The 144179-nt window shown below is 31.5% G+C and overlaps 1 long non-coding RNA gene across 2 annotated transcripts; it reads right to left on the reverse strand.

Annotated features, from left to right (window-relative positions):
• Positions 1-30662: 30662 nt before the first annotated feature.
• LOC148280900 (uncharacterized) lies at positions 30663-111287 on the reverse strand. Of its 2 annotated transcripts, none has more exons than XR_015822475.1 (2): positions 110490-111287; positions 30663-31149 (listed from the first exon to the last, which is right to left on the reverse strand). It is a non-coding gene; the product is annotated as an uncharacterized LOC148280900 (long non-coding RNA). The 2 variants fall into 2 exon arrangements; XR_015822474.1 differs by having other exon boundaries at positions 110486-111287.
• Positions 111288-144179: the final 32892 nt, after the last annotated feature.

The following is a 144179-nucleotide window of genomic DNA, read 5'->3' on the forward strand; positions in this document are numbered from 1 at the left end:
CAATCCAATGGTGCATGGGGCATTAAATTCACACCAATGGCAGCGTATATTGATTAATCCCGTCTACTTAAACTCAAGGTAAAAAAACATGCGCTATAGTTCCCGTCCTGAGATTTTTAAATATTGCAGTGTAAAAATATTTATTCAAGTCTTTAAATTATTTTTGATATTTTGATTAATGCAAATATTTAAAAAAAAATGACCTTTTCCAAAGTGTTGTAGTATGTATTTTTTTTGTCTCTTTCGGAGTCAAATACCTAGTTCGTGTGCTTACCATGCAAGAGGTATCAGGTTCGATTCCCGACATTCTTTATCTTGACTAGAGTAAGACAGACCTCCGTGGTGTAGCGGTCAAGACGCTTGACTCGCACACGGAAGGTTCCGGGTTCGATTCCCGGTGAGAACATAAATATTAAATGTTATTTTTCTCAAGCTTGGGTGTTCTGTGATGTAATTCACCACTGTAATTGGGCCTCCTGGCCTGTTGTGGTGAAAAAAAAAAATAATAGTAAAAATATTAAAAAAAAAAAAAAATAGTAAATAGTAAGACAGATCATCTTACCTTCATATAACGAAATGGATTCAGATACGCTGCGGTTGGCGTACAAATGCAGTGCGCTATGCACCATTAAGAGGGCAAGAGGAATCATAACGATGATGCATATTACTCATTATTTAAAAGTGAAAATCAAGTTGTGGTAGAGCGAGGTTTAAACCTCAAATCTCTAATCCATCAGTCCAGGATATTAGTTAAGGGAACCAAACGTGGTATTTACTGTCACTGTCAATTCAAATTGATTCAAATTAAATAAAAATAATTAATATTTTTGAAATTTGTAACAATACTTACAATCTGTCAAACCGTGTCAAAACGAATAAAAAGATAAATGGATTTTATTGAATAATAATAGGATTTGTGTAATTTGAGTTACTCGTTAGATTTAGATGCCAAAAATACTATAATTAATAAAAAAACGGATAATTAAAAAAAAGCGTAATAATATGCAAATAATTAACATATTACAACAGAGATAAAGAACATTTAAGAAAAGGTAATGTAGAAGTCTAGGCATCTACAGGTGTAAAATGGCCACTTAAACCAGATAATAAGGCCTGTAGATGACCCCTTAGACTTCTGTATTAACATTTCTAAAATGTTTTTCATCTCTGTTGTAATATTTTAATGTTAACAGCTCCCCAGGGAGTTGAATCCAGTCCTTGTCTACAAAAATTAGGACAAACTCAAAATAGTGTTGATATGCAGATAAGTTAAAAAAATATTAAGTTGCAAATATCCACTGGGTTAGGTGTTTTACGATTTGAAGAATATTGTATGTTAGATGGTAAAACAGGATCCCTAGAGACGAAAAGTGATTCGAAGACAATAGAAGACGTGTTGTATTTGCTCCAAAGTCGTGAATTTTATTTCATTTTCCTCTAGCGCGATACGTCGATTTTCTTATATCTACAATAAATTTATGGGTATTTTCGATAGCCTACTGAAGCATAGATACACTACAGCCGATAAACACTTCACTCGCGTCATCGAAAGATGCCCGCCATAAAATATTTATTAATTTAAGTATTTCAAACTCCTCAAATATCAGGTTGTAGTGGCTAGTGTCACGGATTCATGGATCAGCGGTACGAAGTTCGAACCCCACTCTATCCCAACTTATTCCCAGATTCAATTTTTGGAAAATGGCCCCCCAAAATCAAATGGGTAAATCGCAAAAAAAAACTGAACGTTTTACAGTACTGGAGCTCAAAAGTAAGACATGCAGAAAAGCCAATTAAAGCTGATATGATAGGATATATGATAGGATAAGGATGATATTCCGATCAGTATTATAGCACTATGCCTAGGCGTAATTGTATAAAAAAATTATGTCTAAGGCCGTTAGTGTAATAAAATATTAATTAAATCAAAATTAACCCTTATCATTGGCGAAAGAAATCAGATTGTTTAAGACAAAGTGGTTCTTATAAAATACGCCAGCACAATAATCTTTTTACGATATACAAGACAATAGAACAAAGAACTCGTTATAAATACACCGCAAGACAAATAAATTTACGAGTTCTCAAAAAAAACTAAAATTGACATATAATGAATTATTCTTGATATTTAATTAGTTTTTTTTATATTGTTTGACATATGTGATGACTACTCGTTATTTCAAGGTTAAAATAAAAAATCTTACTCATGAATTGTACTTAGAAATTGCCATTATATATCAGGTATCAGATTACCCGAACCTTAGAGACCCATAACGGTTCATTTATGGTCGAGTGTTTGTGATGGAATAATAAAAGACATGTTATTTTTTAATTCATATTTAAGAAGTAGGTTCTTATCGCTTTATTTTAAATTAAAGTATTTTACATTTAAACATATTTATAACATTTAAAAATATTTAGTACTTAGTGAATTCACCTTTATTTTTTATAACATGTAAAATTCTATTATTTAGAGAAGCGTAAAGCGAATCTAAAATTTCTGATGTTATTCCTTCTTCCCAAACTTGAATTAAGTTTTTTTTTAATTCCTCAATGTTTTTTGATTTTTTTTTCCCGACTTTTTTTTTCATAATCGCCCATAAATTTTCTATCGGGTTCAAATCAGGGCTATTCCCGGGCCACGTCAACGATTTTAAGCCAATTTTCTCCTTGAATTCATTGATCTATAAAAAAACAATAAATTACTTATCATGTGGTCACAAAATGCATTTAAAAATATATATATTTGTACTCACAGTGCGGGCTCTATGGCACGGCGCAGAATCGTCCTGAAAAATTGGGTCCGCGGTATACTGCGTAATGTCCTCGATTGTTGGAATAATATGTTTTTTTAACACTTTTTTGTACTGAATGGCATTCATCGTACCCTGTACAAAATTTAGAGGTCCTAAACCGTATGCTGTCATGCACCCCCAAATCATCACGTAGGGTGAATGTTTAACGGTTCGAGTGACGCACGACGGATGATATCTTTCCCCACGTTTTCGTCGAACTATCTTTCTGCCGTCTGGACCAAAAAGGTTGAATTTTGATTCATCAGAGAAAACAACATTTTGCCAATCCTCCAAGGTCCAATTCTGGTGCTCTTTCGCCCAATCCAGTCTAGCCTTCTTCATTTTGTCCGTGAGTAATGGTTTCTTTGCGGGACTCCGTGCTTGGAAACCATGCTTCAACAGCCGCCTGGACACTGTTTTTACTGAAAATGTTGATGTGCTGGTAGACTGTACCTCTGCGTGTATTTAAGGTGCCGTTAAAAATCGATCGCGCATAACAATTTTTTTTATTAAGCGATCATCTCGGGCAGATGTCACGCGCCCCCGTCCGCTTCCTTTTTTCCGTTCTATGGATCCAGTTTCTTGGATTTTTTTAAATAAAAACCTCACTGCACCTTCTGAATACCCAACTCGACGAGATATTTCACAATTAGATATGTTTTCTTGCGACAATGTGATTATTTTGGATTTTATCGCAATCGACATTTGCTTTGCACTTTCCATGATTGTTGTGTTATGTTCACTCAAACGCGGGTAAAACAAGACTGTTGAGACATTTTAAAATGTAAATATTGTAGAAAGGTGACACATAGTGTCCTTAATTTATTAAACAAAAGAAAGAGGTATCGATAAAGGATTTCTTAGAAAAAGGGTTCAGTAAACTCAAGGGGCGCGGTAGCAGGTAAACTCGTAATTTTTTTTGTCTTGCGGTGTACTTGTAAAAACATACTTCTACATCAACATTAATTTTAACTCATTGTGAGAACAAAATGTAAAATTTTAATAAAAATAAAAAAAACTACGTGGAATTTATACATTAAAACTGAATTTCGTTTTACGAGTATGCATAATTACATGAATGTTATTATGAGATAGGTCGATTATTTACGTGAAGCTTTTGTGACGTTATTTCATAATAATTATATTTCTATGTCAAACATCGCGATCGAAAAAAAGGCAAATTGTCAATCTAGAGTTTGCAAAGCATTCGAAAAAAAAAATTCTTTTGTGAAAAACAATAAAATTTAAAATTGATTGTTTCGAGCCAAGGGATATACATTTGAGTCGTGTAATGGAAAGCCTGAATTTTTAAAATCATGGTAGATAAATATTTTAAAAATATCACAATTTGCAATCAATGTCGGATTTGAGACTTGAGAAATTCTTTAGTGGGGGAGATGAAAACTTTTTTGTAATTTTTTTATTGTTTAGTTATAAAGATGTTAAACTTGCCATATTTTTTCGTCGTTCTGAATATGATTGTGCTTTTTAAAATAAATGTTAATATTGTTTAAGTCACAAATTGAGTTGCCGTAATTTCTGGGAATCTAATTCATATGTACTATACTTTGTATTAATAAAAAAAAATATGAAATAATAAATATAGTATTTTTTATGAATAATGACGGTTCAATATTTTTTAAGTCGTGATCAGCTAAAAAAATTAATCTGTTGGAAAAATAAACTTCATAATAACTGACTTATCATCATCATTATCATTCCCTTTCCGCACCTTATGGTGAATAGGACACTGCAGTGATAAATCAATCGCAGCGTATCTTGATTATTTTTGTTGCATAAAGGTAAGATGATTAGTTTTACGCTTCAGGTGCCAGTCCAGGGACTTTAAAATATTCTACTGTTAAAACATTAATCAATATTTCATGTCAACCATGTCGAGAATCGAGCTCGAGACCTCTTGCATGGTAATCAAATGCGCTGACCACTATTTTGCGAGGCCGACACAATATATTTTTGATGACGTTTTTATATTCGTACGCATACAATATTAATGTCTTATGTTTTAAAGAAATAATTTAATGACATTTAAAAAAAATAGTTATATTAAGAACGAATCATTCACTAAAAAAATAAGTTTTAGTAGATATTAGAACAATTGAACGCAGTTATGCAGAAAGCAGCCAGCAAAAGAAAAGTGAAACCGAGTAATAGCACGTTTGTGTAAACAGTAAATAATCAAATCTACACAACAATTGGAATGTTTTTAACTTTAACGAATAATGAACAATTGATGCATTAGATTATTTTAATTTCAGACAAGTATCTAATTACGTATTTGACCAGTTTAAGAAGTAGTTTTAAAGTGCCGTAAGATTTTCCTAGAGCTGTGGGTGTTTTCTGCAAATTAAGAAATGCCGTTTTTGAGATCAACACTATTTTAAAAATTTGTATGAAAGTAGCCTGGCTATTTTTAACAGAACATAGAATTGACCTTACTGCACCCGATAACACTAATATCTATTTTTATCAAAATTGTGGACTAGCTGCTTTATGTTTAAGTACGTTCAATTTAGATTCAGATTTAACCCAAATTTATATACACACTGCATACATACAACACATGGAATGCTCTCCCAGCAGAAATCCGAAACTGTGAGAGTGAAGTGAATTGTGAAAGTTCTCTAAATCATTTGAATACATTCTTAGCATGTGGTGGAAAAGTAATATGAAAAAGTACATTATTTTTCTTAAGTGAAAATTAAATTTATATCTTTATATAATCACTTTGTAAAGCACCCTTGAAGTATTATATTACAAAAATGGCGCTATATAAGTTATTCATAATTATTATTATTATAACACTACCACGAAACTACGGGACTGTATTATAAGGCTAGGAAGTGCCGAAAATCTAAATTAAATCCACATGTTTTACATTCCTAATAACATGGTTCTAAAGGGTAGAAACGATTATGCCATATGAGTAAACTACGAGATTTGGAACAAGGAGTTTCATTTTCATGGGCAAAATCCAAAGTTCTACATGTATGATGGATCGTAGGAGCTTATGTCCCAGCGGGGGCGTTCTGCTGTTCAAACTTTACAAATATTAATCGTTAACGCATCCCTCGAACATACTTTGGCACACGTATTTTCCACTACGTATCTATCTATACAGTGTTTATATCTACCATTCCATCGTAACGTGAGTGGATCCATTTACCGTCAACCTCTCGACAAAACTTTATCAGGCACTTTAGGCACGGCGCATAACGAACGGCACATCGTTTTCCTCTCACTGCGCAATATGAACTAGCATTCAGCATTTGCGAACACATTTATTTCGCTATGGCATTGTGTAAAATTATTTCCACTCTCAAAAACACATCCACAAAATTTACGGTTAACTGGAACGATCGGGCAACCGTAATTAGAGGTGTGTAGTTCGCAAACGACCCGTGTCAACTGTCAATCTTGCAAGCATTGAACTAGAGATACGTTTCTCACATCTCGGTCAGTTAGTTCGCGAACGAAAAGAGGGCCGAACTAAATATACTCGTATATTCGTGTCATATTCGCGTCTTTTGGATCTCTAGTTCATTTAGTTTTTTCATTGAACAAGAATGTATCCTTATCTCTGTAGTTAGTAGGTAGATTAGATACATACATATATGCTCTGTATCTATATTAGGTACTACAACACGTCAAGATATATTTTAAAGATATTTGTTGATTCAGTTCATACATTACATAACAGTACAAGCACTAGGGAATTTAATAAATACAATAACGTTGGTTACACGGGTTGACAAGCACTGATTTAACAGATTGAGGGGCAGCGAAATTGTTGTTTACAACAGGGGGTGATTTCTGGTTCCGGGTGGCCAAAACACGTGTGTGTACCTCGGACAACCGAACTAGCTCTTCCTAGTAAAATGATGTCTCGTACCGTATTCAGAAGGTAGCGAAAAGGTCTAACAGCCAGCATTCGTACTTCACTCAGTAGGTACTCGGGATCAATGACAATGATCTGGATTAATCAAATTTTATGTCTGACTAAGAACCCGAAGGTACCAAATAAGGCAAGCAACTAGGTTAGCAAGAGTTGACAGTGTAATATGACTGAACGAGATGAGAGTCCTGAGTGGAGGTTCTAACCAAAAAGTACCAAGACTTAAGTAAGCAGAAAAGTAAGAGGAATACTCTGACTTCTGGAGCTAGAAATCCGCCTTATAAAGGCCAACATCGAAGGGGGATGATAAATTTAGGGGTCTCGCGGGGCATGGGGTAAGCGCGGGTGGCTGGAGGGCATCGCATTGGAATGCGGTAGAATATACAAACCTATACCATATGTGTGAGGAGTTGTTAGTACGTAACTATCTCGTAAGAAAAGGATAACAATATGCAAAATAAAATGTATTGGGAAAAAGCACGTGCTATATTATCTAAATGCCTATACTAAAATAGCTGCATTGTTTCTTTTCCTTTATCGCCCGCACGCCGTGTTGATACCGCAAGTGAACAAATAGCACTTGAAATTTAATTTACACTAATTATGAAATGTGCACGATAAGAATGACCTTATTTCCAAATATAATACTAAATTTTAACAAAATACTACATCGAAGTCTTTTAAAAGGGAAATATCACTTTTTTTACATTTTCAAAGTAAAAAGGGACTTTGAAATACTGAGTAGAAAAAAAAATTGCTAATAAGTAGCGTAACAAATAATATTCAAGTTGTTCTTTTGAATTCCCGCAAAAACGGTTTTTGCATTGGCCGCGCCCCTAATAAGCCACGATTTATGTTCATTTTTAACTCTGTTCCAAACCATTAATTTTTTTATAGAACATCGTCTCAAATCTTGACGTCACAACTATCAACGCCAAACATGTCGCGTTTTTCTAGTGACATATTTTCATTTATATTTTTTTAAAGTTATAAATTAAAACATTTCTCCAGAACATTCATATTGATTTTGGAAATACAATTAATTATTCTAAACCCATTTCACATATTTCTGTTGGTATTTGTTGTACGTGATATTTCCCTTTTGCGCAGCTTTGAAACAATGCCAGATATTTTGTGAAATTACATGATTCTATTTCATATATTGTTCTTGGTTGGATGACCCAGTGCAGTCTGTAATACCTAATATATTGCATCTGCCATTTTGATGTGAAAATAAAATTATGTGGTGTAAAACATAGATAGCAAATTGATAAGTTGACAAAGGCAAAATTAATCGGTGTAAAATGAGACACTCGGGGAAAAGTTGAACAAGCGTGCTTAATTAAGATTTACGTTTAGCATATTTATCTTATTTTTGGCCTTAACTTTAAGACCAATTCTAATAAACCGTTTTAAAAACTTAAGGCATTGAAAACTCGATGCACATCCTTTGTACGCAGTCATTTAGAGTTTGCATCAGTTATGAGAAAGAATCGAAAATGTTCAAAGAATTTTTTTTTAAAACTAGATTATAAAAATAATGGATTGCTTTGAACCTACAGCCAATATTCTGAACAAAATGGATATTTTACCCTTGAAAATAAACGCAGTATATCTAAATCATGCTATTTATATAAATCATTGAATAACAAAGTAAACTCTTTAAACCTACTCTCCAAAATTATTTTAACTGTCCCCTTTCGCGTGACACGAAATAAGTTTGTAGCACTAACCATGCGAAACACTCTCTCCTCTATTGTTCTTCTTCAAATTATAATTCTTTTATTTATTTATTGATATAATTAACAAGTCCCTTTATTGATTCAAAAATTAATTACGACTTATTCTATCTGACTGCAATACAATTGTTTTTTAATGATGCACACGCTTACACACACCTGAACAGTTACTATCACACCAATAATTATATTTATGCACGCACACATTAAAAAATGAACCATAATTAAATGTTTGATTGTTATTTAGAAACATTGCTAGTTTGTCTTTCAACCTTATCTTAATGATGCAATTTAATCATTGTTGACTGTACGTTCCTATAAAACAAATAAATAAAATAAATTTCGATTATGGTTTGAAAATAGTTAATTTTAATATTTTAAATCGGCAATGATTCAACGCGTTTGAATAAAAAACGAACAATGACTTTAAACAAAATAACTGACAGGAAAAGTTTTATTCGTATCAATACTTTCTTTTAAAATATTCATACAAAATAGAAATTGCAAAATATGCTCGCAATGTATTGCCACATATATATGCGTTGTACCTACCCCGTCAAAAAGACGATCACTTTCATTTCTATCCGCTGAGTGAACCAATAAAGTATCCGGAACCCATAAAAATGAAGGGGAATCTTTCACTTAGGTGGAATCTGAAAACTGGCGGATTTATTTATTCACTTCGAAATGATCAGGAGCGCAAAAGGACTTAGAAGACTCAAATCTCCCCGAGACGGGTCACAAGCTAGTCCATATGTGTGGAAATATTTTGATAGGCGACAAGGAGAAAAAATGTACTAGAAGCACAGTAGATAAAAAGTATAACAAAAGGACGCTAGGGGCCGTGTGTGCAAAAAATGGGGATGATATAAAAGTGTTTTGCTATATTTTCTACGTTTTTTCTTAACGGACTAAAATTTGTTTAATGACTCATTATTTATATGAAACGATGATTATAAAGTTTAAAGCCTATGACGTCAGACGGATATTTTAAACGCATTTTTAATTATTATTATTGCATGAAAGTATTCACATACTCCAACTCTTTTACCAAAATACAGAACGAAAAAAAAACCAAAGCAGTAGGCGTATCCGATGTAAGTTTAGTACTAATGTATAAGGATACCTGTTTGATGTAATGTATCAGCAAAACGTGCTTCTCTAAAATAGCGATCCATAATTAGGTCTGCTTATTCATTCTGAATGACTAGAATTTCCATAGTAAATCGAAATTTAAAATATGTACATTTAAATGTAAAAAGGGTTGAGTACTAAAAAACGTATGGCTTTTGCGTTAGAAATAAAGAGTAAGAAATACATTCGGCACACAATGGGTAGGGATAAAATATTCAAAAAAGGCAAAGTGCCCGACTGAATAAGATTTAAACAGTGAAAAATCCTAAAACTTTCTTAAGAAATGCTAGAGTTTAAGGGTCAGAATGAAGGGGGTCGGTATTTTTTACCCCGTCACAATGGACCCACTGAGAGGCGGAGATTTCCCTAGCGGGGATACGCCATGGGAAGGCTCGTCAAGTCATTTGACCGGCGCGTGACGAGCATGCGACGGCAGCAGGGAACCGTTGGCGACCAAGCGGGGTGCACTTGGCCCGCTCGGATAATTGTCAATAGAGTGTCGTAGACATTACGCTTTATACGTGTTGGTTGTATTGGCGGGATGTTTTCAAAGGAAGCAGGTAGAAATACAAGCAAAACTTTATTACAGAGAAGATTATTTTAATGCAGAAGTCTCATATTTAACATTAACTTATAAAACAGCATGTTCTAATTGACTTTTTTTTCGGATAATCGAGCTAAGATTTTTTTTTCTGAATCAACCATTGAACTAAAATTTCTGAAATTAATACTGCTTCACACAGCTGCTTTACCTGTTAGCAATCATATTAATATTTTTTTAACATATATTTTGTGGCAGAAGATACGAAATTAAATTAAACCAGAACCATTGGCAATTTTTTATTTATTAAAAAAAAACTGTTAATAAGTAAAATAAACCGCTTATAAAGTTATGCCTAGACATGGATGTGGTATTCCCATGCGTTTTTTATCACTATGCCTAGGCGTAACTTTATACTAAGTTTATGAGTAAGGACCAAATGTTAACGAAAAGGCTGAGTGTAATAGACAAATAAATTTTATTTAGGTTGGAAATATTTGAAAAAAGGATAGGAACATGGGATGGATATCTACCTTTATTGATAAACAATATTGTTGCATCTAATAAACCTTGTCTATTAAAAATACTAGCATGTAGGTAGTGACGTTTTATTATAATTATGCTCTGCATCTAAAAATGTCTGCCTCAAAACAGGCTTAACCTAGTTATGTGAACTACACACAATCCAAAGAAATCAATTACCACGAAAATGGAGTAGATAATAGGAATTGTTCTGATAATGAACTACTGTTATTGTTATTAAAATTATTTAATCTTCAGTGAAATGTGCTTATATTTATATTCTTGATGTAATCAAACTAAAAATAAATTTTATTTATAAAGCACTAACTTTTTGGTTATTCATTATAATAAAATAAATAAAACAACTGTATTTTTAACCCTTAATTTACTTTTTTTTTCCACCTACCGGTTTCAAAGCAAACAAGCTTCTTTGTCAAGGTTTACGTAACTAATGAATTCTTTCCTATTTATTTTTATCGTGTTGACTAAATACTACACGTGGGGCCAATAAATCAAGTCTTATTTTCCCTAAAAGGGTGGTACATTGATATTATTATTTTCTATGCTAGACAGGAGTGGACTAAAAGAAATATTGTTTATTTGGTTATTAATTAATTGTTCTCTTATAATTAATTGCATTTTTAAGCTTGTTTGCTTAGAAACCGATCGGTAGGGAAAAAAAATTGTGGTTGAAAACAAAGTTGTTTTATTTATTTTATCGAACTAAGAATAATTATAATCACGCTATGCTATAATTTAGATATGTTACAATTTCAAACGCAATAACATTTTTACGTATCATCATGTGACATTATAAATAAGGAAAAAGCGAGTCGATATTGCCTTTAATTTTTCTATCGTATTGTTATGTATTACTACCTCGTCCCTGAGTAGCAACGTGTTCAATCATTGGAAATTGTATTTAACTCCTACATACATGTAAGTAAAGATATGTTTCCTTTATAATCGATATAACAGTAACTCCCAAGGTTTGAAATCTGCTTATTATTTATAATATTAAAAAAATGTAAATGAAAACGAGATCAAAATTTCGAGAAAAAAAATCCCAATCAAACTTTCTAATAAAGTTTACCAATAATTTGACAATGCTTGTCAAAGTTAAATAAACATTCATTTTGGTATTTTATTTAAGTAAAAAAAGGGTACAAATATTCTAGTATTTTTATCAGCAGATCGAAATAATTTAACCGAAAAATCTATTGCAACTCATTCAAGTTAAGATCACATTAGTAACAATATTCGGAATATCAACAAGATTAACAATGTTAACAATATTGGAATAAAGTAATATAGGTTGTTAGTAACAAAACAAATCTTAAGTCTGTTCATTTTTACAAGAAGTTCCAAATAAACAAACTAGCCGCGTGTTATCCGACGAAGAATGGCCTATTTCACACATTTTCATCTTAATCTAAGCGGCACGGTAAAATTATGGTGGATTGACATTTATTAGATTCGTGTATAGCTATTTAAATTTGATAATATTTTTCGTTTTTTTTTTTATATAACTATAATATTTCAATTTTGGTGACCATTTTCAACGAGTTGTAAATAACTTAGTATTAGAAAATGGAAATCAAGTTGAGGTGAAGTGGGGTTCAAACGTCGGACCTCTGATTCATAATTCAGCCTTTTTATGTTGCATATAACCTGGTCTTTAGTTATAAGCTTAGAATCTATTTACTCGTAATTAATTAAAGTTATATTAAACCAATATTAAAACTCCACGGTTATTATTCCGAGCACCCTTAATACAAAACACAGATCTAACAATAATAATAAACAAAAAAACTTTTGGTGAAAGTTGGAATAATCATATGCACACATAAGACAATTTTATGTAGGCGGAAAGTGGAGCCAACGAGGTCCGTATGTAAAGACAGGGTGATATGGCGTTATTTTTTCTCTGCCATCCCTTACGGGAAAACGGCATGTTCAAGTTTCTTAGGATATTTTATAAAATTGAAATGTATATTTTTATTACTGTTTGATATTCGCTGGTATCTCGGGTAAAGAAATCAAAGGAAAAAGCAGTTTTTCTTGTGTGCTTTAGATACACATGTCTTCATAGTCTGCTATTGAAAAGCGCCTCCAGTTTATTTGCGTACATTTTGCCCGAACGCTTTCAACTCACATCCCCGGTTTATTTTTCAATTCTATTTTTATTAAAAGGGACAGAAAAGCTTTGCGATCGGACAAGCAGTTCGTCAGGGCAATCAAGTAAAATGACCCAATGGGCCATCGAATAGAAGATTCTCGCATTTTATTGTAACGTTACACCTATAGAACGAATCCTTAACACATCCTAGAACATTTTATGTATATGTGTTAAGGAAAATTTTGAGAAAACCATTACGTAGATACTACGTACATGTTTTCCATGATAGGATTACCAGTTTTAGACTCTTTCTGTCTAACTATGTATCATAATGTGTATTATTGACTTATTTGTCTTTGTTTACTATTGTTTTATGGACTATTAGCTTTTACCCGCGACTTTGCTTACATGGTATAAGAATTTTGGTTTATGGAAAATTTTTCCCTAATGATTGATATATTTTATAGCAATTGAAAGTAGCTTGGTCTGGGAACTATCGTTACAAAAGAAATACAATTATCTGTTAGTCTATGGTGACGAAGCGTCGTTATTCTATTCACAAATCCAAAATCCTACTACAAAACTTAAACAAAAAACAAACAAACAAATTTTAAACCTTACCAATTACTAATTTTCAATAAATGCTGCTTATTGTTGATAACATTTTTTTTTCATCGTATTTTTTCAAAATTCGAAATGAAATTGAAGTATCTTTTATGAATTCTTATCTCGCCCGCTATCTCTATGCAATATTTTAATCAGTCGCTTCATTGAGACGCAAAGGAAACACAAACGAACAAACACACTTTCGCATTTATAATATAAGTACGAAAGTATGGATACGTAGGACCTTAGTTATTTATTGTGAAGTGTTTTAATATGTTTTTGTAATTACCCAATACTAGAGTAAATGTACATTGTAACTGGTAGTAGTGCGGTATTGAATATTTAAATAAAGGAATAAATATTACGAAAAATATAAAGGTTGTGTATTATTATCACCATCAAACCCTTTAGCCCTCTATCGATAATTCTCATTGATAAGATGGCGAAAAAAACATATACAATTAAACTACAAACTAACAAATATTTCCCTTTCAATGGTTTTGTCAATAAAGAATCTTGGCATTACTTTAGATTTAAGATAGTAGACTCCCCTATCGTGAACACATAGATATTATTGTAAACAAATCTCTCAAACTTCTCGGTTTTATCAAGATAATGACAACGGACTTCAAAAATATTGATAATACTATCAAAAATCTTTTTTGCTCACTAGTTCAGACATTGATGTCAGACTTACGTTTCAGAAACCAGTCCAGGGACCATGAAATACTTTGGCATAAAACCAACCTCCCAGGAATGGAACTCAGGACCTCAAGCATAAAGCATGGTAGGCAATCATACCAACCACTAGATGGTGGACGTTTTCTTACCATATTTCCTTTCTTAGGATTTTTACCTGAGAGCAGCCATCGCGTTTAAAACACTTGTCCAGGATTCTGGTTCTATTTCACACACTACAGTATTTTTCAAATATATTCGGACCCAGACAACTTAAGTTAATTTCTTCTTCATACTAATAGAAGTTTTTATTTAATTACATAATATCGTCGGTCTCATCGTTTAATGGTAAGCGCGTTTGCCTACCATGCGAGAGGTCTCGGATTCGATTCCCGAGATGGTTGATATGAATTATTTATACAAAAGGTGTTTTTACACCAGAATATTTCATAGTCCCTGGATTGGGACCTTAAGCTCAAGACTGATCATTTTACCTTCAGGTAACAAAAAATGATAAAGATACGCTGCGATTGATGTACCGATGCAGTGCCCTATGCACCATTAAGTTCGGTAAGGGAATAATGAATGATGATGATGACAAAGGTATAAATATTTTCAAATCATCATTTAAAAGTCATTTCATTATTTTTTGTCTACTAATCGGAGGTCTGTCAGAAACTCGTTGATCAATTTGGAACAATTGAATTTTGAAAACCTTGAAATTTCATTCGTTTCGGCGTTTTTTTTAAATCATATCCGGTTTTTCAGAACAACAAGGATGGCAAAAAGCGCACTTTGACCACTTATAAAGACAAGCATGAAAAGTTTGATTGGACGGCCATTAAATACGGTAGTAAACCGTTAGATTAAGGGACTTCTTGGAGGCAATAAGTTGAGAAGTATTGCTAGAATAGTTCCTACGTAATAAATCAATGCCTACAAGAACCAGCAAACTAAATAATTATTGTTTCAACAACGCTTTGAGTGTGTGTAAATGTTTGCAGACAGGCCGGATTTCCTCCCTAGGAAGTTGCTGAGATGTACATCAGGCGCGTTCCGCCCATACATCCTACTGTGGATGCGGCACATCCCTTGAATATTTAAAAAAAATAACATTTATTTTTTTATTAAAAATTATTAATTTCGAACCGTCAGTAGGGTCGCAGTGAGTCGCATCTTGCTGGAGGATGTGATTCTATAAAGGCTGCGAACGCCTAGTTGCATTCCACCGGCAACACTACTGACTAGTCCTACTCGTTAGCGTCCACGTCGCGTACCCTGGGCAATGGCACACTCATAATGGTGTGATCAGAGCAGATAACGAGGGCCAACCAGCTAAGGGAAGGTAACCCCGACAGAAAATCCACCAGAGAAGGCAACGAGAAACCACTTTGGTCGTCTTTTCCCAGGAGTCACTACGGCGAGTACATCAATAAGCAGTCGTCCTGGCTGCGAAATGTAAAATTAGCGCAGGACAGATACATATGCTATGAAGAAGAATAAATATAAAAAAATATTTTAAAAATCTACAATTATTCCAAAAATTATCACTGAAAATGTTTATACGCACGCGATTCACCAATTCAAATAATATTTTTAGAATACATACCTACCTGTATGTAATAATGAATGCTTATCTTTATAAATGTTATTCCCCTGTACCTGTGATGTCACCGAACTCTTCCTAAACGGCTTAACCGATTCACGTGCGGTTTTCAGAGAAATATAGATCTTTGCGCTACGCGTGTTCGTAGATATTAAAATCTTCAATTTAAAATGTAAAAAATAAGTAAGGAGCATATTTTTTTTATTTATCGCTCTTCCAGGGTTGCATTCGAGGACAATGAATTTACAAAAAAATTAAAGACATTGTTTTTTTCCGTATTAAAAAGTTTGTTTTTGAATGTTTACAAACAGCGTTTGGTTTTTGTGAATCTCAATCAGATCCTTTCCTTAAATTCCTTATAATTTCAACCCATTTTTTCTTTTTGCTGGATTTTTGGTAATACCAAAATAATATTAAATTCAAAACATTTTTAAAAATCGTTTTCCCTTATAAGTACACACCTTTGTTGGTGAGACGACCGGAGTTTTACGTTTGCAAAAAGAATGCTTTATTTGAAAAAACGTTCATTTTATGTTTTGGAATTCAACCATAAAAAGTACCTTGGTACCTACTAAAATGAAATATTTTAATATTATCAATTTTAAGTTTTGGAATTTAATCACAAACAAGTAGTTAGGTACCTACTTATCAATGAAAAGTCTTTTTTTAAGTTAAAAGCAGGGAAGCCAACGTTCGGGCAGGACAACGTCTGACGGGTCCGCTAGTATTCATATATATTGCTTTTACATATAAGGGCGGGCAAATTGCCTTGAGGCAATTTATTCCTACCTATACAAATTGTTCAATTTGTGAAAATAACAAGTATGTGGACACATTATAAGTATATTGACTTATACAGAATCTGAAAATTTTATAGAAAATTTAAAGCAAAAATAAACTAAAAATCTACACTGTATTATGAAGAGAGGAGGGGGAGAAATGTATTGTTTAGGGTTATTTTTATTTTACTTACAAAAGAATTGTAAATTATCATACCTAGAATCCGGGATAAGTGTGTTTGACTTGATGGCTGCTCTCGGATACAATTTTGGATAAAAAAATCGATAAGAGATAAGTCCGCCTCGTTGTGTAGTGATTAACGCGTATGTCTACCATTCTTGAGGTCCTGGGTTCGATTTTTGGCAAAGTGGACATGGTATATTGATTTTAAAAGTTATCCTGGACTGGCAATTGAAGCGTGAGATGCATTAACTTCATGTAACAGATGGTACACCGCATATAGTTTACCAATGCAGTGTCCTATGCACCACTAGGAGTAAAAAGTGATGAAATTATGATTATCAACAATACTGAATTGTAGATTTTCTTTTAATGGGGCGAGTTAGTTTTATTTTTCAACACCCTATATTATATTTACTGTTTTTACCAATACAAGTGATTACGCCAGAAGTCAATGAAGAAACTTCAGCATACAGCATCACTCGGCAAGAAATTGATGAGCAAACATCGGATAGCATCATGACGTAGTTCGATCTAGTTCCATTAGCACGTCAAATGGCAGGAACGCCAAAAAGCGCGGGGAAAAAATCCAACATGGCGAAACCAACATGGCGCTCGACTTCGCGCTCCTCGCCGTATGGGATCCTGGAGGACTTGTTGAAAGATTGATGGTGGCCAGGATGAGAGATGAGTGAGATGAATGGACCGATTTTTATAAACGGATTACTGTAAGCGCGTTAACGTACATTTGTCTAGTTTTATTAGTTTCACGATTAGTTATACGTTATACACCAAGCCAGGGACGCAGAATTCTACGAGTAACATAATGATAAAAAATAGTACGCTTAAATTATTATAAGCAACATAATGGCTTTAAGTTAGCTTTATACACATTACAGAATCCTAATCAAAAAGTCAAGATATACTTGTGACATAAAATACATAATTTGATTGAAAATGTTATCAAATTATACTTCCTACACTAGGTGACTTCATCCTAAAAATTAGATCAATCCATACGCCAGACTCACCAGCCAATTAAATCAATTTACACTGTACCAATGTATACCGTATTAATTTATTGGTTATTACAACAACAACAACAAACCATCACGCCGTTTCCCCGTAAGGGTAGGCAGAGAGGATAGAACGCCACAACACTCTATCTTTGCATACAGATCTCGCTTCCTCTACATTCATACATCTTCTCATGCACGCGCGCCGATTATTCCGACTTTTGACATGTCCATCTTTAAGTATTTGTTGGATTTGGTCATGCCATGTCTTTCTCGGTCTTCCTCTATTTCTGCATCCATCAACATTCGCATTGTAAATATTCTTAGCCGTTCTCTCGCTGTCCATTCGTTCTACATGTCCAAACCAGCGCAGAGCTCCTTTCTTGATTTTGTCGATAATGCTTGTCTCAGCCTTACATAATGTACGGATCTCAACATTCGTGCATCTATCGTACATAGTTTTACCACACATTCGCCTGAGAGATCGCATTTCGACAGCATTCAGCTTACTTTCATCCCTGTTTTTCCAAGTCCATACTTCGCTCCCATACATCAGGGATGGGACCAGGACTCCGTTGTGAACTGCCAATTTTGCCTCTTGTGACAACCATTTATTTGCCAAGGTCGATTTAAGTGCACCGTTCACTCTGTTCCCGGCACTCACCCTCCTTTCAACATCTTTCTCAGTCATTCCATCCCTAGTGAACATACTTCCCAGATACACAAATTCCTCTACTTGTTTTAGTATATTAGGTTAGGTTATTACATTTATTTAAATTCTACGCAAACAAAATAACGTCTTATATTTATTGATGTACTTATTTTATTTAAATGTGCAATACAGCATGACTGTAAATTAAAATTAAAATTAACATTTATGATCAGGTTATAACAAAAACATTTTTATAAAAAAGCACGATAGATTATTAAGATCCAACATTTAGTCCATAAAACAGAAGAAAACAATGACGAATATTATCACACACAGTTAGAGAGGAAGAGTCTAAAACTGGTAATCCTGGCATGGAAAAGATCCACCTCTTGCGAAAGGCTGTTCAACGGACCAAGCGTCCTCTCCACAGGCGTCATCATAGGTAAATTTGTCCAGCATTCAGGAAGAACAACTGTTCTGTTTTGCGTAGCTTTGAAATAATGGCTCAGCGTATAATTTTATGCACTCCAAAATGTTGGGATTATAAATTAACCCGTTAAGAAGTTTAAAGACCATCATAAGCAATGCAATGCTCCTTCTAGCCCAAAAACTTCTGGTACCAAGCTTTTTTGTACGTTGGTATTCAAAATCGTTACATTTATGCAAAAATTTGTTGAAAACGTATTATTCCGCTGAATTTTTTTTTTTTAATATGCGCTGTATTTAGAGAAAAACAAATTGAAAATTTGAATGTTAAACCATTTATACATCGTTTGAGTTCAGTGTCACTTTTTGTAGTCCCATTGGGTCATTATTTTCATTTATAAGTCTCACGAGATCCGAATTCTCACTGTTTGACATTTTTACGAGGTCAATGTCACGAAGTGTCAGGAACACTTGTAAGAAAAAAAATTTCAGCCCAATTTAAACACGACGCAATTAATTTAAGTACAGGGGCCAGAAGCAGTAATGACATCAAAGTACAAAGTAAAGATAATATGTGGTTGGCTACCCGGTTTTTTTAAACGTAATATGTACATTTTAAGTCAATAGACTCATCATTAACGACTTATCTCGGTGATAATCAAGGCATGACAGTTGTTTCCTTAATTGCGAGTTTTGTGTAGATTTCCGGTTACAAAATTACGTAAGTCATTGTTGGTACTAGGCTACAGGGAAATCTCGTAGTTTGTGGATTTTTGTTGTTTTGATTTTGTAGTTTAGTGATGTAAATGAGTTCGAAATATTAAAATAAACTAGAGGCACAAGGTAGAAACGATGAGTAATATTAGTCAGAAAATTAAAGAATCGTCAGTGATTCAATAAAAATATAAGTTCACATGTTAAACTTGTTTAAAATAAAAATTGTCGAACGAAGGACTTTTATTTTTGTTATTTGATGTCAATAAATTGATTCATAGTGAGTTTGCAAAGCCGTTCAGTGAAATGAGATACATACATACAAAAGACTATAATTTATCTAAATTTCTGTTTATTTCATACATTAAATCATGTACATATTAGAAAATGAAGAAACATATTTATTAGATTGAGGAATATTTAACGAACCAATTTTAAAACCTCTTATTACTCAATTGTACAATCTTAATTACATTATGGTATTCTTAAATGGGGTGGTGCATATGCCAATATATAAAACTCTCTTTACGTAGTACAGAGATTACTTATCAAAGCAATTTTTAAAAACCCTCAACATTAAACACGGAAAAAAAAAATATTTAAATTTCATACAGTAGACACTATTTACAAAATAAATTCCATTATAAAAAATTACAAAGAAGAAAAAATAAAAGAATTTAAGATGAGTAAGTCACTCAGATACCAAAATAATATCAGCATTCCCAAATTCCACACAAGTCATGGTCAAAATAATTTTGTTTTTAAAGGAATGAAAAATTACAATAATCTCCCCAATGAACTAAAAACTATTAAAATTTATAATAAGTCAGTAATTAAATTCAAATCAAATTAAAATAATTTATTTTAACCCGAGTAAAAACAGCATTCTATTTTAATAAGTATAATTGTATGATTGTTTTTGGCGTTTCTTTTTATTTCGTATAATTTTCATTTTTTTCTCATGCTACTACTACTACTACCATCACGCCATTTCCCCGTAGGGGTAGGCAGAGAGGATGGACCGCCACACACGTCTATCCTGGCATACAATCCTAGACTCTTCCACATTCATACATCTTGTCATACATGCCCTTCGGTTCTGTCTGCTTTTGACATGACCAGACTTAAGATTTTGGTTTATCTGATCATGCCACGTCTGTCTTGGTCGTCCTCGTCTAACTAATACATAAGTGTTGGGACTAAAACTCCGCTGTGCACTGCCAGTTTAGCTTCGATTGACATATTTTTACTAGAAATTACTGTGCTTAGTGCTCCGTTCATTTTGTTGCCCGCATTCACTCTTCTTTCAACATCTTTTTCTACTCTTCCATCTCTTGAAAACATGCTTCCCAGATACACAAATTCTTCTACTTGCTCGAGACATTCGTTGTTTACATTTATTATGCAGTCAGTAACCTCACTATCCCTTTCAAATACCATCACTTTTGACTTACTTTCGTTCATCGCCAATTCGCTCTCCAGGCATACATCATACATTCTAGAGACTTTTTGCTGCAAATCAGCCTTGCTGCTTGCTAACAGAACTGCATCGTCAGCATACAACAAGCAGCTTACTGAAAAATTATCCATTTTTGCTCCAATACCCATACATTCTATTTCTTTCATACAGTTGTCCATGTATAGATTAAACAACCATGGTGACATTACACATCCCTGTTTCACGCCATTTGAGATCGCAAACCAAGATGTAAATCCCCCATTAACTCTTACACTCGCTGAACTCTCCTCATAGAGAGACGATACTGCACGTATAAGTTTATTGTTTACTCCATACTTTTCCAACACGCCCCACAATTTCATTATATCTACTTTATCATACGCTTTTTGCAAATCGACTTTCTCTATGTGTTTTTCAGATTATATAACATCAAATTACTAAATAAATATAACAGTGTAAGTTTTTCTCAAAGCACAAGAATCTAATCATTAAAGTTTTCAGCTATTAAGTTTCACATAAATCAACAGATGGAAGAATTGAAGAAACGGGGATGTACAAACATAGGCGTAATGGTGTTTTTTTTTACATTTGTTTTTTTTTTATAAAGGAATAACCCGCTAAGTTTTTAATTGAGAGGCTTGTCAGCTGGTGGGAGAGAGGGGATAGGGAAAGAGGCTCTCAACATCCTGACCAATTAAAAAAATAATCTTCTAGGATTTTTTCTTGCAACTGAGGGGAATCGAACCCGCGACTCCGGTTTCACGGTTGTTTGTTAAACCAACTGCGCCTCAGCGCAAGTCAAACACCTGTAACACAGTGTGTTAAGCGGCCACCAGCCAATGACAGGTCATAAGCCCTGTAAATACATAGACTTTTTTGTAAAGGAATAACCCGCTAAGTTTTTAATTGAGAGGCTTGTCAGCTGGTGGGAGAGAGGGGGTAGGGAAAGAGGCTCTCAACATCCTGACCAATTAAAAAAATAATCTTCTAGGATTTTTTCTTGCAACTGAGGGGAATCGAACCCGCGACTCCAGTTTTGCGGTTGTTTGTTTAACCAACTGCGCCTCAGCGCAAGTCAAACACCTGTAACACAGTGTGTTAAGCGGCCACCAGCCAATGACAGGTCATAAGCCCTGTAAATACATAGACTTACATATTTCCTTCTGTAAAATGTTCTTCGTCTCCATTGTAATAAAATATCTTAGAGTTTAATTTTACAAGAAAAAATATTGCCGCAACCTATTTGTGTCAAATATTTTTTGTATCCTATCATATTGCCTGTTTTGTATTATTTTTTATATATACAATACATCACTTATTTTCATACAAATAATCGAATGCTTTTGATCGAAAATCGTTATTTTTGTTTAGAAAATGCCCCCAAGGGAAAAAAAATATTTTTGTGTTTAAAATCTAGCAATCCATATTCGCGTCACAGAAAATCTCCCTCTCCTATTGCACATAAAGGAAGATATATTTTGTATCCAAATACAAATACAGTCATACGTATGTATTTTGCCAATAGGTTCCCTTTACGAGATATTAATATGCAGCAACACACGCCGAAAAATCTTGGCAAATAAAAAATTCAAAATACGACACGAGATGTGAGTGGCGATGGATTAAGAGAGGAGACAGGAATACATCTATCATCTCTCTCTCTGTCGCGATATTATAATCTGTCTCGAGAGTAAATTACGGTGAACGCTTTTTCAGTAGAGAAGTTACACAAGTTACGTTGGAACACCCGGTCACAAACATCGTTAAGAATTTTTTTAAGCTTTAAGGATTTTCAATTTGACCTTGGAATTTTCGTAGGAATTAAGGATCAGGATTGGCACTGCTAATTATTACGAGACCATTGAATAAACCCAACAGTCATCGAGTTTATTTTATAGTAATTATCCTAAATAGGTGGGGGCAGTGATATTTAAGCTCCTGACGTCATTGCGACCTGTGAAGATCTTATGTGACGGGTTTTCATGAATAATGAGTACATACATGTGTATACCTTTTGTTTTTTATTACTTTTTAAATAATTTTTTACATGTTTTTAAATTTGGATTTTAGGACGAAACGTTCTTAACAATTTTACATCGATCGATAAAGCGGTTGATGGGTTTCCTCATTAAGGTTTTAAAAAACAGATAATTTTTGATAATCATTGTTCAATAAGTCCACTACACATTGTCAGATACATACAATACTCACATACCCATATACATATACATACACCCTCACACAATATAAATATAAATACTCACTCTCACTAATCTCATAATGTAATTGAGAAACATTTCATGTAAATATATCTACCGTCATATTAAAACCATTGTATTAGTTGTAAAATGTGTTTTGTTTTTATGAGAAAAATAAAATAAAATAATACTGAGATTTAAAATAAAAATGATACTTGAAAAATAAAGGATTGAACAATTTATTACTTCCTTACTTACATATTTAGAATAATGCATATAGCGCCATTTTTGTGAAAATCACCTCAAGGTGCAATAAGCATTTCAACACGCCTTGCAGCTACAGAGCGTATAGGCGGTTGAGATTATAGCTCCCCATTTTTAATTAGGTTAAATTAAAATAATTATATAGAAGCTACATAACAATAACATTGCAGCTATAAAGCGCACGTACGTTTTGAAATTTAATCCCATTGTACACGTTTCAAAAAAATGAGTAAGTAGGGTTTTTAATTTATAAATAATAAATATATTAAAATGAAATAATATTATCTTTTTATGTACAACCTGACTTTTTCATAATTTAACAGCCAACTGAATGAATTGAATGAATAAAAATGATTTACGATGAATTTACTAAAATTAAAACATACGTACAAAAAATACAGTAACAACACACATTAAAATTTATTAGTACCTAATTTCAAGTCTTGACTTTTGATGGCAAAATTTTGTTAAAAATTAAAATTTTATAATTTTTAACGTTAAATGCATCCTCAAAATAAATCTGTACATTATTACTTTTTTTATGGATAGCTTAAATATCGCCAATTTTGTAGTAAAATAATACGAAGGGCACTTTACAAAGTGATTCGATAAATATTAGTTTTATTTAGACTCGTAATGAATACAACAATATTTGAGTAGGTCCAAATTTAAATGTGAACAACTCCCTAGAGAAAAAATCCAGCCAGTCTGCAAGCATTTGGACATACTAAACATTGTTGAATTAACTACCTGGTAAAAGAGGAAGTATAAAGGTTGGAAAATTGTTTTCAGGCATTGCCTAGTAGGTAATTTGGTTCAGCCGGATGAATCACACCCACTTAATAAAGGTTTCAGCTCCTTTACTTTACAAAAGTCAACAGATGGAAGAGTTGAGGAAATGTGGATGTTTAAACATAGGCAGAATGGTGAATGTTACACAGTGTGTAAAGTGGCCACTTAAACCAGCCCATGACAGGTCATAAGCCCTGTAAATGCCTAGACATATTCCCTTCTCAATAATGTTTTCCCTCTTTGTTGCGATATATTGCGATATTTTAGTTTAATGCTTATTCAATATTCAATGCATTATTGAGAATACAAAACATTAATTTATTTATTTATAGTGCTTTATGCTACATTTTTTGAGTCACAAGGTCCAACTCCGTGAAATCATTTCTGTGCCGAGTTGAGATGAGAAATGAACTAAAAAACATGCCTAAACAAATAAATATTGTACAAAATCTGAAACACAATAAAAAAAATAACACGTGGCACATCAATATGAAAACAACAAAGACAAATTCACAAATGTAAAATGCATTTTTAAAATTGAGAAAAGTTACACTTTATCGTGAACAACATTATTGAAAGTACTAAAGCAAAACACTAAAATGTAAAATGCACCCTGAAATGTAAGAAAACCTTACACTTTCAATCAGAAGCGGTTCCTTAGTGCATAAGTGCAGTGCACTGCCAAGAAAAAAATTGTGTAAATAAATTAGTAATTTTATTAATAGTAAAACACTGAAGTGTTATAGGTACAAAGAAACATAGATTCCTTATATTTAAAGCATTAATTTTGTGGTCAAACATTTTACTAAATGTTATTTAATATTTGTTTATAACCATTTACCGACTTTCCTATGTTTACCGGTTTCAAGACATACCGTCTCTTCGTCAGGACACCAATAAAACCAACATGCGAAACCCATGACGTAAAAAGGGTTTTGTATGCTGGTTTGCGTGTTGGTGTAGTTGGTGTCCTGACGAAAAGACGGGTATGTCTCGAAACCAGTAAATAAAAGAAAGTTGAAAAGTGAATATTTACAAATATTTAATAACGTTTAGTAAACAGGGATTTATTGCAATATTATACTTGTAAACATAATAATATTCAATACTAGCGCCAAAGGATCTAGCGAAATTGACTCTAGCGGACGATTTTCCCATCTTGTCTACGCATGCGCAATCGTCTCAGTGCATATTCTGTTTTGCACAATCTTTTACCCTGAGTTTGTATGAAATATACCATATATCCTAAAATCGTCATTTAAGCGAGACCGACGACGTTTCATACCGATGAATTGTGCGTTAGAGAAAAAAGATAATAAACATATTCCGGACATTGCCAACGCATGCGCAGTTTTGAAGTTTGAAGTTCATTTGCAATGTCACTTTGAATATGCGTAATGACATGATATTAGTACAAATTTAGTTACCTTTAACGTGCGTATTCTGTTGGGCGCATTTAGCGTTTCTGGTTCCGATGAGCGGGCTGTCAAACCTTTCATATAATTATAATATTATAAAACTTAATATATTAGTTGACAAAATGTAAAAAAACGCACTGCAAATGTTTTCGGTCAGTGTTTTCAATGTAAAATGCATTCTGGAAAGTTTGGGGAATTGTGAAGCGGGCACGACGTCATGGGGGCAACGTGACTGGAACCGACGCATCTAATTTACCGTGACTTCAAAACGTCTCTTATATTAAAATCATGCTATCCACATCCCCGTAAGGGGTGGCAAATTCTCCCGCATTATTTATTGCATAACTAAACGCATAATGTCGCGAAATTCGATACCAGAGCAGCGATTCCCTCGTGGCTCTTTGGTGACGGAATTCCACGTTTTTTATTCCTGCTTTTTATCACAAAACTCTTTCAGAACTTTGAAGGGTGATTGCTTTTTTTAAAGAAAGTTATTTTGAAAGGGGATTAGATTGTTCCATTAGGAGTCGAAGTTTGAAGGTTTTATTTTTAGGTACGGACTTTTTATTATTTTTCAGGGACATAAATACAGTAAGAAGGAATCGAATTGGTATGGAATTTAGACCAAAACCAAATAGTTGATTCAAAACATTTGAAAATGGTGCGGCCTTAAAAAGAAAAAAATACGCTAAAATTTCACATTTTAAACATTGTATTACCTGTAAATATAAACTAAAAATTAAGTGGTATGAAAAAAAATTATGATATCTAATTATTTATTTATTTATAAAGTTTTACAATAAGCCCAAGGGGCAATAACAAAAATAATATAGCTAAGTACAAAAATAGTAAGTAATAATTTTAATAATTAAAAACACGTTTTTTTTTATACACATGTAGAAACAGAAAACGCATGCTGCAATGCAAAATATATTAAAATAACTACAATCTTATGAATATCAAGGCTTCGAGACTCTAGACCTATTAAAACCAAACTACTATCACATGATAATATTTACATTTAGTATATATTACTTATCAGAATTTAATTTGGATTTTTATACCTTTTATCGACAAAATGAGAGTGATTTATCAATAAAACGCCGATTTGTAATCAGTGGCAGACAATGGAACAATTTTACGTTTCTATAAGTCGGAAAATTGTTGACGATATACGAATAATTCCCTAAGATTGGCCACCAATAGTTTTAGTCGAGGCTAAACCCCAATGGAAGTCCAGAGACCGACCAGAAAAAAAATATATTTTAAGAAATAAGTAAGTAGGAAGTAATGGAAACTGGAAAATCGTAGTCGAAGACAAGAGCCAAGGAAGAATGAAGAGAGGAGGCCAAAACCCGCCCAGGGATGTAGCTCTGAGAAAAAGAATAAGAAAAATTGTTCTAATAAACAGCAAACCAAAAGCTTTGGTATTATTATTACAAAGCATGAACTATGTTATACCCGAAACCCACACGGCTTTTGTTCAGAGGCACCTATCATTCATTTTTAAAGAGCATAATATGCTCTCTGTGAAGTGAAGTGATGTTTCGAAAATAACTTAAAATTCACTTGTTCTCTTAATCATTTGAATAAATCCGTAGCATGTGATAACAAAATATTTGTTTTACTTAAATTACAAATTCAAGTGTTTTAATTAAATTTATTCATCTATAGTATCAATTTGGAAAGCGCTTTTGAGGTATTGTATTACGAAAATAGCGCTGTATGAGTTATCCATAGTAAAATAATAATAATGGAAATGTCAAGAGTAGGAATAATCGGCGTGCGGGCATGGGAAGATTTGTGAATGCAGAGGAAGCGAGGTCTGTATGCAAATATAGAGTGATATGGCGTTCTATCCCATCTGCCTAACTCTGCGGAAAACGGCGTAATGGTTTGTTGTTGCTGTTGGGATTTTTGTCTCAAAAAATGATAATTCAATATAGTACTCTGAATGAATATATCTTAGGTAGACTCAGTTAGACTGTTTTTTTTTACTGAATTCACCAATGTTTAGTTATGTTACTCATATCTCGAATCCTTACAAAGTATTCTTACACAGTATTAATACAGCTGGTGATATTTATGGAATTTCAAGTGGACCTATGGATATACACCATTCTAAGGAGCGAGGGCTAGATACATAAAAGCCTTTTAGTGTGATCTTTCTGATAAAAAAATTACGACACAAGTGTCAAATTTTAAAAATAACAAAGGACTGTCGCCCGAAAAAGGGGCGTCTTTTCAAATAGTTTGAAATTGGTTTACTAATAGGGGCACAGGATATTCAAACACCGTGTCGGATTACCGTTTCCTGTTTAGTCATTTAAGATAAACTGGAATAGAAAATGTTGCGTTTGAGTAGAAACGGACAAGAATCCACTATATATTGCTTCAAAGCAAGAAGCAAACGGTTGGAAGCTTTTTATTGAGTAGTCAAATACTGAATAGACTATTAGAATATTTAACGATGCCATGTGTTTTCTCCCATAAGGACTGTTTTTTTATGCTTTTTTTTACTGTCGAGTCTTGAATAGGCAAGTATAAATATATTTTCAATTAATATGGCTACGAAATTAATTACCTGATTTTTCGTTTATTTATTAATTCTGTACAAATTTTACACTAAGTAAAGTACACAGTAAGCAGTAGCGAGCGGTGATTTTTTTAATGGGTAATTTACAAAAAATGTTCATAAATTTGTGTCTACGTAATATAGCAACACGTAAGTAATATACAAATGACTATTTTTTCTGTGGTACTGTGAACATCATCTCTGTTTCAGCTATTGACAACAGAAGAATCTATCAAATCAACTCAAACAGTAATTATTTTTAACTTTGCGATTTGTGTAACTATATTTTACACTATTTCAATACAGCACTGCACAAAAGTTTATTTAAAAAATCCAAACTGACATTTGGCAGATATTATTTACATTGTGATTAAAATGTCAATGCAATGCGCCGACTTCTTCTAGAAATGAATAATGCCAAAAAGGGCCACGTCGCCGCCGAGCGCCACATATCCTATATCAAAATAATGGCAACGGGATAATATTGATGAAAAATAGGCCTTAAGAAATCACGTATAAAATACTATTTTTTAATTTAGGCAATCATAAAAAAATACACGTAATCTGCAAACTTACTTAAGGATAAAATAACAGCAACTGGGTTTTGCGAATTTAAATAAAGTATCTTCACGAGTATTTCTATGAAGAAATAAGCTGAAGTAATCTGCCAGTTTCTTCATTCACTGGGAACAGACTGGGCGCTGAACGTGATTAATTTATATTTATTTTATTTTATTAAGGAATGTGTAAACGGTGGCCGTAATTTATAAAAAAAAAAAATATTTTTTATTTTTACATAAATACATCTAATTAAAAACATAATAAGGGATAGTAAAATATAATGGTAAGCTGCGCATAATCGCGTATATGGACAATTTGTCCCTGTTTGTAACTATGTATGTAAGTAATAAAAATAATATTAATTATTATCGGTAACTTATACAGTCCCATTTTTGTAGGTACAACAAGGGAGCTTAAGAAAAGTGAATCCATGAAATATTTAATTGAATTTGACTAAAAATTTATGACATACTTTTCGGTAAAACAATTTATTTTGTCTTGATATGTAACGAATTAATTCAAACGGCTTAGAACAGATGAGTTTTTAGTTTTTTCCGAAACATCACTACACTCTCACGAATTCTTACTTCTGCATTGAGAGCATTCCATAAGATAGGGAGGTGTACGGCCTACAGTTGCAAATGCTCATTCAGTGCATTTATTAATTTTATTAATTAATTATGGATAACTTATATAGCGCCATTTTCGTAATAAAATACCTCAAGGGCGCTTTACATGGTGATTCTATTGTTAAGTTAATTTAATTGAAGCTTTTAAATTTGTAATTTAATTAAAATAATTTATTTTGTTGTCACGTGCTACGGATTTATTCAAATGATTTAGAGAATTAACTTTATCTATATTATAAATTAATTGTTATCTTATATTGGTGTTGAACGGTTAAGTTTTTTGTCTTATAAATAAATACTCAGATATTAAAAAGAAGAAAAGCAGGCTGAAATTTTAGAGCTATAATACGTGAGTTCTGATGTTGAGTACCGTCCTTATTTAGAGGGTTGGACTTATCCAGAGACCAATACACGTATAATGAGTAAGAAACTAGCTTAAATATATCTTCTCTTTAAGACCGTCGAAATCAATCCGACCTTCTAGTCCTATTTAAAATTCTCAACTGTCCTTTTGATGCGCCTGAACTACTGAGCTCAACAAAATTAAATATCCCAACTAGAACCCCAAGACCAAATATACTTTTTTATACCGATAATCATAGAACAAATTTTGGTTTTCATTCTTCTATACCTAGAATTCTTAAGTCTGCCAACAAACATACCAGTCTTGATTTCTTTGATAAAAAGTTGTCTTCTTTTATACGATCACTGAATCAAATGCAATTATAAACACCTCACTCCCGCTTCCACTCCCACCAGCTCTACCATACCATTGTGTCTTTCTACTTTCTTTTATAATAATTTTACATTAAAATATTAAATAAAAATATTTTTTAAATGCCCATTAGGCGTATATATAAATAAATAATATTACATGTAGTTGAATTATTTGGCTAAATATTTCTTAGGGAGGCTTTGCAATTTTGTATTAAAACTTACATTTTAACTTAGTTTAATGAAATGAATGAAATAACGCTTTAAAGAAATGAAAGATATTTTTTACATAATTCATCACGTTTTAGACTTCTGTTCTTATTAGAAGAAAATACTAGCAGATTAAAAAAAATCATCCAAGATAAGATTGTATGTAACTTATGAATAGATAAATACTATAATTTTATCAGATCTGTTAAAGATATTTGTAATTTATCTCCTGCTTAACTTTTATTTTTTACTTTTATATACATCGACTACTTGTATCTAATGAATTATTATTGGTTGTAATTTTTTTAATAATAAATATAAATGTTCATGAAAGCAGAGAGAGAGGGGAGGAAGGTTAAGCTAGAACTATACCATGTCTTCTCCTTTTTATGTACCTACTTTTTATTTAATTTTAATCATATTTCTTTTTTTTGTATTTTTTTTCCTCTCCTTCAGCATTCATAATAAACTAATGTGGAATCTGTGATTGGCCTTACTTTTTTAAATTGTTTTCTTGTACCTTGATTTTGTTAAAATAACTGTATGATTTCCATAATAAATAAACAAAACGAATTATAATAAAAAATAACGTTAACATTATTTATGGACATTTGAAATGTGTTCGTCTTTTAACCGTAACTATGATTATGTTCTCGACTTTTTTAAATGGTAAAATTATATTCACGCATGTCGTTACGCCCCCACAGATAATTAGGAGTGCCATCTTTGAAATACGATTGAAATTATTAAAGTCAAAAATTACTCGGTAATGTTTGCCTTGTGGCAATACTAGGAAGATTAACCGCTGTAGATCAGGGGTACCAAACTATTGTAGTTACTTAAACCAATAAAAACTTACGTCTCTCTCTGGATTGCATTAATAAGGCAGAATTCTGAATTCAACTCACCTGAAATCAAAGAAAAAACAGTTATTAGTTTAGTGAAAAAATATTATAAACAATGTACTTGCGAAAAGAGGTCACATTTGAACAAAACGTGTTTCACTAACAATCAATACAATCAATTGAAAAATCATTAGGTACTCAGCAATTTTTACCCTGTAATCATAATATTTACATAAAAAAATCAAGTTCAGTTATAGCGATCACATCATTTGATTTTAAATAATATTACAGTAACCTCAAGGGCGCTGTGCAATAAATATCTCAACGCGTCTTGCAGCTACATAGCGCATGGACGGTTGGGATTCTAGTTCCTCGTTTTCAGTTATTATTTGATTTAATAACAGATAAAATATAGATGCTAGATTACAGCATGTCTTGCAGCTACAGAGCGCATGGATGGTATGAAACCAAGCCCCCCCGATTTACATAATTTTAAAATTGAATTTTAGTTTTTCTATTTTTTTTTTTAATCGTTGACAAATAAGAGCTGGATCACATCCTGCAGTTACAGAACGCATAGACGGTTCTAAACTCTATTTATGGATTTTAAGTTTGAAATAATTTGATAGTTTATGACATTTACCTAAACGAACGTCACATTATGATGATGAACAACTACTATCATACCCTCAATTTTAAATCTGGAAATATAATTTATCACTTAAGTTTAGTTGGAATGTAAGTTTAAATATTCAATTGTAAAGCGCCCTTGAAGTGATTTTTTACAAAAATGGCGCTACATAAATCAGCCAAACATTATTATTACATTTCGATCTAATTTATAAGTTATTTATATATACGCCTAATGAGCATTTTTAAGGACATATGTATGCATAGAAAATTATTCTAAAAGAAAGTAGAAAGACACAATGGTATTATACACACTTGGTGGGAGTGGAAGCGGGAGAGGGGTGTTTATAATTGAATTTAATAAGATCTTAAAGTATATTATTGATTGAATCGGCAAAAAATTTGTGGAATGACACAAATAAAACATATAAATAATAAAATTACTTGTTTTTAAACCACTTGAGTTTATTTTGAAGCACTACTAGTTTTGAAAGACAGTACCTTCCATTTGTTAATAATAACAACGGTAGATGGAAGGTACTGAGTCTTCCGAAACTAGTAGTGCTTCAAAATAAACTCAAGTGGTCTGAAAACAAAGTTGTTTACTAATTATATACCTTAAAGTATCTTGATATTTCTAATTGAATAATACTAAACCATGATTTATTTTAAATCAATTTAAACGCTTTATTTATCTGCAAGCTTTGAGTTTTTGTAAAGGTTGTCAATATCTGAGTTGAATTATCATCATTTATCCCAGTAAATTTCAATGGACATCAAATTGTTCTATCTTCGGGCTAATGCATTCATTCAAATTAGGATTAGTCATAACAAAGTGTGTGGGCCCCATATAGCGGGAGTGTGTTCTCAGTTCTCACTGAGAAAACAAGACGGGAAATACCAATTCCAACATGGTGCATTAGCATTTCTCCGTTTCCTTTCATACTAACGTTAAATAAACTGTGGGGGATAAAAAGGGTCACTGCAAACACGTCTTGTTAACCACTTCTTTACCTACAAGACGGAAGATAGAAGGAAGATCAACAATATCTATTTTAAATGATAAAGAAACGCCTGTGGGCTTAAGCAAGCGATATCATGAATCAGACATAATGTAATAAGTATTTGGTTATTGAGTTACCAGGCAGCATGTAAAGTACTTACATGTACAAGAGAAGAGAAACTATAACAATATTAATTTTTCCTTCGTCCTCGTTTTCAAAAACAATTTTTTTTCAACATTTTTCCTGACGAATGATCATTTTTATTCATTTAATGAATAGCAATTTGTAAGACTTTTTTAAACATTACTTTTTTTTTCATTCTAAAATAATTGTATTTTTTCAATTGAAATAATTTTAACAATGTATGAGTCTGTCTAAATGCTTGCAGATTGCCTTTCCCTTCTCAAAAATGTTTTCCCTCTCTGTTGAAATAAATTTAAATAAAATAATTTTATTCTTCCTCGGATCGAGCATTATAATGGAGAGACCGGTTTATAATATTTATTACTAATTTAAGTAAAAAGGCTGAACAGTGCAGTCAATTTTGTAATATAAACAAAAAAAACAAATATTATTTGCATTTATTTGGTTTGGCTCAAAGTTTTAGGTCTTTTGTTTTTTTAAATATATTGTATACAATTATTGTTTTGCCCTTGTTTGTCTTTGCTAAATAGTGTTATGTTCTTTTGGTTCAGTTTCTTGAATTTATGTTTCTTCATGTAACTGTTGATATTGGCTTAGGCCGTATATAAAAAATAAATAAATAAACAATTTAGAAATAATTGATTTATAAAAATCAAACAAAAATCCTAATGATTAAAAGCACAGAAAATAAATTGAAACAAATGGTAAGGAAAGAAAAAAAAATAGGACTCTACCTACTAATCATGTTCTTATAGCGTCTCAACATTATTTTCAGCTAATGCGTGAACAAGGGTTAGTAGATCTAACCTGCAGTGGCTTGAAGAAGCGTATTATTTATTATTGGAGCTTCTCAGACTTGTCAAAGCCAAAACTAAAGGTAATATCAGCTTAAAATAAGGAATAATTGTAGCTTGCAAGAAAAATGTGATGATGAATTCAAATGTAAGGAGATGATAATTTTAAAGATATCTTACATAAAACACATTTACATAATAAAAAGGGTATTATTTTCATTTAAATCACAGATAATGACGACTTGTTTGTCGATACAGACGTCAGCTTTTTAATGTTTATAATATGCAGATGCTACCTAAAGTATTTTACTTTACTAGTCCCTTGTTTATTCAACAAATGGTTTAATTAACGTACTCACCATGTAATTATGTGTATGAAATTAAGACCTCGTGTTGAAACACTACATGACTTCAATAAGTTACATCCTTCAAACATCAGACACAAACAGTTCATCCATCCGTACCTTAGCTCAGTATATAAATAGTGACATCAATAAAGCCGTCATATACATACGTTATCATACATAGGATTCTGCTTTTGAATGTCGCAATATGGCCAATAGCAACATGCAGCGTTACATTTTAATGAGTCGCCATGTCAATCAAAAGTTCCCAGGGAACTCGATACTGTTGCGGTTTTAGCTTAGAACACCGCTGCCACAGAAAATAATCTCCATCTTGGATTTGTTTACATTATAATTCAACGCAATTGTTATATTTTTTATCTCCTCACCGCAGATCCGAACGTGTTTACTAAGTTGGATCATATCGTTTCCGATGTAAAGACATTTCTTGATATTTTGACTGACCACAAGTTTTTGCTTGTGTGTATGAAGACGGATATGCAAAAACAGTAAATTGCGAAGAGTAATATTTTTTATAGTTTTAGGATACCATGAAATGATTTTTAAAAATACTCCTAAAAGTTTTGCGCGGTACCCAGATGATTCTTGAATGAGTAATATGAAGATGCGAAATACATATAAAAAATATGTAGATGTGAGTATATTATTAGACTTGGATTCAAACAATGGCGTTCATCACCAATCGGACATTATTGAGGTGCTTCGTGAATCCGAATCGCTAAATTATCTATGGATAAGTACGCCGTATCAACTGCAGAATGACATAATTTAACAAAACGAAACGTTACTGGAATACAAATACTATCAAGCATGAGCTACATAATTTCGATACTCCTCATTTTGTTAAATTCGTAATTGAAAATAAAATAATAAAATACGTTTCAGTTTAAATTATAAGGAATTAGGCATAACGGCTTAATTAGGTAAAACACGGATTTATTTATGGCCTTGGCAAATATGTATTTTTTTAAATGATACGCGAATACAAATAACTACCCAAAATCCTATGGATACAGAGTAATCAATTATATAATTTTTATTTTTTACCCTTCATGCGCTAAAAGGTGTAAATGGAGAATAAATTTCTTCCTGTCGCGTCGTGTCGCATCGAAAATAAAAATCTTAGATTCTAAGGGCCTAAATTATAAACCTGGTATAAAGTTACATCTAGACATTGTGGTAAAATGAGTATGGGAAAACCATTCTTGTTCTATCACTATAATAATGATGATATTCCCATCCGTATTCTACCACCATTCGTTGGTGTAACTTTATACCAAGTTTGTGAGTAATGCACAATATTTTTATCTTTTACGTGATTACAGAACACCTACATGTGTTTACAATTAAAGTATTGTATATAAGTAAAGATGTTTAAATAAACAATGTTTTGATCAAAACGTCTAAAATAATTCAGTTAAAATTATGTCGAATCCCCGAATGGTAATTTTTTGTCTAGAATGAAAAATTTCAAATATTTTATTTTTTTTCAAAATTACAATACATACATATCTTTTGTGTTCTAATCTCACTATTTTGATAAAATTTTACCACCTTAGCTATAAAAATAAAGTTAATAGCATCGCGAATGAATATTTATATAGTAATAAAACAAGAAAAAGTTCGGAGAGATCGGAAAACGATAAAACTAGGTAAGTTAAATAATATAATATCATAGAACCTAGTCGAAATTCCACGAGTCCCAAGTCCTAAACGGATAATCCATTTTAAGGAAGCAACGAAACGAGGACCGCACAAGGAATAGAAATGAGCGTCGGACCTCTAACTCCCTTCTCTTAATGGTAATTTCTTACCTCACAACCCACACACATACACACATTACTCTTCTCAAATCCTACAACGAAATGTAATAATTAAATCCTGCCAGTTGATCACTTTAAAATAGACGATGACTTTAAATGTGATTATATGTTTTTCTTTTTTTTTTTAAGTTTGCCAATGTAAATTCAAAATGTTGATCAGTCCACATTTAAAATTTCGATACACGCAGGCGTTAATTAAATACTTTTTTTGATATTGCAAATTCAGTTAAATATGTATGGAATATTATCACATAACTGTAACGTTTCACCTCTTCATGCATAGTGACATTATGTGATACCGGGCTAATTTTTATTTTTTTCTGAAGTCCTACAATTTTTTTGAATTGTTATTAATGCATAATGGTATCATATGATTCCTCTCAGAACATTTGAAAAAAAATAACTAAATGGCGTTTGTAGCAAAATTTTCTGGGAGGATTAATTTTGTTTGACAAGTGGAACGGTTTTGTGTATTTCAGTGTGAATTTAAGTAGAAAATCACGAAAAAATGTAATGATCGATTTTATTGTTTATTAATCTAAAGTTACTAGTAAACGAACAAAAAAAAATATTTTATCAAATTGTTGCATTGCATGCATTGTAAAATACCGTAATATTAATGTTTTTTACTCATAATTTATAACGTGATATACGTGTAAGCATTGAGATGATTTTACCAAAATATCACAATTACTATAACCTCACAGTAAAAAACCTCTAAGAAATAAAAAAAAAAATATTTTGACGTATCAATTTTTGTCGGTTTAACACAAACACATATTTTTTTTAAAAGTAATAATTGATCGTTTATCGCGTCAACATTGAATTTCTCAAGTTATAATTTTCCCATTTTGCCATGTCTTTTATACCCCGTGTTTTTTTAAGAACTACTTCCGTATTTTATGCGATCGGTGGAACTTTTTCTATCCCCAGTATGTGGTCAAGACGTATGGACCAGATAGAGTTCCGCCCTTGACCGAACGTAGTTGGGCGGACGGGAACAGAATATCAAACAAAAAACGCTTCGAGTATTTTTTATCACTTTCCTGCGGCAGACGCAGGCTGTTCCACGCTCAGAGTAAATAGAAGCAAAAGCATGTTTTGTGTTTTGATTGTGAAGAATAGGCGAAGTTGAACGTGGAGTTATGCTTTATGTGTTCGCTCGGTACAGGTTCCTTCAACCAATTCTTAACCGCAACACTTGATGTGGTTCTGGGGAAGAAATAATATGGATAATGTGTTTTTAAATGAGGTTGTTTTTTTTCTTACGATTTTTCAGACATTGATTATTCGTATAGTTTATTGATGATAAGATTATTTGAAATTCGAATGAAAATCATTCGACGTCTTGTTAGTTCTTTGAGCTAAGAAAAACCGAAAAATACTACGTGTTTCATTTCGATAATTTCATAAACTATCTGAAATAAGTTATTTTACAAAATCGTTTAAATTTAATGAATGTTTAATTTATTGAGTATGTTAATTGGAATCGTTTTCATAGTGATATATATATATATATATTTTAAATTATTTTTTGTTTGCTCCAACAGGTCAAGAGACCCAATCACAGAGGTTAATAACGGCAAAGAACACCAAAGAGGCTTGAAAAATCACATTATCATCTTATGTGTTCTCATCGGGAATTGAATCCGGAACCTTCGCGCGTGAATAAAGTATCTTAACCACTACACCACGGAAGCCGCTTATATACAAATGTATTTGAGACATCTGTATTTGGGAAAATACATGTGAAAGATAATCTATTCTTAGGTCAGCATTTGATTCAAACTGAGGAAAACTTGTCGAAATCCGGCGCTGGCCAAAAACTAGGTTCGGAGATCGTGCTTTTGCTGTTGCCGGCCCCTCTGCCTGGAACCAATTGCCTTCACGCTTGCAAATCATCGATAGTCCCAGTCGGTTCAGATCTCAATTGAATCGTCACTTCTTTTGTTTATCATATCCTCAATTTTAAAATAAAAAAATATAATATATATTCTTAGTTTAATTAAGTTTACATATAAAATTTTAAAAGCCCTTGAGGTGAATTTTCACAAAAATGGCGTTATTAAAATCAGTCGAATACTAATATTATCATTTAATATAAAAACAAATATATCCCATCAATATGCATCAAGGTAATACGTCTTTCTTTAGTATTCAGACATTGCTTGCAATATCTTCATTGGTAATAGTTTCAACAACGTCAACGGTTAAATCGTTTTAGGTTTGTTTGATACTTTCATGTCTACGTGTTTATATTTGTCATCTCCATATTTCAATAAAAAATGAAACTGTGTAGTTTATATCGCTTAGTCAGTGTTATCCCGAAAATAAAAACAGCACTTTAACTACTCTCGCATAACTAATTGTATACATAAATGAAAAACCCTGCAATAATGATTTTAGTACAATTTATAACCGAGAAGGTTTTTGCAGGCTCAAAAACAATATGGGTCAAAAAAATGCTGAGTGTTTCTAAAATTACACAAAACAATTTGAAATTTCCCCCCCATAATGGCTGAAATACTTTACAAGAGACGCGAACGATTATTCACATGCACGGCCCGGTCCTTTCCTCGGACGCCAAACAAAGCATTAATCAAGCAAAAAGGGCGGGAAAATGAGAAAATCGTTAGCCTCTTCTTGGACCTCTAGCGTGGAGAGCTCGGGTCACCATTAAGTGTCAAGAACAATACCTAGCGGGTCCCATTTCACCGAGGAGCCGAATGGAGGACAGCCCCTGGACGGACCCGAAAAGGACTCCAGCCAAGGGTCACCCCGTACAAGTGCTCCTAAAAGGACCTCTGCTCTCCGCCTCCGGGCGAAGAGAACGTCAACCGATATCATGAACAGAGATGTCTTAAAAAATGTTTAGTACAAACGAAATATATTATATGAGCAAGCGTTACATAACAATGCCCGTTTTCCATCCAAACACATTCAAATATTTCGCTCTACTTTTTACATGGATAATTTTAAAATAACTGTTATTTACTGTTTAATGTGAAAAACACAAACATCGACATTTTGCCGGAGGAATAGATTGTTAATTTGGAATTTAAAGAAGGAATACAGAACGGTAAGAAATTACACAATAAATCGGCTTTCTGTTACTATTATTGAATTTGTAAGTAAAATCTTACAATTTAGCGTAGAGAATTTGGATTTGTGAACAGAATATTGATACTATGTAACCATAGACTAATGGATCATAATATTTCTTTCAAAGCGATAGTTAAAAGACCAAGGTACTTTCAATCTCAATAAAATGTGTTATTCCATCGGAAAAATTGTTATTGCTTAACAAAAACTCGGATTGATAAACGAACCAAATAATTAATTATTGCCTAAAGTCTGTTCATTATTACAAGAATTTCCAAATAAACAAACCAGCCGCATGATACCCGACGCAGAATAGCTTATTTCACTCATATCATCTTAATCTAAACGGCACGATAAAATTATACATTGACATTTACTAGATTAGTTGGTACATATTTCAATTTGATAATATTTATATTTTTTGTTTTTGTTTTATAAAACTCCATAGTTAATGACTTTAGTAAAAACGTCAATTAAAACGCCTCGTTCAATAAGTTAATTATTTGAAAAAATAATAATATAGGCGTTCTTATAATCTACCCACATATTTCAGTATTGGTGACCATTTTTAACGAGTTGTAAATAACTCACTTTTAGAAGAAAAAAAATCAAGTTGTGTAAAGTGGAGTTTGAATCTCAGACCTCTGATCCGTAAGTCCGCAACACTAGCCACGGGACAACAACCCGATTCAAATAATATACTTAAACTTGGCAAAAGAGATTTAATTGATAATTTTATCAAAATCATTATTTAAATTTACCGAGTACTCTCAGGTAAAAATCCTACAAAAGGAAATCGACTGGAGATTAGTCGGTCGCATGGTGTACTGGGTATGGTTTTTGCCAGGCATTTAATAAGTTTATTATATAAATAAAACACGAGTGATACTTTAATCCACAAATTTGGAATATCCAGTGACCGGTTTCATCGCTTTCGCGACATCTTCGAGACTGGTATCTTTATTAAAAAGTTAAATGTATTTATACAGAACAGAGGTAAGGATACATAATTCAAAGTTATATGTAAGTAAATTAAATAAAGTTATTTTTATCTTAAGGATCATTATCGACAAATTTTCTATGGGTTAACTAATGAATGGATATAATGTTGTTTTAATGAGTTTAAGTATTTTATTTTATTGTTATACTTAAATTATACTTAAACTTTTATTTTATTTTATTGTTATACTTAAATTATACTTAAACTCATTAAAACAACATTATATCCATTCATTAGTTAACCCATAGAAAATTTGTCGATAATGATCCTTAAGATAAAAATAACTTTATTTAATTTACTTACATATAACTTTGAATTATGTATCCTTACCTCTGTTCTGTATAAATACATTTAACTTTTTAATAAAGATACCAGTCTCGAAGATGTCGCGAAAGCGATGAAACCGGTCACTGGATATTCCAAATTTGTGGATTAAAGTATCACTCGTGTTTTATTTATATAATAAATTACAATGAACTTCCATCAAGAATTTTCGCTTACAAACTTAAATTTAATAAGTTAATTATTGTTGAACAATAAATATGGATCCACCGTATTTTTTAATTTTATCTTATTATTATTTTCATGCTTGTATTTTATCATGCCGTGTAGATTTTTGAAGTGGTGTGAAATAATTTTTTGAACAGCTTTCAAGATATTTTTTTTTAAAGTTGGCGGAAAACAACACCCTTATTTATTTATTTAACTTTTTGTACATAATGTTATTTGTACATTGGCGGGCTCATTGCCAAATGGCAATTTCTTCCAACCAACCAATTAAATAAAAGTTTTATTTTTATAATTCAAGTCACAGAACATATTCAATAGAAAAAAAGATTAAAAAGCTAAATATATATAAAAATAGAAAGAAACGTTTTTGTTTATAAATTACCTTAAATCAAAACTATTACTCAATGGGAAAAATGAAAAAAGAGGAAAGAGGAAAAAGGAAAGGAGGAGAAAGGAATTGATCTAAAAAAAATAGTGTTGTTTTCTTATTGAAATCATATTCCATTATTGCGTAGGTATAAGGTACAAATTAATTCCGTTATGTTAAACTTTCCTTCGCAAAACTAGGGGTCTAGAGGGTCCTGGAAATTTCTAGAAATATGGATGAGTTAGGTTTACTCGAATATCCCATTACGGATGTTCCCAATATGTAACAACACCACTTCAATGTTTGGGTCAGATCTTATTTAGGTTTCAAACAACATGAAGACCCTTGCTTATAACGTCATTCTCAAAAGTGGTCTTCAAAACCGGATTGAATTACATCATACATTTTTATTTCAAACAGGAATCTAACGGAGCACATTGAAAAAAAATACATAAAGTTGAATTAACATAAAAATATCAATAAAAGATCTTCTTCTTTTCTCAAATTGGTTCTATTTAAATGATATTTATATTGCAAATAATGTTTCGTGAGCATCAAGTTGTGCGATCAATGGCTATTGCCCATGGGTCTGTACCTAAAAGTTTTACTCTAAAATTATTGTCTCTCTTAAAATAACTTTCAACAGGTAACTGTTTCGTAAATTTAATGACATTGATTAATTACATTATAATATTGAAGGTTCATTTTACTTTATTTATGTAATACATCCTTTTATTTGTGACCAAAAATACATTAATAGGTATTAAAAATTGTGGTCATGGATTTCATTTGCAAGTAATTTCCAAATGATTATAAGTTTAGTTTTGAAACAAAAGATTAACAAATCAGGAAACAATAAATCTGTGATTTTATTATCATAATAATTACTGTGGATAATTTGTGTAGCGCCATATTTGTGAAAATTACCTCAAAGACGCTGTACAATAATTATCCCAACACGTTTTGCAGGACGGTTGGGTTTCCAGTTCCTCGTTTCCAATAATAATAAAGGTGATTTCAAACTAAAATAAAAAACTCACTATTCATAGATGGGCTTTTTTCACTGTTTATAAAAAAAATGCAATTTTTACGTTTATATTTCATGGAAATTTTACAAAACTTGGTTTGCGTAAACACTAGGTATATTAATTGTAGCAAATAACATAACAATATAATTTTGGCCCTTTTATTTTTTGTTTTGTATAACATCTTGTAAAAAAAGACATGAATTTTATTGTTATGGTATTTGTTACAATCAACATAGTATAAAATTTCCGCAAACCAAGTTTTGTAAAATATCCATTGAAAATAAACGTAAAAATGGTATTTTTTTATAAAAAAATATAAAAGCGCCATCTTTGAATGATAAGTTTCATATTTTCGTTCAGAATCACCTAAATATCAGATAACAGATATGTGCTTGATTACAGCATGTCTTGCAGTTACAGAGCGTATAGACGGTTTTTTTTTTTACGTAAACGGCATAAATTTTTAACAAAATTATTTTTTTAAAAATAATAATAAATTAATAAAAAACAAAAAATTATAAAATTGCATAACTATAACAAAGTAAGAAGTAGGTAAATACATATAAGCAACCAAAAATATTTAAGAAATAAATACATACGAAACCTTTACCCTATTTATGTTATTTAAAATAGAATTTTGGTTTATCTAATTATTTTTTGAAATCGTTTACAAATAAGAGCTGGATTACAACACGTCCTGCAGCTACAGAGCGCATGGGCAGTTTGAATTCTAAACCCTATTCATGAATTTGAAGTTTGACATAAGTTGATAGTTTATTAATTAATTATGGATAACTTATATAGCGCCATTTTCGTAATAAAATACCTCAAGGGCGCTTTACATGGTGATTCTATTGTTAAGTTAATTTTCACGAACGTCTTAAGGTGTCTCCGAAACGCCTTTCTTTCTTTTTTTCTTCGATCCGTCAGCGCTTAGAATCTTCTTGGTTTATCCTCGATCACTGGACTACGCAGTTTTTATCAGGTTATGGTAAATTCAATCAAAAATTATTTGTTTTGAATATTGTTGACTCCCCTTCGTGCTGCTGCGGATATCCTGACCAATATTCTGAACACATGAGCAAATTTTGAAATTTCTGTATTTAATGACCATTTTTTATTTTTAAAATGGCATTTTTACATTAATGCAATTTTCTGATAAAATTGTTACTCGCATTAAGCTAAATTAATGACGGATCAAAGTCGTTATTAGAAAAGGTCGCGTACAGTATTTAAGGTTACGCATTTAAATTTTTACCTCACTCATCAATGCACAACATTATTATTGTATAAATGGACCTTTGATCTAAAATGAACGCACAATATAAATATGTATTAAGATATTTAAATATTGGCACGTTGGAAAAATATTATTTTACTAAAAGCGGTACGAATACTTAACTGTTATAAATTGTTACCCTTTTAGAGCAATATTTGTTTTATTTATGCTTGGTTGCAACATCACTGAAGTTGTTTTTGAACTGAAGGGTCAGTTTGCTTTTTAATAATCAATGTATCGAATAATTGTTCAAGCAAGTTTTAGGTTCAAATTCCTATTGAATACAAATACCGATACGATATTAATTATGTACGTATAAGGTACTTCAAGGCACCCGTTCTTTACGGTTAATTGAGTATTCTGGGAGGGTTTCATAAATATCTAACCATTTATTTATATTTTGATAGGAATTTAGGTACCTACAGTGCTTGCTTTATTTTTTATACATTTCTGCAGAGAATACCTAGAGTAGCTTTAGCAATAACATTATTATCATGTGCGTCACATTAGCAAAGTAAAGTAAAATAAATATTATACTCGTATTTCTAGAATAAACCTTAATTAATTACACAGTTAAACAATCCAAGAAATTAACATTTTCAGTCTCTGTGATAAATATTTATTTATCAGAGAGAGTTTCGGAAGCTGTCACAACATATAAAGTTCATAGAATTTAGATAAACAGTTAGCAATAATGAGATAAGAATTATCATTTAAATACCCTAAATTTGTTAGTAATCTCACTTAATAATATAATTTTCATAGCTGGAAGGGCACAAATACATAGATATACGAAGATAACACCTTTTTTTAAATATACGTATGATACATACCTACGCATTAGGGTGAGCCGATTTTTTTCCTAATTTTGAAATGAAAGGGGTCTTAAAAGTTACCTTTTGGATTACTCGGAATGCAAAAAATAATAAAAGATGTTTGATACTACTTTTGGCCCTCAACCAGAGCTTAAAATTTTCGAAAAACTCAATTTTTTGCGCTAATCTGGCAGTCATTTTGTATTCAACAAAGAAAATCAGTCCAATTAAATTTAATAATGTGAATTAAACCTTATTACATAAGTATCTCAGGGCGTGAGTTGCACTTTGTTTTGTAATAAATGGGTACCATTGTTTTAATGAGCCATTGTTTTCGTCAATATTAGCCAGGCGCTCAACGGAATCAGTTCCGCGGAGTATATTTTTTTTGCATTTCGGTAGTTTTAAAACGTGTTTGAATTCGTAATATCTTTACGAACATTTTTTTTTTATCAATATAGATAATTAACAAAACATTCAGAGAGTTCCCTCGGTTGAGGGCCAAAATTAATGTGATCCAAAATGCAACTTTTTAGACTCCTTTCACTTTGATGTATAAAAAAATAAATAACAACATACATCATCAGCCCTACTATGCATGTATATTCACATTGAAAAAGTTCAATAAAAAAATACTCTCAACCACTTTAACAAAGGCACAGAAGACAGAGTCAATTTTAAGATTTCAGTTGTAAAACAGTTTATATACGAGTACCTAAATAAGTGTCAATAGACAAAACTAAAGTACATGAAAAAAGGAAACCTGGATTTGTTATATGTCTAACATTTTATGTAATTTATCCTTTTGAGGGGACTAACTAAGCTTCCTGTTTTAATCAAAGCACTTGACCACAAATCCATTGCTAGAAAAACAATTGAGATTACCACATCAGGTCAAAAATAAAAATAACCACACTTGACACCTCCGTATCACATTAAAATGCCTACTACTCGAGTAGATCTAGGCGAAGCTAGGCAATGATATTCCTTTCACGTTCCGATACACGAGAAGCCTGTCGGCTATGACAGAAAGACTGAAGCAACCGTCAAAAACAGGAGGAGTAATCTAAATAATGTTATTTGATACAAACAGATCACCTTGATACTCAATCCGATTGATTTTTATAAATATAACGCGCCATTCAAGAAATATGTCACAGTAAATTTACGTCGAAAAAAAGTAATATTCACTGAATATAATATTTAATGAATGTAGAATATCTACGAATAAAAAGACCTGCAAAAAAGACGAAATAATGATATATTCGTACAAAGGAACAATATTGTAATATACGGTTTAGTGGTTCGAATATATAAAAGTTTATTTGATTTTACCAAAAGGAATACATATCACCGAAATAAATTCAAATAAAATACTCAAATGTTACCATTCTGTTCACATTGAACAGAGCTCGTAAAAAGTTTTTCAGAGCAACAACTCTCTCTACCGCGTGCCGCTAGAGTCGGAGGCTCCTACCTCCGCTCGCGAATTTAAGGCCGAAGGCGTCTTTCTGTAAAGTGTTTTCCTTCCCTGTATCCTGGGAAATGGGGGAACCCACGGAGACTATCCCCGCGGAGTTCGCTCCATCGATTAGCATGCGAAATAAAAACATCCTCGAGACGAAATTTTATTCCTTTCGCCGATGCTTTGCCCCGAACCGAACGGGAGCGATTCGAACATAATCCTAAATATAAATTCACACTCCGAGATGCAAAGGAGGCAGAGATATGGAAGGATGTAGGAAGCCTTACGGGGAGGAGGTATACGAGATGGTTACGTTTCAATTGGGGAATTTTTGGCTAGCAACGAAAAGCGGATCTTGAAATATTACGGAATATTTCAATAGTACGTTACAAATTGCTTTCAAGCGGTGTTTTTGCGTCTACAGAACAATATTTTCTACAAAACACGATTCTTTCGAGACAGCTCTATAACATAACATATTTATGCATTTCTCATTCTGGAGATGGAATAAAAAAATAATAAAATGTAACAATCAGAAATTTTTACTGAATATTGTATTTATGTATTTAATTATACGATTTGCCCAAGGGGCATTTACAAAAACTGTACAGGTAAGTAGAACACAGTAATAATTTCAAAAATAAACAACGCGATATGATTTTTTTCAATGACATGTAGAAACCAAAAAAGGATGCAGCAATTCAAACTCGAAACTAAAACTTTGCGTAAAAAAAATTAATTTGTTTCATTTTATTTATTTATTCAGATATTTAAAACATTACAGAAAGAAGACCAAATTCATTCTAAATACAAAAAAAAGGTCACAAATTACAGTTAGTTATGTCATTAAAATAATATAACAAAATGTAAAAAGAAAAATTAAAAGTTAGAGAGTGGTTTCCTAAGGGAAGGCCCACTGTCGTGAAATATGTCGACATCCGAGGTGATGCGATTTAGCAGCAATATTATTGTAGTAACATTAATAGCTAAGCCAGCAACCAGAGTTCCAAATTTGGTGATAGAGCTTTTGCAATAGCCAGACCTTTAGCGTGGAATGCCTTACCTTCAGAACTACGAAATTGTGCAACAGAATCGCTTTTTAGAAAAAAAGTAAAAACTCATTTATTTGTGAAATCGTTTCCTGATTTGAAAAGTGCTACTGCTTAAAAGGAATACAAACATAATACATATGTGTATGAGTAATTTATAAAATTATGTGTGTAAGTGAAGAGTAATTAAGAGTAAGCTGGTAGAATTAAGTATAATGTACAGCGCCCTTAAAGTGATTATTCACGAAAACGGCGCTATAAAAATTGTCAAAATTTATTATTATTTTAAGCAATACAATACGAATTGAAAAAAAAGACAACGGTGACCAAATAATAAAAATGTTAAAATTAAAAAGCAAGTTGTAAATATTTGTAGAAAAATCAAAAAAAGGCACTAACAAATTAGTATTTAAAATGAATAATAAAATTTAATTACAGTAAGTGAATAAGATAATAATATATATAGGTATGGTATACACGTTCAAAATATTATACGGTAAAACATTGGTATTACGAGTATAATAGTATTAAAACCATTATAAAACTTCTTCATAAAAACATAGCTAATCCGGAATCTTGTAAACGTCTCAATACTATTTTGAATCTTTGGACATCATACTCAGAATATGAAGCCCAAGAGTCACCGAATGGAACAAATACGAGGGCGACGCCCGATTTTCAATGCGTTAGTCTGAGATAGATATATGGGATACGAAATAACTGACGAAATGAATGCACGACATGCTAATGAGTATTGAAATTGCCACATAAAACGTCGACAAACATATTTTATGCATTAACTACTGCACAATATGTAATCTTATTAGGAAGAACTTTTTTGAAACGAAACAATGTTCGTGATTTTCAAAACATTAATTATATTTCTTTATTTCAGTATTTTTACTTCAGGATCTAGATAAATAGTATACAATTTATTTGAGAAATAATTTGATTCGAGCCAAGCTTAATTTATACTCACTTGTCATTTCCTTGTAGGGGAATCGAGGGGGTTAATATTATTTTATATCAACCCTCATTTTAGTTTTATCTCGTCTCCGAGAGTGTGGGGAAATTTCTGTATCTTTAATGGTAAGACGAAGAGAAAATATTTGCAAACACGAGTAATATTAGACTTTGGTTTATTCCGATAAAAATAGCAATATTAATGGATGGCTTTTATAGCGCTATTTTCGCACACTCCCCCAATGATACATGTTTTATAAAATATCTAGATAGTAGGTGATTAATGTTATGGTGTTTTTATAACTAAAATGTTTTTTCAATATCATAAAATATAACTGCAAACATATAATTCCTTACTCAAAAAGATAAAACTTCCGAACAAAAGTAAATTATGGATAAGAAACAATGCAGAATGCACAAAAACACGAATAATAAAAAAAAAATCTATTGAAATAATCAGTTCACAATGGAGTCCTTGTGCCGACCTTTGTGTATGAAAGTGAAAATAAGGATGAAAGTAGGCTAAATTCTGTAAAACTGCGATCTTTTAGAGGAATGTGTGATAAAACTATGAACTATGGGTGGACAAATATTAAGATTCGTACATTGTATAAGGCTCAGAAGCGTTATAGAAAAAAATTAAGAAAGGAGTTTTACGTTGGTTTGGACATGCAGAGCGAACGGAGAGCGAAACAACGGTTAAAATAATTTACGATGCGAATGTTGATAGATGCAGAAATCGAGGAAGACTGAACAAGACATGGCATGACCAAATTCAAGAAATATTTGAAAATGGACTCGTCAAGAGTTAGAATAATCGGCGGGCGTGCATGAGATGTATGAATGTAGAGAAAGTAAATTGGTATGCAAAGACAGAGTGATATGGCGTTCTGCGGCGTGATTCTTTGTTTTGTTTAGATTCTTATATCTCTTTATTTGGTTTGGGATCATGTAATGTAACTTGAATTGTTTTTTATTATTATTTATTTTCATTTAAACACATAAAAATAATTAAGTAGTTAAATTTTTAAAAATATACTTACAGTACATAAATTATATTCATTGGTTCTACCACAATCCACAATGTTTACACTTTTCCCAATACCGAAAATAGATTTCAATATATTATCGCGGGAATAGCCACTCCACTGGTTAATAAACACGTTTCAGAGTGTACTGTACAAATAATGGTTTCTTTAATTACATGAAATTTCAATAAATATAAAAAAGTCAAGAGGCACAATTAAACACGGTAAATAATAATCATAAGTAAACACAAATTTGACAAGAAAATGTTGTGAAAGCATTCCCTAAAACAGTTTTAAAGACGGAGAGTCTTCGATTTTGCATTTTTTTATTTATTAATAAAAGAGTTAAACCGCTTATGAAATGTGAATGAAATTTAATTTAATTCTACTACTTTAATTTCCTTTTTCGTAGCGACTTTGAAAAATCGTATTGAATACATAATGACGGAAATTGTAATTCTAACCTAACCTGACCTTACCTACACTTCTTACATTTATTATAACTATATTACAATCACACAAACTGTAGCACAAACTGTGTTACTTCTCTTAAATAAGTTAATTTTTTTTTTTTTATTTCTAATGAAATTATTATCAATATTTTTCACCAATGTCCCGATTATATAGCATTGATTACTCGATACAGGATCTGGAGGTTTTTGGTGTTAGTCTTTTTAGATTTAAAATATCACTAAGTTAGACCAGATATTGTCTTGAGGTAGGTATTATTATTTTAATTTTTAATTTTAGTATTTTATTTCAGTTGTATTATTATACACTATTATATATTTTTAAAAAAGAAATTAGTTTACTGTTGTTAAATGGACTGAAAAAGTCCGTAAATATAATAAATGAGGCATTTGGAAATAATAATTAACACTACTGACTTATAACTTCTATCCATACAAAGTTACCTATAATTTAATATTAATTTATTTTGTGGAAAATAATATCGTCGTCATATAATTTTCACTTTGCCAGATCAGATGTCTTCTAAATCCGCCGGTGAATTAATTAATGATTACACCCTAACCATAATGTGCCAAAAGTCCGTATCTCGGGGGTTCTACAGCTTAATTCCTTTTGTCACATAGGGAATCGTCTGAATTCCCTGATTATATTTCCCATTAGACAAAAGTGGTTGGGACACATTCGCCATCTGTCGTACTGAGGAAAAGATTTCATAAATAATGAGCAATTTGATACAGAGCGTCGCTGGCAATCAATCAAGCAGGTGAATCCTTAATGAAGATGATTTGGTTTGGCATAAACCTGCCTTCAAAGTTTTCAAAGAACCAGCATATAAGTAACGCGATAAATAATATGGGAATGAATCATATGAAGGGATTTATTTATAAACCTGGACAAAGTTACACCTAGACATAGTGGCAGAAAAAGGATGAGAATACCATCCATATTGTAGTGGTAGAATAAGAATGGTATTGCCATTATAATTTTACCACTATACATTGGCGTAACTTTATACCAGATTTATAAGTAAGGCCAGGAATGATTTTAAGATTTAAAAAGAGAGTTGTACAGTGATACATTATTTTTAATAAAGAATAACGATCTTATTCATTCTTACTATCAATACCATGTACAAATAACGGAAACTAATTTATATATTGGGTGTTAATATATTAAGTTGTATCCGTTTTTTCCAAATTTTAAAAATTAACACCAAAAACAAAAATAATTGTAAAAGTTACGTCATTCAAAAGAAAATTTTCTGTTGTACAAGATGTTATGTTTACTTTTGAGTTACATGTATTATTTTATTTTATTACAAGCTTTCAAAACGGAATGTCAAGTGGACGAAAGTGAGCATTTTTGACACCCTTTTTCACGGTTTATTAGTAATAATGATATTTATCAGATTGTAGTGATTATTATTATGGATAACTTATATAGCGCCATTTTCGTAATAAAATACCTCAAGGGCGCTTTACAAAGTGATTCTATTGTTAAATGAATTTAATTGAAGCTAAAAAAATTTGTAATTTAATTAAAACAATTTATTTTGTTGTCACGTGCTACGGATTTATTCAAATGATTTAGGTATATACCTTAATATTGGTTAATGATACTTATTGTTTAACTAGATTGTATTGACAAAGTCATATTTTTTTTTTACTATATTAGGGTCATGCAAAAAAAAACATATTATTGCAAGGAATGAGATATTGTTTTTAATGCGTCACAAACAGAAAACCGTTGCATTCATTGCGTATAAATTTAATTTGATAAAGGTAAAGTCAGATAAGTTAAAATTGTCATCCCGTTTAAAATGCTGTATTTTAAAATACATGATTTTAAAAAGAAAAACCCAATATTATATTGCCAAGTCAAGCAAATAAATAAGGCACCAAACACAAAGACACAAATTATCTCGTCATTTCAGTAGTTATCTGGGATGCGATTGTGTGGCGAAGAGCTTACACACGATTGTCACAAGATAACGAAATTCTTCCTTGTCACGCTACCCAACCACTGTTTACCAAAACATTTAGTCGTAATCGCCACAACATCTACGAATCCTTTCGTCAGCCCGTCATAAATGGTTTCTGAACACGTTACAAATGCGTCAATTAGGAGTGCCCCTTGATATCATGGTATCCTGGTGATTGCTTCTGGGGACTAAACTAACCCTAATACTGGAGAATGACTTGCATCTTACAGACGAGGAAAGTAGTGCCTGTTACTGACCGCGCAGGGGTGGAAGTTGATGGATGACGCCAAAAACGTCATTGTCACAGATACAGCAAATAGGGGCGAAATGGGGACGTTTGATTATTACATGACGTCCCATCCGTCATCTGAGGGACAAAAAACTATCAGTTTCACGCCTATTAAGCTTTGGCTGAACCTCTTACAGTTTTGTATGGTTGAAATGATGCATTTTTTTCTATACCGATTTTATATGTGTATCGTTCTCTACAGGTTTCATTAAGTGTTATCATTTAGCGTTAAAAATAAACGTTTTTTTAATCTTTATTCTTGGTTATCTCGCCTAATGTAATATTTTTAGTAAATACAGTTTACAAATGAGCATTACCGTCTTTTGCGGACGATAAGAAGCATCGAACCATAAGACTCCCCCTTTTTTTTTCAATGTTTAGAAACACTTAGACATTTTTTTAAATTCCAACTAAAGAAAACAAATATTGTTAATTAATTTGAATTCCAAAAGCCCATAAAAAGCATCTTCTATTGTATAATATACGTGTGTATCCAGGTGGATGATGAATACAGCTCTGTTTTTGAAATAGAACCAGAAGTCTAGACAAGTGTTTTTGACTCGATGACTGGTCTCAGGTAAAAGTACTAAATAAGTGGAAATCGAATTGAAATAAATGTCCCTTGTTGTGTAGAGGTTGACGCGTTTACCTACCATTCTAAATGTCCTGAATTTGATTCCTGACAGGGTGGATATGGAACATTGATTTCAAAGTATTTTTTCAACAGAAATATTTCACGGTTCCTAGACTGGCACCTGAAGCGTTAGACTGATTACCTCACTGAACTATGCTGCGTTTATTTTATAAATGCAGTGACCTATGCATGATTTAATGTAAAATGATGATAATGTAAAATGTAAAGTAAAATTATTGTTTATGTAGGTAAAGTGTGAATAATCGATGCAATTTATAAAAACCTGCTGACGAGTTGTATGTATGCAACTCAGCAGGACTTTAATTTAAGACTATTTTGTAAATATTTACCTATACCTTGCTTGTAGCGAGTACAACAGGCTACCGGAGTCCTATAGAACGTCAATAAATAACTGTATTCATTTAAAAAATTACTACTTGAGGAGGTACGTGGAGGGTGAAATTTAGTTTTAAGTTCTTTTTTCCCTTAAATATTTCTTTCTTTCAATATGTAAATATAACAATTTTATTTTTAATTTTTATTATGGATTGTTTAAAGGATGGCAAGCGGATGTATAATTTTTATCATATATTTGCTTTCTATCTTATTTCAGTTTTTATGTACATATTATTACTTGTTACTTTATTACTATTTGTTGCTATATTATTGTTGTTAACATACCTATGTGTGAATATTTTTCTGTCCCAAAATGAGTTTGTTGTAACTCCTGGGAGTACAAAAAAAAAATTAGTATGATTTAATAAATAAAAAAATAAAAAAAATGAATATTTAAAAAATAAAATAAAAAAAACATATCGGGAATCGAACCCGAGACCTCTTGCATGGTAAGCAAATGCGCTGACCACAACACTACGTGGCCGATAACGATTACGCAGAAATAAATTACTTAATATTTTTATTTTTTTTAAATCACTGGCCATTTTCGTATTCAGTAAAACAAGACATAAAATTCTACACCTAGATGACGGGTGATTGAACTAAATGTATGGTGACGCGCAGAAATACAAGGGGCCGGCGGGGACAAAAAAATAGGCAAACTCTGATACAAGACTGCATTAAAATCAATTCGCAACATCCCTCTTTGCGGCACGGGGCGATAATACACGATAAAGTTCGTAATCCATTTTTTCCAGACAATGCTCTTGCTACCGTGTTTTGATTGATTACCGATTTTTCTACCAAATAACCCATCCCCTGGGGTATTTGCTCTGCGCTGATCGCACAGCGCAAACGACGTATGCAGCATACACCCTCTGAAGGGTGATGATTTCAATGGATATTGCATCGGGTAACATCATTTGGGGTGGCGAAGAAACACGTTTAATTTTTGGTTTTTGATGAAATGCATGTCAAACAAAATATCACAAAGCGCTGAAATAAAATTTTTGGAGCAATTTTCGGAATAAGAGGATTGCTAATTTTAACTCACTGAGTTGAGTCTTTAATTCGTTTAGTAATGCAAAAAAATGAGATTAGATATAAAATTATTATATAAATATAGGAATAAAAACATTCTTATTATTTGAAAGGAAAAATAAAAAATACTAAAAAGATTTTCATTCAACGTAAAATTTGTTATTATATGTTGAGTAGAGAAATTTTGCGATAATATTTGTTAAATGGCCATTTATTTCATGAAAAATTAAATAGATTCGGTAAAAATCCGCCTCAAAGTGAAGTGGTTGGCGTGTTCGTCTACCATGCTTAAGGCCCCGAATTCGCTTCCTGGGAGAGTTCAGATAAAATATTTATTTATGCACAATGTGGTTTTACACCACAATATTTCATTGTTCTTTGACTGCAAAATGCAGCGTAAGACTTATCACCTATCTTTACGTAACAAATGGTTGAGACACGTTGTATTTAATGTTCCAATTCAGTGCTCCGTGCACCATTGGGAAAAGATTAGGAAATTATTGTGTGGTCGACAATTTTATTAAAAATTTTAACTAACTGATCATAACGTTGCCTCTTGCTGTGTTGGCTAGGGGTGAGATATCCTACATATACCCCCCTACACACATCAAACAACTTTCATATATTTTGAAATCGATAAAAAAGAGAATAAATAGGTAAATTTCATAAAATAAATTGGCAGTTTAAATACTGTTTTTTTTTTTTAATAATCGTTTTTTGTATGTAACTAATAGCGGATAAAGACTTTTTTCTTCTTTTATTTTTGTAATTGAAGGTTTTACTTTTATTTCAATGGTTCTCATACACATTTCTCAACAAATATTATGTTGTTTTTATTAATTTAATTATTACTTACCATGTTTACACAAACCTGTGTTATTTTTGTAAAAGCCGCGTGAGCCTATTGTAAATTATATCTGGTTGTTTTTAAAACCAAATGAACATAAGTATTATTAACTTCCTTAATAACTTGTGAAGATACAAATATAATACTTGAGCGAGTAACTTGTTATTTGCTCAGCAACTAATGAATGCATTATTTGTTATATCTAAACTTCCTAAGTCCCCGGCCAAATTCACGCAACTCTGGAGAGCGTCAGTTAAAATAACGTCTCCCGTTTAACTATCGATCTCCAAAGTTGGCAATTGAAATGGGTTCATTAGGCCACAGACATAAATCGACATCGGCGGCGGTTCTGGCGGTGTTTACCGTAACAGCTTTCGCTTACTTTTATGGGTTATTCCACCAGTAAACTGTACCTCACCCTGTAGACATTACTTAGCCAACTGTCGCGATTCATTAAGGGAGAAATCAGACTTGGAGCCTACAGTGGAGCCTAACTTTGGGGGCGCCTTCGTAGCTACAGCCTTCATGGGCTTATTAAGAAAACTTATACATTAATTTAATAAGAGTGGATAAGAAATTGATATGACATACGACAGGTACCCTGAAGATTATTTTGGAACGCCGCGCCGCCCAGTTTCCATCCTATCTGTTAGTTGATTAGTAATATTTTCTTAATCCTTCTTCAAATCGCAAATTAATTATTTAATTCACTTTAACTGTGCATGTTACAAACCATTTTCGTGAATACTATGCGTGGAGTGATAAAGTATCTTGATGTTTACATATTGTACCGAGTCTTGACGAAGAGACGGGTACATTTCGAAATGGTAGATATTGAGAAGCCGGTTAGTAGTTATTTACTTATATATTGGTCGTTGTGTTGAATTTGATGCATTTGATTACCATGCATAGTGTTTAAAGTTTTATTCTGGGAATTCAGTATTACGCTCTTTTCCTTTATATTTGCAGTAAAACAATTGACATTCAGTGCTAATGGTGCACAATCAGATATAATTAGGTGTAAAAATAGAACTTTAAAAATTAAATAGTTATTTTAATTAAAAGAATAGAAGTAGTACATTGTATTTTAAAAAAAATATAACAACATGATTTGATTCAAATGAATGTCAAGTTGTTTTAAATATTTATAAACGTCGGCAAATTTGTTATGCGTTATTTTTTCATGATAGATAACTACTAGCATTTACCACAAATGTTGGTCCTGAAATACCTAAGTTATCAATTTATAAAGTTGGCGTTTATTCTGTAATAAAAATATTTTAATCCTTATATTTCAATCAAACACCGATTTAATTTAAGTTTTTGAAAAAAAAGGAATATTATGATTGAACGTTATTTAAACAATTTGATGGAATCGTTCAGAAAACTTTATATGTGGTTTCAGAAGTATTCAATGTACCGACGTATAATAAAATTTCATAGAATAAATAGCAAATATTTTACGCTTCACTCAACTCATAGACAAAAATAAGTTTAATTTGCTTTTTATAACCAACATCAAGAGAATAATAAAGATCATTTAAGTTAAATACAAATACATACAAAATTGTAAGAATGTATGGAGTTTATATGAGCTCTGAGTCATGCATACGAATATTTCAATGGTTTAGTTTTTGTATCGAATTCCACTAAGGTACGTAGATTCATAAATTTCCTGCTCGAATTTTCCATTCTTACGAAGCTTATATTTTTATCATATGAAAAGAATATCATTTTGCGAACACATATCATTTATATATTTGAAAAACGTAGAATACAACCCAAATCATGTATATTTCATACATAATATATCCACAGAGTAACATAAATCATGCGAAAGTAATAATATTTTCTTTGCCTTTCGTTCTAGGCGCCTTTTCGGATTACCTTCACGGGCGCACATAAAAAGGTTGATAAAAATAATGAAAATATCGGATTCAGATAGCGGCCGAGGTAGCCAGAGCTGCGTGCGTGACTCGGACCACTAAATCATGGACCTTTCGATGAGTATCCACGAATCACATGATTACCAGAAGGAGTAATGGAAATTGTGCGTGAGCATAATTCTACTAGCAGTGATAAGTATGGGACTAAACTAACGTTTACTTAATATAAAAGAGTGGCCACCTACGATATTTCGTTAGAAAAGTGAAGTCCTTGCGATAAAAAATGCCTACATACAGAATTTTGGCTTGAAGGGCGTGATTAAGCTAAGGGGAAAAATTTACTAATACAACCCAAATGTTTTATTAGATAATATTTTATTGATATCAGCCTGTGATGTAGTGATTAACGGGCTTGCAAAAGTGACAAAATGAAAAATGATATTTGCTATGAAAATTACTTCTTTTGTACGATTAAATATCAAATCTTTTGTGCCATAATAAGACCGAAAACCAAATTGGTTAGTTAAAAATTTAGATATTTAAAAAAGCATGTTTTTTTTTATTTGAAATACAGAAGAGAAAGTGTAAGAATAGAAGAAAAATACGAAATCAAACCTAGTTTTAAAAAATATTAATAGTTTGTATCCTGCTTCTCAGCAAAAGAGGAATTGCGATTAAACCTAAATGTTTTGTTTTTAATTGAATCGGCCTTCACTTCGTAACACTTCATTATGAATGATTATGAAAAAAAAACTTTGTAATTAGTGTCACACAATTTTGTTATTTTACAAGAACACTACTAAAGTTTCGGGAGAGCACTCCTCCCATCGACGGGTGATATAAAACTAATATAACTTAAACAAATACAAACTAATACCACTTTCAGACAAAGGGATTTTGAGTATTATTCAATTAAAATCTATAACCTACTTCCACTATCTATTAAAGCAATTAGTAATGAGAAAATGTTTAAAAAGGCTATAAAAAAATGGATAGTGGAGCTAGGCAGAAGTAAAATGGATTGTCTAATTCGCCCATACCAATGCTGAATCAACTGCTCCACAACTGTATGGCTTATGTTAGGTTTTTGTTGTTTTCATTGTGTGTTTTTTAATATAAATAATATAGATGTATATAAATACCTTGTTTTTAAAACTGTCTGAATATTTGTTAATTATGTTTGTTTTTTAAGTGAGTCTTCTTTGTTTATTCTCAAATGTAATAAAAAAAAAACTGAATTGTTAAGTGTCCTCGGCACGGGAAACCCCAGTGAGGTCACATTATTTTTATTATTAATTATAGTTTATAAGCGAAAAAATATGAATAAATAAATAAATAAATAATAAACACAGAATATTGTTCACAATGTCATAGAATTTAAACAAAAAATAAACAAATTAATCAGTGAAACTTAGAGCAGGGGATTTTTTCCCCTTATCCAAGGTGTTAGCATATGAATGGATAGTTATCTAAAGTACAGATATTAAAACATGACCCATGAGGGACAGGACATAAAGTAGAATTTGTTTCTGAAAATTTTGCTAAGAGAGTGTTAACAGACATTGTGAACAATATTTTGTGTTTATTATAACAAAGTTTTATTTTCATAATAATCAAAATGTTTTGCTTTATTTTTTCAAAGTACGTATTTGATTTGAAATTTCAAATCAGCGACAAAGTTGGCGGGGCCGGGGCGGGGCTTTAGGGCAAATGAACCACGGATCGAATAACCCGACATTTTGTAAACACGCCAAGTTCCATCAGGTGATAATGGGGAAATTACTCTGTCTCACTTGGCGGGGGAACCAGCCATCATTTCATCACGATTTGTGGCATGAGCCAATTTCGGACGGGATACTTTCAGCCAGGCCTAATAGGGACAACTCGTGCCTGTAAATTAGGGCTTTGTTACCGAATGCACGAACATTTTAACGCATGGGAGTGACCTATTTTCATCGCCGAGAAACTCTCATGGATCGTTTTGAGAAACGAAACCATTGTTTTAAAGTGTTCTTTTATTACGTAAAAGCATTCAATTAATAATTAAAATCTTTTATATTTATAAAAAAAAAAAGATTTTTAAAATTCAAATTCGAAATTTTATACAAGTTTGAATTTTTAATTAAACAAAACATTTCTAAGAAAACGGCAATGACCACTTACTTCTTAAAAGTAAATTTTTCCTACCCTTATTATATTGATTTTATTTAGATTACATATACGGCATAATAATAATAATAATGTTTGGATAATTTATATAGCGCCATTTTTATGAAAATCACCTCAAGGGCGCTGTACAATAAATAAATATCCCAACACGTCTTGCAGCTACAGAGCGCTTGGACGGTTGGGATTCTAGTTCCTCGTCTCCAATTATAATATATTACAATTATGATATATATGAGCTAGATAACAGAACGTCTTGCAGCTACAGAGCGCATGGACAATAAGAAATCCAGCCCCTATTTACATTTTTATTTGACAATGAAGTTTAGAGTTTAAGTGATATTTTAAAAACGATATAAAAAGCAAATTTATAAAATTAGAAGTTAGATAACAACAAGTCTTGCAGCTACTGAGCGCATGGACGGTTGAAATTCTAGACCCCATTTACTAAATTTAGATATTTGATAGTTGATAACATTTACATAATATGATAAAAATAATATGATAGCATCTCAAAAAGTCTTGCAGCTTCAAAACGCATCGATAAATGGAATTTCAACAACATAAGAATGATTTTAAAAAGTTAATAATAAAAAATATTTTTTAAAAACGCAATAATAATACATTGAGCAAAGAACTAGTAAGTATGGCAATTAAGTGAACATGTAACAGCACAAAAAGTAAAATTTAAAAAATTAAACAAAGATAGCATTCCTAAACTTATTATTAAGGTTAACAATACAAAATTGCCTTTCAACATAATATAATGTACAATTATATCGACGAATACCTTCAAATTGTATGTTTTCTAGAATGTAAATTTGCTGAATTACCTTATGAAATTAAATAAATAAATAAAACACGTAAATTAAACATTTTCAAACTATGACAATAGTATCTAATACGCGTAAGTAGGTAAAAAATATAAAACATGTTTTATATCATCAGAGCAATTTTTAAGAATTATATTGCGAGCAACAAAATGAAGTTCAACTCAATTTATAACTAGCCAATACAGAACTTAATATATCAGCCTTTTTTTTATACACATTACTATATCCCAGGAATCTGGGGGTAGGCAAGTAGATGTAATCGTTTGCTCTAGATCTTGCAAATTAAAAAAAAAAATGAATGCGGGTATATCAACCAGGCACCAGGTATATGGATAAGCACCAACTTCGGTAAATCTGGACAGTCAATAATGATAGTACTGCAAAATTTCTCCAATCGTAGCAAATCTAATTTATCTGTTACATAAAAACAAAATGGTTGGCTTTATGTATCTGATTCAGACAGTAAAAAAATATGAAATTCTATGGTAAAAAAATACTTTTTAAATAATGTGTTTTTAGTCTTGCCTTAAATCGAGTCCGGACCGCAAACATGGTAGTTACGATCAACTAGCTACCTACGTTTAATAAACATTAAGAAAATAGCAATAAGGGGTATTGTTTCGTCCATGCATTTAATTTTGCTGTTCGAAATCCGTAAAAAAATTTTTTTTTTTTCCTGTAGGACAAATCTTTAGAAACGGAACATTTTCATAGCTCCGTTCCTTTCACCCGATCGTTGAAATCAATCAACAACACAGACAGACCCTTTCAATTTCGCCCTTGACTTTTTACATCGGTGCACTGATAAACACCTTACTGCAAAGTGGCACAAAGCTCATCCATTATTGAGCTAGTGTTAGCTGAAGATTGACAGATCAGTACGACAACACGGCGCCCGTTGCTGCCATCAATCAATGCCAAGACCAGCTCGTGAGGCTCTCCTTTCCAAGAACTAGGAGCAAATACCTCCTTTGTCTTCTGTCCTCCTGATACATGAGACATGTCCGAGGCAGGACATAACGGATAATAACTATGACATTTATATTATTTTGAAACAGCATGCAATTTTCTGACCAGTTTTGTAGTTTGTACATTTAAATGCAAACGAAAATAACAAACTACAAAATTAAAAACCTAATAAGTACCAGAGTTATAATAATCCATAAATACTTATTATAACGTTTTTACTAGGAACTTATTTACAAAAAAATGGATAACCCCACAAAACTTCTTATATTTTTCTTAGTGTAAATATAATTCATCATCATTCTCTTTCAGCACCTTATGGTGCATAGGGCACTGCATTAATACACAATCCCAGCGATTATTGATTATTTTTGTTACATTAAGGTAATATGATTAATCTTACGCTTCAGGTGCCAGTCCAGGGTCTATGAAATATTCTAGTGTGAAAACACCCCTTTAAATAAATATTTCATATCAATCATGTCGAGAGTCGAACCCAAGACCTCTTGCATGACAGGCTAACGTGCCAACCATTACACCACGAGGCTAACATATAATTATAATGCTCTAATTTGACAAAAAAAAATTACCTTTTTTATATGTATATATGTATAATGGAGATTTTAATTTAAAAATATATTTGGCGCCATTTCGTATACATACTTATAAATCAGCATCAAGGGTACTGTTAGCATTGTCAATTATTATAAAAATTAAAAATTTGTCGACAATGTTTTGAGTTTGTCTAAATTTTTGTAGACAAGGACTGGATTCAACCCTCTAGGGATAACTTCAAAAACGCCAACAGATGGAAGAGTAGAAAGAATTAAGATGTTTAAATATCGGCAAAATTGTGAATGTTACACAGTGTGTATAGTGGCCACTTAAACCAGCCAAAGACAGATCATAAGCTCTTTGGATGCCTGGAATCATACATTTCCTTCTGTAAATTTGTCTTCATGTCTGTTGTAATCCGTTAATTAAAACTTTGTTATTAGTTTTACACGTTTTATTATCTTAAAAAACACAATTTTGATTTCGAGAGAGCACTCCTCTCATCGATGGGTGATGTACACTAATAAAAAGTAAAGAAAAAAAAAATGAACTGTTACGATGAGGATGTCAGTTCAATCAATAATGTTCCCCTAAAATCTTTCCAAGTATTTAAAAAAAAAAACTGAATGTAACTTTTCATTTTAATTTTATACGTCTCTATTTCACTTTTACACCATAGATTTTCTAACTAACTAACTAACTAACCATCACGCCATTTCCCCAGAGGGGTAGGCAGAGAGGATAGAACGCCACACCACTCTGTCCTGGCACACTTCCTTTGCTTCCTTCACATTCATACATTTTCTCATGCACGCACGTCGATTATTCCGACTTTTCACATGACCACTTTCAAGAATTTGTTGTACTTGATCATGCCATGTCTTTCTCGGCCTTCCTCGACTTCTACAACCAGACACATTCGCATCATAAATCTTTTTAGCCGTTCTTTCATCATTCATTCGCTCCACATGACCGAACCATCGCAAAAGACCTTTCTTAATTTTGTCGATAATGCTTAACTCAGCCTTGCATTCTGCTCTAATTTCGACATTAGGGCACCTATCATACATTGTTTTTCCGCACATTCGCCTGAGGGATCGCATTTCAACAGCATTCAGTCTACTTTCATCCCTTTTTTTCCAACTCCATGCTTCGCTTCCATACATTAGGATTTTCTAGTATTTTATTATCTAGTATACACCTACGTATAGGCTATGCCTAGGTGGGATTTTTTATTTTAGTAAAAGTAGTGGTATGTCATACTGAAAGTCCTAAAATAAAAACCAAATATATATAAAGTCATTTGTTTAAGTAAGCTCTCTGTGGTCAAATATTGTCTAATGACAAATACAATGAATTTCATTTTATTTCGAATATGATGAAAACTGGGCGTCTGCGCCTTTGAGACATAAAACGATTTATTTGATATTTTCTTTTTTTACTATTACCTGTTGAACATGTAAAAAGGTAATTATTTAAAGAGTTTTATGAGGTTGACTGTAAAAAACGGATTTAAAGATCGTGGTTTAATTTTACCTGCAGAATAACATATATTATTTTTTTTAGATTACATTAGGGCTTATGTATCTTTAGTGAAGAGTTATTATGGGAAAGGTATTATTTACTCTGGTATTAACTCAAAGAATCTTGAGGCATACTTCACAGAATGCTCAACCGGCAATACGGATAGGTATACGTACTAAGTTTAGCCTCTCAATCCACATATCCATCGCTTGTTTATGAATGTTTACACAAGGAACGTGCTGTTTGCTAATCATACAACTGCCGACTGCTGATGAGAGTCGAACAAGTGCCCCGCATACTTCACAGTCATCCCGAACAAATCGAATGCAGCTGGATATAAACCGGGAATGAGTGCAGCAGAAATTGCATCAGAATAAGCAAATGTCAGCATATACCGTACGTAATGTATAATCGTACAGATTACCTACACGCATACTCAAAATTAAAGTACAAGTTGTTGCAAAAAACTAATATTTAGTGATTACTATTTCCGTATTAATATAGTTGTTAATCCTCAGAGTAATAATTCTCCAGAGTAGCCCTTAAGCTCCATTGCATAGAACAAAAGCGTACCAAATTTTTGGTTAGGTTTTAGTTTAGTTTTTAGTTTAACAACAACAGTGTAACGGAATGTTTCGGTTTAGGCTCGCGATTCTCAACCCAAGTACCGACGGCCCGTTGTATTGCAGTAATCTGTAGCTAACTTTGTGGTCAATAATCATACAGTGTTTTTTCTCTGCATGGGCAACTCTATTAGGTTATTACTCTAAGGTTTAATCAATGTTTTGACATAATCGCACCAAAATCTCATTTCTATATTTTCAAAAATACTGATTGAGTATCTTTTACTACCCTGAAAAGGGTGGCTCTTCGAATTCGAGAGTATTTAAAATTGACTAAGGAATTTGTCTAAGGGAATAGACCATTGCAGGAGACTGCTGCGAGACATTGCCTAGATTTATATATTATAGGTACTATTAAACGAGTTGTCCAGATATTTATTGAAATTTATATTTATGTCATACTTTTTATTTGTAGTATTCTTTAATAATAAACATTCTTCCACTTTCTATTTTGTTATTTCCCAACTCAACACAGGGCTCTTGGTCTCATAGAGTTAGGGATAAGTTATTATTTTGTTTGTATGTATCTTTACACGAATTTAAATAAAAATATATTTAAAGTTTATATTTGAAGCACTAACTTAGTGAAATTAATATAAAAAATATTTCTTTTAGTCCTCTCTTGTCTTACTTCGAAAATAATGATATCAAATTACCTACCGTGTAAAAAAAAACCGCTTGATTTATTGTGTCCACGTGTAGTATTTAGTGAACATGATAGAAATAAAATAAAAAGGAATCAATTCATTAGTTACGTAAACCTTGACAAAGAAGCTTGTTTGCTTTGAAACCGGTCGGTGAAAAATAAATTTAATCATGAATCCTGATGTTCTGCTTTCAGTTTTTCGGAAAAAGGCTTATTTAAAAATATTATCTACTGAAAAAAAACAATAGTGAACTAACTTAAAAAAAAAACGACATGTATGATTATAAAAAAGCGTTTTTTTTGCATTCGGCAGTTTAGTAATGAGTATGCAATATTATAAAAACGATAAATAAATAGTTACTACTGCAAATTATTTTAAAAATCACTACAGCAGTTTCGAGAGGTATAACTCTTTTTAGCCCACCCTGAAAATATAACCTTTAAAGCTCACCAAGTATTTACGAATAGTTTGATAATTTATAGTGTCTTTTTGGTGCAAATCACCTCAAAGGCGCTGTACAATAAATATCGTATCACGTCTTGTAGCTACAGAGCGGTAGGAATCAAGATTTATACGAAACACGAATAATTGTAAGTCGGCATGATTTGCATAAATCGTATTGTAATCACCAACAAAATGTTTATAAAACCATCGGAAATAATTGAATTTAAAACAACATAATGTTTAAAAATGAGAAAAATTGCGACTTGACGTATTTTCATTTATAAACCCTGTCGGAAGCGAGTTAGGCTCAAATTGTAATTACAAATAACTGTGTGAAAAGTTATATAATGGCCTACAATAATTTTACAGACAACAATCATCGTTATCATCAAATATCGTAATGTTTTGTTTGTTAAATTGTAATAAACATTTAAGCAAATATTTTTTTTTTTAATTCACATGTATCCTATAAGTGCAGTGAACTTAAAATCACTAAATATAAATGTTCTTTAGAGGGAGAAACACGAGTCCAGTTTTCACCGTTTCGACAATAAAAATACAGAAATTATCGCAATAAGCTATTTTATACGCGAATAAATCCAGTTTCGTCGTAAAAATGCCCTTTTAAGTTGAAATAAAAAACTGCTAAAATGACGTCAATAGTCCTTCCGAATCGACCAATAATATATTGTTTTGATAGATTTCTGGCGTACGAAAAGCCAATTCACTAATCAGGAGAACTTGTGACGTCACACGCGGAGTAATTTCAAAATACCAAAACTTTAGAAAAATCATAGCGCTGATAATACGATATATAAAAATATTTGTAAAATATTTTTCTCTTAGTTTCATAGTCTTTTAACAAACAAAAAACCACTGAACTTCCTCGTTCGAATTTCACAAAAAAATAATGGTTTGTAAATGTAAATATTAGATGTTTATATGGGTAAGGATTTATCTCGCTTGGGATAGAAAGCCGTGGATTCCCGACTAGAAGCTTCTACACGCTAACCTTGGTAGATGTCCATGGTTAACAAAAAAACAGAAAAAAGAGGTACGTATTTTTCTATTTTAGAATCGTGGTTACTGAAGCGACACGGATAAAGAATTTATACTAAACTAAACTTCATCTCCTAGATATGTTGGTAGGCATATTGTATTCAGACAAACAATTTAGATTCTCGTTCGGTTTCCACATAAATAACGTGCATAAAAGAGTCAACTATTTCTAGAAGATTCTATTTAGATAAAATTTAAGAATAATACCAACTGTACGAAAATTTGACCAGAACTTGAGTAATGTTGATAAATATTGTTTTCACAAAAGGGTTTAGAATGAACAAAGTTTGTTGAGACGTTTTTAGTTTATGTTCATTTTTAAGCTTATTTGAGATGTATTTAAATTTTTAGAAGTTTCTAAATACTTACATGTTTTCATTTAATCCTTCACCGTCCAATTTTTCTTAATTCAAGTAAAAAGATGTAGGTCTGTTCCTTAGAGGATAAAACACAGGAGTCCACTTTATGCCGTTTGAACTAAAAAATGCAGAAATTATCACAATATGCTCTTTTGTGCGTGAATAAAACATCTAAGTCGACATTCTTCAAAAAAATAATTTTTTTTAGTTAAAGGCACGCGTCACAGTAGTAGTCACTGATACGTAATTTAAATATATATAATCATTATCAAAATAATAATAATTTTTCATTGAAAGTCCTTTATATACTGAAATTATCTCTGTTAACGAAAAGCGGACTGTAGCAAAAAATCGAATTTCATTCAGTTTTGTAAAAGGTTGGAAATATTTGAAGAAAGGAAGGAAACACGGATATGGACTTACATTTAATACGATGAGGATGTTTTTTAATTTTGGGCATTGTATGATGAAATTCGGTATGAATCATGTTACGATTTAAAATAACTTTTACAACGACGCACGAAGATTTTTTATGCAATGTTTTTTTGTAATGCCAAAATGTTGTTTTGTTCTGTTCCAAATCCAAATGTTCTATTTTTGTATTTATTCAATCTTGATGTAAGGTAGGTACCATAAGGATGGGTCAAGAGAATGATGGGAAAGAAAGGTAATCGGTCAAGAATTATATGGATAAATGCTGTTATTTACTAAACAATCTCATTTCGTTAAAAGGTTATGATATTTAGGAAATCGCACAATCACAAAATCTTGTTCAACATTTCGTTCAATGTGACTCGCGTGGTTTATCCTTTAGGGTACAGAATTATCCCTGTTGGCTTTTTGACGTAGATACTGGAAAAAATATGCAAACAAATTTAGGCTTTATTTTCATATTTTAGGTACGTGGAGAATATTCTACATAGGGCATAAAAAAATAAAGAATATATAATACAATAACATAAGGAAATAAAAAAAATAACATTGTCTGTAAACATAGTTTTATCTAATAACAAAAATTGCGGAAAAAATTTTAGTTAAAATTTTTAAAATAGACAAAAAAAAAATCACCATTTGAATATATTCTTATTTATAATTTTGACAGAACATGTACAATTGATATTGTGCCTTACTTTTAAACCTAGTATAATGTTACGCCTAGGCATAGTGGTAAAACAAGGATGAGAATACCATCCACTTTATACCAGGTTTACAAGTAAGGCCATTTTTGTTTTAAATTGTATCAAACAATTTTATCTAGGTAGCAATGTTTGAAATTCATTATAAAGACTAGTATGTATAAAATATAATTCACTAGTCGTTGACAGATAAAAATGCTTGAAATCACTTTTATACTCCTATTATTGGTATGTAGCAGATCGTCTACATTGCGAATGTTAGGTTAATACATGCATATTAGCAATTCGAGAGTCCTTAATTCAATGCCGGTCCGTGTATATTAAAATAAAAAACAATGGCACATTAGCTGACCCAGCGAAATGAAAAAACCTTGGATTCCAAGCGTGTAATAACAAATGGGTATAAGAATTCGTATTGTGCCATTTTAGCGTAACAGTTTTAACATAATTGCTCTAAATTATATTACAAATTTTTAAGCAAGCAAATGTGATTACTGATTACAGTAATAAATTTTAAGCGAAATTAAAATTAAAATTATTATTCAAATCACTTACGTTGCGATTTTTTTTGTGAAATAATATAATTAGGAATTAAGTGTGTGTAAAATCACTAAAATAAATTTTATAAATCCTCGCTACCAAAGTGAAAATAACCACAATTTAAAAAAAATAATGGAATGACTCTTCTGTTGCTATGATTTAATACGAGTAAATATAACGCAAGACTTGATATAACTCTCTTATTTTTTTTAAATTATGGAGTTGTATTTTTTGTAATCTTCAAATTGAAATATTTCCACCAAATTCGGAATGTAAAATTTGTATAAAAACGCAGGATTTTAAATATAAAAAACATTTATCCTTGACAACAGCATCCAAAACGCACGATTGATACATGTACCATGCTTAAGACAAGGAAATGGTCAGTCGTGTGTTTTTCTCAAACGTTCAAACGGTCGTCTATTGTCAGTGCGCAGGATTGCACGCTAGTCAAATGACCGGCGTGATTACGAACTTTAATTTGTTTTGCTATAACAGGCCCATATAAAAAAAGGAAGTATGTTTCTTGATTTTTTTGATGATTTTTTTTTTCAAATATCTGAATTTCAGAATATTCCGTCTTTTGCTCAATGTAACATGACGTTACAGCTCCGTTTACAAAGGATTTTTTAGCATACCCTTTAAAGAGTTTAATATCTTACATATTTGTAACAGATGCCTATAGTTAAATAATTATGAAAAATACAGCAAAAAAAGATTTCAAAAATTTTTCCTAATATTTTATAACCAAATGAATGATTCGGATCACAGTCATTTACTGAAAAATGTGTAGTAATTAAAAATACCATTCAATTCGACACCTACTACCTACTCCTCATTCATTTTTTTTTTCATCTTAATCCTTGGTGTAAAACACTGAACACATGTTATGTAAGTTATCAAGAAAGACAAAAATAACAAGAATTAAAATTATTGTGTTAGATTTTTAAGCATTTCCAAAGGAACAATTATGTTATGAAACCGTTCGGCATATTCAATTTATTGTACTGGTTTTAGACAAACTATATTTTTAGTTATATTGTTGAAATGTAATATGCTTATATTTGGTTTCGTCCCCAGTTAATTTAAATCAAACATTTATTTTAATTTTTAGTTACAAAAATCTAATCTGAAGAGAGTTCAAAACTTAACTGCGCCATCTATTTTTTTTTTTTTTTTTTTTGTTCTTTTCTTTACCTGTATAGTGCGAAGGGGATAAAAATAGAAATATCGATTATTATTACGTTCAAACATTCACGCGAGAAGTAATATATCGACAAGGTTTTTTTTTTCATAGTCTTTATTCAATAAAATTTACACATTATTACAATATTAATACATTACAAAGAAAAAAAAGTATTAAAATATATTTTGTTTAATTAATAATCAAATAAAAAGAGTACAGACATAATACTGTATACGTATAAAATAATAAACATAAAAAGTAGATTAAAGAAATGTATAAATAGTGTGTGCTCATAAATGTAATCAAAACTAGATTTTTATTTTCTATGACGCACGATATATTTATAAAAATGTAGTGTTGTTTTAATTAAGTGCCTCTTTTTAAAATAAAGCAACTACGAAATGGAAAGAATCGTGGATAAAATACAAATAAATTGAGCAAACATTGGATCCATAACTTATCAAAATAAAAAATAAATGACACGCGCTCTATACGACAAACAGGGAATGTGACTTCTATACGTTATCAAAACATTAAGTCGTTCTTGCGTTGTTGTTAGCGTTTCACTCTCTTGTTGTACCTTGCTTATTCCAGTGTAAACACTTGAACAAGGGGAAAATTACAAAACGAATCTGAAGCCCCGACTCCGTGTTCGTACTCGGAATTCAAGCAAAATACTCCAAAGAAAAAACCCAAAACCCTTTACATGTCAGATACATTTCTTTGTCATTTCAAAGCAGCCCACTTTGAATTATAATTGTGGAATATATTACGTTAAATTTTCATTAAAAAATAAATAAATCAATTTTATCAAAAAACGTAAAAAACATGCAATTTATTTGTTTTGTTTAAAACATAAAATCTGAATATGATCATTTGTAATGATTATTATTTATTCTTTTTTGTATTTCTAAAATATTGTTTGTGGCGATAACTCGTGTGTTTGTAAACTAATTACCCGTCCCAACTGAACACAGTACTTTTAATCCTACGGAGTTAGGACTTATGTCTCAAATATGTGTAATAAACTACGAATAAGTAAATAAATTGTATTACATTACGCCTTGGATCGGCACTACAGTACATTTAAATCTATGTAATTTTCATATTTCAATTACCATTAAATAAAATACATGCAAAAATGAATAGAGTAAAGTTAATGATCACAATAAAACTTCATCTGATTTTTTTAATCGTAAAAGAGCAAGTAAAAAAAAGAGTTATTTGAATGAATAAATAAAGGTCAAAATGAGTCAATTCCTTTGTTTAATAAATTAATAATTGGAAACATTCAACAATGTTTGATTATGTCCAAATGCTTGCAGACTGGCTGGATTTCCTCCCTAGGGAGTTGTTCATATTTAAATTTATTTCCACAAAGAGGGAAAACATTTTTGAGAAGAGAATATGGAAGTCCAGGCATTTACACGGCTTATGACCTGTCATTGGCTGGTTTAAGTGGCCACTTTACACACTGTTCCATATTCTCTTCTCAAAAATGTTTTCCCTCTTTGTTGAAATAAATTTAAATGGAAACATTCAAGTTTATCAGTAAACCTTCTTGGAAGAAGTTTATTGTAATTTATGATTCGTATTTTTATTAGTATTACCCCATTATTATTTCCTACTTTTCTCTTTATTTTTGGTACATTTTTTTCATTCCTATTTATTAACGATTTTATGATTATTTCTAAATTGCTACATTATTCTTTTGTATGTATATATTTGTGTAAATGTGGGCATTTATGTATGAGAGGGTGCATAAATATGTGTGTGTATGTATGTATATATATGTACGTGAATGTGTATATTAAAAAATATATATGTATGTGCATATTTGTAACATAAAACAACATTTGTCACACTATTTTTTAAAAATTTTAATAACAAATCTACTTAATAACTTTAACAGTGTAAGCCACTCTCCGAGCACAAGAGTTAGTCTCTTTTTGGAAAATTATAGTTTTATGATTAACTAAATATATGAAAGTAGATTTTAATGAAAAAAAACATGTATCATTTTATGTACTTAACTATATTAATTAATTTTAAAGAAAAACCTAAATTGAATTGACAGTCATCAGATTCACTGGGAAGAGAATATAAATAACTTGATAAAAGAAGAGCAGCAACAATTGGTATGTGTATTTAAACTCATTAAAATAACATTATATTAAAAACTCTCGTATTAACCCAACTTCACTGTGTAAAAAGGTCGTTTAGACAAAACACTGTTGTTATTTTCTTTAATATAATTGAGTAGTATCTACCTATACTACTTTGAATAAATACATTAAATTTTATACAAATGATACCAGTTTCGTAGACGCCGTGAATAAAATGAAACTGGTCACTGGTTATTTAGAATTGGAGGATTTATGTTTCACTAGTATTTTGTACATATCTTTAATAAAATAATAATCGATTAAGAAAAACACCAGTTAAAAATAAAATATATGTTTTTTTTTTATATAAAGTAATAGTGAATAGGGGAGAAAGCTCACGGAATGCAGAGAGTGTTAGTCTTTCAAAGATTATCCGATGAGCTTAATTATAACTTTGACAGCTGGCTTACAACTGGTGTCCGGTAGGCGGCATAGCTACACAATACACTTGTGACTCGATAGTCTCTTGTGTATTTATCCCTAAATGGATAGAAGGAAAGAAAGAAAGAGAAAGCAAAATAATAACAAAAGATTTGGGAATAGACGTGTTGAGAAAGTAAACATATCGGTTCCTAAGAATGTACATCAAAGTGATAGATAAGAACCAGATTACGTTAATTTAGTTAAGAAGAAAATAAATATTTTAGTGCTGTTATTTTAATTTATTAAAAATCATTATTTTATTTAAAACTAATTGTAATTCACTACTGTAATTGGGCTTCCTGGCCTGTTGTGCAAAAACAAATGTAAAAATAAGTAAATATGATAATTAAATATGTTACTAGATATCGATTTGATAGTAACTACCAGAAAAAGTATTAACATACACATAATACAAGGCTAACACAACGTAAAAGCTTGTCAGTACCGAGGTTTATAAACAAGTATGGCCAAAGAAGCTTCATTGTACAATTAATAAAATTTTTAATAAGATTACTAAGATGATCTTAAAAGAAAAGGTTGACAAAACTTTTAAGAAAAAAATAATAAAATGGCTAATATGTAACAAGACTGTATATTGATTATTATTTTATGTTAACAGTCATCTATTTAAATTTTTGTAACTAAATTTTGTGTAAAAATACGTATGCTTTTAGTTCTTAAAATTTTTTATATTATTTTTTAAATGTATATAATTTCTCTTTATAAAGGAAAAATAAGAAACCTGCTGACAAGCCGGTTTTGCAGTTAAGTGGGTTTCATTTTTTTTTTTATATCTTCTGTTCATGTTTTACCTTCTTTTATAAAAATATAAACAAAAAAAACGAGCATATCCGAATAAATAATGAATGATAAGTTTGCTTATCTATGAGAATTAATGACTCGTCAATTAAAAGCGTGTTGAAATTTTGAATGAAAGTCGCCATGCTAGATTCAAATAATTATCCTAATTAATTTTCCACCATAAAAACAATTGAATAGCCTACTGTCAATTGTTTTAAACACATTGGATCCATTATGCAGTCATATATACCGGGAAGTTAGAGATACTCACGAAGGGTACAGTGCGTCATGGTGTTTATGTGTCCATATTCCATATTATATGCATTGGCAGGGTTAATTAGTACCACATGTAGACATGGATGGGAGTGGAGCATGAGCAATTATTATGAAGCGATGTGCTTCATCTTTCACCAGAAGTTCATGAAGTTGGCTTAATGTTATGATGTCAAGCGGAGCAAATTTTTAGCTTTCAAAATATGGCGTTGGGTTTCTGATTAAACGAAATTGCAATAGTTTTCTAAACTTACGAGTACAAATTTTTAATATATCATTTTAATTGATTTATGTCACTGTTTTATAAATGTAGAGAGGTAATTTGTATCAGTATCAAGTCCCAACTAGCTAGAAATTACCCGTGTTTAGGCAGGACCGCCTTAATTACATGTGTTCATTCATTTATTCAATGATGATTAAACAATTCAAATCAATAATAATAATAATACTTTTTAAATGAATCATTAATTACAAAATAAATCGATCATCTTCAAAAACATTCTTTTTTTGCACCTAATGGTGTATATGGCACTGTACTGGTACACCCATCGTAGCGTATCTTGATTTAAAAAAAAAAAAATTTTTTTAAGAAATACTTGAGTTCTTATTATTTACTAAAATATTAACATTTTCAGACCATTTCCTAAAAGAAGTAAATAACTTGTGCTGGAAAAATGGAGATCAAGTTGTGGTAGAGTGGGATTTGAACCTGGGACCTTTGGTCCGTGAGTCCACAATACTACCACGGGACCACAACCCGGTTCAATGGTATATTATAGGTATGTATAGTCTAACGCTTCAGGTGTCCTGTCCAGGGACTATGTTCTGTCCAGGGACTATGAAATATTCGGTCGTGCAAACGTCCTTTTAAATAAATATTTCATGTCGGGAATCGAACCCATGATCTCTTGCAGGGTAGCACACGTGCTGACCTCTAAATCACGAGGCCGACTAATAAATATACCAATAATTATAATAAAAATAAACATAAACATAAACATAAACATAAATATAAATAGTAATAAAAATAAAAATAAATAAATATTTAAATTATTCGATTATTAGATAGTTTTGTAACAAATATGAAGCTGTTGAAAATATATATTTCTTTGCATTAACTAAGGTTAAGATCTGTCTTTGGCAGGGTAAAATTATCACTTTACACAATATGCAGCATTTAGCATTCTGCCTATAGTTAGTCGACTTCTATATACGCATATGACATTTTTCGATTTCCTATAATATTGTATTTGGTTTGAATAACTTATTCGCTTGCGTGTTGGCTCTCTATGGAGAATCACATATTTTTTTGAAGGCTTTATCCTTTATTATACACCATTATAAATTTCAATAACATTTTATTTTTTTGAATGCGTGCTTTCACCTATATTTTTAGTTAGTGCATAAAAAAGTAAGAGAAAGGTAAAAAATAAATACGCTAACATTTATAATGTTTCAAAAAACTTTTAAAAAAAGAATTTAATTTAAAATCTGAATTTTTCTGTTGAGATTTGCGAATAAAAAATTTGATTTTATTTTAAAGAATCAGTCATCTACACTGTAGTTCGTATATTGGTAATTGGTATGATAGTATCACTCACGTTCCCGAGAAAACTTCATGCAAATATACACATTTATAATAAATTGACTGTATTAACGTAAATTTTCAAGTCTGATAAGCTTGACTTTATACAATAAAATTAACAAAACACTCAATCTTATTTTGATGTTCCTGATGTTTGTCAATGCTTTTTTTATTTTTTTTTCATGATTTAAACTATTATTATTTTGTAATATTAATCTCTATAAATTGTATAAATGGACAATGTCCGTAAATAAACAAATGAAAAAATTACGCCTTTTCCATATAGTATAAATAATAACATATATAGAAACAATTAAATTTCATCTTATGTCAATTATTATGGTATTTTTTTTTATCATTCGAAAATAAGTTCGAAATCCAGATATTTTTAAAAACTCTCAATTGTGAAAACTTGCGTAAATCAATGTCGCAGTTGAAACCCCGTCTAACCATATTGTAAGTGATTCCGGTCAATGCTTTTCACTTTTCACCCACTCCAAAAATATCGCATTGGACTTGAATACACTTTGTATGCGTCACATATTTAAAAATAAAACTCAACGCAATGTGGCGATAGTTACCTTTATAGAAACAACGATTGATTTACAGCATATCTTATTAGTTGAGCATTTTAGGTTGACAGAAAATTTAAGAATTCCAAAAGTAATGTAAAACATTTTGACTGTTTTGAAAATATTATTTTCATTACGTGGTATAGAGTTATTTGCCTATTATATATTGGTTTTCATTATTTGTACTCTACAACAAAGATTGGTCAAGACTGGCTCTAACTTGAAAAACTGATAATAATAATAATATTTAGCTGATTTATGTAGCGCCATTTTTGTAAAAAATCACCTCAAGGGCGCTTTACAATTGTATACCTAAACTTACATTCTAACTCAACTTAAGCGATATATTTCCAGATTTAAAATTGAGTTTATGATAGTCTAAAGAAGTGGGATTTTAGTTGGGATCTGAACTGACTGAGACTGTCGATGATTCGTAAGTTTGAAGGCAATTGGTTCAAGGCAGAGGGGCTGGCGGCGGCAAAAGCACAATCTCCAAATCTAGTGTTTGAGGAGCGCCGGATTTCGACAAGTTTTCCTCTTCCTGAATCAAATGCTGACCTGAGAGTAAATTTTCTTTAACATGTATTTTCCCTAATACAAAGGTCCGATAAGTATTTTGGAGCCATCTAATTAAAGAATTTGAATACTCTCCAGCAAAGCTTGTATTTTATTATCTCTGGGCTTTTTAACCAGTGCAAATCTCGAAGTTGTTGTGAGATGTGAGAATATTTTTTTACTCCCGTAATAAGCCTTTCTGCTGCATTTAAAACAGATTGAAGTTTATTAGTTTGATATTTTGGGAGATTTGCGTATATTCCATTACAGTAATATAGACGCGAAACGACATAAGCATTTACAAAAGCTTCAATTGCATCTATAGGAATATTTCTCCGCACGAATTGGATCTGATTGATTGCATTTTTACTGGCATCAACAAAGCGGCATTCTTGTCGGATTTAAGATATACCAGCGTCTGAAACAATTTGTTGAGATATTTAAATCAGTCGATTTAAGGAGGTATGTTGATATTCATACAAAGAATTCAGTGATGCATAAGGTACTGTGATTGTTCTCAAATTGTGAAACGAACCCGAGACCTCTTGCTTTGTAAACGAACGCGCTGACCATTACACCACGACGCCGACTTTTCTGAACTATTCCGAAATAGTAGGATATCTTTTTTTTTTTTCTAAAAAAATAAATGAAATTTCTCTGTTTTGTGAACCACTTATTTATTGTCACAACCGACTAGTTTCGGCAACTAACGTTGCCCTCTTCAGGGTTATATAATTTTTATCAAAAAGAGCAAATCATCTTCAGAAGATTGGGTTGGAATAGTTATAATTTGATTGATTAATGTATTTTGTTATTGTATAATTTTTTAAAAATATATATGTATTTCAAGTAATTAATAATGTGTACATTACGAGTATATTAATATTTTATACTCGATTATTTTTAAATATTTTTATTTTTAAGCACTCTTTATACCACATATATGTAAATGGCAGAAATGCCGTATATTAATAAATAAATAAACAAATAAATAAACAAATATAAGTACATACGTAAAAGAAATAGTAAACAGTAGGTGTTGATAAGGATAGGAGGGAATAATTGTGTTTATGATGGTAAAAAAAATTTATTTGTTATAAGTTATCTTACGAATTCACTTTTTCGTGTTATCATCAAAGCTCTCGTACATAAAAGTCATTTCAACTTTGATTAAGGGAATTAATTAAACGCAATGTGGTGTCGGAATATGTTTTATGTTTTCATCACCTTTCAAGTTTCCGCGCACCCTTTGTTTCTATTGTTTTATGTAAATAATTTGATCATTTACTTACCGTACACGTGTTTCTCATTCACCACATCACTGATTTCGCAGATGGGAAATTCGTATCGTGTGTATGAAAAGTGGAGAGGTTGTTTACAGAAGTAATGCCTCTCTGAGTATTTACTATTTACAGTAGGCTGATTGTGAAGGACAAAACAGAAACATGGTCTTGCATTTTTGGAAAGGTAGTGCTCGAGTTCCCGCCACGAACATCAATCTTAGAATGAATAATAGTACTTTATTTCATCACAACTGATTTTGTAAGAGATAACCTGAATGATTTGAGTCTTTCCCAAAGTAGGCTATAACACCCCCTCGCGGGCGCTGAAGACTTTCAGGGGGGCGTAAAAAAAATACAATAAATGTGAGGCGTTGAGGTGGTCTAGGCGGTGATGATTGATTTAAAAAAAACGTAAAAAATTATATTTTTTGATATTTAAAAATTAAATTAATTTTGCCTTTCCCAGCCTGATAAGACTTCATTTATCAGATCAGATATACCCAAATCTTAAGCCTGGTCATGTTAAAAGCAGATAGAAACAAAAGGCATCTTTGACAAGATGTATAAATATGGAAGAAGTTAGAAATGTATGCCAGGATAGACGTGTGTGGGATCCATCCTGTATGCTTACGGGGAAATGGCGTGATGGTAGCAGTAGTAGCTTTCTTAGCCAAAAATCAGCTACGTGTTACCGAACGCGGCAACATACGGCTATTTTTAAACGAACCTGATATTAATAATTATTTGTCGGCCTCGTGGCGTCGTAGTCAGCGCATTTGTCTACCATGCAAGAGGTCTCGGGTTTGATTCCGGCATAGTTGATGTGAAATATTTATTTAAAAAGGTGTTTTTTACACTGGAATATTTCATAGTCCCTAAACTGGCACCTAAAACGTAAAACCGATCAACTTATCTTTTTGTAACTAAGATTTTATTTATTAATTTAATTATTTCACCTAGTGATGATCAAGATACGCTGCGATTTGTAAACCAATGCAGTGCCATAGACACTATAAGTTGTGGAAAGGGAATGATGATGATGATGATATTAACAAACTCGTTTAACTGCATTAAATTTATCTCTCAATTTTTTTAGTTCAGGTTGTAAATGCTTTGTTTTCCTTTTAATTGCTCTCATCAAAAACACTTCTTTAAAATGTAAATTTGGAATCAGAAATAAAAATGGCATGAATAAAAATAAAAATGATAATATCTGTTTTTTACCCACTCAGTACCAGAGTAAAAAAAAAAATGTTTTTAAACTTGCGTAGTTCACAAAAAAAACATGTGCTTCAGGAATGACATTGTGGCTCAGAAGGTGTTAAGTAAAGGAACAAAGTACAAAAGGCATATATCACTGTTTTAAATTTTTTATATAAAAAATATAAGAAACATAAAATAAATAACAAAATATGATTTTTTTAAATTTTTTAAACATTTATATAAGTATAAAAAAAAACGATTGTGAAGTTTTTAAAAATAATTAAGAAAACAATCGTTTTAAAACACAAACGTCAGAACAAGCGTGGGCTACCAACATAAAAATTATATTGTTCTGCAAAGAATACATATTTAGTGAAATGCATGCAAAAAATGGGGCAGATTGGTTGAGAAAATAACGTGATATTAAAATTTTTCTTCGTATACCTGAGGAATGACGCTGCTACTGAGATGCTTAAGGTGCGGTTTGTTTAATAAAAATGAGATGCTGCAGAAAATTTTTAATTCTCAAAGTGGGCGGTAAGTGAAATAAGTTTAAGAACCTATGCTTTACAGTTTGAGTATCTTGTTCTGCGCTCTGAGCTCCGTAGAGTACTATAATCTGAATTGTGTTTTCAAGCGTAATACTGCGTGGGTTTTATGAATACGAAAGGTGAAAAATAAGGTCTTGGTTAAACCCAAAACTACTGATGAATGCTTTGGATCATACGAAAGTATAAACTCAACCCGCATATGGCAATCTACATACAAAATTACGTATAAACTCAGTGAACGAACAGCGCCAAGTAATGTAGGTATGTAGTTATTATTCTTGAAAGTTTTCAATTATTTTACAGATGATACAAAACTGCTTTTAACAAGAGATATTTTTTTTATGGCATAATCAGGGTGACATGTTTTCAAAAGAATTATTTATATATTTAAATTTATTGTAACAGTGAGTGAAAACATTTTTGAGGAGGGAATATGGGAGTCTGTTTCATAATAAGTTATTTAACACATATTTCTTAAACTCCTTTTTTGATTTTTTAAATATTTTTTTTCTTCCTAAATGTTTTCTCCCCTATCATAAAAAAATACTGTCTTATATAAAAATAAATTTTGAAACATCGCCATTTTTCGAAATACGCGTCTGATTTTTACCTTTTCTCTGGTATTCATGTTCATGTTGGCTTAGATCATTTTCCTTTAAAACTATGTATTTTTTAAATATTAATAACATCTTACACATATATTATAGTAATTAAAAGTACTATTTGGTTGTATGTTAGTACTTTAAATTAATTTAACATAAAAATGTATACGTGTGTATCAGTTTTTCCCATAATAATAATTATATTATGTACAAATCATTAACATTGTCGTTAATCGATTGAAAAAATAATGTTTTCAATTTCATATGTAAACAGCGGTTTAAAACTAATATTTAAGAAATAATTAGACTATTTATCGTAGTATTACATAAAACAAAAAAATATATTCATGACACTATCATTCACAAACAGATATGTGTTTTTTAACTTAAACTAACTGTTTATGCTTTCTTTTGTAATATGTAAAATTTTTATAAAAAATGTGGAAACTGTAATCAATAGTAAGGTTTTGTATATGTTATTTACAATAAAAACAACATTTATGAAAGAATATCGGTGTTTTTGAAAGAATTTATTATAAAAAGTCTGGCCAGACTCTTATAAGGTGTCATTAGGATGAAAATATCAACGTTTTGTTTTTAACTGGTTATTATTTACTCAACTACCGACCGGTTTTGAAGCTACATACCCCCCCCCCCTCCTTCCTGTCTGATTTCAGAACAAGATCAAAATATATCATTTCAACCCCCCTCGCCTCTCACTACATACCGCCACAAACACAAAACACTTCTTGACGTAAAGCCTTGACTTATTACCTCAATTAAATTTATTTCTAAATTACACCTCGATAAGGGAGCTTGTGTAGCTTCGAAATCAGTTGGTAATTCAATAAATAAGTGCTTATAAACAAAGTAATTTTATTTTAATTATAAAACTAATATTCACAAAGCTAGTGCTTCAAATATAAATGTATGATTTGAAAAACATATACGAGTATTAGTTATTTCGGAAAGTAAGGAGTAGAAATTTTAAGAATTCATTTATTTGCGCACGTTTAAAAACGGCTTAAGGTGATCTTGATCGGTTAAAATAAATCTTGACATGTTGCCATTATTTGGCTCAAGTACTTGCCTTATTCGGCTGCGTAAAATTCCCTAATTTTCAATAAATTAATAATAAATGCGGTTGTCATATTATGACTTAAGGTATACATGGCAGCATAAAATAAAGGGATGAAGCGAACAAAGTACAAAAGGAGCGATGTAACAAAGCGTCAATTGTTGATTGGTTCCCTTGTGACGCTTGTACTAATTTTGTAATTACACTTCTATGGTAATCAATAATGTAAGGTTTATTGATGAAAATCTAGAACAGTCTGAAGAACAAAATCTACGGCATGCTTTGCATAGTTAAAACAAATCTATCACACATTACACCAAGTAACGGAAACGTGTTATATCGTAAATAAATACGATCGTTTCGATCTGTGATTAGCTTAAAATACTATGACTAATGTAGAACAATTTAAGTAATGATTTTTTTAAAAATTAAATGTATAATTGTTTTTTCAACTCATGTGTTATATAATAGAGATTTTAGAAATGAAAGAAAACAGTTGTAATTTTAAATAGTAATTCAATCATAGATATGATAAAAGAGAATGGCAGTTTTTTTTATTTCAGATTTATCATTAATTTATTAATGTTAACATTTTAATGATGAAATTTGACTACTTTTTATTGAAAACATGCCATCATGATTGCAAAACAACGACGCTTGTGATTTTTATCAACTTTACATGAGAGCGGTTAAATTATTTTTTTGACACTTTATGTCTTAACTTGATAAAAACAAAAGTATTGGATTCTTGAGTTAGTTATGCATATTTTTTTTTAAAACCTGGAATATAAAGCCTTTATTTTACCTTTTCAAGATTAAACATAAAATAAAGTCAATGTCGTATATTTCGCCCATCCGTCGTTCTACGCTCAGGACAAATGCTTTTGTTAACTTCAAAGAAATAAAAAAGTTTTTTACGACTACACATATTTATATGAATATATTTTTTGCAGGTCAGGAGGCCCAATTGCGGTGGTAATAACAGCACAAAACACTCAGGCTTGAGTTTTTTTTTTCGTGTGCTCACCGGGAATCGAACCCTGAACCATTAATCGCACATATACGATGAGCAAACTTTCAAAGCGTGATTTGTCATATAAATGTAGATCTTGAAAAATTAAGTGAATCTTGTTTTTGTACTTTTTAAAAATTAGAAAAAACGCACTTAGGATAAATAATGGGATTATTTAAAAAAAATATGAATTGCAAAGTTTGATATAAATCTTTTTCTTTCAACTTCGCTCCCCATTTATTCTACAAGACACTGAAACCTCGTTTTAAATGGTTTCAAAATGACACAGTCCAAAAATAAAATTTAAAAACATTGAGCATTAATTTAACAATGCATCATAGTAATTTAACTATGCTCTTCTTTATTGGAGTGATCTACATCGTTCTTTTACTTAATTGGATCTTTTACTTAATATTAAAAAATTAAATTAATTATTATAGTGAAGAATTTGTGTACCTGGGAAGCATGTTTTCAAGAGATGGAAGAGTAGAAAAAGATGTTGAAAGAAGAGTGAATGCGGGCAACAAAATGAACGGAGCACTAAACACAGTAATTTCTAATAAAAATATGTCAATCGAAGCTAAACTGGCAGTGCACAACGGAGTTTTAGTCCCAACACTTATGTATGGAAGTGAAACATGGAACTGGCAGAGGAAGGATGAAAGCCGAGTGAACGCGGTTGAAATGCGATCTCTTATGAATATGTGGGAAATCAATGTATGACAGGGTTACGAATGATGAAATCAGGCGAGAGTGTAAATCTGAGACAAGTATAATTGATAAGATTAAGAAAGGGTCTCTGAGATGGTTTGGTCACGTAGAACGAATGGACGACGAGAGAATGGTAAAACATTTTTTTTTTTTTTACATTTTTTTTTTTTTTTTGCACCACAACAGGCCAGGAGGCCTAATTACAGTGGTGAATTACATCACAGAGCACCCAGGCTTGAGAAAAATCACATTTTAATTTTTGTGTTCTCACCGGGAATCGAACCCGGAACCTTCCATGCGTGAGTCAAGCGTCTTGACCACTACACCACGGAGGCCGGAAGTATATATGGCAAAAATAAACGGCAACGTTAGACGAGGACGACCAAGGAAGACGTGGCATGATCAGATAAACCAAAATCTTAAGTCTGGTCATGTCAAAAGCAGACAGAACCGAAGGGCATGTATGACAAGATGTATGAATGTGGAAGAGGCTAGGAGTGTATGCCAGGATAGACGTGTGTGGCGGTCCATTCTCTCTGCCTACCCCTACGGGGAAATGGCGTGATGGTAGTAGTAGTAGTAGTAATTATAGTGATGGAAAATAATTTTTGTAACGATTTCTTAAAGTATTTTGATGTCCTATTCAATATTATTTTTTAAGTAATGTTTTTTACACAGTACTGTGTGGTACGTATCCCTCATGTAAAAAAAGTTCTAGTATAATACAATTGTATTTATCAATATATTTGTTTACTAGGTTTAGTTATTCATTGATGTATACAAAAGTGGTAGTCAATTTTTCGCATTACCTTCACGTTAAAATATTTTGCTAATATAAATAAAAAATAATCAGACAAGTATTTAGAAATCACACGATTGAGTAGTTATATAATAATATCCACAAAAATTGAAAAATAAAATGAAAATAACACGTATTTATTTATCACAAAAGAAGTACAATCGTACAAAGGCACAAAGAACATAGTTTTTGCAATATCGTGAAAGCTTCGGATCGAACTTCATTACAGTAATGTAAAAATATCATTGTAGAGTCTATTGGATGTCGATTTTTAATACGAGGAGACCAGAGGCATAATGCGAGTAGGAATTCTCAATGTATTGCAGGATTCAATATCTTAATGGATCGCAACTGAATCATAAAGTGTACTCTATAGAATCCCATCAAAATTATTACAATAACATGGCATATATACCGTAGGTGAAATTTCTTTCATAATATTATTATGGGAGGTATTAACTGACCATGTTTTATACACACTTGCTCTTACATCAAAAACTATATTTATTAAAACTAGCTAGTATTTTTTTAAACAGAATTGCCGTTTTCTAATACGTAGATAAAATATTATGCTTTTTTTTCTTTCTTTTTTATTTTCTTTGCATAGTTTTGAAGATTTTATTTTAATAGGTAATTTAATGTTTTTTATTTGTTATATAAATTAAAATTTGTGATTTATTTTGTTTTATTTTTTATCTAACTTTGGTTGCATTTATATTGCATTTATAAGCACACACATTTTTTTAATATCCTTTTCTACATTTAAAAATCTATTTTTAAACATTTTATCTGTGAAATAACACTCTTCCAATCATACGTCTACAAGTTTCGAGGTTACTTTAACGACTTGAGGTTACTATTTCGAGGTTATTATCATGACTTATACAAACTTAGAATCACTCGCGTGACTATTAATATTATTAAATATTGAAAGAAAAGAAAAGATAACATGAATCATAACAGGAATATTATTATTTTCTTTAATTTTTGAAAAGTATAAATCGTCACGCGAGACGCGAGCAATTCTTAGTTAGCGTGAATCCTCATGATAATTTAGTAATTTTGAAACCGGTGGACTAATAGTTGTTTGCACAAATTTATAAACAAATATGTCTTGATGTGTGATATGCCATACCGCAAAGTGATAAATGAATTTGATATTTAAAAAATATTTTAAATAAGATCAACTTTCTTCATTATTAAACAACCAACTCCCAGACTAATAAATGAGTATTTTATACACTAAGATAACATGACAATAATTATGAATACGAGATGCTATCCAAACTAAAGTAAGATCTAATTAGAATTGTATAGAAAGCAAGAGGCGATAAGAATGGATGATATATGGAAAAATGCTTAGCGAAGTGATGTGTTTATTACTAAATACTGTCGGGCTACACAAAAACGTGTCGGAACATCATGTTTTGACTGTTTACGAATATGTAGATGTTATCAGACATATTTTATTGGGCTTAAAACAAAAAGTGGATTAGCCCCCAAGAATTAGAACCAGTTCTAATGCCCGGAGTATTTATTCAAATCAGATACCTGTGCGATAATTTTACCGAACATCATTTACAAAATGTAACAGACTGGGAACGGTTGTATCAGAGTAATAAAAAACAATTTAAATTCTTCGTTGTTACGGCACATGCTTCGCGAGTTAAAAACAAAACTAGTATCAAATTGGTTTGAATGGGAAATCATAGGAAAAAATCTACCGAATGTTTTTATGCCGAATGGAAATCAATCATGGGGAACGAAATACATACCGAAATATCAACCGAAGATTAGGAGAGTAGGAGGTTCAAACGATTCATATAAACACTCACATTATTATAGTGTATATGACGATGTAATTCAATTCTGGGTGAATTTGCTGCAGATTTTTTAAAGATATATTTTTTTTAATACCGTGGGGCGTGGGTATAGTATTGTTTTAATGATTTAAATATTTGATTTTGACAATGATAATTTACCTATCCTGTAACCATTTGAAAATCATTAACATTAATAAAGTTCGGTAATTTATATGGCGTGATTTTTGTGAAAATCACCTCAAAGGCGCTGTACAATAAATAAATATCCTAGTACGTCTTGCACCCACAGAGCGCATGGACGGTTTGGATTATAGTTTCTCGTTACCAATTATGATATATTACAATTTTTACGAATTGGAGCTATATTACAGAACATTTTGCAGCTACAGAGCGCATGGATGGTAGGAAATTTAGCCCCCATTTACATTATTTTTTAATTTAACAAAAAACAAAACTCGTTCGTAAAAACAGGAGTTAGATTAAAACAAGTCTTGCAGCTACTGAGCACGTAGATGCTTGGAATTTCAAACCTCAATGACAAGATTGAGGTATTTAATAATTAATAACACTTACATATTGAACCTAGATTATTTATCAATCATCTTTACAAAGCGCATGGACGCAGAATAGTAAATTTGTCTAGCGTTTATACTCAAACGTAAACAATAGACAATCTAATAAATAAAGCACAGTTTCAACACTTTAATAAAAATTGTTATTTGTTCACATTATTTAATAATTTCCAAACACAATAGACTACAATGAAAGCATCGCTTTTTAAGAACAATATTACTAAATCTAATCACAGAGAAATAATTATAAAACTAAAAATAATTATGTATAGAATTTTTACTGTTTTTATTTTAAATTGAGTTATTTAAAGAATTTTAAGATCAAATATTTTGTCAATGAAGTTGTACTGAGAAAGAAAATTAATTTCCAAAACATCATCTTTGTATGAAAAACAACTTAATATCACAAAATTTGATGATTGGTGAATATGATAGATTTTAATAACCTCTTTTGAATGTCTCACAAGCTGTTTGATTTCCAGTTGTACCTTCTTCATAATACTATCGCTTCTTCGAAGAGAGAGAGTAATACACTTAGAGGCTTGCGCGATACCAGGTTACCATAAAAGGACTGGTTATAAGGATTGACCAGGACTCCGAGCGTGGGAAGGCGAAATGTACGTCCTTCGTTGCCCCATGATCTCTGCTCCTCTTAAATCTCATGCTACCCTGGTACCTGGTATAAAAGAGCAATGGAGACTTAACGAGCTTACTTAACACGGCCATTGCATTATGAAGTCAGGCGTTTTATATTCACTGAAAATTATCCTGTGATACCTTCGTTACCATGGCGATATAAACGATACAAAAAAGTACACATCGATAGTATTTAAAGTATAATTTTCTTAAGTTGCAAATATTTAAGTCAGTGTTTATTCTTTAGTTAAATTTTTTCTTTATTTTTTTTACTTTTTTATAAACGTTTTATCTGTTTTTTTTTTCTTTAAGAAGAACTAAGAAAAAAGAAAAGTATGAAGATTTTTTTTCAAAACATCAAAAAACAATATAAAAATAACGTTGTTTTGAATATGTCCAAATTCTTGCAGACTGGCTGGATTCCCTCCCTAGGGAGTTATTCATATTTAAATTTGCGACAACAGATTGGGAAAATATTTTTTAAAGGGCAATATGGAGGTATAGGCATCTACAGGGCTTATGACCTGTCATTGGATGGTTTAAGTGATAAAGATTTCAGCTCTTTTACTTTACAAAAGTTCACAGATGGACGAGTTGAGGAAATGTGGATGTTCAAACATAGGCATAATGGTTAATGTTACACAGTGTGTAATGTGGCCACTTTACCAGCCAATGACAGGTCATGAGCCCTGTAAATGCCTAGACCTCCATTTTTCCTTTTTAAAAATGTTTTCCCTCTCTGTTGTCACAAATAAAAAAAAAGAAAAGTTTATTTTTTTATATTTGTACTATTTTATTTTAATCTTAATCAAAACTAACGTCTGAGCACCCGATGACCAACTATTGGTTTTTAGTTTATCAGGACAAACATGTTTAAATAATTTATATTTTTATTTTTCTAATGTCTTAATATTGTAATAACACGTGTATTTTATTGAATAACGACTATAAGAAAAAAGTTAATATTTATGATACCGTCTGAAATGGCGTCTTAATATAGACGAGTACATTTTTAAAAATATTAAAAAATACTGATAAGTTACACAATCAACGACTTATTTCATGACACACAGATTATTTTAACAAATGTATTTATTACAATAATTAAGTTCGTCCAAATGTTTGTAGACAAAAGACTGGACTTCAACCCCTCGGGAGTCATAAAGATCAACAAATTACAACAGGGATGGAGAATATCTTAAATGAGAGAATATGGAAGTCTAGCCATTTACAGGGCTTATGACCTGTTAAGTAGCCACTTTACACACGGTGCACTGTGTAACATTCACAATTTTGCCTATGTTTGAACATCCATATTTCTGTCTGTATTTATGTTTGATGAAAGTTAATTTTTCTAAAATGCCAATTTAGTTTTGGATAACTTGATTATTGTTTATCTTAGTAATTAATTATATATTTACCTACAAAGGTCTTATAGATAAAACAATAGACAAAAATATATTTTCAGTAACAGCCGATTTGACAAATAATTACCACGTAAGCCGAAATATCCTATCCGAAAATAAACAACGGATAAAGAGATTAACAAGACATCAAAAGTCTTTACTATCGTATTAGCTAAAGATCATTTCAATGGTACTGAGGTGTTTACAATGTACGATATGTATGTACATTGTACGTACAATACTAAAGTGGGAGGATACTCGAATGAATTTGATAGAATAATTGCGATGAAAGTCTGCGGTACACATTCACGCGTGAAATTGGCATAATCTCAACGATATTAATAAAGATTTATAGAAGATAGAAACAGGGCATACCAGACTTATAAAATAAATCAAAAGATTACTGGTAGAAAGCGTCAGAGAGAAAATACGATCGTTATTCATAAGATAAATAAATGGGTACGAAACACATATCAACGTAAAAGATTCAGAAATATCTCAGTGATAAAATAATCTCAAAATATATCGTTATAAAATCAAAACTGTTAAATTATTACTTTTATTTAAAAGAGTATTTACTCGCTCGTTAAAAAAAATATTGAAACTGTAAATCAGCATATTTAAATATTATTTTGTGTTTTGGGTATAAAAAAATAGTAAAATAGTGTTTTGAATTTTTTATCAAAATTAGTAATTTAGCGAAAACGACAAAATTTTATGAAGCTTAAAAAGCTGCACAAACATCAACCAAACTCGCCAATAATAAATTATTAAAGGACAAATCGTATGAATATTTTATTGTTTTATAGACAAAAGTTAAATCATAACGTCCTTGTTGTTTATAAACAAGGTGCAAAAAATGATCACTCAAAGTAGTTTAACCCTTTAGAGGACACCTAGAACGAAGTAGTACATAAAGATTCCACCAGAATTAAAAATTTTGTTTTCTAATAATTCATATTAAAAATAAGTATTAGGTCACAAGAGTATCGTAATAATGTAAACTGGTAGATCCGTCTTCAACTTAGCTTTTTCAAATGCAATAAGTTTATTATACTAAAAAATAGCATATCGTAAATATACTCGTAAATCCAGACAACATTTGTATCCTATAAAGAGTAAATACGGATTACACCCTCATAATAACTATATTTACTTGCTAATAGAATAGTGTAAGATTTTAGCAATTAACTATTATTAGTAAATTTTCATCGCAAAGTTTTGGTATCCAATTACAGGAGGCGCTGGTATATCCGGAGGTCATAATAACGAAAGGGGTTGCGCTTAATGTCTTTGTACCCTTAATCTGTTGCTACAGCCTAAACTACCTACGTCCTACCTGGAAACAGGAATACAACATGGAAATAGAGAAATCTAATGTTGTAAAAGCAATACCAATCAATAGCCATGACTTACATAATTATGACTATTTGTTTGTTGCAAAATTAAAGCAAAATATTTGCATTTGATCTCTATAATATCATTTACCCCGATCACATAACACATAAAACAAAATGGCTATTTAAAATCTATAACAATGCATACAATACATATTATGCTGTCATTGCTATGAATGTTTTCATTTAAAATATAAAGCTATGTATGTAAATTTTGGATGGTATTGAAAAATTTATTTAAACCTAATGAAAAAAATATTACGTAATGGGTTATGTTTTTACATTATGAAATCGGTGACTATTTACTCCTGAAATAGTAAAGGAATAAATTTTGGAAAATAATTTAAAATTGTTATTTGAAGTCAATCATTAGATAATGTTTTATAAAAGACAATTTTTTAAAACGATATATTTTCTCATTTCGCAAAAAAATCTGTCTCGGTACCTACGTCATTTAGATTAAGACTTATTTATTTGTCATGCCCGAATACAACATAACATGCCGTAACAAATCTATTATTCAAACGTTAAAAATCATTTTATAAAAATGAACTTAAATTTATTTCAACTGCATAAAAATTTGAAATCTAAGTTTGATCAACTAAACTATGGCTTTAAGCTTTCAGTCACTGGCCAATAATGATTATCTACCCAATTTAAATATAAGCAAATTATTTTAATATGTACAATATAATGTTACGTCTTCGTTGCCTCTGCACTTATGATGAAGAACTACAAATCCCGGCTTTACCTTGAGACAGGGAGAGAGTAAAACGATATTATAGTGGCGAAGGAGTATATTATTGTACCAACCCTTTTACTAATTTCAGGCTTCTCCCGTTATAGCTTAGGATAATAATTTACCATTTTCCATATATTTGACAAATTAGAAAGCGTAGTTTCGTATAATTTTATACAAGAAAATGCTTGTTTTTCTTGTATTTATTTATGCGTTCATAATTTAGTTATTAAAAACGTTACTACGTCTTTAATTTATATCTGTGATTCTCTAGTTAACTACCTTCTTTTATTTTGCTAAGCATTCAAAAACATTGTTTCAACATTTTTTTGACTCATACGTATTGTTACTTTTCTTACGATGCATTTTAATTAGCCAAAAGATGGGGATCAAGTAATGATAAATTTGGAATACAGCTTTGGACCTCTCATTTGCCTGCAACTAAATTTAAACATACTTTTTAAAAACATTTAGTTAAGTCACTAGAACATTATCAGAAACTACAGTGCGAAGCGAGTGGTGATAATTTTATCAAGCAATTTGAAAGCAAATAATTTAACTTATCGTGAAGGACTTCATTAAACATTGATGTTCAAAAAGTTTGTGTTTCATTCTAAACAATCTGTTTTATATAATCTTGAAAGAGTTGTAAGATGAGTCAAAAAATTATTAGAGAATCGGGAATAAAGATTAATCGTGTGTTATTATATGATCGAAATTTTAAAACGTTGAAATGAACATAACAGTAAATTAAGATAAAGTACCATTTACGTAAGTAATTGAGACATTTCTATTAATACAGCAACTATTCACTGGGGCGCTTTATATAAAAAGCAAATTAATTTATTACTGTACACATTTTTTGCCCCCTTTTATCGCTTTGACCGAAAAAAGTAATTTATAGCGTAACGATTGCAGCCATTATTCATTACTCATGTTCAGATGAAATTCGATTTGGGAGGTACATATTTTAGGGATTCGGTCGCCATCTTTATTAGAGAAAGCAAATTATAGGGAACGCATAATGATATAATTTCATCCCCTTTTTTTGTTTTACGTGATTAATGTTTGTATCACACTTGAATATGAATCTTCAGCTGTCGAATGATAAAAATAATATAATGTATAAATACAAATAGTTTTTACTTCATTATTAAAGCTGTTGTTCGTGAAAATTATGCTGATGAAATTTCATTAACATTTACCTATGGTTTTCTCCCAATTAGGTAATTGTTAAATATGTAAAGCACAGTTTGTGTGGTTTGCCATTTCTTAACGCATTTAGTATTTAATATCACATGTTAATTACGTACAAAATATTTACTAGTGTTAATGAAAATTTTACATATTTATCAACTACTTCAACCAGTGTACTTTTAAACTTTAATAATATGGAAGTTGTTGTATAAATGAAAACATTGAATACACCAAAGATAAAAACTTTAATGCAAGACAATACAAAATTTATCATACCATTTTATTAAGTTATTAAACTGAGTTGTATATTAATATAAACTCCGTAGACATCTGTCATCAATACGATACGGTTGGCTGGGCTGCCTAGGCTGCAGATGCCTCCTGAGAGCCTTAACCAGGTTTGCCTACTTTCCAAAGCTTTAGGTTCTTGACGCCCTGAACATACGCTACTGACTGTTTGTCGGCAGTCAATGTTTGAATGATGGGACGCGAACCTGATTAAGGAGAATGCACAAGAACCGGCAACCGAAAGAGATGCCTGGAAGATCTCTGAATGCTCTAATTATGGAGCGGACATGCAATGATGATGATGAACGCAAGTCAAATTATAATTACAAATCTTAAAACGGTGCGACTGGAGTGCCATTCGAGTGTCCTATTTGGATTCGAACATTGGGCCTTTGAATCGTAAGTCTGCGACAGTAGCCACGGAAGCACAACCGATTCTATAAATAAATTGTATTTTTTTAATGTTTTTATTTCCAACACGAACAACACAGACACATTTAAACCAGGATCACAATTAAGAAAATAAGAGAAAAAATAAGTTAGGTGCTTCAAAACATTTTCAAACAAAATTTGTACTTCTATGAATTACGATTTCCCGGTAATTATTTGAGTTGATTGTGATAATTTCACAAATAATATTTAATTAAGAGGGTATCAATAATCAGGCAGTCAAACTCTGAGTTAGTATTATTTTATTTTTATGTTTACGTGGGGTAACTTTTGTGGTTGGATTTAGAAAATTTATCAAACGCATCAAAGAATTTACGGTAACCTTAATGGTTTCTGGCCAATGATAAAACCATAAAGTGTAGTTTTTATTGTACCTGAGCAGAGGAGATCGAATTTCGGAACCGCAGGTAAAGGGATACTTATCGTCCTTCAACACCCCAAAAAAATAATGTCTTATCGATAAGGGTTGGCGTGCTGTTCTTAAAATAACAATGCGAAGCTTAGGGTAGTTTTATAAGAAATACGTGTTTTATCTATTTCTTTTTCAGTATTGCTAAATCTGAAAAATAATCATTGAGAGATTTTAGTTGAAACCAGTTTTATTTATCAGATTTTATGTTAATTTAAAAATATGCATTCTTTATTTATTTAAAAGACCTTAAGAATAAACATAAATATTGACTATCACATATTATTACTGAATTATTTTTTTTTAATAATATATTTTAGCGATTTCTAAACTGTCACTCTTCTATTTTTTTGGGGTAACTCATTTTGCGATTCTAAACCCTTGTTCAATGAGTTTTGCTACTTTATATTTTATGTTTTATGTGTACGGCATTGTTTACTGAATAGATCTCTATGATTACCGAACGGAGCTCCTCGGTACTATCCGTGGCCCTGTTATAAGTCGTGTCGGACATACAGATTTGGTGGCTTACAAAAAGAATTTCAAAAAGGTTTGTAATCATTTCGGCTAATTGATCATGTCCAATCAGTTTAATCCCAGTCAGTGGAGAATTCGCATCCATTTTTTATCAATTCAATGAATTTATTATTATGATTAACTTCTATTGGCGCAAAGATAAGGCTACCAGATTACTCGTTCGGCATTTTTTTTTCTGTATATGTAGGCACCGCCAAGAAGACTTACGTCCTCAGATGCAGTGTACTGTATGTGTTTAATTTTTTTTTCCCTAAAATACGCAGATTTAATGATATTTTACATTAGTACAAGTATATGACTATATAAATACTATCGTCCAGAAAGTAAAAGTCAAAAAAGGTACTGATTTTTTTGTTTATTTGTATTAAAAATGAAATGCATAAATTGTTTTGTGCAAAATCAATAAATTCAAATTAACCAGTTAACTTGACATGCGTCAACATAGGCAGATACTCTTTGACATTCCAATATTAAACTGGATTGTGGTTTTGTGGCTAGTACCACGGACACACGGATCAGTTTCATGATCCAAACCCCGCTTTACCACAATTTGATTCCCATTTTCTAATAGTAAGTAATAACTCATTGAAACGGCTTTAAAACTGGAATGTTTGGTTTAATCGAAAGAATGAAAATCTGCCGATAGTTATGACTGTTCGAAGAGTTATCTTAATTTTGAAGAATATTACTTTTGATATTTATATCTTTCACGTTTGTGACGAAGTGTTTCGTTGAGGAATACTATTGCTCTTTTGATATTAATACTTAAAAGGTTGAGGTAAAAAATCCTTTGCGCGCGGTGATGTAACAAAGTGTTACCTCTAGAAAACCTCGCAATATTCTGATGTTCAGATATTTAAAAAAAACCTAGAGACATGTTGTATAATAATTACTTTTCCATAATTTATAAAAAAAACCTAATTTAGCCCTATTTCAGCAAAACAAATAGAAAATTATAAATGGGCCAGTCATCTTACATGTGTGCACCTCCTCGCACTGCCAAAAACCTACTGAATCTCTTCCGCACGAACAGCGTCTCTGTTTTCCTGGTTATGGGGTTTTATCTTCGCGCTCTCTCTTATATATATATTTATTGCTGTTTTGACGTCACATTAAGTCTTCGCAAAGCAAGGATAAATATTTTTTGTAGTTAAATCCGGCAAATTTATACAAATTTTACTTTCTAAATCCGGTATGAAAATGTCAATTTGAGTATCATAAATAATACAACTTCTTCAAGTCTTGTAACGTTTATAGACTAGTGTGACATCACAGCCATAAAAGAGTTTAAAAAAACTTATATATATTGTGTAAATTTTTAAAACTTTATAAGGGTATAAAAATATTTAACCAGTAGGTTGCTATGCGGGTACTAGATAAGTTAATCGTACTTATTTTCAGGCTTCATTTTAAATGACACCGTAAACTTGAACCACCCATAGATTCCAATAGTTCAGACATTTAGACATCTCGCAAATATTCTTTAAATGCTCACCAAAATAGGCTATCAGCTATCACAGCTATTGTTTGCCAAATAAAGATAACCATTAACTGAATTCGAAAACATAAGCAAATTCCAAAAGTCTTAAAGATTACAATCATTACGGTTTGACATAAATCCATGCATTTCATATTGTATATATATTTATAAATACATATATGTAATATGTATGTAAATTAACATATATTTAGATAACATATATACTTATACGCTAGATGCAGCACCAAGCACCCGGTTTTTGTTCCATTTAACCTAGGTTCTGAAACCTAACTTGTAGTCAGTAAACGTGAAGCAGCGTAAAAAGGCGCGACATACAGCTTTGAATTCACAGTAAACTGGCATAGACAGTTAGGCTTTTTTACACAGCTACGCATTTTGCACCGCAATTTTCATGCGACAACGCTAATTTCGTTCTTTGAAGCATTATGTTTATTTAAATATATCTCGGTGTCAATTACTCGATATTTACACAAATTGATCGCATTGTTATAGTTTTTTTTACGAATAAATATTTGTATTATTAAATGTATTTTGAAAACTTCCATTGCAATTTGTATAAATTACTAAGTGCCAGTTGAACCATAAAAAATGCGATCTAATATCTATATTTTACAATTTACATAAAATTCATTTAAACCATTTTTACGAAAAGGTAAAATTTAACTTGCAACATTTTTTAACTTTTTCTTTTGTGGTGCAACTGGTTCATATTTTATTTTTTTAATGAAACGAGTACTTTCGTACATAATAAAACAGCACTGAAAATTAATAACAAAAAAATCAGACCTTATTACATAATACACACAGAAATAACATAAACAGATCACGGGAAGACAAATTAAAGAAACAAAAGAAGGGATACGATAATAGTGAAAGAAGGTAAAATGCAAAAAGAAATAAAAAAATATGTAATACAAATATTACAGTTTTGGTTTTAAAAAGGAAGTGGTTGCAATTCTTTCTTATCATCTCGTACCACATGTTATCTATCACAGTCATTATTTGTTTTTTAAAACGATACTTCAAGGTATTTAAGAAGAAAATAGGGAAAGGTATTGAATAAGAGCTGAATTGAAGGCTTAAAAAATAGTATCTATTATTCTATTATTTTATTTTATTTTTATTTTTATTTTATTAGGGAAATCAACAGTTCTACATACATATTTTTAGTAAACAAACAGATATAGTGTATAAACTCAGAACCAATAACAGATTTCCACATAGTATACAAAGTTAGTAAAGAATATATATATTACATATCAAATAAATACAAACAATTTATACATATAAAAATGTTATTATTTTTATAACCAGATATTGGTTTTATTAATAACTTTTAAAGGGCAATTTTCGCAATAAAACCTCAAAGGCGCTGTACACAAGTGATTCTATTCAATATTACATGCAATAAGAATAAACAATAAAGTTTTCTTTTTCAGTACAACGTTTCATTTTATTTTTTTTTATGAAAATATTTGCGTTCTTATGGCTTACCAAAATATAGCAATAGGAAATGCCAATCATGTTGGAATAGAGTGGGCTTGAACCTCGAACCTTTTATCAATGAGCCTGCCGCACTAGTAACAAGACCAAAACCACTTTTTGAAATGAATTAAAGAACAGGTGGGTTCTTAGTTTTTTCCGAAACATCGCGTCAATATCAGTTTTGCGCTTCTGCTGGGAGAGCATTCTATGCCTTAGGGCCCTGTGACATACGACCGCAAATTCCCGTTAATTAATTTAGTGCATGGGTCGCGCACAGTTGTAATGGTCTTTTTCTATAAGTATCTACACACTTGATTAAAAATCATGCCGTTTTTCAATAGGCGTAGGCGAAGAGGATATCACTCTTTTTGATTCCCTGAAATTTCAGACAGCAACAACTGTTTTGAACAAAATGTATCAATATAATGATGAAAAAATAAATGGGGCAAGGAAATTGCATTCGCCTCCGGAATGAATATATGTAACATATAACCATCTGCATAATTATATAAACCCGTGGGGGACAAGAATACTTTTGTTAGGACCCCTCCCTTTAATATCTACCCTGCTAGTATTAGGTAGAAGAATGATGAAATGTTACGGTAAGCAGCGATAGAGTTATTATATCCCAAGATCACAATTACTAATGTTCAAATTTGGGGAGCAGATGAAGCGCAATATCGCCATTCATACGAATTCAATTTAAAATGGCGACTTTAATTTAACACACGACCGTAGTTTGACAAATAAATCGACGAGATTGAATTTTTATTTAATGATGCATCATTTTAGGATTCGAAATCAAAGGAAACCTTGTTCCATTTATTTGCGGTTCAATTAAATCTAGATATTCCGAAGAATTGTATGTAGAATGCGTCAGCATTTTATCAAATTGCTGAATGCAGACATCATTCAATATATTTTTTTAGTTTGAAGGAATCGTTTGTGTGAGTTATTTTTATTGAACTTCATATAAATGAAGGAATATTAAAATTATTATTATAAATAATTTATTCCAAAGAGCGAGTATATATTTTTATGAAATATTTTAGTTAATTAATTATATTAATAAAATACGTATTTTCTTGCACTTCTTAGATACAATTAAATCAATATTAAATTCATAAAATAACATAACACAAAGAAGGTATGGTAATAACATACTTTTAAAATTATTTTTATATCTGAGTGGATGATCAGGTACAAATACCTATGTTTTATTTAATATACATGACAGAGTAGGTTAGATAAGCATGTATGCATCAAGACAGTTAAAATATCTACATCAAACACTCTTGGCGTCAGTCCGCCATACTCCCAAAACGGGTTGATGATAATTCAAGAATGGACTCATGGAATCGCCCTTCCGGTTCTCGTTTTATCGGCCCTATGGACCTAAGTTGATCGGCTCGGATGTGCTATGTGTATCAGTTTTCTATGATACAAATTAAAATTGTTCATGAATTTTGGCGCTTTATAAGTTATCCATAATAATAGAAGACATATCGCACCTTTATAAGATTGGTGACATTAAACTAAATTTGTTGATTTTGAGTAATATATATATTTTACAAAAATTTTGTGGACAGTCTAAGTCAGAATTCTTACTTAAAAACGAACATACCATTTTAGTACAACAATTGGTTTATCGTGCGTAGTATTTATTGATTTTGATTAATCATTACTTCTTTTGGTCTTTCCGAAAAAAATGTGATTTTGTTTAGTGTCATTTGCACTTACGGCGATATTATGTTATTTAAAATACAACCGAATTATTTAAGCACATGCGTGAGGTTTCGTATTCGATTCTTGACATGGTTTACATGAAATATTTATTTGAAAAAGGTGTTTTTACACTAGAATATTTCGTAGTCCCTGGACTGGCACTTGAAGCGTAAGAGCGATAAATAAAAACCGTTATACGCTGCGATTGATGTTCCATTGCAGTGCCCTCTACACCATTAGGTGCGTAAAGGGAATGACGATGATGAAAAAATTAATTAAATTCAAAATCTTTCTATATATACATTTCTTCTGTACGTGTGACGTCGCTGAACTCCCCCTAAAAGGCTTAACTGATTAACGTGCGGTTTTCAGCAAAATGTAGATATTTGCGCAGAGCGTGTTTGTAGATATTAACATTTTCGATCGAATCTGTAAAAAAAAGTGAAAAGCATAAATTAATTTTTTCATCGACCAACCAGGGTTGCATTCGACGAGACTGCATATACAAAAAAATGGAAAGATGTTGTTTTTTTGTGTTTAAAAAAGTTTGTTTTTGAATGTTTACAAACAACATTTGCTTTTTATGGATCCCAATCAGATTCTTTCCTTATATTCCTTTTAATTTCTTCCCATTTATTTCTTTTTACTGGACTTTTGGTATTACTAAAAAAATATTAACTGACATACAATACATTTTTGAAAATTGCATTCATGAGTAAAGTGCACTCCTGTTGGTGAGAAGAGCCGAGTTTGACATTTGCAAAAATAATTTGATATTTAAAAATGAATTATTTTATGTTTTGGAATTCAACCATAAACAAGTACCTAGTAGGCACCTACTGAAAATCAATATTTGAATAAAAAAAATATTTAGTAAAATCCAATCATAAACAAGTACCTTCTTATCAATAAAAAATATTTTTCCAAGCTAATAGCAAGCAAGCCAACGTTCGGGCAGGACAACGTCTGTCGGGTCCGCTAGTAATCTATAAATATCTCCAAAACATTCAAATTTTGAAAGCTTGTAAATATCGATAAGTAATATGAATTTTATTCGAAAATGAAACATTCAAAAGTGTTATCTGAAAAATGAATTTTGAAAATAAAAATCTGAATAACTCCCTAGGAGAAAATCCAGCCAGTTTGCAAACATTTGGACGTACACAAAACATTGTTAAATTACATTCATTTTATTTATACAATAATGAATAAGGATTTCAGCTAAGATTAAGATTATTCAAGGATTTTTTCGAGCCTGTCAACTTAAAACACAAAAAAAAGAAGGTACATTGAAATAATAACGATAGTTGAATACATTATGTTTCATTATAATCCCAAAACTTTATATTTGAAATGTCATAATAAATCTAGTGTAATTAATGGGTAGAATTAATAATTTATTTAAAAATTACGTTTTTTAGTGTTTACCGATGAAGACGGATTATATCAATTTAATCTGACCTAATACCCACACTGTTAATACATTGAGATTAAAATGTCACAGCTCTATTGTCAAAGTAAACTAATTTATATGAACAAACAATTGAAAAAATGTACTTACTGCATACTAAACAAAATCAAATACACGTACAAAATGTACGGAAATGTATTTGGTTTTGTAAGTACCACAAATATATGTTGCAGTACTGCGGTCTCGCTCGCTCGCGCGCTTCTCTGATGCATAAATACGAGACGGCAACACTTAGGGATCAGTACAATGAAGTGATGAAAGGAAGCCAGGGTCATTATTTACAATCATTGACATCAAAATAGAATATTATAACAATTTGTTGTGCGCATGCGTACTTCATCCGTTTGGCGGTCTGAAAAAAAGGTACGCATTCATCATAAAAAAAAAACACACAATGAAATTAAGAGGGGTGGTATTTTTGTGCAATGTTCTTCATTGTGTGGAATCGTAGTTTTGGGCTACTCCAGTTCGTAACGAAGCGAAATGATAGCTTAACCCTTATAATACCAGATGTTTTTTTAAGCAAGCTTTTTTGCTGCAAAAAACATTTTGATTTCTTACATAAATAAACGTAATGTTGGTAGGTATAAATTAATGTCAATGAATCTGATTGTGGATCACCCAAAAACGAATGTTGATTGTTAACGTTGAAATACATTTTTTTTGATGTACCAAAAACAAGTATCCTTCAATTTTTGGTTGCATATGCATGTGCATACTCGTTGAATGGAGTCCTAGTGTAAATAAACAAACTAAGTAACTGTGGGTAGGTACGTTTTTATGTCCCTGGTTTTAAAAATATTTTACTCTATACTGTGTCTATGTATTATATGTCAATGGTAAAAATAACGACTGTGGAGTTTTCTGTAAGGACTTCAAATAATCTATATGTGTGTAAGACTTGTGTATATGTAGTGTTGCATTATTAAAAAATATATACCGAAAAAAAATCGCTACTAAAGAGAATCTGTTTTTACTCTCTTCTGAACAAAAGTAAGTTTGGGATTTACGAATTTCACAAGTAAGGCCGACGATGTTGTTATTTAGTACAGCAATTGGATTAACTTTAAATTGGCATTGTAAACTGAGTATTTAAAGCAATAAAAAATTCGATGACGTTTTTACTAATTTATTCCATAACCGAAGAAGGCGTTTACAAATCAGAAAAAGGCTTGAAAAGTCTAAAAAGAAATGGAAATTTCAAAGTTTGAGGATTAATTTTTTGAGGGAACAAAATATTCCGGTTCAAACGAAATGATTCCACGCTGTAAAAAGGGATAAGCGGCCCAAACGTGTCAGCGGCCAAATCCGATACAGATTCTATTGTCCTGAGCACTAGAAATGTTGTACTGTTTCTAACGAATCGCATTAATTCTAGGTCATTCAGCGTAGCCTACTGCAGGACTCGTTTTAACTTAACAAAAAAATGCGAATACATTTAATTCCGAGCGCACGCGAGAGGGGTGATTCGAAAATACTAGGGGAATGATCTTGGTCCAAGTTTTTCAAATATGAAATTGCAATTTTTTCTCAACCCTGACCGCTTATTTTGAGTGTTAAGGGCCGTTTACGTGTCGATAAGATAATAGATATGACAATATTATCTTGTCCCAGCTCGTGAACCGCCTTGACCGTGCGGGACAGAACGCTGGGACAATACGAACATTCGGCCGCAGTTAGCACGTGAGCGCTTCGAAAATGAAAACACGACTGCGTTTACTACGAGAGAGTTCACGGAAAACATGGTTTATTTTATACCAAAATGTATTGGAATTGTTAAAAACAAACCAAACAGTTTTTTTTTCTGCATCTATTTTCGGCCGAAAAAACGTGCGCAAGCAAAACGTTCACGTCGGGCAAATCTTTGTAGTCACAAGGTCTTGTTTGTGTGAGTTTATCCGAGAATAATAAAACGGAGGTGGGGGTAATCATTGTTTCGCGGAGATATCTAGATAGTCTATCTCGGTGGCGATGTCTCGGGCCAATTTTTTGTCTTGCTTATTGCTGTTTACATGTGGACAATGATCGAGTCCTGGGAGATCCTGAGAGATTGGTGCTGTCATCAAACGGCGGTCATGTGCGATGGATGACGTCATTAAAACGTTATCTCAAACTAACGTCGATGGTTTCCTAAAGAGCATTAATTGCGAGCAGAACTTCAAAGTAAGTTACCTCCAGAACGCGTCAAAAATATACTAATTTATTTTATTTATTTATTAAATACAGGTAGTATTGTTACACATTATTTGGCATATAAATTCTAACTCCATGGGACTAAAAGTCCTGTGCTGAGTTGGGACGAGCGATTTGTGGGCATAGACACATGAGTATACCACCACAAATATAGGATCAGAAACACAAATATATTTTTTTTAAACAGATATATGACACGTCAATATGGTTAACAGTAAACTCAAACATTCGGAAAAGTAAAGGTTCTTTTAAAAACGACCCCTTAAAATCCCAGAAATTGAACTACCCATGGAAACGAGTTGCAACTTTGACTGCTTTATAAATTGTAATTATCAACACGGGGTGTAAATATTTTTTATTGTGCGTATTCAAATATCCCCGTGGCATTCGGAATATGTTTATATACGATTGGGCTACTTTCAACTAACGCCATAGCTAATAATCCATTTATCTTGGTCACTGAACTAATAAATTAATAAAATGGGTTGACGTTGACAACTCAAAAGAATTTAAGGAAAGGTTGCTCTTTTGTATTTTTGCGCTCATAATAAGAGAGAGAAAGTTTGAATCAGCTTACAAAAAAGTTATTAATTACCTTTATATTATACCTACTTCTGTAATGACTTCTGCGCTGTTATTCAACAAGATTTATTATAATATAATGTAATGTTTGACATAACACCAATAAGCTTATTTACAGTATTTTCTTACTAGCCCATAGAGAAGTAAGTATTATTTTGAGTTGTCAACAGAGTAGGAAGGTATAATATTCTACCGACTTTCTGAACAATATTGTAAATTGTTGAATGCAATGTAGTAGATTTATCTAGATTGGTAAGTTAAATAACTAACAATAATGTATACAAACATATTGAAATAACAATGGTATCTTTTTAATATTTACATTTGAAAATCAATTGTTGCTTCAAACATAGCATTGCATTTGTAATATGTTGATTTTGTTAACGGTAGTTATGCATGCGGCAGCTGAAATAATTTCACAGAAGATGTCCCGAGAAAACTTCTTAGTGTCAAACGTTTATTTTGTTTGCCGTTTCAAAGAATGACGGAAAGGCTTAAGTTTAAACAAAGTTCTACACGTGTTATAGCTGGATAACTACAACAATCTCGCGACAATACTTCGCCGTCATGTAGCACGGCACGTGCGGAAGTGACACAAACGTGTTTCCAAAACCAAAAAATCAACAAAAGGCACTTGCGACTGCAGCAAATGCACGTTTATTTGGAAATCATTCATCTTCCACAATACAGACGACATACTGACTGGACAAACAAAATTGTCACATAAATAATCGCGCGGACCCAGGGAATACACATCAGCCATCAGTACGTCCGACCGGCAACTAAAATACAGCGACTCGATAAAAAATAGCTCACGAGTTGTACTCCAATTAGTCCACTGACATGTTTAACATTTAACATTTTTATGAGGTGTGTTGCTCAAAACGAGAAAACACTCGCACTGCTGTCATTTCTGACGTAAAAGCGAATATGACAGGAATATTGAAATTTTAAACATTGAATTCCAAACTGAAAAGTTACTCATAATTTACATACCTATTTAAATTTAAAAGGTCAGTCCGTGTCCGCGCGAATTAAAAATACAGTTGTGTTTTATGAAATTGAACGAGAATTCTAAAAGAGGGATTTTGACTTAATAGCTACTCTTGGGTAAGAATCATGTGGGAAATCAAGTTGAGATAAGTACGCCTCGTAGTGTAGTGGTTGATGCGTTAGCCAACCTTGCTTGAGGTCTTTGATTCAATTTCTGGTAAGGTAGACGAGAAATCGACGGTCCCTACGTATACTATCGAATCTGCATTTTGGAACGATTACAGGAGAGCAAAACCAAAGCTTATTATTTTTTTTAAGAAGCCATCAGATACTGTAGAATTATCAAACATGTCGCACACTTAGTAAAAAACTGTTGTAACTATCTAATCTATCGATTTTGAGTTATGAAAACAGTCAAAACGTGAATTTCGTTCTGCATATTTGACTTTAACAGTTGTAATTCTATCACAAATACCTAAGAAGTACCAATTACTTAACTTTTCTTACATTTAATTTTTTAATTTTATATTTTTATGTATTCTATATTTTTTCTAAATTAATTACACTTTCATTTAATCCTGATGTACCTACTACAAATACACTATATAAAAAAATATTGTAAAACCTTTCACTTTTTCTTAAAAGTATAACTTTATGTATGGGGAAACTAAATTTTTGCTCTCCTGTTATCAGTTATTATGAATTACAACATACTTCAACTCAGTGTACGATGTGTCTATTGTATTCCAATAGACACAAAAAAAAACCAAATAAATATTTGTTTTAAAGCTACTTTTTTTATATTTGAAATTAGTTACACCGCAATATATCATTGAGCCTGAGTAGGATTTATCAATACCTTCCATCTGATATACTTATGCACCAACGGGTGCTTCTGTGGTATGTCGATGATATGATGATGATTTTAAAGGAGTCATTTTAAAATTACAAACTAATAAATAAATTAAATTAAGGTGATGTCAAATAGATGTAGCTTCTTAGAATATCGACGTCTAGGCGGTTACAGAGCTTATGATCTGTCATCGGCTGAGTTAAGTGATCACTTAAAACTGTTTAAGATTCACTATTCTGTCCGTAGGTAGTTGACTCCTATATTCACGTGTGGCAATTTTCATCATTCATATTGTTGAGTTTTTTCTTTAATAGAGTTCTTGATTTAAATTCGTACTGATTGTTGTGAGTGCCACACCAGAGTATTGGTACTCTGGTGGGTACTAATTGCATAGTATATAAACATAGCACAAGGGCTATAATCTCTCTCTTTTTCATTTTTTTTCGAAGTCTTCGGTCGTCACGGAGCACACAGTCTTTTAAATAAATATTTTATACAGTCCACAATTATAAAGATCTTTTATTTAGATCGACAGCCATAGTTTATTGAATTGGCTGCAGCTGTTGAATAAATATCTAGTATTGATATCAATATCGTCATCGGGAAATCCAGAATTTATTTACAAAGATTTGGACAAATGCTAAATATTGTTGATAAATTTGGTGTAAAAGGTATTACGTTAGTGGCATAATGGAGATGTAAAAATAAAAACTAATATCGATTGTGCTGATTTAGGTACGGCACTATTTTTGCTCCAATTTAACATGTCACTGTTTGCTGTTCGCGCTGTGCGTCTTTGGTATAATCCAGCTCCACGTCTGCGTGGGGGCGGCTATTCACCTATTATTGTAACCATCATGAATGGACGCGGCTGTCGGTGGGAGCGTGTCCGGGATGATTTATGCTCGACCGACGGATGCTGGTGACGGACCGCCTAATATCGGTCCGAGTATTGCCCATTCCTAGTTCCTATTGATTCCCGTATATCACTAGCACCGCGCTACGGGGTCTGGAATATAGACCACCATATTAAAACCATATATACTAACCTATACTACTGCTTTCATACTACATAAAAAAACACATTTACTACTACTACTACCACCGGCTGCTGCTGACCAAAAACATTGGCAGTGCATTTCTTTATATTTTGTCAACTTGTATAATAAGTTCAATAATATTATAACAATACGACAGATCTGCTGACGTGATAAACGAACAAAAGTATGAACTACTAGCATCATTAGCATTTGGATCAATCCCGGGATTGCGGGATTTTCGATGCTTAATCCCGGAATTCCGAGATTATCTCGGGATACGACCATGTGGTTTAAATTAGACTAAAAAAAATACTTTCATTATTTTTTAAAAATAGTTTATTTTTATAAGGGCAATTAGTAGTACCAGAACATCGTGTGAAAGACACTAACAAAAGTAAAAAAATTAGGCAATGTCTGCACAATAAACAAACAAAAAAACTTTAAACTGCAGCTTAATCCCGGGATCCCGGGATACGACCATGTTATTTAAATTCTACACAAATAAAAAATAAATCGTTTATTTTTATAAGGTGATTAGTAGTACTAGAACATTGTGTGAAAAACAACGACAAAAATAACAAAATTAGGCAAAGTCTGGATAATAAACAAAAAAACAAACTTGTTTATTGGAAATTTGATAAAATATAATTATAAGACAAAATATAAAAAAAACAATCAATTTGGAATTTCTAGCAGAAATATCAAAGCATGTAATGTTTCATTTCTAAGCCTGCTTCTTAGTATATTGTCAACATAAGCAGCAGGTGAAAACGCTCGCCCTGGGTTGACACTGGTTGGAGAAATAGAAAACATATTTTTTTTTTTGCTAATTCTAAGGGGATATCCTCATTTTCAAATAGATTTATTTCACATCTAATGCTTTTCATCAAACTTGTTTCAAAATTCGTTTAGTACTTCTGGAGAATCACGGGATTCCATACTCTTATCAATTTTTAGTTGTTGGAAATTTCAAAAATCCCAAGATAAGCTGAGTACGATTCCGGGTTTTTAGGGACTTCAAAACGACCGGGATCCTGGGATTCAGTATGCCGGGACTGTATTATCTAACCGCTATGCGTCTATCTTGACATACATTTCTAGCTTCTACCACATTCATACATCTCTTCATACATACCTTACGGTTGTGTCGGCTTTTGCATGACCAGAGTTGAGACTTTGATTACTCTGATCATGCCACGTATTTCTCGATCGTTCTCGTCCTTAGTCACCGCACAACTCTTTTCCGGAAATCAAACTAGCTGACAGAAGTTTTATGCTAAGATCAGCTACATCTACGTCGAAAGAAAAAAAATTTACACCTCTACGCAACCAGCGCACTAAATTCGGTGAACGCTCATTTCCAGTTGCAGGCTCGATTGCATGGAATGGTCTCCTAGCAGAATTGCGAAACTGTGAAAGTGAAGCGATGTTTCGGAAAAAACTTAAAACCGACTTGTTCTCTAAATTATTTGAATAAATTCAAAGGGTGTGATAATTTAGTAAATTGTTCTACTTGAATTATAAATTTTAAGTTGAAATTATTACTACGAAAATGGCCCTGTATAAGTTATCCATAATAATAATAATAATTACTACTAATTCTCGACACGTTTATCTGTTTTTCGATTCTTTCGTCGTCCACTCGTTCTAATTGACCAAACCATCTCAGTGACCCTTTGTTAAAACCTTATCAATTATACCTGTCTCAAATCTTCACACTCGTCTAATTTTATCATTCGTAACCGTCACACATTGATTTCCTACACATTCTTCTGTATTATGTGTGCACGTCCAGGCAAATAACAAAAATTATAAGTGTGAAATACAACCAGAACCCTAGATGGTTGTTTTCGACTCGATGGCTACTCTCAGTAGAAAATCCTAAACAAGGAAAACGACTGAAGAAAAGTCCGCCCTGTAGTATAGGGGTTGGCGCTTTCGCCTACCATGCCTTCGTACAGGACACGGGGTCCAAGAATTGATACCTTGCAGTGTCAATGCATAGTATTTGTTTTAAATGATATTTTACACGACAATACATTACAATACGTGCCTTGCAATGCAGTGCCCAAATGAAAGATTAAATAACAACATTTAAGAAATGAAAGAGAACACATTGTGCAGACATCATAAGTAAAATATAGCGGGTTGTGGTCCAAAGGTTCGAGATTTGAACTTTTAACCTTACTTCATCACAACTTGGTTCCCATTTTTTCATAGTGAGTTATTTACAACTCTTGGAAATAGCCTCCAAAATTGAAATATTTTGATAAATCATAAAAACGAACTTTTTTTAAATTGAAAAAACGCATTTTTTCAATAAAAAAAAATGTATTATACCAACGTGGCATACAATTCAAAACAAATATTGTAATAAAAGGATGGTGTAAGGATGTCTTTCTTTACAAATCAGCTAAAGTATCTGTATAGTTAGCCTATGCTTTTTACTTAATCTAAAAAATCTATCATCTGTCTTTGCTGCTTATTTCTGTTCCTTATATTTTTTTATTCCTTTGTAAAAATTTCTTTTAATTGTAATGTTTATAATGGACTTTGTCCGTAAATAAATAAATAAATAAATAAAAAATATTATTAAAACATTTCTTTCGAGATGTTTTTGTGTATGCTATATTTAAGAAGCAGACAGTAAATGATTATAATGACGAAAATTATCATTATTACAATAAACACTTAATAGTTTGGTTTTCTTTTAATAAAACCTATATCTTTTTATGACTAAATATGTAATTACCTCAATCGACCTTAAGACGTTGCCCCTTTTAACTATAATCACAAAATCTTTTTTTGTTTATCTTCAAATGTTGGAAATCCCACCCATTAACTAATTGTACATCAAAGTCGTTCCATGCACCAGGTTCAAATTCAAATATAGAACGCTAGCATCCGGCGCGATGTTTTCTAAGCAAAACGGCGAAAAAAATGTAAAAGCTCGCAACACTCGTCCGTATTTCTGAACATAAATTATATTTCATTCTGCCAACATTTCACTTTTGAAGCTTCATATAAAATAAATCAACGTTTGGGTTAACTTACAGTTTGCGGTTTATTTTCTATATCTTGCGTTTATGAAATCAACATTATTTCAAAAGAGCGAAGCTTTAAAACGGTGCCAATGTTTTTTTTAGACACAGAATATTATACGAGTATGTATGCAATGTAGGTATTATAGATACATAGAATTTGTTTTCACTTTTAAGTCTAACAAGAGCTTAAAAACTGTACTAATGGATTTTAAGACGCCGATTTTTTATGCAATTTTATTAGTTTACTCCTAATAGTTTTTTGTCTGCAATTTTTTTGAGAAGCAAATAATAATAATTTATTTTGAATATCAAAAACATTTTTTAAATTTGCATTGTGACATTTTATATCAATTTATTGTTTATAAATGTGTTAGAACCACTTTCATTTTTAGTTATACGTCTACCGGTGTGGATTTACATTATAAAATATTCTAAGATAAGATCATTATTTCACTATGAAAAAAAGAGAGAGAAAAAAAATAATGATGTGAATCATGGCGGGAATGTTTTTTAAATAGAACTCGAAGTTTAAATTAATTGAAAATTTATTATAGGAAGTCTTCGAATAACAGTTTTATATAGTTTCACTCTTTCAAGTTGTCTAAATGAAGACCACCTTTATTAATATGTAGAAAAACACGTCTGTTTCTTGAATTATTTAAGGATAATGTTATTTAAAAATGTATATTTATAAAATGAATATTTGATGCACTACCGTTTTATGATTTATCATGATATAATTACGTATTTAATGAATGTAAAACCACTCAAATAAATTTGATAAGCCGATACGTTTCAGGACACGACTGTTTCTTAGTCGAGGCTTTAAAAATATACTCGATCGGAATATTGAATTTATTTTAGTGATTTTACCCTAATTCAATACACATTTACATTATTTAAAAATATATTTATTTCAATTCACTTAATACAAAATACTTGCATTTAGTATGGCATAGGCCACACAGCGGCGACATTTATTACACGAAATTAAAAAAATCAGTCTATGGCGTCAGTTGCCAGTCTAGTGACACCTTTTAAAATAAACATTCCATTTTAGGAATTTACCCTGAGACTTCTTGAATAATAGACAAATAAAAATTTTAATAGAGTACTGAAAAATAGTTTTTTTAAATATGATGTTTAATTATTGTTTTCTGATGGACATTCCGGCACATTAAATATTCGTATACGTACACATCAGACACACGTTATCGAATAGACAAACTTCAATTATTCAATATTGCTTATTGGTTCAAACTAGTCTAAAATATATCTAGCTGTATATATAACAAACATCGATACACTGGGTACGTATAAATAGAATAATTGAATGTTCATGGTTTATGGGATTGAATCTACAGAGTTATACACGGAAGTTAGACATGTTATAGAAGTTTGGTAAACTGTGAATCTTGGCCGAAGGAATGAATAAAACAATTTGTTGAGTGACAAATAATTGACGAGGAGGTTTAGCGCTGGTTCCTTATTTTTATATAGCGAATTAATCGTTGAAAAGATAAGATAAAAGGTAAACAAAAATCATCGGGGAATTATTCCAAGGAAAGAATTTGAACAAAATTGTATTGTAAATATCTACGTACGTTCAAAATATATTTTCACGAATATGTCTATATCCGTCTACAATTTACAGTGTTTTACAAAAAAGTGTGTAAATACCATATATAAGTAGATTTTCGCCTTTATTAAAATAATATATAAAAATAGGCCAATAGGTTGGAAATGAATATTTTATCGTCGGTAAAGTTTTTAAAATTATTTATTTATTCAATTTATAACTTTTTTTGGCTTTTTTAACCAACCCTTTTCGGGGTTATGTAAATTATTAAGAAATGATTTTTGCTCCAACGAATAGTTTGGAGTTAAGACAATTTAACCATAAGGCATTATTACTAGATTATTTGTCATTTGGAAAATAACAAGTTATCAAAAAGATAGTGAAATTTTATCATACAGTAAAATATATTATCTTTGTATATCAATGAACTCCTCTTAACGGACGGAATTAGACCAATTTTAATGAATTTTTTTAGTGTGTTTGAGTGGGTCCCTGAATGGTTTAGATGCAAAATTGCTTCCGGTAATTGAAATGGAAAAAATGTTTTTAAATATTTGTATTTAACCACTTACCGACTTTTCTATGTCTACCGATTTCGAGACATACCCGTCTCTTCGTCAAACCATAAATTTAATTTAATTTCAGGCGAAACGCGTTTTACACAGCTATTGTACTATGAATTTCATGACAATTATCTTATTTATTATTTACGTGCTTTGTTTAATGAGTTAATATCCATTAAATTTAGAAAATCTAAAGTAAACGTCGAAAGATTATACCCCAGAAAAAATAGTATTTATGGAATATTGTACTTAATAAATTATTATTATGAGATCGGTGCCCTCCATATTTTCCTTTGACAGATTTTTATTGAAAAGCGAGCTTTGCTCTCGAAGTAAATTGGCAGAAATTATATTGATATTTTGTCAAACGTGAACAAATATGTGACTACATGAAAAATCGTAGACGTTTGTGATTATTTTGTATCAACAAAATAAGTCTTTTGCGGGACTTGCGAAAATGTAAAAATTTCTGTGGAACGTATTGAAAGAAAGATGAATAAATAACCGCTTTTAAATAAAAAATCTTAATTAAATTAAGCTAATACATTAGCATGTAAAAAAAGCATTAAATTACGCTTATGAAAACACATTTAGTAAATTAATTCTAATTGATAATTGTAACACTATTGGTCTGAGCAACAGATACTCAATTATAGCAGTTTTCCCGGACAAAAGGCGACTGTATTTTTATGTTATATGAAAAAAATGCACAATATGTATTTTGTATTCTGGATAAAAGCATAAAGGGGAAAATGCAAACATTTTGATTTATTTTCAGAGCATGTGGGGTTAATTTTAAATACGTAATTCGATAATCGTTGTATGTGTGCTGTAGACGGGTGTAATTTCACACAACAGTTGGATAAAACCATCACAAGATACAATTATTAGTTTTTCTAATAAGTTCTCTAATAAACATATATACCGATATAGATAATAAAAATCTGCTAAGGTAAGGTTGAGTTTGTACTCAACCTTACCCACACATAAAAAAATCTTTTTTTGACTCTAAAAAAATTATCTAATTTAATAAAAAATAAAGTTTTGGAAATCTTCTTATTGCTTTCGTTAAAAATCAATGTATCGTTTGATTGTTTGCATAATCTCTCAACTGATAGTTTCGCCCACAGACGCTGTCTTATAATTAGACCTAAAACTATAAACACTTGAACAACTTTACACTGGAGACACGAACTCTGCCAAGAAAATAAAACGACTAAAACTACTGAATGAAAATAAAAATAACCAGAACTATCGCGGTTCACATAGAATTATCACTCGACAGGAGTTACAATTTCTGATTTTATTTTTTATCTATCAACGCAACCCAACTTTTATTTCAATTACAAATAATATTTTACATCATGTGTTATTTTGAAAGATGATGCATTATAATTTTCATTAGCTAGTTTTATTTAGACGTACCTACGTAATTTATCTCGTTTGTTCCATATTTTATTGTAAAGGAGAAATAAAATAAAATTCGTATGCAAAAAAATTTTGAAAGTAAATTTACTCAAATAATGTTTACAAATAATTAATTCTGATTATGTTATGCAGCTGCAAAATAAAGTCGAATCTAAGCCAATTGAGTGAAATAAACATATTTCATTTGTATATATTTCATGTTGAAATATATATATAGAAATCCAATAATAAACGTGAGATATTAAAAAATATTAGTCATTAAAATGCGCTTTTTTGGGCATCACCAGACAATCGAGTTAGGTACAAATCTTTATTATTATTTAAATATAAATTTAAATTTTAAAATTACTTGGGTAATTTAAAAATAGTGTGGTTAGTTCAAAATAAAAAAGTTGAAAACCCGATTTTTAAAAAAGTAATGTAAAAATATTGTAAATTGTACAGAAGTTTTCTTTAATGGAGCTGATTTTAAGTACCTAAATACTAAGTCTATTTTTGTTTCATTTGTAAATTTTGACTTCTATTGATATTATTTAAGACTTCTTTTTATTATTATTCGCGAATGTTTGAATGTTATTGTTTCATTATTTTTTTTTAATTGCATGAACTAAATACGTAAAGACTTTCATCACACTTGCATTTGAAATACATATAACTAAAGTATGTTTTATTTCATTTTTTTTTTTTAAATGTGTATTGGTTCAAGTTACAAATCGTTTTCTTAAAATTTTGTTGTGTAGATAATGTCAATCTAAAACTTATGCTAATGGTTGCGATGCTGAAGATAGTCACATCTGTTACACTGATGTGGGACTTGTACAAGCCAAATCCGAAACAAGGGGAATTTTCAACTTATATGACCACACATGGCTCAGAAAAAAGTTAAATGTAATTTACATTATGCAAAAAATAAATAAATGACTTACCTACCGCATAGAAATGAGCATCCCACGGTTTCCTTAATGTCGTCTTAACAACACTTAAATATTGAATTATCTGTTCACTTGTTTTTTCTGACAATCAATCACTTCACATAATACATTCAACTTTGATAACAAGAAACAATTGACCGGTTATATATTTCTTACGCTTCGTTAATTCCCTTCAATAGCGTTTCTAGATAACACTTGACTCGTAATTTAAAATCAAAAGTTGCGACGGAGTTCGATAAACTGCTGTCGGGAAAGATCTATCGAATACGAAAGTAATATCGCTCATAAGCGTTGTCGTAACTTACTTCCGAAGGATAATATTACTTTAGCACTTCCGCTAAAGCTACACCGCGCCGTAGCGGGCGAACGTAGATTTTCTCTACGGCCCGCGTCGAGGGAAAACACTGCTTTAAATAAAAAACATGGTCGGAAAACTAGACCAATACGCCGGCAAACTTTGAAAACGTTTTACCTATTTGACAATCTCATTTTAGCGTCACTCTGCCAATTATTTGGTTTGATAGAACTCGATCGGGTGGTATACTCGCCTGAAAACGAACTCCAAAATACGCCGAAAATTACGAGCGCTGATTTATCCGGCAAAATATTTGTTATTTTTCACATACAGAGCTCCTGCACAAACGCGGTACGAATCACAACAAATCGGGTGTAATGTGAAACAAGATTACTAATATTGTCGGTAACAATATGACACTACTATACGTTGGGCGAAATTCAACCGCGTTTTAGGCAAACAAGCGTACGCCTAACCTCCGCAAAGTCTCCTTCACGACTGACGGTTTCCGCGCCTCCCCTCGCCTACCGCTGAAATAAAACGACTATAGCGCCACGCGGCAGGAGAGCAAAGCTCGATGTCGGCTTCGATCCTGAGAAAGAGGGTGTTCGTATTTGCAGCCTGGAAAATCTATCCAACTAAGAAAAGGAAACTTTCATAGCATCGGCGACATCGCTTTTTTAGGCAAATCCTACGAACCTTTCTTTACAGAATAGGAAGAACTGCATAGGGATGTCGTCCTAAATCGGGCTGTACTTTCATCACGGATCATGCGTGGCTTATTGGGAATTTATTTGGAGTTTTTTTTGCCATTTCTATAGCGGGGCGTTTTGTCCCGTAAGAAGAATGGCACTTTCGAATCATTGCCTCTCCTTTTAAAATAAGACCCGGCTTATTCGGAAAATTCTAAACGTTTTCAATTATTGGTTTGGGAAACATAAAACATTCAGGCAAAAGCAGTGATATGTGGAAATATTTGTACGTAAGTTGGCGAAAACACTAAAAAAACAAGAAAATATCATTTTCTAAGTAGAAAAAAAATTGTGATATAACTACTATTATGTACTGATTAAGTTTTATTAATTTTAAAATACTTTGTTTTAAAAATAACGCATTGCTTGGAACTTCGCCTTTGTAGAGCAGTGGTAGATATATCGATTTGTAAGATCACTGGCTAATTTTCAAATAATAATAAATAAATAAAAACAATACGTTATGAAATTTTTATATCGATTTACTTACTTAAGACAGTTCGCAACCTTATAAAATACTAAATCAAAGATGTTTTGAGTTTGTCCAAATTTTTGTAGACAAGGACTGCATTCAACCCCCTGGGGAGCTGTTAATAATTACATATTACAACAGTTGAAGAACATTTTCGAGAAGGGAATATAGAAGTAAAGGCATATATCATACACGCTGCCTTTCTTTTTAACATCTGTATTCCTTCAATTCTTCCATCTGTTGATATTTGTGAAGATAAAAAGCTGAAACCTTTATTGGTGCTTATGAGATTCATCTGATTGAATTCTTTCACCTAAATACGAGGCAACGCCTGAAAATATTGTATTTTTTTTAACTTCTTCTTAGACCAGGTAGATTTATCAGAAATGTTTTGAGTTAGTCAAAAATTTTGTAGACAAAAACTAGACGAATGAAAGGAATACATATGTTTAAATATATGCGAAATGGTGAATATTTCACCTAAACCAGCCAATGTCAGGTCATAAGCCCTGTAAATGCCTAGACTTCCATATTCTTTTCTCAAAAATGTTTTCCTTCTTTGTTGCAATAAATTTATCATCATTTTTACTTAGACGTATATCATAATAAATTAAAAAAACATTTTCGTGAGTTTGTATTTCATATTCATATTTTAAAAAGTTAAAAGCTCATATAAATTTTTGCCTTTATTCAAATTCAAATATAGAATCAGATAAATGTAATTTTTTTAAAACTTTCTATCTTGTATAGATAAACAAAGAACATTAAAAATTCGAACCCACTGTACGCCAATCGTTTTCCGTAAAATATATCACAATTTATAAAAAATAATATAGGATTGTCAACATAATTAAAGATTTTTTTTTTGAAATGGTAGTCGATTCATAACTTAATATTTTTAATTAATAATTAAAATTTTAAAATAATAAACTGACATATATGTACTACTAGGCAGCTTGCCCACCACATACCGCAAAATAAGTATCTTTGGCGATGCCCACATACACGGAACAGTTGCTCGTTGCCGAACGAGAAAAACTGCCTAAAAGGGCTCTTTGTAATTAGGTGACCTCAGCATCTTTGTGCTATTCTTTTGAATGTAATCCAGAAGTACATAATATGCACTTAATTGGATTGAGGAAAGAGGGAAATAAATTCTTCACTGACTGGGATTAAACTGATAAAACATGACTTCGCCGAATTGATTAAAAATCTTTTTAAAAGCCTCCCATGTAAAACTTTATAAAAAAGGAATATTGTTTGTGAACATTCAAAAAAATTTTTTATACACAAAAAATTACATCCTTCAAATTTGTTTGTATTTGCATTTTCGGTGAATGCATCCCTGGTAAACGATGAAAAAACATTTAGGCCCCTAACTTTTTTCTTATTTTTATTTTTAATTCTTAATTTAAGATTTCATGAGCTATACATATGCTCATAAGAAAGCACTACATTTAGCTGAAAACCACTCTTGAATCGATCCAAATATTCAGTCTATCGAGGACACATATACAAACATTGATTTTTATATATTACTTATAAAATCATTTAATTTTCAAAATAAATCATTCCACCAACCCCCTCCGCCCCTTTTATCTCCAACATACAACCAAATATTACTAATCTAATCAAAGTCAATCAAGAGTTAAATTAAGGGATTTAAAATACTTGCGAGGTGCATAAAAGATAAATTGATATCCGAAGCATATTAAACGTTAAACCAATCTGATTTAAATCCATAACAAAATATTACCATACGCAAATTTTAATTATATTGTGTCATGGATACCTCTCTACACATCTTAATTAACGAAGCCCCAGAAGGAATAAAAGTATTTTCTCCTTCGCATCACTTTGGAGACATGGCGCTCCTTAATTGCTTGTGTAAAACCAACATCTTTTACTAAGGATGATCATTAATCAAGCGTAATCATATTTGTTCAATCGCATCCCCTTCTTCTAGAACTAACCTCTATCAGCACCCCCCCTACAGAGCCGAGAAGCCTTAAAATTTGCCCGAGGCCGGTCTGACGAGACATGCAATTATAATAGGTCTTATAATACCATACTACACGTATAGTCTTTGCTATCACAAATGACAATCTGTATTGATAGACATTTTCACTGTGACAAATAAACGATATTTTAAGCTCGTCCGAAGGTTTGCAGACTGGATTGCACTCCCTCGGGCCTTATTATTACAAAAAGAAGGAAAGAGAGAGAAATTTATTGAAAGAAATATGAAGTCACATTTACAGGAGTTCCGTATTGCCATTGGCTTTTTTTGAGTGGCCACTTTCACTACCGTGTAACATTCAATATTCTGCCTATGTTTGAACATCCATATTTCTTCGATTCTTCCATCTTCATAAACAATCATTATCATCATTCGCTTTTCGAATTTATAAGGGCACATGGGGCGCTGTATTGGTACACTGATTGCAGGGTAACTTGTTTTTTTTGTTACATGAAGGTTAGATGATCAGTCTCATACTTCAGGTGCCATTCCAGGGACCATGAAATATTCAATCCGAATCAAGTAAAATGATTTAAACATGTTGAAAAAAATATTTTTACGCCCACTAAAAGACTGTGCTATAAAGCACATTTGAATACTTTAAAGTGGATCTGAAAACTGGTGGAAAGAGAAGGGTGAGTGGCGCATTGCGCCCCCTTATAAAGGTCCATTGGGCAATGCGCGCTTAGACAATAACATATTCTTGTCTCTCACTCTGTGTAAAAACACATGTTTTCTAGCGAGTAAGGGTAATTTCACAGGTAAAAGTCGTTCCTGGTTGTGTCACTATAAACTGTATCTTTGTATTCAATAAATGTGTGTTCAATAAATGTAGGAAAAACAAAATGTATGATAATGGGTAAGAAACGCTGTTTTAACAGTGATCACAGTGTTGAATTAGATGGAGAAGTTCTTGAGAATGTTGAAAGCATAAAATATCTAGGAGTTTGGATTGACTCTAAATTATCTTTTTCAAAAAATGCATACTATACGAGTAAGAAAATCGCAAAGAAGATATCCCTGTTAGGAAGGATAAGGAATAAATTAGACATTAAAACCTCTCTGCTGATATTTAAAAGTATTATCGTTCCCCACATTGATTATTGCTCCAGTATTTTATATTTAAGTAATGAAGGAGATCTAAAAAGACTCCAAATAATACAAATCAAAGCGATGAGGATAATGTTAAGATGTGGGAGACGAACAAATGTTAAGAATCAAATTCAATGTTGCCAATGAAATAAACAAAATTATTAAAGGAATAGTTCCGAGATATTTTCAAAATAAACTAAAAAATAATGAGTTCTTTCATAACGATGCAACAAGAGGATCTAAAAATATAAGACTGGAAAAGAAATCAAAAGCAATGTCCCAGAACTGCCTTATGTACAAGGGAATAAAACTATTTGAAGAAATGCCAGAAAGCATAAAAAATGAAATTAATGTAAATATATTTAAAATTAAATGTAAAAAGTATATTTGTGAAAAATATTAGGTAGTAAATAGTGAATATAATTAATGAAAATGTACATATGAAACAGTTAATATTATAAATTAGGATACTAAGTGTATAATAGTGATAAATAATGTTAGAATAAGTATAAATGTAAATATTGTGTTGTAAATATATATTAGACTGTGTAATACATAGAACTAAATAAATAAATAATAAAAAAAATTTTAAAAAATGTATTGAATGAACTCGTAAATAAATAAATAAATGCTGCTTTAAAATCCACACTCCATAATTTATAAACATTACAATATAAGTTAGATTTATAAATACGACTTTTTTTTAAGATTAGAGAGATGTATCAATCCTTGTATTATATATAGACTTATGTGATATCATGGCCACTCAAGAGGCAAGTATAACAATAATGTTTTACAATTCTTTAATAATTTTAAAGAAAAAAATGTAATTTAAAACCTCTGCATTCTACACCGTGTTGTGTTTTAAGCGTAATTATTCGCATCTTGTTAGTGCTGAGCCAGTGTGTGCTATACAGAACAATGAAGGCTGAAGCGGCGCGACGCCGAACAACACTCACGTCGCGCGATTCGACGCCGACGCCTGCATTAAAAGCGTCAAAGTTACTGCACAGTGGTGTGCAAAACGCCAAACAGTTTTTAGTCCAAAGTTAAAGTTTGTGACACAACATTCCAAATTTAATTGTAGAGTACAATAAATTTATTTAACAAAATATTTTATAAGTGCATATAAATATATCTCTCATTCCCAAAAATAGTGATAAACCCAGCAAAAATAATAGGAATAACTATGTATTGATATTTGAGCAATATAGTTTTTTTTTCAAACTAAGAAAAAGGATAGTCAAGTGCCATGTGGGGTCTATACTGCTCTACGGAGGTAAAAAATTGACTTTTTGTGAAATCTATGAACTGATATTAGGCTTTTTTGTTTTTCAAATATGTTTTTCAGTTTATTTTTTTTTACTCTTAAATCTGTTTAAAGTGTAATTTTACTCTTAAATTTGTTTTAACTATGCTTAATTTAATGACAAACAATATTTGAATAGCACTGTTGGCTTTTTTATGAAGGTTGACTTTTAATAATTGAATATACATACATCGAATTAAAAATATTATTCTAATTAAAGGTAGTCTTTTTTTAGTATAGCACATTATCAAATATTTGTATGCATATTTGGAAAAACTTTTAACACCTTTTAAAATCAATCTACGAAAATAATCAAAATTAGGTTCACTATTAGTAGAGTGATCTATTTGTGATCTTAGTGCGCATAGTTAGTATTTTCACGTTTTGTCAATTTGCCTTTATGACGAAGTAAGGAAATAGAATGTTTGTTCCATATGACGACAAATATAACCTTCTAGAATTTGCTCCGGAACGAAAAAAAAATATCTTTCTTTGCAACCCTTAAATAATCGTGATGTTGATTTTTGATTCCAATGCAATTTAGTTTTTAAAAATACCTTAACATTTTTACTCATCACTTTTCCCCCTTTTTACACTCAGTAGTGCACATGGCACTTTATTGGTTTATGAAATGCAGTGTATTTCAATCATCTATTACATAAGGGAGTTTAAGTCTTCTGCGTATTATCATACATAAGTAGAAAAAATAGATATCTCGATATGCACCGATGAAAATAACGTTTGTAATTGCGGCCCAAGTGGCAGTTTTTCCAATTGAGTTATAATATATAAGTAAAACTTATTTTATCATTATCATATTTTTCGTTTTGGAGAAAATAAAAAAAAAACATCTTACGAATTAAGAAATTAAAGAATACTAAATAATTCACGTACTTAAAAAAAAAAGAATTATTTCTATATTTTAAAAATACCTATGCTTCTCTCTTGCATGGTAGGCAGACGCCTTCACCATAAGTCCACGAGGTGGAATTATTTATATTACTACAATTTAAAAACACAAATTATTATATTTTACATGAGTATTATAAAGACCTATCCTGGCATCACGCTACTTAGTGTATCGGGAAAAGTACTTGCGTATGTAATACTGCAAAGAGGTCGAGGACCAATTATGCGAATATTAGGGGGAACCAGGCAGGTTTCCTACCTGGTAGGTCATGCGCGAATCATATCCATAACATACGCTGTATATTAGTCTGGGAAATATTAAAACCATATTAGGTGCCTATAAAACAAGTTGAATTTATTAAAGCCCTCTACTTAAGTAGCGAATGCCAAATCAAAATCAACGATGTTGTCACATATTGGTTTGAGATCACTGCTGGAGTTCGTCAAAGTTGCATCCTTGTGCTGTTCCTTTTTATAATCTTCATGGACTTCATTTTTAGGAAGTCAATTCCACTAGATTGAAGGATATCCATTTTTTTCTCCAAAAAACTCTACAGTGTCTGTCGATGATGCGGTTATAATTGACAATTCTGTCAGGCGTCTTCAGGTCATTATAGATAGCCTAAATGGGTACTCGGTATGCATGGGTTTAGAAATCAATATTGCTAAAATTCATGTACTGTGTAACACTTCGTGCTTTGATGCCCAAAATCCTCTGACTGCCAAACATTAAAAGGGTCAAGAGCTTTGAATATATGGTGTAACAGAAAATGGCAACTTTCAAAAAGTACTGGGAGTGAGATTTAGAACAGCAGGCGTAACATTCATCAGTATGAAGGCTGTCACGAGATCAGATGACTCAGTGAAAACCAAATACCACCTATACAACACCTATTCTCCTCTACGGATGTAAATCGTGGCACCTCACTAGGGCCCAAAACAGCAAAATTCTTACTTTCGAGAAAAGACGTTTTAGAAAAATCTTGCGTGTGCGGAAGAGAACGGACACAGAAAACTCTGGTGACAATTATCATCAAGCGGAGTCAATACGGTTGGCTTCGCCTTGTACTGCGAATGACTCTTGAAAGCCTTAACCACGCTTGCTTACATTACAAAGCATCAGATTCTCGTCGAACTGCTGACTGTTCATCCGCAGTTCATGTCAGAACTACGGGACTCGAACCTGACTTGAAAGGATGCACAGGAGCATATCCAACAGAAGATGGAGGGAGCGGATATGGAATGATGATGATGTTTATAAAGACCACCATCTACCGTACATTCACGGAGACTGGACCGCTGTGCATGTGCAAACCACGAGCCTACTGCGTGAAAAATCATGATTGGCCCATTTCACACCACGGCAAAAATCTACACAGCATAATAAAATACAATACGGTGGATCAATATGTATTGCTTTACAATTATTTGCTTATTTCATGCCTGGCGCACGCAATAACCAGTACACCATGAGACCGACTAATCTCCAGTCGATTTCCTTTTGCAGGATTTTTACCCGAGAGTACTCGCTTAATTTAAGTTGTACTATATTACTATAATCGGGCTGTGGTCCTGTGGCTAGTGATGTGGACTCACAGATAAGAGGTTCGAGGTTCGAACCCCTCTCTACCCCAACATGATTTCCATTTACTTATAGTATGTTATTTACAACTCAACAATGTTTTTAGTATGTCCAAATGTTCGCAAACTGGCTGGATTTTCTCCCCTGGGAGTTACTCAGATCTAAATTTGTTGCAACAGAGGGAAAACATTTTCGAGACGGGAGTATGGAAGTATAGGCATTTACAGGGCTTATTACATGTCGTTGGCTGGTTTAAGTGGCCACCTTACACACTGTATAACATTCACTATTCTGCCTATGTCTGAACATCCACATTTCATCAACTCATCCATGGGTTGACTTTTGTGAAGTAAAAGAGCTGAAACCTTTATCATGTGGATGAGATTCTTCCGGCCTAACCAATTCACCTACAAGGCAACACCTGAAAACAATTTCCCGTCATTATTGTATTTATTCTCTTATCAGTTAGTTGATTCAAAATGTTTTCAAAATGTCTAAATGTTTGCAGACTGGCTGGATTTCATACCAAAAATCAACAGAGTTGAAGAAATGTGGATGTTTAAACATAGGCAGAATGGCGAATGTTACACATTCTGTAAAGTGGCCACTTAAACCAGCCAACGGCAAGTCATAAGCCTAGTAAATACTTCCAAAATTCTCAAAAATGTTTTCCCTGTGTTGCAACAAATTTATTTACAACTCGTTGAAAATGGTCACCAAAATTTAAATATTTGGTTAAATTATAAGAACACTAATATTTTTTTTTTTTTAATAAAACATTAATCTTGCTGTTTTTATTTATAATTAAAGTCATTAATTAATGAGATTTATAAAAAAATACAAATATTATCAAATTTAAATACGTACGAATCTAATAAATGTCAATCCACTATAATTTTTCCGTGCCGTTTAGATTAAGATGATATGTGTGATATAGGCTATTCTCCGTCGAGTATCACGCGGTTGGTTTGTTTATTTGGAAATTCTTGTAATAATGAACAGACTAGACATATATTATGTATCGTTTGAATGTAGGTTGCTTGTATCATGTATGTACTACACATGACTGTCTTAACCCGGAGATCTTGATTAAGTTAATTATTGTTTTGTGTAATTGACATGTCTATGGCGATATTTTCATTCCATTATTGATGCTTTCGAAGTTCCCAAGATGTCTCAGTCCAAATTACTCAATCAATTTTATGATTCCGAAATTAACCCAGTCACAAATCATTGTTTACTTTACTGAGCGTTTCGTTGTGTGGGCGGTATTTAATTACATTATTTCTATCAAATTCAAATAAAAATTCACTGACCGCAAAATTGTTATCAAAATAATTGTGTTATTTACGATGCAATGTGAATAAAACATAAATGATATTGTTTTCATTGATTAAATTTTTACTTTTGTTTAAAGGTTAACAACCTTTGTATGTGGGTTGTTTGTACAATACTAACGAGCGAAATTATCAAATATTCACTTATCTCTGTGTTCGCGCGGACAAAAAATACAGTTTTGCGCGTGTAATAGAACCAGTATTTTGGATGAGTGTTTTCGACTGATTAAGAAAATCGACTGGAGATAAGTTTTCATCGTTGTGTTGTGGTTGTCGTGTTAACACCTGTAATTTAAGTCCAGGGATCGATTCCTGGCAGAGAGGACGTAATATATTAATTTTTAGGGTTTTTGAACAGACGTATTTAATTTTTCTTGGACTGGTATCTGATGCGTAAGACTGATCACCTTACCTTCGTGTATCAGATGATTGAACTACGCCGTATATGGCATTCCAATGCGCGTCTCTATGCACCACTGAGGTGCAGAAAGGGAAACGGTGATGATTATGAAATTAGTTTTTTTTACGAGTTGCCTCGGTTTATTTTAATGACCTAATTAGCAAAACGACCACCTGAAGCGTAAGACCAATTACCTTTACTTTAACGATAGAAATGTATTCCTACATTACAAATATTTAAAACATCAACTTTGTTAGCAATATTTTGACATGTCCAAATGTTTGATGATAGGCTAGATATCCTACTTAGGGTGTTATTAATATCTATATTAGTAGGTGAAATAATTCAACTAGATGAATCTCACCCACCCAATAAAGGTTTCAGCTCTTTTACTTTACAAAAGTCAACGGATGGTAGAGGTGAGAAAATATGCATGTAATTGTAATCTTAATTTGTTGCAATAGAGAAGGAAAACATTGATGAGAAGGTAGTAAAGAAGTCTAGACATTTACAGGGCTTATGACCTGTCATTGGGTAGCTTAAATGGCCACTGAACACATTGTGTAACATTTACCACTCTGCTTATATTTAAACATCCACATTTCTATATCTCTTCCGTCCATTTTGTGAAGTAAAAGTGCTGAAACCTTTATCATGTGGGTGAGATTCATCTGGCTGAACCATTTTACCTACTAAGCGACGCCAACGACTGAAATAATTTGTCAATTTTTCTATTCCTTATACCAATCAGTTTAATCAACTATGTTTTGAGTATGTCCAAATGATTGTAGACACGCTGTATTTTCCCCCTTAGAAGTTTTATAGATTTCAATTTATTGCAACAGAGAGGGAAAACATTTTTAAGAAGGATTTATGAATTCTCCTTAGAAATCCAGCCTATTCTAGAAACATTTGGAAATACTCAAAATATTGTTGAAATACGTTACATTTTGGTTTTTTGTACTAAAATATTTAAATTGAGTATTTTTTTTATATATTTGTGAGCGTATATATGTGTATGCAAGATGTGTGTGTGTTGTATATGGATATGTGTGTATGCATGCATGTATCAGTTTGTATATATAATTTTGTTTTAAAAACTATCCTATCACGAAAAAATGATTAAATCATCATACCACGCATAGGTTGCACAAACCATGCCTATGTGAGATTGTGTTTCTCTCTCTCAACTCTCGGTTGTAACAAATTTAGAAATAAACGTATTTTTTTTTTTAGAGCATAAATAGAATTATGGTTATGTGTGCCCTACTTCATGATTCAAAATAAAATAAAAAATATCGAAAATATAAAATCAAAATAAAAAAATCTTAATAAAAACAGGCTGTGTTATTTCTATTTGGCGCGTTGCAAATCACTTAGCACTGAAAATTTCTCATTTTCTGATCCATTGCTTGAATTCTAGTTGTTTTTTTATTTATTTAAAAGCAGCAAAAAAATACATCTCAACAAGTCACGTTGTACTGCCCAATCAATCCAAAATCCTAAACGGCTCATCAAAAATAATAGCATATTGAGTAACAGTTCAGACAAATACGGATGGCTGTTAAACCTTACCACGCCCAGCATACAGACTTGCGGACTACATATACAGACCAAAGACAATGATTGATCTGACGTGATTCATAAATGGTACACAATAATTGATCAAGGCCGGAGTTCGAAACGATGATGATGCCAAGAACGTTATTGGTAATTAAGCACTCAATTATTTTTTAAAAGATTAACAAACTACAATTTTTACTATATTATTATTTTCATATTTTAATGTGTACTAAACAATTTTTAAGATATATTTCATTTCGCAGTATCATGTTTAATAATAAGTTTATTTTATTATTATTCTAGACAGTAAATTAAAATTAACATGTAAATTAACATCTTCACAAATAAATGAATATTTTTATTTAATGTTAAATTGAAAGAAAAGGGTAAATGAGGAACTTTGGTCCTACGGGAAATTATGTTAAATAAATGTTCGTGTAATAATGTGTAAAAATACGGAACGTCAGAACAAATCCAACACACACGGTTTCACCCAAAAAAGAAACATATTGATAACAGTGACCGTAAAAACCTTCGCACCTATAGATACATACAATAAATGTTTCCTTGCGCGCGGTAAAATTTGGAGCATTAAATTGTATGGCAAAGCTTCTAGTTATTAAAAATACTATAGTTGTTAAAAAAATACAATAATCCAATGTACTTTGAACGACGTCACTGGTTCATATAAATCAACCATTGATAAGAGAGTTATGAAAGATTTCCGCTTTGCTTGCCGTTAATGGATTAATAGGCTGAACTGATCGAGAATAAGCGGAAAAGAAACTTTCACGTCCCACGCGGAGTTATCTTAAAAATACAAAACTTTAAGAAATCATAGCGCTTAAAATGCAAAATATATCGTAATTGAAAAAAAAAACCGTGTCAATTTAAATAGTCCATTTAAAACGCTAATTATAACAAACATAATAATTATACACGGTAACATAAAACTAATAACGAAAAAATAAAGTTAGAACGTTAGGAATTTGTTAAATAGTATTATATATATTTAAAATTAATTTAAAAGTTTTGTTTTGTTTTAATAATTTCAATCCTGATTTTCGTTAACAAGACTGATTATTCTGGGTAGAGGTGCCAGGAAATCATAATTAGTCTTATGATGATCGAGGAACAGAATTTCATTATTTCTGAGTCTACGTGAAGGAACATTAAGAGATGTTTGTTGGTGAATAGTCGGGACATCAAATAAACTATTGAGAATTTTAGAGATGCAAATTTTATCTGCATTTTAAATTTAGTTTGCTTATTTATAATAAATAATCAATTTATAATAATAATATTTTTTTAATTTATTGATTGATTAAAAATATTACTCCGTTAATATTTAAGTGTATAATGTATATACATTGAGTATCAAGTGAAGTTCGTGCGAAATATAAAATCGACTACAAAAATGTAAAAGATTACTGTACTCTCATACATTTTTTATCTTCATTTTTCTCATTCAGAACATATTGTAAAAAACAAGTCAGCTGTAATTGGCAACTTGCATTGGATTGGTAGAATGTGTAGTTATCCCGCTAGAGACGTATATTATATAAACTATGAGGTCAAAACTAAAAACCCGGTTGGAAAATATTCATAATCCCAGTTGCACCAACAAAAATAAGTGTAAAAAAGTTAAAAGTTGAATTATTTTTGCGTTATCGTCAAAATGGACACAATATTTTTCTTGAAACTTTAAGATAAAACCAAAACTCATTTTAACAAAACATGAAAATTTTCAACTTATCTATAAACTTTTTTAACTTAGGTAACTTTTTTGTGCAACTAGCCCTAAGCCTTAAAACTATTGGATACATAACTTACTGATTTTAAAATGATTTTCCGTTAGTGTTCATAAAAACAAAAATATTTTCACACAGTACAGTGTAAAAAAACCTCGTAAAAAAAGTATTAATAAAAACAATTCTGGATAGTTTTCTTGTAAGAAAGTTAATTCGTGATGTATTTTTTTTATTTGTTGACTTTACCTTAATTTTTTTTCTTAACTTTAAAAGATAGTGCAACAAAATTTCTTTTCACGCAGAAATGTAACATCACGTTACCTGAATGAGGAGACAGAATATTCTAAAGTTCAGACATTTGAAATTAAAAACCTATTGAAAAAAATATTAAAAAATACAAAAATACTATTAAAAGTTTCTTGTTCAAATAATGCACCAAATTAATTGCATAATGTTGGCCTATTAAATCAAAACAAATAAAAAATCATAAAAACGCCTGTCATATAGCTAGCGTGCACTTCCGCTTACTGCTTATAACCGACTGATTGAACATAATTCTTCTTTTCTTTTTTGACACTAACACCGGCTACAGAACAGCGTCTCTGTTTCCCTTGTTATAAATTTTATTCTCGATCTCTTGTTTATGTAGTAAAACAGATTTATTGTGGTATTGGCATCACTTTTATTGAAAAAATATTCTTCGAATAGTAAAAACAAATATTTTTAAAAGTAAAATACAGAAAATTTATACAAATATTACTTTTTGAATCCAGCGAGAAAATGTCAATTTGATTGAAAAAATACAACGTCGTAATTTAAATAAATAAGATAGATATGTAAAGTCTTGTAAACTCGTATTACACCAAAGCCACAGAGGTGTTAAATATAACATGACATCAAAATATAAGCACCAAAAGTAAAAGAAAATAGTTATACGAAAGGAAATTTTCTGCTCTATGGTATATTGTATTTGATTTTAGGTTTCATATATTATTCTATTAGATTGTATGCCTTTAAAATGGAATGACAACATTAATGACAGTTCATTCTACTCGAGTTTAATCAAAGGAATAAAGACGCTCGCGATATTTGCTCAGTTTACGGAGAAGACGCTATGAATTATTGAGTAATTTGTTATAAAAACAATTCATGAGAATACAAGTTACAAATTACAAAAAATAATTCCACTCGAATTGTCAAATTACGCATTATATTATACACCAAGTAAATAAAACAGCAATGCTGGGCTTTTCAATAATGAATAATATAATTATTATATTACTACTACGCATTGCTAAATTAATTTTCAAAAACTATTTTCAATATTTTTAAACCGCGTAAAAAACGTGTAAAACGAGGTTCCAGTGTATGTAAGTTTTAAAAAACACAAGATATTAGTTTCTAAGATTTCAAATTAATTCAAATCTCTACTGAAGTAATGTTTTTTGTAATATTAACCATTTATTACCTATCAGATGAGAAATGGAACGATACCATCTCTCGGTACGGGAGTAATTTGATCCGCGGTGGAGATCGCGTCATAGATTGTGAAGGTACACGGCTTAGGTTGTACTTAACGTCATCTCAAAACGATAACCATTCATCTTTATTGAATGCCATACTATAAGTTTAAACTCAGGTGTTGTTATTGTCCCCCTTATGGAGAAACGAACCTTACTCGTAAGACCATTGTGAGCGTTTTATAATGTTGCTACTTTTAACCCTACGAGCTTTTCAAAATTTACTCTTTCTCTTTCAGAATCAGATGAGTGGTTAAAAAAACGACCCATTCAAATTTATGATCCCCAATTTATTTTTTACTTGTGACGTCACTTTTTCTTTTAGTTTTAAGAAAAATGGAGATAAAAATATACTTTCTTTTCTATGTCTAGGCTGAAGAATAAAGTTCTGAGTGTCAAATAGAACCAGAACCCTGGACGAGTGCTTTCGACTCAATGGCTTCTTCCAGGTAAAAATCCCAAAAAAGGATATAGAATAACAAAATGGTGAATGTTACACAGTGTGTAAAGTGGCCACTTAAACCAGCCAACGACAGGTCATAAGCCCTGTAAATGCCCTGACTTCAATATTCTCTTATTTAAGGTATTCTCCATCCCTGTTGTAATTTGTTGATAAAGAATGAAGTTAAATGCGCGTTCTAGTGTATATGTTGGATTATTTGACTACCAAGCCTGAGGTCTTAGGTTCAATTCCTGGCTGGGTAGACGTGAAATATTGATTTTAAATGTGGTTTTACACTGAAATGTGTCGTAGTTTCTTTAATAAAATAATTGTAATTTTTTTTTTCATAAACACGAAAGACATATTTAATTTCGGGCCAATCAATGCCAAGCCGAAGATGAAGATCCGACACTGTTTTTATGTTAACGAATTCCAAGTTGCGTGATAACTTGAATAATCTACACATTCTGGACATTGGTGCATAAAAACAAAAGTTGATCTTAGGAGTTTTAATAAATGGTAGATTTTTGCCTTTTGGTGACACGGTTGGAAACATGAAAATAACTTGATTGCAACAGAAATGGGACATTGCTCACAGCATTAAGTATTTTGAAAGGCATATACGGTTTATCTCTGTTTCTCCAATAAAGAGAGATTGAGAGATTGCTAATTATAATAAGATAAATGTTTTTAGCATATTATTACTTAACCGCGCTATAACTCCACTCCATCAATAGATCCCGCTTCTAAAGAGGTTCTGACAAATGACGAACGTTTTGTTGCATGACGTATTTTGTATTTCTATTGATTCCGTTAGTTATTCTAAGCTTTTGACACGATTCTCGGGCGTGCGCGGATTCTTAGGAGATCTTTATCAAACTGACGTGAAGTTAGCTACGACGGTGACGGTTGAAGTGATTGTTAACCTCCTGACGGCAGACACAATGGGACGCCATGTTACAAATCGCCTCTTTATTCATGTGAGTGTATTATAGCGTATCGACAGGGCCGAAACAAGAATGAAAACAAAAAAAGCAAACAGTTTTGATGACGAATTAACTAAAACAAAATAAAGCAGTTAGAAAAAAATTGTTAGCTCATATGAATATCTGCCTTCATTCAAATTTAAATATAGAATCAGATAAATGTAATTATTCTATTATAGATTTTGTAAATAATCACAAATATTTAGGATTAATTATTGATTCTAAATTTAGCTGGAGTGTTCATATTGATGGAATCTGCGACATATTAAGGTACTGGCTTAAGGCGATTTATGAAATCAAAAGCATACTCCCTTTCAAAACGTTAAGATACATATAAACCTCGCTCATTATTTAATCTATTATATCTTACGGAGTGCGTGTCTGGGGTCTCACCTTCCAGTCTCATCTGGGTAAAATTTATGATATTCAGGTGAGACTGTTGAGGGGGATTGTACCGGATAGCATAATCCGTGAGGCAAAACATTTGGACGAAGGTGTATATTTTTTAATTCTGTAATGTCCTGCCGGTAAAACAACTTTGTGACTACACTAAGTCTAGATTGTAGATCACTTTGTTGATCCGGAATATAAAAATAGAGTTTCCCACATTCACAACACTAGATTAAAAACTAAGGGCTCCCTTTGTTCCCCGAATTACAAATTACTTCGGAGAGTGAACATTAAATTACGTTGTTCCCAGATTGTTCAATGATCTTCCACAAACCATCAATAACATGAAAGATCTTCAAATGAAAAAAAAAGAACTGAAGAAATATCTTTTAGATACTTTATAGTGCCCGTTTATGAATAAATTTGTAAAATATAAATAAAATAAATGTAATATAAACCTGTCATAAAAGAAAAAATGTGTCCCACCAAAAAGTCTTAAGACTTAGTGGGTAACAAATTCTTGTAAGTACATATTATCAAATTATAAAATAAACGCTGCTCTGCAGCACTAAAACTGAAAACAATTAATAATTATGATTGTTCTCCACCACGCTTTGATTTAATTAAGAATTAAAAATTGTCTTCCTGATTCATATCTGGGGTTATTGTTTGAATTCCGGTTAACGCCATTTAAAATATATATTTTTTTAATCGGAAAAAGCTAAGCTTCTCTTTTATAGGCTTGTTAGCGGGTAAGAAGTAAAAAAAGAGATGACGCGGAAGGTAATTATGAAAAATACACACTATCACCCAGACCAATTGAGAAAAAAACCTTTCTTGGATTTTTTCTTTTTACTGGCGGGAATCGAACCTGAAACACCAGTTTCACGGTTGGCCGTCTAATCAGTGTATTAATTAATAAATGCTACCTGGTCGGTATTATTAATTAATAAACTTTGTAATTTTTTACAGCGCCTTTATCGTATTATAAATGGAGCACGTAGACATCACCAGACGCCTCCAGGAAACCGTCTCGCCAACCAGCTTTCTCGCTTCCTCCCACGTCAATCCTACATCTCTGTGTTCCGCCAAATACAGACAAAAAGTAGTCATCGACGGTTTTCCAAAACGGTGGAAACCCGCTGGTGAGGAGAAGAGGCTCCTAGCGTTTAGGCTCTCCTGAAGCATCCGCAACACTTGTCCTTCACCGCCTCATCTTCAAAATGCCGTTTTTGGGCTTAAAAGTGGTATTAGAATTAAACCACATCTTGCCTTAGATGAGTCAAGCTTTGATTTTTGCTAGAGTGCTAAGGATTTGCATTGCATGAAATAGTTAAAACGTTATGGACTTTATTTTAATTTGTGGCAAAAACATTAACCTATTTAAAGGTTTAAATTAAAATGTATCGTACATACTTTTTGTTTCATTTCTCGCTTAAATATAAATAAAAAAATATTCATTTCAAATTTTACAACCAAATCCGGCCCCGTGAAGCAGTTTTGAACAACAATCGGCCGTAAATTTTCATGAACTTTTAACAACATGGATTTGATTAATGACAGACACCGTGTTTTTCGTTAAAATATCAACTGATGGTGTTAAACATATTAACATTATTTTAATTACATTTTCCTATTCTAGTGACCTCCGTGGTGTAGTGGTAAAGACGCTTGATTCACGCACGGAAGGTTCCGGGTTTGATTCCCGGTGAGAAATCAAAAAAACAATATTATTATTTTTAAGCCTAGGTTTACTGTAATGTAATTCACCACTGTAATTGAGCCACTTAGCCTATTGTGGTGCAAAAAAATAAGGATGCAAAAATTAAATTAAATTGACACAACCAGTTTTGAAACTATAATAAGATTTGATGGGGAGGTTCAGTGGTTTTATAAAAATAAAATATAAGTAAACAGACTAAGTAAAAAAAATGTTTATCTATATTGAGAAAGTAAGTGTTCAAGTGTGTAAAAGCGTGAGCATCATTAATAAGCTAGTGGGAGCGTATCGCAGCCAGATAGAATATCCATCACAACAATATAACGCTATAGGAAGAAAAACAAAAAGTCAGGGAAAACCCAAGAAATTTAAAGAAAAGGAGAAGAAGAAAAATAAAGAAAGCTAGTTAAAGTAGGAACACAGAAAAATACACAAAAGGTATTCCAAATAACTTTGCTGTATTGCAAATAAATACTAATTTTTTGCTACCTACAATAAATTTCCGTTCGACACTTATCGCCTTTTGAGTTTTCCATTCTCGTATATCAATGCATCAAAGGAGAACCCGCTATACCGACGCCATAGAGGCGTGTGAAACAATGGAAATTGTATGGAGGTGGGAATCGACTCTAATTTTAGCACTTTGCATGTATCGAAAGGCCCATTTGAGACGATGCGATGGTAAAAATCCACTCGGTACGATCAAATTGACGTCGCCATTGTATTAAAATACTTGTATTCTAACTGCATTATTGGTGACCTGAGATATTTTGATTTATTTTATTTAATTTGGGAAATCAACAGTTCTACATACATATTTTTAGTAAACAAACAGATATAGTGTATAAACTCAGAACTAATAACAGATTTAAACATAGTATACAAAGTTAGTAAAGAAAATATATTACAAATCAAATAAATACATACAATTTATACATATAAAAATGTTATTTTCATGTACTCAATAATTAAAGATTTTTTAATATTTATTTTAAGAACATTAAGTTATTGTAAATTGGGCGGGATAAGGACAAAAATGCTTAAAGATAGGATAAGGAGGGGAGGGGAGATGTACATATTTATTATTATAATGTCTACTAAGTTACATAATACATTTTTAGTGTAAATTTTAAATCTGACCAAGTGATGTTTGTGTAATCTATATTTTTAAATTTTGTATTGTACATTGAAAAAGTCCTACGAAAAAAAGCATTTTTAACATACGATGTTTTACTTATTGGTACATGAAACAGGTGGTACCGTCTACAAATCCTGGCTGGCACATGTATTGTTATTAAACCTACCAGCTCTGTACAGTCAACCATTCCTGTCATAATTTTGTAAAGCAGTAGTTGGTCCTCACACACTCTGCGGTATTGTAGAGAAATGATTCCATGGAAGGTGGAGGCAGTGAGAGTAGATACATAAGAAATACCGGTTTTGTATTTAAGGTACTTTATAAATATTGTTTTGAATATTTTCTATTCTACTTATATATATGGCATACTGGGGATTCCATATCTGAGAGGCGTATTCCAAATGGCTTCTGACAAATTTATAATATAATGAAATAAGGGCCTTTGGATTATCAAATTATTATTTTGATGTTATTATAATACTATGATCTTCATCTTTAAACGCAAAATATAAAAATTATATATAAAGACATACAATTTAAAGAAATATACAATTCCGATCCAAAGGTTAATAAAAAATAAAATAAATATTATGTCAAATCGTTTAAGCTCTCTCGTGAAAAGTTTCTAATATATTTGCAGATATAACACTTTACGTAGCAAGCGGCATCGAAATAACATTGTGTGGATTATTTTTTTAATTATTATCCATTACCGTCATTATGAAACCCTTATCCGCGCCCGATTATGTTAGATGTTACTACAGTATCTCTGTTTAAATCACGTTTGAAGAAACATCACATTTCTCTTCCTTAATCTCTCCTCCTTTCCTCTTTTCTCCTTTTTCCTTTTACTCATTCAGTAATGGTATTGATTTAAGGCAATTTATTCACAAAAAAAGATATATTTATTTTTATATATGTTTTGCTATTTTTTATTTTTATTATCAATTGAATATTTTTAAACTTAAATTATCAAAATAAAACTATTATTTTATTGGTTGGTTGGAAGAAATTGTCATTCGGCAATAAACCCGCCAACGTACAATAAAAATTATGTCCGAAAAGTTAAAACATAAATAAAATGGTGCATAGGGCATTGTATTAAGTCAAATGCAGTGTATCTAGATCATTTATTTATATATTTTATTTTAATATTTATGCTTTTTTAAGTTAGTTCATAACATTTGAAGAACCAATATAAACTTTGAATAAAATTACATTTTTTTTGTCAAAACTTCTCAATAACATAAATTTTCAAATAAATTTGAAATACTTAGATTTTTTCTACAACACTTTATCCGCCGTGACACAGAATCGTTTTTTACTTTTATTTTTGTTATTCAGTGGAAAGCAAACATACTAATTGAAACACCATAAGGCCAAGTAATCTCCATTCAATTTCTTTTCGCAGTATTTTTTCTAGAGCATCTAATAAAAAAACTGAAAAACATAAAAAAAAACAATTCTATCACACTCCGGCGCGCCACGCCATGTGAATTTTTACGTTCGGTGTAAAATTGGTCAAAAGCTAGCGATAAAAGTTCTAAAAATTCTTCAAAACTAAAATTCATCAAATTTTTATATTCACCAAAATAATATCTTATTTTACAGCGATTAAGATCTGTACTGATAGGTAAATAGATTGAGTTGTTTCTGGATTATTATTATTTTTTATTATTAAGATACGCTGTTATTGTCTTATCTTACTTATCATCATCATTCCCTTTTCACACCTAATGGTGCATAGGGCACTGCATTGGTACACCAATTACAGCGTATATTGATGTTTTTTGGTTCTATGAAGGTAAAATGATCAGTCTTACGCTTCACGTAACTTCCCAGGGACTTTAATATATTCCAGTGTAAAAACACCAATTAAAATAAATATTTCATATATCTTGCATGGTAGGCAAGCGCGCTGACTATTACACTACGTGGCCTATACACAATTAGGTGCGGAAAAGAAATGATGATAAAAAAAACATCGCCATTTCGATACATTGATTTTAAAAATAAAAATATCAGAATCGATGTTTAATCCGATATTTTTATGCGATGTTCGATGCATCGATATTTTGAAATTATCGATGAATCGTTCTTGCACTTGCGCCGGAAGACTAATCATCTTACCTTCATGCAACAAAAATGATCGAGATGCACTGCGATTCGTGACCAATGCAGTGCCCTATACACCATCATGTGCGGAACGAAAATGATGATGATAATGATACGGTCTGTTGGTAACTCCACGCAAACACAACGAGTGAACCATTTTATGATGATTAATCTTAGTCTTATTTTATCTTATTTTATTTTATTTTATCATATTTTATCTCTAATTCTTAATATTTTAAATATATTTATATTTTCGACACTTGTCACTTGTGCAATATTTATACACATGTCTACCCTCATTCCAATATAACACCCACCCTCTCACTCACTTACACGCACACAAACACACTAGTATGTATTGTACGTGTATTTAATGTATTTCTGTGGATATCTGTCATTGGTTTTATTCTCTGTATATTTTATTTGTTGTATTTTTGTTACATGTATTAATGTTGATATCCCCAATAAATAAAATAAAAATAAAAAAATAATAATTTTATGGAACGTCTCGCAGCGGTCCTCTGCAGTCATTTCCCTTAAACAAAGTACAATATAAAATATTTCTCTTGAAGATGGCTTTTATTTTAAAAAACTCAATATGTCCATCAAAGACATTGAATACTATTGTGACATAAACAATATTTTAGAAAAATTCGTATGTGTTTTAGTTATTCAGTATATCATATTCAGACACAGGCGGTTCCTTGCTAAAAGTTTTGGCATTGCGTTTATTCATATTTCGTAGTATTGTACTATGTTTCATCAAAATTATTATCATCATCATTCCCTTTGCGCACCTAATAGTGCATATGGCACTGCATTGGTACACCAATCGCTGCCTATCTTGATCATTTTCGTTACACGAAGGTAGGGTTTTAATCTTTAATTCTTTCTTTACTGATAATATTTCGTTAATCCCAAACTTTAAAAATTTTCCTTCTTTTAAAATAAACACGCACTATCCTTGATTCAAACGAATAATTTAAACGTTTTTTTTCCTTTACTACATTATGTTGTCCTTTAATAATAAGGAATATTGTTATGTTTTCTTTTTATTTTGTAATTATTAAAAAATAAAAAAGTAGGTACCTCCTAATCTTTTACAGAATACAATTCTTTTCTCTTTCTCATATTATACAAAAGTATTATACCTGTCTGAACTATAAATCTGCCATTACTTTTGTTTTTTTGCATATTCAATACGCACTACTATTGTATTGTTCCCATGTAGCTAAATGAAAAAAAATCTTTCTAATATTCTGTCAGTACGCATGTTCAAAGTCAAGAGACAAGCTTGTATCTGCGCACATTCCGGCACTGTACAGTTGTGTGTATTATTTTCTCCCTCTAACGTATGATTTACCTCACTGAAACGTAGTGTATTTTGCTCATGCCACGGTTACACCGCATTTGGTATTTTTCACACAAAATTTACTGTTAAATATCGTACAAAATAAAACATGCAAGACGACGATTGCGCATGCGCGACGATTGCGCAGCAGACAAATTCTAGGCCTCGATTATGATGGGAGGATAAGGACGTCATACTTTCACCATGACGGTATAGTTGAAGATAAATTCTCTTGAGTGATTACGAAGATACACTACCGAAAACCCACCTTCAAGTTTAGGGTAGGTGCATCGATATGAAACAAGGGGAAGCGTATCTACGTCACGGTACACATATTTACGCACTAAAATTACATAGCTTCAGTATGACGTCATAGTTGAAGATAAAATTCTCCCGACCGATTATGAAGATAAACTACCCATCTCTCCACCATCAACTATTGATTTAAGTACATCGGTTTGTGTCAACGGGTCTAGAACCCCCTGATACGTCTATCTACGCATTAAGAGTGACACAAATTTTGTTTACACCGAGCATTTTTTCTTTAATTACGATTTATAAAAAAAATATCGTTCTAATGTTGGCATGTTGTTTTCTTAAAAGCCTATTAAAAATACGAGAGAAAAGAAGTAAATTTTGGAGTCGAATTAAATTAAAAAAACAATGTCGCTTGATTCTACCCTATTAACATATATCTAGGCATAAGAAAGTTGCCACTATAAAAAAAAAATAGTTATTTAATTTTTTCTATCTATTTTACTATCTTTCTGAGTGTATGTATCGAGAGTCGGTCTTGTAATCGTTCAGTAGATAAATGCTGATGAACGTTAAGTTTATCGTCTTTGTGATTGTCAAAAATAATGTAAAAATCATGTTTAAGCGGGCATTTTTTGCTTGAATTAGGAATTATTGAAGTTTTTGATCGCTTTGAAGTGGGCAATTTTTATCACAGAAGCCTATTGTAAATACAAACAAGTATTATTTTAAAAGACAATGAAGTAAGGAACGCGAACTAAATTTTCGGGGTCATTAATTGTTTTTTTTCAGTCATATGACGTCGAGATGACAAGCCGGTAGAACATACCGAGGTAGATACAGATATTACAGAAGTTAAGTAAAGCCTCTCGATATGTTTACATTCACTCGATATAACACTCACCCTGTCCATAAACCCACCCTCACACCCATATACACTCACACACATATTCACAAACCTACCAAAACTACACTCCACTCACTTACCCACGCATCCTCACACACAAAAACTCGCTCTGAACTGGATTTTTCATAATTGTATTTATGTGGAAAACTGATTTGACTTTATGTTATGTTTTTTTTATAATGTTGTCTAATTTTTTTGTAGTGCTGTTGTTTTTCTGAATAAACAAAAAAATATAAAAAATAAGGAATTTTTTTTTTTTTTCAAATTTAAAAAAGGAGATAGCATTCATAATTAAGACTCAAAAGGTCATCCGCTAAAAATTATCTTCATAGATCTTTTGGCGGTAGAATGCAACAACATGTGAATTAAAGGGTGTTTCTCTGTTTCTTTGTCTTTCTTATTTTTCATAATCAATTATTTTTTATATTCTTACTAGGCAGAACACTGTCCTTATGCACATAGTAAGACCCTACTTTTGATTTTATAAAAACTTTATATTTTTATGTAGAGATCTTCTTTTGTAGCCGCATGACGAGAAATAAATTAATGGAATAATATCTGCATTGGACCCGTGATATAAAGTGAAACGATTTCCATATGTACGAAATACAAATGTACACGTATATTCATGGTCAATGATTAGTTTCGTAGTATAATGAAAACACTGACGAGGAAAAATTCACGCCTTGCCTCCATAAATTGGTCTCGTCCCGTACGCGGGACGTGAAACAGCAATGGAAAAAACATGCTTCTACATTTTTCGATTCATTTAATTTAATTTGTCCATATTGAATTCATTCGGCGGAGTTCGAATGTGCCGGACGGTCTCGCTTTGTACCGGGACCACAATGCTCTGTACTGTGTGCTGTGTACATGTAGATTGTAGGTACGAGCGGCCAACAATGTGGCGGATGAAAACGCATGACACAATAACAAAATGTCGGACGAAGTCGTGTTCGCGCCGAAAAAAAAATGACGCGAAACGACGAATTGGAATGGGAAAGAATGCCCTCTGTTTAAATGTTTTTTCACGAAGTAAATTGATAACAGTTTTCATCAAAACATTCCAATAACAGATATTTTTCACTACTCGGCTAAAAAAAGGCAAAAAAAGTACCACCCTTTTCACAACTTAACTAAATGTATTTAATAATTAATAGACACTGCGCGCAGAGCCTGAAAAAAGTATGTGAACCTTAAATATTACAGTAAAAGCAAAAAATCATAATAAAGTTTGTTTGCATATATTATAACACAACGATTTCATACAGTAAACATCATCATCACTATTCCTTTTCCGCACCGAATGGTGCATTGGTCACGGTCTTAGTGTATCAATCATTTTTGTTACATGAAGGTAAGATGATCAGTCTTATGCTTCCCGTGCCAGTCCAGGAAACTATGAAACCTTTTAGTGTCAAAACACCTTTTTCATGTCAACCATGTCACGCAAACGCGCTGACCACTACACTACGAGGCCGACAACAATGAACACGCCAACGTGTTATAATAACATTAAATCAATATCTGCATAAAAAAAAAGAAAATATAAAAAAGGTTTTAAAAATGACAAGATGTCTTTGATCATCGGTTAGGTTTTTTTTATTTATATATTTTTTTCATTTGATTTAATAGCATAATTATACATTTATACAATTTAAAAAAAATTTCACTTGTTATATTTTTACTAAAACTAAAATCCCACCAAGCCACTTTTTGTAGCTTGTTGGTGTGAACAAAAAAATGAATAAACATATTATTGTACCATATTTATTAATTCATTTATCCTTTCCGCAACTTATGGTGCATAGGATACTGCACTGGTACACTAACCGTATCGTATATTAATAATTTTCATCACATTTTTGAGATGCACCTCATAAACATTTTCAAAACACTTAGTTCTATAAGTGATGTCCTATCTCTATTACGATCGATATATTTTCATGTTCTCCACCGAGTCACCAAAAGTCAAAATCAGCTATTTATCAAATCTTCTTAGAGCAACTTTTATTTTTATGCCCCAATGACCAGAATGTGTAGATTAGTCAATTTGTCATACAATTTGGAATTCTTGAAGATAGATCTTCCAGTTATTCGTAGATCTCTTCGATATTACACTGTATGGGATGAAAGAGGATTGGCATGGGGTAGCTCTTAAATGTTGATCGTGTTTATAAATATATTTCATACGATTATTTTATTTTCTTTGTTGATCATTGCAACATAGTTTTATGTTATTTTTATTTAGTTTCGTGTACATTTATTTCTTCATTTAACACTTTTGTTATTTGCTAAGGCCGTATTTATAATTAGTATTCTAGTTTCAAACACTTTTTTAAGCAATTATTTTAAACCTTGTCGGGAATTGAATCGGAAATTTCTTGCATGGTACGTAAACGCACTAAATCACGAGACGAACACCATGTAAAAACATTATTTAATTAAATATGAAAGAAATGTAAATTTGGCAGCCTAACTGGTTAATAGCTATGGTGGAAGAATTTTTTTATTTTTCATAAAAGAGTGACTTGTTTTTTGCCTTGCTTATTATGTACAAGATTTGCAAAAACTCTGTTCCTTCTAATTACTCTTGACTAAAGTGTGAGGATCTGGTGGAATAATCGTCTGTGGCCGTGTCAAGGAACTTCTTTGCATTTGCTTTAAGAAGAAGAAAACCACAGAAAACTCATCCAAGAGAAGCCGGACTATTGACAAACATCAACAGACCTTGCGTTCCACTTTGAGAACGTTCGGCATTTTGTGTTCTATTTTTATTTATTTAAACAATTACCTTTACTTTTTTTACCATGTGTGATATGACCTCGTGCGATAGGTCCTTGAGACTAATTATTCTTACGATATCTTCTAGGTCCTCAAAGCGGAAGACTCACGCACGGGAGGTTCCAGTTTCGATTCCCGGTGACAACATAAAAACCGAAAGAGTTGTTTTTCAAACTTTCGCACACGGGAAACATTATTTGATTTTAATATTAAAATGAAAAATCAAAAAGATAAAATTTTTATTGAAACTATAGTAATTTTATTAATATTTTTGAGTTGAAGATTACTATTAAAATCAGTAATTACAATTGTTTATTGTAATGACATTATGTTAAATACTTCAAGACAAAAAAAGAACTGGCGGTATGAACAATGTAACCTTTTTTTATTAAATCTTGAAACGAAAAAAAATAATAAAAAAAACGTTTTAAAGGGAAAGAATTCATGTAACAGTAAACATATACATGAAAAACTGGGAAAATAAATAAGAAATTGATAAAAAAAAGTTTAGAGAAAATTATATTTTGGCTACTTGTTTTAATGAATACACACTTATTTCTCTACAATATAAACGTTTTTTTTCAACTCGGTAATCAGCTCATAAAATTTACCTAACATATTAAAATAAAAGTATATCCACGATTAAGTTAACTTTTATACATATATTTTGGTATCTTATTTATTTTGCATGCTATAAACAATATTAAAATAAACACAAGATATTGCGTATCTTCGAAATATATTTTTTCGCCTCCACTCCACCGGAATAAACAAACTCGAAATAATAAACAGTACGCCAGAAAATGCGAAATATGTAACAGGAGCACATTCAACTGAGAAGTGAATAAGATACTCATGAGACTGACAGGTTCTGACCGCCGAAAGATGACATGAGGCAGCATATTTATCTCCATACATTTTATGCGATCCGCACATTCAGAAATTCCTTCTCGTGCTATTGAAACATAGGTACGTATTTATGTCAAATTAAACAACGTTAAAAATGCAATGTTCATTATGAAAAGTGTATGATTAATGGAGTGATGAAACTGCCAGCGCTTACAAATAGCGACAAGGGAAATATTTTTCTTCAATTAGTTGAGAGATGAATGATTTAGATTCATATTTATTTTAAACACTGAGAACAAGAATGATTTGAAAAGTAAGAGGCTAAACAAATATGACTCTCTTAAGATATTAATAATGATACAATAAATAAAAACTGTTTTGTCTTTAAAAACTTTTTATGAATTTTTCTACCGGCCGGTAAACATTTACTTATAGTATTTAGTAAAAAAAAATTCGTTAATTAGTAAAAAAATACTAAATTATATTTAGTAAAAAAAAATAATATTTATAAGCATTGAATTTAAAAGTAGATGTGTTTATTGAAACATATTAACGGACTGATATATCCGTAGATAATTAAATAAATAATAAGTTTAGTAAATTTCGTGTTTAAAAAACCAGGGCGGTGAATCCTTCGAGATGGTTTAAATTTATAAAAAAATATTCAGAAAAGTTTTCTTTTTCATTTGTATTTATTTACTTATTATCGGCCTCGCGTTGTAATGGTCAGCGTGTTTGCCTACCATGCAAGAGGTGTCGGGTTCGATTCCCGACATGATTGATCTGATATATTTATATATCTTATATATTATATATAGGCGGCCTCCGTGGTGTAGTGGTCAAGACGCTTGACTCACAGACGGAAGGTTCCGGGTTCGATTCCCGGTGAGAACACAAAATTAAATGTGATTTTTCTCAAGCCTGGGTGTTCTGTGATGTAATTCACCGCTGTAATTGGGCCTCCTGGCCTGTTGTGGTGCAAAAAAAAAAAAAAAAAAAAAATAAAAATAAAATAAAATAAAATATAGAAGGGTGTTTTTACGCTAGACTATTTCATAGTTTCTCGACTGGTACCTGAAGCGTAAGACTGATCATCCTGCCATCAGGTAACAAAAATGATCAAGATACGCTGCGATTGGTGTACCAATGCAGTGTCCCATGCACCATTATGTGCGGAAAGGGGATGATGGTATTGATTTATTTGTATTCTTAAATATTTGTTTAAGCACAGGCAGTTCTTAATCAAAAACTCTGGCAAAGTATTTCTTTATTTTTAATTTTTGTAAAACTGAACGCATTTTAAAGTTATATGTTGTATTGTCAAAAACACTTGTGACGTGTAGTAAATAAATAAATTTTAATTGAAAAAAATGGCAACTTACAAAAAAAGTGCTCTCTTGAACTTGATTTTTGTCACTTCTGGTGCGTACATATATGTATTGTAGGGTATGGGTGCTATGCAAGAGGTTTCGAGTTCGATTCCCTGCATGGTTGATTTGAAATATTTATTTTAAAGGTTGTTTTCACATTAGAATATTTCATAGTCCATGGACTGGTACCTAAAGCGTAAGACTGATCAGCTTACCTTTATTTAACAAAAATGATCAAGATACGTTGCAATTGGTGTACCAATGCAGTGCCATTTGCACAAATAGATGCGGAAAGGGGATGATGATAAATATGTCTAATGTGGTGTAAATGATCAACAAAACGTGCAATGACAGTCCGCGCTTAGGAACCAGATCAGCACGCTAAATCCGTGATTATTTTGTTTACATACTGTTTTAAACGCACTAACATTTTACGTACATTGTACGTAAATAAGTTGCATAAATTCATATCAAATATCTGTCAGTACGCATGTTCAAAGTAACATTACAGCGACCTACATTTCTACGCATGCGCCGGCACTATTCAAATATTTTCTTCTCCCTCTAACGCACGATTTACCGCTGTGATGTACAATCTATCTTGCTCATACCATGATTTTACCAGATCTGAAATTTTTCATACAAGTTTAGGGTAAAAGCTGGTGCAAATTCGTGAGATGACATGACAAGAAGGTCCTCCGCTAAGGTCGATCTTTCTAGATCTTCGGAAACTAGTATTAAATAAAATATACATACATATCAGGAGCGTGCGGTGGGGTTTTTGATTAGAGAAGCAATTAATATTTAAGTAAATGGTACACAATAATATACACTGCCTTTAAGAAATTAAAGACAAACTAAAGAGTATAAATATATGATTAGAAATAGTAACAGTAATTTTACATATCTATTAATAAATTGTAATAACAAATTAACCAACTTCACAACAATATATGCTACAAAAAGCAACTGCGAAGTGTTTTGTGGCATTTTATTTTATTTTATTAAAATGCAGTGAAACCAAAACATAAATTATCTTGTTGAAAAACACGACTTTTCAACGAAAAAGATTCGGTCATTATTCGAACCCGAAAAATCAACATTTTGTGTAGTAGATTATAAACTTTTTTCTTACAACAAATCAATAATATATTGATGTAATGTTTGAATTTAATTCTACATTTTATTTTGTATTCCTACTCCACCAGATAATAATAATTGTAATATTATGTTCAACGCCAAAATACCAAAATTGCATCTGTGCTGCACGGCTCGACGCGGCGTTACTTTCGCATCGCATCTAAACTACATTGAAAATAATGTATTGGTATCTTACGATTGCTTCCGTTGCCCGGTGAGAATTTAAGTCTGTGCCTGCGCCCGGACTGCGCATTCAGTACGGCGCTGGAACGAAATATCCAGCCAGCCAGTAGCAAGTAGCAAGTAGTACGCGCATGACAGCGCTGGTAAATGGTCGCGCTGGGAGGTTGTGTTTCTTTTTACATTTTTTTTTTACAAGGCAATATTAAAATTCCTCCGCAATTTGTCGCGATTAATAATACAATTATTATCACATTATTTATTATAGAAATCTAAACGTTAGGTATTACGACTGATAATTAATTTATTAAACATGCTATTTTATAAACATTATTTGTCTAAATTTAGGGGAACCAATGATTCCATGCGTTCTATGAACGGACCGCGCATGATACATACATAGTAAATTCCTGCTTCTTACCGTTATACATTTTTAGTAACAATTAGTTAGTTACACATATTTTACTTGGTACTGCACTGTATTTTTGCAGATAGTCAGAAAATACTTTTGATATTAAGGCAAAATGATTTTATAATACTAACAGTAAAAGTAATAAACATCATGCAACGTAAAAATATAAGTCATTATATCAGGTTAAATCCAGACAAAGCATGATTGACCGGAGTTTATTAAATCAAACTACACAATTATTTATGCTAATATCATATCCACCGAAGAATTTCTCGGAGGGAAATAAGATTTAAAAAATCGAAACAATATTCTGGGATGGAATTTCGGGGGATTAAAAGAATAATGGCTTAGTAAACCCAGTGAATGTTTTTCTAAATAAAGTGATACTGGTTCAAAAAATTCCGCGGCAAACATACTTTAGATGTCTGCCACTAGAGAAGGAATGTAGTCCCATGTCGTGATACGACCAATAAAACAAAGATATAAAGTTTGGAGGACGCCGACAGGGTTGGCAAAAAACGTTTAAATTAACCGATTTTTGTTTTGTAAAAATATTTTAACTAGAATAAAAAAAAAGAAACTTGTTCTTGTATATAAATAACGAATGATGCAATAGCTGGAAAAAAATTTAAAGTAATGTATTTTTTCATAATATTCTAATATTAAATGATGATGCCTAGAGCGCGTGTAGCGGTGTTTCAAAGATCTTTTATTTTTACGGGACAAAGCTATATAACTAAGTGCCTTACATCTGGAAAAACAAAAGTACAACATGTTTTGGGAAAAAAAATGGCAAATGATTGATAGACATGGGAAGCAAAGAGTCAGATTTTTTTTTTGACAATTATTACTTAATCTGTACCAATATGTTATATACATACTTTTATTTTATGGAAATATTTATTATATTATATTCAAACTTATAGATTACATTCATACTTATTATATCCGTGTATAGTTTTGCGAATACAACCCTATATTATAATTATTTTTGCCGTAACATATCGGTTCCTTAGAACAGGCATTGTCTATATAGGAACCGATAGATCCTCTCAAGTATTCCGCTGTACCGCACTCCTTCGCTTGCTTGACTTATCCCTAGTGTTGAAGTAGAATATTTATTTGTAATTTGGCTTATGTAATTTTTCTCATATGTAAATAAATAAATAAATTTGTATATAACCACTTGTATAGACTTTTCTATGTCTACCGGTTTCGAGACGTACTCGTCTCTTCGTCCTTTCAATATAGTCCGTTATACGATGTTCCACCGTAATGGTCACCCTAAACCTATTAAGCTCACCCCCTCCTCCATCTCCTCTACCTTTTTTCAACTATTTCTTAAACAACATACAATATTTTCATAATTTAATTAGTGCATGTTTGTCCTAATCAGTGCATGTTTGTACTTATCAGTGCATGTGCTTATTAAATTGCATGTCGTGTTGGTTTTATATTTTTGTACATCAACTATGGTGAAGGTGTATAGTAGGTTTTGGATGTTAGTTTAATTGGTGTCCTGACAAAGATACGGGTAGTCTTGAAACCGCTAGACATAGAAAGTCAGTAAAAGGTTAGATACATATATTTCATAACATTTAGTCAAATGTTTTACCACAAAGTTAATTCTTTAAACATAATTAATATTTTATTTTTTTTATCTTCATCACCATCATCATTGCCTTTCTGCACCAATGGTACATTGGCACTTCATCGGTAGATGAATTGCAGCGTTTCTTATGAATATTTTAGTTACGTGAAGGTAAGATGATTAGTCTTACGCCTCAGGTACCAGTCCAGGGACCATGAATTATTCGAATAAAAAAAGCCTTTAAAATAAATATTTCATGTCAACCATGCAGAAAATCGAACACTAGATCTCTTGCATGGCACTCATACCTTACGATACACATATGTACCCACTAAAAGTGACAAAAATCAAGTTCAAGCGAGCACTTTTTTTGTTAGTTGGGATTTATTTCAATTTTAAACTTGTTTATTTATTACACGGCACAAGTTCTTTTTACAATATATAATTTAACATTACAATGCGTTCAATTAAAAAGAATATTAAAACATGGATTTATAGAAAGAAAAATAACAAGAATAATAAATATTCACATTCAAAAGATATAAAAAGGCGATATATTATGAACATAAAATGAGTTAACAGCAGATCATTAGCATAAGTAGCTGTTGCAAATTAATTGCTAATCGTTATTGTACAACATCATAAAATATTTATAAAGAGATGATTTGAATTCATGGAGACTCGAGTTTAAAATGTCGATATGAGAGGTACATTAATTTTCTAGACTGTGTCGACGCGGTATAGGTGAGTGACAAAGATAGGTTTGAGAAAGGTACCAAAAATATACAGTATTTTGTCTCGTTCTACGTGTTGGTATGTTAATATTTATTTTTTTCGGGAGTTCACAATAATCTAATTTAGAATAAATTATTTTTATAAAAATGCGATCCTCCAGAGTAGGTAAATTCAAACATTTTTACAAACACATGTAGTTCGATTGTTTTATAGGAATATGCAATTTAAAATGAATAAATCTCAAAAAAAACCTGTTGAACTCTTTCAACATTATTTATGTGAATTTTGAAATCAGGGGACCATATAGTGGAGTTATACTGT

This window comes from Micrasema longulum, unplaced genomic scaffold (assembly GCF_059751315.1).
Source record: "Micrasema longulum isolate JH-2025_06_02 unplaced genomic scaffold, ASM5975131v1 h1tg000514l, whole genome shotgun sequence".
NCBI classification, from domain to species: Eukaryota; Metazoa; Arthropoda; class Insecta; order Trichoptera; family Brachycentridae; genus Micrasema; species Micrasema longulum.